Here is a 144179-nt window from a genome sequence, read left to right on the forward strand (position 1 = left end):
AACTTGGAAGTAATTATTTTCAACAATATCGGTGTATCCGCTTCCGTTGTCTCCTTAATTGCGATTTCACAAATATTTATAAGTTCGGCTACGTCCTTTTTGCCCGTGCAAATAGGTATCATAGCAATTGCTTTATCTAAATCCATTTTACTCATTTTTTTCTTAACCACTGACTCTAACTGCACGTGAATTACGCTTGAGTCTGACCTAGTACCTAAACGACCTACGGTTTGTTTTCGTGGCGTGGTACCTATCTGTTCTGTTAAACTATGTGTTCTTACTAACTTTTTCTTAACAGTTTTTTCAGTTTTAACTATGTGTTTCCTAGTTTGTTCTAAAAATTCTTTCTTTACAGCGTCTTTTAAAATTGCCTCTTTTAATTCTTTCCTAGATTTATAATTTTCAACTTTTATTGAACTGTCCGCAGAACTAGTGTCAATATCTGAACTATCGGATTCTGACATATATTTATCTAAACATTACATATATATAATTTTTAATAAATTATATCTACTAAATTTATTAATATCCTATCCGCGTGAGTAATTACCAACAGTATTTACTCTACATGTACCTATATACTATTATTGATTTATAAGCTAATAATACGTAACTACCGTCACCAAAATTAATAATACGTAAAAATTATTACTTATAAAATAACTATCATGCACAAATAATAAAAAGAAATTACGTAAACGCGCGACGTACGTTGGATATGGATGAGTACCTATCTAATAACACGTAAAACGTTCGACCGCCTATGTTACGCGTGTTAAATTTCGATACGGTATCCCCTCACCCGTTTCCCTCGCCCTGTTCCGCGATGTTTTTTATGCGTACGCGCTCGTACTACGCTCGAATATTATAACAAAAAAAATCCCCGGTTAATTACTCCGTAAATCCCTCCAATAATATTCGACTTCCTATCCCTTATTTTTCTTATAACTAATTTTTTTTCCTAAATGATTTAATTTCCTAATTTACGCGCTTTACCATTTAATCTTCTAACACTAACAATTTATTTTTTTTTTTTTTTTAATTATTATTCTATCAACTTGTTCTTAGTAACGTTATACTATTTCTTATCCTAGGGCCCCTATAATTAATTCCTTTTTTTTTCAAAACTTCAAAATTTGACGTCAATTACTTTAACAAGGTCATCTACTGCCTTTTAATTCAAAATCTATTTTCTTCAATATATATCAATTAACTTCTTTCAACAATTATATTCTATATTTCATTTCAAAATTCAATATTTCACTTTAATCAATTATTCCCATATATAATTCAAAAATGCTACGCGCGTGCATCAATTTCCTACATCAGCCTATCGCCGTCTACTTTAATTTATTAGATCAGTCCCCGCTGTCTATCACAAAATACCATAAAATACTTAGGTCAGTCCCTGCTGCCTATCACAAAAAATTCTTAGATCGGTCCTTGCCGTCTATTTACCATAAAAATCCTAGATCAGTCTACAGCTGTCTATCATAAAATACGTATATAGTTCTTACCAAGCTTGTTTCCTATTTTTTTTTCTTTATTTATTTTTACTCGAATATTTTTCTCTAATATTTTACACCACCACCAAGTATAAAATAAACGCTGACATATATGTATCAACGTGAGACGTGCACTTCAAGCTATACAATTTTAATGTAATTATCTATCTTCACTTAATTAATATACTCACAACAACGCTGTTGCCACTGCTGTGTTCATTTTCCTTGATTGTCTGCTGGCCCGTCTTGAATTGTTCGTTGATTCCGGAGTCGCCTTGATTGATCAGACCTCTGTTACCTCCGTGGAGCTGCTGACGTGGTGTAGCCGCTGCGTCGGTACTGGATCTCCGAAGTTGAATGTAGCCGCCTTGACTGCTGGACTCGCCTTTGGAAATTTAAATCCGCCGCTTCGACTGCTCGCCTCGTCTTTAACTCCTTGAACCTCCTTTGTTCGACTGCGCCAGTTTAATATGCTTGGTGCTTGGTACCTACTATCGTAGTACTAATAGTAGATAAGTGGCTGCCAAGATATTATAGATGCAGGTCGCAGACACTTTATTTGATGTTGAAGTCGTGGTTGATGAATAAATAAAAGACAGATGTTGTTTTATAGTGAATTTTATTATATTGTTCGATAATTTTCTAAGTCCAAAATAATGTTGTACACAGTGGCGTGAAGGTGCTTGCACTAATGGGTGGTAGTACACGTCTGAAAACAGGCCGATTCGGGCTCCCTTTTATATGAAGTTCCCCGTACCCCTTTGCCTATAGATACTGCATCTCGGCTCACGGATGTGATTTGTGTGACCATCGTTCCAGCCCACGCATTTTATGATTCAATTGAAATATAATAATAATAATAATAATAATAATATATAATAATCATTCTACTATTTTATATTTTTATATTTGAACATTGTCGTATACAGGGCTTCCCGAGTAATTATATTATTCAGTGAGTTTCTAATATCCGTTTCCAATATCCGATTTATATACATTATATTAAACAATAATAATGTAATATTATTTATTAAACAGTAGGAACACCTATTTCCGTTTCTAATATCCGAATTACAGTATAGCTAAATTATAGTATAGTATAATTATGTACCTGTGGAATCTGTTTTATTGTTAAGTAGTAACTTGCTTACTACAAATTGAACAAGGAAATGTCTACCATAGAGTTCTAAGTATTCAGGTGCAAGCTATTAGTATTTCGATTCAAATATAAAATGGCTATTAAGAGTCTGCGACATCCTGGCGACTCGAGCGACTAAGTATGTAAAGAACGAATATTATTTCTTTATTGTAGGCATCCGACAGAAAGTACTAATATCGGTAATTAATGTGTTAGACATTTTAAATCGAAATTGCTTAGATTTCATCATAATGGGTTAACCTCGACCATATGCTATTGATATACTTGATATATTTTACATTAAACATATATATATATAAAATAGCTTGTCATTAGTTTAGTCACTAAAAATGTATAGACTTAAAACTATATTAATATTTATAAATATATATATATATGTTGGTCTCATGACTGTTGTACGCACGCGCTGATGAAATATATATATGATAACAATGTAGACTTAAAACTATATTAATATTTATCGTGTACACTTTAACGGGTGTAATATATTAGGTTTGGAATCGACTAAGTACGGAAATATGATAACTGATAACAGTGATAACTGATAATGTATGATAACTGATTAAATGTATGTTGCACACGTGCGTGATCGGGCGGCCGTTGGTAAGGTCGGGCGGGTAAATATATATATGATAACAAATGATAACTGATTACAATAATATATGATTAGAATAACGTGTGGGGCGAACCGCCGCCACATAACTACCTCCCAGCGTCGATCATCATGTAAACGTTTGGTCACAATGATTCCCGGCAGACGGCGATTACCGTGACTCGGCGGCCGCCTGTCTCGGCCTCTTCGACCAGTTCAGTTTTCGTCCTTACGTAACACATCACCCTACGCTCTCGCTCTCCGCCGCCGACTCTCACCTTTCTCGTAATATACTCCGTAACAAGTTCATCGTGACCGACCGCCACTTTTCTTGTCGCACTCGACTCAACGTCGCGACTTACTGTTAATCTCGACCGACCTCTCATCAAAATAAAAAGTATTTTATTTCAAATCAAACGTTTGTCGTTTTTTCTTAGAGTTAAGTTCGTCGTGGTTACGCAAGTAGCGACGACAATGGAGGTTCTCTACTGATAATACAAGAACTTCCACATTGGTGACCTCGCAAGTCGTAACACGCGCTAATAGCCACCCGTCTTAGCCGTTCCGAACGCGCACCAAGTACAATCGGACTCGCGTGGCCGTATCGCCGTGACCGCGGACACTAGTCCTGATCCTCCGCCGTGCGTATCACCTTGGATCGCTCGCCATGGCCAACGAGCAGCAACAATCGGACGAAAACTTGCAAATTGCCAACCCGTCCGTCAGTAACACGACCGCTTCACCCGCGATTGACGCGGTCGCCAATTTTCGACTCCCGACATTTTGGAACCAGTCGCCCACGTTCTGGTTCAATCATGTTGAAGCTATGTTCACGGCACAACGCATTACATCTAACGCGTCGAAAGTGCATTATGTCGTTGAGCACTAGATCAGGCGACAATTCGAACCGTCGGCGACCTGCTCGGAATTTCGGCGTCGTATGAGGCAATATGCACGCGCCTCACCGAAGCATTCGCAACGTCAAACGCTGCCAAGTACCGGGAACTGGTCCGACCGGGAGGTTTAGGCGACCGACGACCGTCACAACTGCTCCGCGACATGCGCGGCAACCTGCCACCTGGCATAGGCGAAGAGGCGCTGAAGGAATTCTGGATGCAGAGACTGCCGTAAAGTGTCAGAGTCGTCCTCATCAGTCTCGACGCCTCGCTTGACTCAATAGCCGCGCGTGCGGATCTCATCATGGACGCGTCCAACCCTTTAGACGTCGACGCGGTCAGCAGAGAGGCCGACACGGATCTCACCGGAACTGTTGCGGCACTGGCGAAGCAGGTGCAGGCGTTGACACAGCTGATCAGCTCGCCTGCAGGGCCGCAGCAACGACACTCATCACCGACTGACGTAGGACAACTACCGCCGTCCCAAAGGTGCTTCTATCATGAAACGTACGGCACCAAGGCTCGCAAGTGCCGTCCGCCGTGCAATTTCCGTCCGCGGGACAACAGCGACTCTGCTCCGGCGGAAAACTAAACGGCGCGCACAGGTCACCGGACCTGTACGTCGTAAATAACTCAACGCGGGTACACGTCAACGACCTCCGCTCTGACAAGCTGTTCCTTATCGACACCGGAGCCGAAATTTCGGTGATTCCGCCGTGTTTCGGTTTTCACCAACCATCGGACGTACACCTCACAGCTGCCAACGGAACACGTATTAAAACCTTCAGCCCGAAGACGCTCAACCTCTACCTCGGGCTCTCGCGCACGTTTCCGTGGACCTTTGAGATGGCCGACGTCTCGCGGTCCATCATCGGAGTCGACTTTCTCTGTTATTTCAGCCTCCTCGTCGACGTTCGACGCCAATGCCTCGTGGATCCTACCAACAAGCGAACAATCACCTGTGCAGTGACTACGTCGGCCCCACCGAGCTCTCCGCTTTTCACCGTCGTACGTTCCCGTGACTGGGATATTCTGCTGCAGGAATTTCCAAGCGTGACCCGTGAGTCACCCGTGCCACAGACCTTTCGTCACGGAGTCGAGCACGTGCTCGATACGACGGGCCCACCCCTTTTCGCCCGCCCGCGGTGACTGCCGCCCAACCGACTCAACATCGCGCGCCACGAGTTCGACCTTATGCAGAAGCAGGGGATCTGTCGACCGTCATCCAGTGCTTGGGCGAGTCCCTTGCTCTTAGTGCCCAAGAAGATGACCTAACCTACGTACGTAGCGATTCGGGCGGCGGGTTGAGGTTGCGGGTTCAGAACCACTGTTTTTATACTACTATAATAATCACTGGAGACCCAGGACAAGTCAGTCCGCCAACTTGTAAACTACCGTCCAGTACGTAATCAGTCTTAGACTGTTGTATACGTATATTTTAAAAAATATTATTAATATAATTTTAATTAATATTATTTAAAAAATGTTTAAATGCGAGCAGTGTCTGACGGTGTTCGCGCGTAAAGGTAATTTAATTGCTCACCAAAAAAATCACGATGGTGTTCATTTTCCGTGTACTGTCTGCCCATCGATATTCACGTACAAATCCAATCTCAATAGACATTTGAAAAATGTGCATGGTATGTTTATTTTTATTTTATCTATTGTGACAGAATTAGGTTAAGTTTATTTTTATTTTTAATATTTAATTCAATATTTATTTTATAAGCTGTTGCACGCGCTCGACCACACAACGAGGTGAAATTGAGATTATTGTAGTGTCAGATCTACCAGCAGGTCAATCAAATCAGACTCAAAATGTAAATGATATGGATGATTTCAACGACAGAAACGATGAAATGTACGTGGAAATGCTTGACAATGCCGGATCATTCGATGCGTCAGGTAAGATTTTTTTTTTCTTTTGGTGCTAGATTTATTTTTTTTTTTTTTAGTAGATTCTTATATGACTATTGTAAGGAATAAGCGCGTTCATGTAAAAAATACAACAAACCGTATTAAATCGAAAAAGGCTCGTATGGATGAGGCTAGTGCATCTGGGTTCGTGGTGGTTAAATCCGCACATAGTCGAAAAAGCGTATGGTATTATGATAAAAATCTAGACAATTTCGAAAATTATATTTCATTCCATGCTAATGTAAAGCCTGAACTCGTTGAATTATTGAGAAGAATTGTTAGTGTTAATCCGATAAAATATAACTTAAAACTTGAAACCACATATAACCAACCACATGTAGATAACTCATCGAAAAATAGGTCATTTAAGACGGCAGCCCGAGAAATTTTTATCGATTCCGATATAGATTTATTAATAGAGCAGGCGTTCGCCACATTATTACACGAGGAGGAAATTTATGTAGCAAAGGGTAGTGGGTATGTACTAGAATCTATCGATGGGCTTTTATTAACAGTATACAAGTATACCCCCATGGGTAAAACCCCAAACATTGGACTACCTGTTATTAATTTTGATAATGAAAGAGATGACGCAAATAACGATCCAAGTTCTAATACTACTTTAAACATGCAAAATAATGACCAGCAAAATGAATTGAATCAATATGAAAATCGTTCAGATATTTTTAACAGTGTAGCCGGTTCGTCGTATATTCAGCTTCGTACTTCTATTACAAAAAGGGGGGGGGGGGCAACGATCAATCCGCAGTACACTGATCAACATTGTTTTAAATGAGCCATTCTGGCTAAGCACATGACAGAGCCAAATAAACATCGAGTAGGAGATAATTATTACCGACATGAGAATAAATATAATTTCACAGGCTTATCATTCCCAACACCGTGGAGCGAAGTTAAAATATTCGAAAAAAATAATCCGACAGTCTCTATAAATATTTACGGAAACAAAAAAATATCTCATCCGTCTTCAAAATATCCGAGTCATCGCATTTTTCCATTAAAAGTGGTAGAAAATGAAAAAGCCGATCATTTCGATTTAATTTTATACACCGAAGGTGAAAAAAGCCACTATGTATATATATCAAATTTTTCACGATTAATTCGTTCGCAAATAACTAAACACGGGCATTCAAAATATTTTTGTAAACGATGCTTCACGATCAAACGTTAAAATATAAACTAAGCGGGCGGCCAGCACTTGAGCAGAATAAATTAATTTGTGGAGCACATAGCCGATTCTACCCAGAATGCCTGATGTTGGCGCAACACTTGAATTTGAAAACTGGCAACATGCTCAACGACATCCGTTCACTATTTACGCCGATTTTGAAGCACTGCTAGTGAAGACTAATGAGAAAAGGGGTAAACATACGACTGTAATACATAACCAAAAACCTATGAGTTATGGGTTCTTAGTCAAGGCGTCCGAAGAGCTCATTGAGCGATTTAATATACCAACAGCACAGATAATTTATCACGGAAGAAATAGCAAGAGGATGTTGCCAGACATTTTCTTGAAAATATCGTTGACGTGGGTCATAAAATCGAGGAATTGTTAAAGACAAATACCCCTATAGTTATGAGTGACGAAGATACACAAAAACATAATTCTCATAAACATTATAATTTATGTAAACGTAGTTTTGACACAATTGAGAAAGTTCACGATCATTGTCACCTGACTGGAAGATTTAGGCAATCTTTATGATCACAATGTAATTTAAAATTAAAACAGCCTAAATTTATCCCATGTTTTTTCCATAACCTAACTAATTATGACGCTCATTTTATTGTAACTGAGTTAGGATATGACGCGAATAGTATCAAGGTTATAGCAAATAGCGAAGAGAAATTAATATCATTTTCGAAATATATAAGTAGGTCGTTTACCATACGGTTCGTAGACACGTGTAGGTTTATGCCGTCGAAGTTGAGTAGTCTCGCTAAAAACCTTTTAACTCAAGATTTTTCCGAAATTCCGCGAGACTGCGAAATATTTTGATGATGGTTATATGCCTCTTGTCACCCACAAGGGTGTATATCAATACGAGTATAGGGATGGCTGGGATAAGTTGGACGAGCCTAGTCTACCACCGAAAGAAGATTTTTATAGCACGCTTAAGGAGAAGGGAGTTAAGGATACGCATTGTCAAACGCTTATTGATTATTCTGATCTGTACTTGAAAGTGGATGTGCTGTTGCTCGCGGACGTTTTCGAAAATTTCCGCGATCTATGCATGAAAACGTACAATTTAGACCCAGCTTTTTATTATACAGCCCCTGGTTTCAGCTTCGATTCCATGTTGAAATATACAAAGATAAAATTACGACTTCTAACCGATTATGACATGCTACTATAATACTATATATAGAAAAAGGTTTGTAAATTACGAAAATTAGTTTTTAAATATTATAAAAATAATTATATTATAGGTATACGCGGTGGATTGGTACAGGCTAGCATGCGGTATGCTAAGGCCAATAACCCCAAGGTACCTGATTATGACGAGACGAAGGAGAAATCATGGCTTATATATCAAGATTGTAAGTATAGTTTAATTATAACCGACATGAGAATAAATCGGTGTATGGTGTTCAAAATTAATCTTAACTTTTCCGTTGCCCAGAATAAAAATTCTAATTCGCAGCAATATATTATCAGGTAGGCAATCTACCTGCGGTGGATTGCGGACACCATACTGTTGAACGTAAGTGTATAATTTAACTCTAAAGTATAACAGTTATACCAAGTTTGACATATTCTACCTATGGTTGAATAATATAATCAATTAATACAAGCTCCTAACCTAACCATACTAAAATCAGATTAATAAAAAAAACAAATTTATCCATTTTTAAATCTTCTTCCCAGAGATCTAATCTACACACAAACATTCAATTATAAATATATATAATGACAAAAAATAATAATACAGATCAACAAACATGCTCAATTAACCAATAGAAACCAATATAATATAATACTCTATTATCATTTTAATCTGCAACAGTAAACTACATTTTTTATTTTTTGATAAAAACATAAAATTTGACCAAATTTCCTACTTTTCTGGTGGATTTTCCTAAAATTTTCTATCATAGAAACCTTCTCCGTGATATAATCTTTCGTTAAAAAAAAAATCACGAAGATCTGATAAGTAGTTCCAGAGTTACCCTGTACAAAGATTTTCATTTCACATTTATATTGTTAGAGTTAGAAGATATAATAGCAAGCAATATACAATACACTATTATTATTTTATTCTGCAACTAAATTTTGTATTATTTAGTTTATTTTTTCTGGACAGATGGCACCACTGTTGTTGTTTTTTTTGTAACGAGCTGTGACTACGTATATAATAATAATAATGATATATTCAATAATAGACATAAATGCTGCAGGGAGCACGTAACCCCGAGCGGCATACATCGATAAAACTAATAGTAGTAATATCAGTAATCCCGGAAAGCCTACATCGATAGGAGTACAGGACTAATAGTAATAACATCAACGGTACCGCGCAACACGTGATAAGTATATTCACGCATTATCCATATTCTAGGAAAAACGAATAATATAATAAGCGTAAAAGATCAAGACTTTGTACAAAATATATACTCCTAAAATAACATAATTATACGAATGACGTCTAAAGGTGACCTCAGGAGTACGCAGAGATATACCGTTTTTATACTAAAATGCCATAGGAGGGAGCTATAAGGAATACCCGACGAGGTACGTCGATGGACAAGTGTCCATCAGACGAGCACCAGTAGAGAAACCACCAAGTCAATTATTAAGTCATATCTCATTTACCAAAGTTATTAGTTAATTATTTTGGACTTAGAATATTTACGTTAAATTACAAATAAATATACCTAACTCATACATTCAACTTGTTATTTATTTCAAAATACTTCCATTATTGAGCTGAAGTAGTTGGTTCGTTACATTTTCATCCATATTTTCTACTTTTCCGGGTAAGTTTTCTAAAATGTTATTAGATAAGAACCTTCTCCTGACAATTACAAAAACAACAAAAAAAGAATTAGCAAAATCGGTACAGCTGTTCACGCGTGATGCGATGATCAAGGAATAGACGTTGTTGTTGTTTTTGGCCATGTCGCCAGGTGTGCACTAAGAGGCCATAACTCCGGAACCACTTATCTCACAGCGTACAAACTTCACAGAAACTATCTACATATCAATCTTAATAATAACAGTATGACGCATATATTTATTTTAGTATGTTGTAAATTTATTCAAATAGCCGAAAATCACGAAATAAACGCTTATTGTTAAGTATCAAAAATATATACTAATATAAATATATACATTTGGAGTACGGTGTAGGTTTTTTTGAAAACGTTCAAATATTCGTATATATATCCATTGAATAGATGGCTATTATCCCTATGTTATCGATACGACCTTGTCCTACACCAGGTGCAGCTGCCGTTGTCAACGGCGTTCAGTGTGTCACAGTTACTTGTACACGTGCTATGCGTTTGCTCCCTTCGTGATTTTTTCAGCATTTATTATTTGCTTGACATTATTTAAAATATAATCAATTATTATTACTATCACTCTGTGTTTTAATTTTTAAACATTTTTTTTTCTCTCTCGTAATTACCTACCAATATGTTTAAATGCGTGCAGTGTCCGTCGGTTTTTGGACGAAAAGACAGTTTGGTAAGACATGAAATAACTCATACCAGTATACGTTTTCCGTGTACCGTATGTACATCGACATTCAACTATAAATTGCATGTCAATAGACATCTGAAAAATATTCATGGTATGTTATAATTTTTTTTTATTCAATATTAATTTATTGTTATTATTTTTCCCAAGGCATTGTCAACATTCGAAGCCATTTGAGACCAATGCCCGCTGCACCAATCATAGATCAGCCAACACGAGCGCCTCGTGCCACTACTCAAGGTGATGTTATACAGATCGCGCCTCAAATATTTGTTCCCCATGTCCCGGCCGGTGGATCGAATGCGATATCCGACGACGATCTATTGTGTATGAAAGCAATGGACGAATTTGAGGATAGAGGTTAGTTTTATTTAATTTATTAGAATCAATTCGATTTTTAAAAGACCCACTGATTTTATTTTATCCACCGTGGATTATTTTTTTAAATACGTTAAGTTAAATTAGATTTATTAATCGAATACAAGTTAAACAGATTTTTAAAATACATATCGTTAGATTTTATTTTTTATTCACGGGTTGATTAGATTTTTAATAGATTCGACATTAAATTAATTTCATTAGATATTAATATTAGTTTTTTTTTTAAAAAAGATTCATACACCGTTGCCGTTAACGGGAAACGTGTTTCGGCCGCCAATACCATCTCAGCTGCTAACGCTAAAAAAATTAGATTGAATCTCGTCAAGTCACCCGGTTAGGTTGAGATTTTGTCGTCCGCAAACCGTAAAATAGCTTAGTATTATGGTAAAACTATTACTAATACGATGATTTATTCTGACTTTCTCCGCCCGCTTATGCCTAAGCTAGTCAATGTATTGAAAACCCACGTGAAAAAACATGCGATTAAAGTCAATTTGAAACTCGAGGCAACATACAACCGGCCCAACGTACCAAACTCGTCGGAGAACCGGGCATTCAAGACTTCGACGGTAGAACTTTATGAAAATAGTGACATTAGAACGATTGTAGAGAGGGCGTATATAAAGTTGATGAAGAAGAAAGATGACTACAGGTGGAGGGGGAGTGGGTTTTCCCTAGAGTCAATAGACGACTTGTTGTTGGCGATATATAAATATACACCGGTGGCTCGTCGTATATCGAGTTACCAACGTATATCGACAGGAAACGGGGTACAAAAAATCCACAAAACATAGACCAGGAATGTTTTAAGTGGGCAATTTTGGCGAGACATGCGGAAAATAATGTATCCGATAAATATAAATATTGTGTAGGAGAAAATTATAGAAAGCACGCTGATAAATATAATTTTAATGGACTCACCTCCCCCACACCACTATCCGATATTAATAAATTCGAAAAAAATAACAACAATGTCTCCATTAACGTATACGGACTAGAAAAAAAGTTACAAATACCGAAATTGTCCAGGTATGAAGTGTACCCACTGCGAGTAGTCGATGAGGAGAAACCAAACCACTTTGACTTGTTGTTGGTGACGGACGACGAAAACTCACACTATGTGTATATTTCAAATTTTTCCCGGCTCGTTAGACGACAAAAAAACAAAACATGAAGGGAGAGTAGTGTTTTGCAAGAGGTGTTTCACATCATTCGATGACAGGCGGCATAAATACAAGTTGAGCGGACAGGAAGCGCCGAATCAACACAAGCTGATTTGCGGAGAACACACACCCCAATTTTACCAGATATGCCAAAAGAGGGTGGAAGAAGACTCAGAGACACCCCATAGTAATTTATGCAGATTTTGAGATGATATTGACGAAGACTGATGAGGGCAAAGGAGACAAAACGAGGATATTACATAGAGATGAAGCGATGAGCTATGGACTCTTTGTGAAAGCGAGCGATAACGTACCGCAGGAATTATTGGAGGAACATGACATACCAACAGAGTCAATATTATACCGAGGAAACAAGAATAAGACAGACGTGGCGAGGCATTTAGTTGAAACCGTTACTGAGATGGCGCTAAAAATTGAAAAATTATTGAAGACCAATAAACCTATAGTTTTCACGCATGAACAACGGCAGTCGCATGATGCATGCAATTTATGTAATTTATGTAAGACTAACTTTACATACGACAACCATAAGGTTGCGGATCACTGTCATCTCTCTGGAAAATACCGGCAAGCTATATGTAACGCGTGCAATCTCAAACTTCAAACACCAAACTTTATACCTATATTTTTTCATAACCTGTCCAACTATGACACGCATCTAATAGTTACAGAACTTGGCCATGACACCCAAGCTATTAAAGTAATACCTAACAGCGAGGAGAAATTTATATCATTTACGAAATACGTCACAAACACCTTTTCAATGCGATTTATAGACACATTCAGGTTTATGGCATCAGGACTGTCAACTTTAGCTAAAAATCTTGTGACACCAGGGCTTGAAAATTTCCGAGAAACCACGAAACATTTTGTCGCCGGAGATATGCCGTTAGTGACTCAGAAGGGGGTGTACCCATACGAGTACACAGATAGCTGGGAGCGATTGGATGAAGAACGATTACCGAGTAAGAGGAGTTTTTATAGTACGTTGAAGGAGACCAGGATAAAGGAGGAAGACTTTGAGCACGCGAAGTTGGTTTGGGACCACTTTGGCTGTACGACGTTGGGCGAGTATTCAGACTTATATTTGAAAATCGATGTATTGCTGTTGGCTGATGTGATCGAGAACTTCCGCGACGTATGTATGAGGGCATACAACTTGGACGCAGCCCACTATTTCACCACCCCAGGCTTAAGTTTCGATGCGATGCTGAAGTTTACGGGGCAGAAACTTTCACTTTTGACAAATTATGACATGCTATTGATGTTTGAGTATGGTCAGTAAATCATTTTTTAAATGTGTATATATAATATTAATCTTATTTGTTTTTATAGGTATACATGGTGGATTGGACTGGTTCAAGCGAGCAAACGATATGCGAAGGTGAATAATGCAAAGACCCCGGACTACGATGAGACGAAAGAGAAATCGTGGATAGTATATCAGGACTGTAAGTATATTTTTTCAAAACTTAATGATATTTTCATACTTATTAAGTTTTTTTTTTTTTAAAATTTTATAGGTAACAACTTGTATGGATGGGCAATGTCGCAGTACATGCCGTACGGTGGGTTCAACTGGGTCGAACCTACATTAAACGGACTTGATGATTTGAACGACACATCACCCATAGGGCGAGTAAAAAATGAGGTGGATGTAACATAATCACAAAAATTACTTGATAAGCACAACGATCTACCATTCTTGCCGAACAGCGATATACCACGCGGGTCGAAGGGGAGGAAGTTGATGGCAACTTTTGAGATGAAGAAGAACTGTTATACATTATAGAAATCTGCAGCAGGCAATTAAGAATGGGTTGACAGTGGAAAAGGTAAATATTTGTATTTTAAACAGATTTTTATAATTTTTTTCTTATTTTTTATAGGTACATAGGGTTATTCAGTTTAACCGGTCTGACTGGTTAGCCAAATATATAGAGTTAAACACAGAGTTGAGGAAAAAGGCGAAGAATGATTTTGAGAAAGACTTTTTTAAACTTATGAATAACGCTGTATTTGTTATGCAACTTTATTTATTATATATAAACATTTTTATTGATATTTTGTGTTTGATTTTCTAGGGAAGACTATGCAATCGAAGAGGAAGGAAATGAAGATGGAGTTGGTGACATGTGAGAGGAGGTTGCAAAAATTAATAAACAAATGTACATTTAAACACTGCACAAATTACAACAAAGCCTTAACGCTGTATCGCTTGAGAATAAATTAATCAATTTCGATAGACTTATATATATTGGCAAATATACTTTTTTTAATTTATATAATACACACTTATAATTACATTTATTAATATATATATATATGTATTATTTACAGAATTTGCTGTATTAGATATTAGCAAAACGTGAATGTATGATTATCATTACAATGTCATGCAGAAACATTATGGAGATAGAATTGAGCTCATGGTGAAGACCTCCGGGCTTACCGAAATTTCGTCGTCCGCGAGCCGTAAAATTGTGTGGTATTACGCTAGGAATATCAACAATATTCAAAATTATTCAGACTTTCTCCGCTCGCTCAAGCCTGAGCTATTAAATTTAATAAAATCCCATGTACAACACCGTGCGATTAAATTAAATTTAAAACTCGAGGCGACTTACAACCGGCCCAACGTTGTAAACTCGTCTGAAAATAGGGCGTTTAAGACATCGGGGGTTGAAATTTTTCCAGAAAGTGATATTGGAGTGGTTATAGGGCGTACGTTAAGTTGTTGAAGGAAAAAGACGACTACAGCGGTAGGGGTAGCGGATTTACTTTAGATACAATAGACGGGTCATTGTTGGCGGTGTATAAATATATGCCGATGGGTGGATCGTCATACGTAAAATTACCGGAATTTATTGATAGGAAACGTGGTACAATAAATCCTCAGAACACGAATCAAGAGTGTTTCAAGTGGGCGATTCTAACAAAGCATGTGACAGATAATTTATCCGATAAAAATAAATATTTTGTCGGAGAAAATTATAAAAAGCATGTGGAAATTTATAATTTCAGCGGTATCACGTTTCCAACACCATTATCCGACGTTGAAAAATTTGAAAATAATAATCCCAACGTCTCCGTGAATGTCTACGGGTTAGAGAGAAAAATCCAGCCGCCGAAAATCCCGAAATACGAGGTGTATCCGTTACGAGTCGTCGACGAAGATAAAGCCGATCATTTTGACTTGCTGCTGGTGATGGACGGAGAAAACTCGCTCTACGTGTACATATCCAATTTTTCCCGGTTGATACGCGCACAGAAAACCAGACATAATGGGAGTGCCGTGTTCTGTAAGAGGTGTTTCACCTCGTTCGACAACAGAGCTCATAAATTCAAGTTGAGTGGGCAGGAGGCTTAAGAACAGCACAAATTGATTTGCAGGGCACACAAACCTATTTTACCGGGGATGCCGAAGGAGGGTGATTGTGTTGAGTTCAGGGCGTGAAAAAAGACAGTGCGGCATCCTTTCGTGATATACGCAGATTTCGAGTCATTGCTGGTGAAGACGGAGGAGAAGAGAGGCGAGAGTACCACAATTATACAAAAGCACGAAGCGCTGAGTTACGGGTTTTTGGTGAAGGCGAGCGACAACGTACCGACAGAGTTATTGATAGAGCACGAGATACCGGCGGGGCCGGTAATCTACAGAGGCAGCGAAGACAGGACAGACGTAGCGAGACATTTTGTAGAGTCGATAGTTGATGTGGCCCGGAAAATTGAAGGTCTGATGAAGACGAATATTCCTTTAATCATGACCGAGGGTGAAGAAAAAACACATCAAGAGTGTAGTACGTGTAATTTATGCAGATGCATATTAGCCGGGGGCGATAAGGTTAGGGATCACGATCATTTGACGGGCAAATTTAGGCAGACCTTGTGCTCTAGGTGTAACTTAGAGTTGCAACAGCCTAAATTTGTCCCCGTCTTTTTCCATAATCTTACAAACTATGACGCGCATCTTATAGTTACGGAACTTGGGTATGACACCCAAGCTATCAACGTTATACCGAACAGTGAAGAGAAATATATATCTTTCTCGAAATATATAAGTAGTACCTTCACTGTTCGGTTTATCGACACGTTCCGATTTATGGCGTCGAGTTTATCGTCCCTGGCCGAAAATTTAGTTACACCCGAATATGAGAATTTCCGTGAGACAGCCAAACATTTTGTCACCGGAGATATGCCGCTCGTGACTCGTAAGGGGGTGTACCCGTACGAGTACACGGATAGCTGGGAGCGGCTGGAGGAGACGAGGTTACCGAGGAAGAGAGAATTTTATAGTACGTTGACAGAGACCGGGATTAAGGAGAAGGAGTTTGAACACGCGAAGGAGGTCTGGGACCACTTCGGCTGTACGACGTTGGGTGAGTACAGTGACTTGTATTTGAAGATCGATGTGCTGTTGTTGGTGGACGTCTTTGAAAACTTCCGCGACGTATGCATGAGGGCGTATAACCTGGACGCCGCTCATTATTTCACCGCCCCAGGCTTGAGTTTTGATGCGATGCTTAAGTTTACCGGTCAAAAACTCCAGTTATTACATGATTATGACATGCTATTAATGTTCGAAAATGGTCAGTATATTATTTTTTTTTTTTTAATGTGCTTATAATAATCTTATATATATTTTTTATAGGTATACGTGGAGGATTGGTGCAGGCGAGTAAGAGGTATGCGAAGGCGAACAATATAAAGACCCCGGGCTACGATGCGGGTAAACCTAACTCATGGATAATTTATCAAGACTGTAAGTATATTATTTTCAAATCTGATTATTATATTTCATACTTATTAATATTTTTATAGGTAACAACTTGTACGGGTGGGCAATGTCCCAGTACATGCCGTACGGTGGGTTCAACTGGGTTGAACCTACATTAAACGGATTGGATGATTTGGATGCCACCTCCCCCATAGGACGAGTGTATGAGGTGGACGTGATGTACCCACGACACCTACACAACGAACATAACGACCTGCCTTTCTTGCCACAAAACAGCGTGCCACGAGGTTCAAAGGTGCGAAAATTGATGGCGACATTTGAAAAGAAGACAAATTATATAATTCACTACAGAAATCTGCAACAGGCGATTAAGAATGGTCTTATAGTTGAAAAAGTAAATATTTGTATTTTATATGATTTTAAACAGATTTTTAACATTTTTTCTTATTTTTACAGGTACACAGAGTTATACAATTTAACCAGTCGGACTGGTTAGCAAAATTTATAGATTTAAATACAGAGATGAGGAAGAAGGCGAAGAACGATTTCGAGAAAGATTTTTTTAAACTTATGAACAACGCTGTATTTGGTAAGTTACTTTATACTATTTATTATACTATTTACCAACATTTTTAATTTTCTAGGGAAGACTATGCAATCGAAGAGGAAGGAGATGAAGATGGAGTTGGTGTCATGCGAAAGGAGGTTACAGAAGTTGATAAATAAGAGCACATTTAAACACTGTACTAATTATAACGAAAATCTGAACGCTGTCGCACTGGAGAACAAAATTATAAAATTCAATAAACCTATATATATTGGTAAATATACTTTTAAATTGCACTTTTATCATTTATTAATACATTTATTATTTACAGGATTTGCTGTACTAGACATTAGCATAACTAAAATGTACGATTATCATTATAATATCATGCATAAACATTATGGAGACAAAATTAAATTAATGTACACTGACACAGGTAAATATAATTAAAATAATTTCATGTATATAATATATTAATTTAACATTATTTTCTAGATTCGTTGGTATACCATATATATACTGAGGACTTCTATGTAGACTTGGCTGCTAATTCTAATCTACTGGACCGGATGGACACTGCTAACCTACCCAGTGACCATCCGTGTTATGTGGCAACCAGAAATAAGGAGCCAGGACTCTTTTCCGATGAGGTGGATGCTAATATTATTACAGAGTTTGTTGCGTTGAGGGCCAAGTCATACGCGTTTAATGTATATGCTGGTCCAGAGGATGAGGTGGTAAATGACAGAGTAGGAGAAGAAAAGATCAAGGCGAAGGGTATCAGGTCTCATGTGGTTAAAAACCACATGACATTGGAAGATCATAGGAAGTGTTTGTTTGGGGAAGAAGGAGTAGAGTTATACAGAGATAATGTTTCAATACGGTCATTCAATCACCAACTTGTAACGCTAAAAACAAAAAAGTTAACATACAACAGCTACGATGATAAGAGGGTGGTGTTAGAGGACAAAATACACACACTGGCCTATGGACATTATAGTATAAAGTTATTACAAACATATATATATTTAAATTATTTTTCTAACATTTTCTCTTAATTTTATAGAGAAGATGACATATGGCCAGAACTTGAGGAAGATGGAGGGGACTGGAACGAGGAAGAGAAAGAACTAATGAGAGAGCTACTATATTGTATAACCTGATTTTATATATTTTCTGTTAATTAGTCTTATTATATATTATATCGTTTGTTATATATTGTAAATAATATGCACGTTTTAATAGTTTTAAGTTAGATTAGTATATTTCTTGTAAATTGTCATGCCATTGTATGTATTTTTGTAATTGCAATACATAAACTTGAAATTATTGTAAATAATATGCATGTTTTAATAGTTTTAAGTTAGATTAGGGTATAAACTTATAGTTTTTTTCATATTTATAATGTATAATTGTTAGATATTTAAGTTTTTTCATGTTTATAATGTATAATTGTAAGATGTTTATAATCATGTTTTTCTGTTTCAGGTAGATGGAAGCCAATATATTTCATTAAAAACCTTGTAAATGCTAACATTAATATACGGATTTCTGGTAAAGGCTAGTGAGGACGTACCGGTGGAGTTATTAACACAACATGAGATACCGACGGCGCCGGTAATCTATAGAGGTAGCAAAAACAAGACGGACGTGGCGAGGCATTTTGTAGAATCAGTAATTGATGTGGCCCGGAAAATTGAAAGTCTGATGAAAATTAATATCCCTATAATCATGACTGAGGACGAAGAAAAAACACATCAAGAGTGTAGTGTGTGTAATTTATGCAAATGCAATTTAGCCGGGGTCGTAAAGGTTAGGGATCATGATCATTTGACCGGCAAATTTAGGGGGGCCTTGTGCTCGGGATGTAACCTGAAGTTGCAACAGCCTAAATTTGTCCCTGTTTTTTTTCATAATCTCTCAAACTACGACTCACATTTCATAATCACTGAACCTACCGAACAGTGAAGAGAAATTTATATCTTTCTCGAAATATATAAGTAATACCTTCACTGTTCGGTTTATCGACACGTTCAGGTTTATGGCTTCGAGTTTATCGTCCCTTGCTGAAAATTTAGTTACACCCGAACATGAAAACTTCCGTGAGACAGCCAAACATTTTATCACCGGAGATATGCCGCTCGTAACTCGGAAGGTGGTATACCCTTACGAGTACACGGATTGTTGGGAGCGGCTGGATGATATAATATTACCGAGGAAGCGAGATTTCTACAGCACGTTAACGGAGACCGGGATTAAGGAGAGTGAATATGACCATGCTAAGGAGGTATGTATACGCTGCACACGTATTTAGATATATATTTGAAATGTAAATAATGTAAATAATGTTGTGTGTTACAGGTATGGAGTCATTTTAACTGCAGGACGCTCGTTGATTATTCTGACCTGTACCTCAAAATCGACGTGTTGCTGCTGGCTGATGTGTTCGAGAATTTCCGCGACGTTTGTATGAGGACGTATAACTTGGACGCTGCCCATTATTTTACCGCCCCCGGCTTAAGTTTTGACACGATGCTGAAGTTCACGGGGCAAAAACTACAGTTGTTGGACGATTATGACATGCTTCTGATGTTTGAGAACGGTCAGTATATTAGTAACACAGAGATGAGGAAAAGGGCAAGGAACGCGCTTGAGAAAGATTTTTTCAAACTTATGAATAATGCTGTATTTGGTATGTTACTTTATACTATTTACTAACATTTTATTTTTACAGGTAAAACAATGCAGTCAAAACGGAAAGAAATGAAGATGGAGTTGGTGTCATGTGAGAGGAGGTTGCAAAAATTAATAAACAAATGTACATTTAAACACTGTACAAACTATAATGAGAATTTAAATGCAGTCGCTTTAGAAAATAAAATTATTAAATTCGATAAACCTATATATATTGGTAAATATACTTTTTAAATTATATAATACACTTTTATCATACATTTTATTTTCTATAGGATTTGCAGTACTGGATATCAGTAAGACGTTGATGTACGACTATCACTACAATGTTATGCATAGGCACTATAGGGATAACATTAAGCTTATGTACACTGATACAGGTAAATATATTAAAACTTATCTAATTTTCATATATTATGTTAATTATTATTGTTATTTTCAGATTCGTTGATATATCATATTAAAACTACTGATTTTTATGAAGACTTGGCAGCTAATCACAGCTTGTTGGACCGAATGGACACTGCAAATCTGCCTCTTAACCATCCATGTTATGTTGCAGTTAGAAAGAAGGAACCTGGGAACTTCTCGGACATGCTAATATAATCACCGAATTTTGTGCATTGAGGGCGAAATCGTATGCTTTCCACGTATACTCTGGGGATGACGACAGAGTAGGAGTTGTAAAAATCAAAGCAAAAGGAATAAGGCAGCATGTGGTTAAGAACCACATGACATTGGAAGACCACAGGAGGTGTTTGTTTGGAGAAGCTGGCGTTGATGTGTATAAGGAAAATGTATCAATTAGGTCATTCAAACATCAACTCGTGACGATTAAGACGAAAAAATTAACATATAACAGCTATGATGACATGAAGGTAGTGCTAGAGGATAAAATAAATACACTGGCCCATGGACATTATAGTATAGAGTAAGTTTTTAAATTATTTTATATTTTTTAAAAATTATTTTGCTAACATTTTATCTTAATCTTATAGGGAAGATGAACCAGAGGATGATTGGTCGGAATTAGATTGTATGGAAGATGAAGAAGGACAGATCTGAAACGAGGAAGAGAAAGGATTAATGAGAGGCCTTCTACAATGCCTAACCTAATTTTATATACTGCACATTTTTTTTTTAAATAGTTTTATTGTAAATATTATACGTTAATATCAACTAGTCGCTGGGACATTTTCAAAAAATTTTGTAGTATTTTGTAATTAACGAATCGTGTTGTTTACACCATAAGAATTTAAATCATACACAGTGTACATATAACTGAGTTTTCAAATTGTTGAAATGGTTTAATAAAAATACGTGAAATAATATGCTATATAATATATAATATTTCTGAAATAAATGTATATTATATTATATAATCGTGTACTGTGTTTTATTACACAAATATGTGTGTGTATTTATGTATATAATTGACATCTGGGTTCTACGTTCACACGGTCTCACGGCCGACTCCGCATTCCTTAACAATTCTTTTAAAAATAATTTGTAGAATAATATAATATAATTTCTGTATACACGATATTATTATATTTCACCATTAAATTTATATTATGGGTACGAATATCGAGATTTTACAACACAAATAAGCCACATCTGGGCGGACATAGACGGGGTATGAAGTACCCCGCCAGCCTGCGTCGGCGTCCCGGTGGACGCACATGACGTGGTCAAGACGACACATTCCGGGGTATACGACGCACAGGATCCGCTTGAGGATCGACCCTTTTTTACTGTAATTTACACATGTGTGTATATCAATCGGTGTACTAGCTCAAAATTGCGCACGCCGAACGGTGTAGGTGGGGTTCGCCGTCGATGATGATATAATTTTGGACACTTTTCCGCTGTCCACTCAATATTAAATCAGTCTTATTTTCTCTGCAGTACATAACAGACCTCTCCAGATATTATCAGTCGCCAGCTCAATTCATTAATATTACAACACCTCCGTACGAATAAAGTGAGTTTTATTTAATAATTATTATATGCTGTCGTATTACAATAGTATAATGCCTATAATTTTTAAAATATCATTAATTTATATTATATTATACGAAATTAACAGGAGTTATATTTTTCAGTTCTGAATTCATTCCCTATCTACATTCAACTACGTCAAGCCGTCCACAACTACACGATCTACTAAAAATAAAAGTGAGTTAATTTAATTAATTAATTAAACAATTATATATATATATATATATACAATTGTATCAAACATAATTGTAAAATTGTAAAACTGTGTGGTATTACGCTAGAAATATCAACAATATTCAAAATTATTCAGACTTTCTCCGACCCCTCATGCCTGAACTAGTCATTTTATTTAAGACCTCCGTACAAAAACATTCTATTAAATTCAACCTGAAGCTCGAAGCTACGTACAACCGGCCCAACGTCCCCAATTCGTCGGAGAACCGGGCATTTAAGACAGTGGCGACAGAAATTTACCCTGACAGCGATATAAGAACTATTGTAGAGAGAGCGTACATGAAGTTGGTTCAGGAGAAAGATGACTACATCGGGAGGGGTAGTGGATTTACACTGGAGACGATCGATGGGCTGTTGTTGACCGTGTATAAATATACACCGATGGGCGGCTCGTCGTATATTCAACTACCTGAATATATAGATAGAAAACGGGGGACCATCAACCCACAAAACACGGATCAGGAGTGCTTCAAGTGGGCGATTTTGGCGAGGCTTGTAGCCGAAAATTTATCTGATAGATATAAATATTGTGTCGGAGAAAATTATAAAAAGCATGAGAAAAATTGTAATTTTAACGGTATATCGTTCCCGACACCAATATCAGACATCACCAAATTTGAAAAAAATAATAATAACGTCTCTATAAATGTATACGGCCTCGACAAAAAATTCCAGGCACCCCGTAAGTACCCAACGTACGAAGTGTATCCGTTACGAGTCGTCGACGAAGAAAAAAAGGATCGTTTTGACTTGCTGCTGGTGATGGACGGAGAAAACTCGCACTACGTGTACATATCCAATTTTTCCCGGTTGATACGCGCACAGAAAACCAGACATAATGGGAGTGCCGTGTTCTGTAAGAGGTGTTTCACCTCGTTCGACAACAGAGCTCATAAATTCAAGTTGAGTGGGCAGGAGGCTTAAGAACAGCACACATTGATTTGCAGGGCACACAAACCTATTTTACCGGGGATGCCGAAGGAGGGTGATTGTGTTGAGTTCAGGGCGTGGAAAAAGACAGTGCGGCATCCTTTCGTGATATACGCAGATTTCGAGTCATTGCTGGTGAAGACGGAGGAGAAGAGAGGCGAGAGTACCACAATTATACAAAAGCACGAAGCGCTGAGTTACGGGTTTTTGGTGAAGGCGAGCGACCAGAACTGTTGATCATGACGTGGAGGATTTCAGTGTGAACGACTACCTCACAGCTTCAATGGATGTAGGCACCTATATTATTATAAAGGGTAACGATGTACTGAAGTAGTATAAAAAGGACAGTTCGTGCACATCGTCCTCGTCCTCGTCCTCGTCCTCGTCTTCCCCTCGCCTTACTCGTCATCCACTCGTCTTGCCGCCGCCGCCTGATCGGTCACGTGACGGACGTAATGTATTATATTCGCGCATGCGTACAACACAGAGTTATCAGTCATATGATACCATATTATTGTACATATACCATATTATTGTACATACACCATATTATTGTACATATACCATATTATTGTACATATACCATATTATTGTACATATACCATATTATTGTACATATACCATATTATTGTACATATACCATATTATTGTACATATTATTGTAATATTTTTTCTATCAATAAATATTGAAAAAAGGCTTTGGAGAGATTCGAACTCTCGATCTCCGTCTTACATTCTGGCGCTTTAACCCACTCAGCCACAAAGCCGTAATACCAATAGAATGATTCTTAACGTATATAGCTACGAATATTATTGTACACATCTCTATGTAATAACTGGTTGATACATTTATGTATCAAGGACTTATGTTACATTTAAAAATAATATACTTGTACAATTTTATAAAAATAATATTATTATCATCATATAATAACATATTTATAAAAATGTAACATAAAATTCAGGGTAAGTCGACATCTCTTTTAAGGTTTCATCGAGCGTTTTGTATTCATGAATCATCTTAGAAACCCAGATGTTAGACTAGTCGTGTTTTTAACGTTGATCCGTACATTTATGTAATTTTGTCCTTTTATTAGTTTTGTTTATATTTTTATATTTTATAAAATAATTATGTGTCGTGTAATTCTCGAAGTCGACATCACACCTAACAGACGAATTTTACAAAATGCGTAAGTGTTAGTAATTTTTAATTATTTAGCTATATATTTATATATATATTTTTTTTATTCAGTGAGATAATTGACTCGCCAGTCGTTCGGGTAGCCAACCCTGACACTATTATTTATTTAAGACGGTTGCACCAAGAATACTCACTAATAAATAATTCAGGCGAGAGGAGGAGGATATGGTCAGCACATGCGAGATCGGTTTCTTTACGGTGTAATGTAGAATTGAGAGTTGTGTGTATGTTAATGCGTGATAGTCACTATGATCGATCGATTCCTGAAGATGAGATTATAGTAAGTTTAAAAATACGAATATTCAAATATTGTAGATAATATGATTAGATTTACTAATATCAGTTAATTTATTATAGATTCAATTATCGTTTCGTGTTTTGATACAGTCATCTAGATCGATCCGTAGGCATACACAATATTATATTATAATGCAGTTAGTTTACGGGTTCCGAAGAATAGCGATGTTTGATTCGGAACGTATTAGGGATCAAATAGAAACAGAATGGACGATGAATGTTTTAACCATTCTGACATATCTACATTTTGATCTATACACTTCTCGTTTTATTCTTCAAAGAATAAGAAATCTAAACTAACTTATTTACTAAAATTAATGAACTAATAAATAATATTTTCCTTATTACCATACATCAGTTTATATTATTTCAGAAAAACTATATGCTCACTACCTTTACTAGCATAATATCTATTTTTACCTAGCATAATGTTTCTCGAAATATTCAAAAATATTTCAAAAAACCATAATTCTATCAAAGTAAATGTTTAAATAAAATGTTTCTCCCCCTTCTTCACTATAAAAATGTTTGAAATCGACGGACGGTCGGTACCTTACCCCGTGTGGGTATGACCGGTCAGTGTGTATCCAGTCTTCAGTCCGGTGTACACACATTTCGCGATAGTTTTTTACATCAGATTTCTTCAGATACGAAATTATCTACTTATACGAGATTTTTATTTACCATAGTAGGTATTAATTATTATTATTATTTTTTTTTTTTTTATATTTCGTTTGTCATTACCGGAAAAAATGTGAGTATTTTGTTTTATATTATTCATAAGATATTTAAGAATTACATATAATTTATTCGACTTTTAGATGTCTAACAATTCTTCACCGAGTACTCCGGTGTATGAAGGAGATGAGTTTAATAGACGTCTGGCGGGGATACCTATGGAGGGTAGCCAAAACACGGATCACCAGTCTCCAGTTGTCATTGAAGGCAACTTTTTCATGTATGGTGAGATGGTAAGTTAATTATTTTTCTAAAATAAAATTTAAAATAAATTGTTTATTATTATTATTTAGACTCAATCCGGAGATAGTGGTTACTCCACTAACCCGAGCACGCAGGTTGAAAATCGTGACTGGCATAGAGCTTATTCTCCTTTTAGTCCCTCTGCAAGTCCACCTCAACTATCACAGATGGAGAATCGGGTACGATCTTTGTCTCCGGATCAACCTGTTTTTATGGAGGAAGTTTCGCCCGATATGTTCCCGCCGACAACACCGAGGGCATACGCACTGAGGGTGAGAAACGATCTCTTCCCGGAGGTAGTTTCTCAGCCCATGGTACCCCCCGAATTCAACTTGTTAATTGTCGGGGAAATTATGAACACGTCGCGGCATTCTGGAGGGCAATCACCAGAAATGGATTGGAGTGATGACGGAAATGATGAGGAGTTTATCCGTCATATGGAGGCATATGAAGAAGATGAAGAGCTGAACCGGTATATGGATTTGTATGAAGGGGGGAAGTAATGACTGAATTATTTATTATTTTCAAAATATATGTATATATTTTTATTTTAAAACCACGCATTCTATAATTCATATTTCCAAACTATATTAATATTTATAAATATTTTGTTAGCTATGTTAGTAGTAATTTTGAAGTAGCAGATGCTTGCTTTTCTTTGTATGTTAGTAACTAATTTTATATGGCTTCTTCGAGTAACCGACGGAGAAATATCTAGAGAGTCGATGGGAAGAAAATCTATTGTAAGCATGTCGATTCGTATCGTAAGATAGAGTTATTGTTATAGCAGGGTAGAAAATAAACCACTATTGTTGGAGAACACACACGTAGTTAGCTTTAGTAACATAACAACTATTTTTTCTAAAGAAAATGTCGACCAAAATAATTGAGCACATTACTCGAATCACGGATTTATCATAGCCAATGTCTAAATAATATTTTAGTAATACATGGCTTAACATTTTACCACCTCCAAAAATTCTAGACATCAACGGCCACTCGGTACCTTGGTCCGTCAAGCGCTGATGATCGGTCAGTGTGTAACCAGTCTTTTACCCGGTGAAGACATATTTCGTGATTACTACCTTAAGATTTTTATTTTACCAAGTATATTCTTGTTATATTTTTCTCACTTTTTTTTCTTTTAACGAATATAATATTATGTTTAACTGTGGTAAGTGTCCTGCTGTATTCAGGCTAAAGTATAATTTGGCTAGACACGAAAAATCACATAATGCAGTCCGCCTCTCTTGTCCGTCATGCATTGTAACATTTTCCGACAAATCTAACTTGGCGCGCCATATGAAAAACAAACATGGTATGTACAGAACATTTGATATACCTATTATAATTTTTTTTTTTACGAAGTTAATTTATTTAGTTTCTTTATTATTTTTTTTTTTTTATTCTTTAGGTATTGCTCGTGTACCTACAGTACAACATAATGAGGTAGTTGAGCCTCCACACGCCAGTGTATCCGTCATTCAACCAGAACCACCGGCCCTCAGTCGAACAAATCCAGACGGATACATAGAGCTTGCACCGGAAATACTTGTACCAGACACTCCAGCTGGACCATCTAACAGAAGTCAAGTCATGCGGGAATCAGCTATTCTCCCAGTACACGAAAATGAGCAATGGCTTGATGAAGAAGCGAGCGACGAAATATGTGTGGAAACGATGAAACATGTTGAGGAAGTGGGACTATGCGATGAGACAGGTAAGATTTTTTTTTTTTTTTAATATTATGGAAGGGATGTATTAGGTTTTTTTTTCTGATTTTTAAAAATTATTTTAGATTATTATACTACTACAAAAAGGGGAAAGCGTATACACGTAGAAAATACGAAAACTGCTAAAAATTCAAAAAAAATACGAATGCAGGTAGTTCAGGAGGCAGGGTTCGTTGAAATAAGTTCATCGCATAATAGGATCGTAGTAAATTATTTCGCGAAAAATATATTAAATATTCGAGATTATATTACTTTTTTATCATCAATTAAATTAGATTTGAAAACATTATTAAAATCATTCGTTCAAAAAAGTCCTATTAAATTTAATTTGAAACTGGAGGCTACATATCACCGAATCAACATCGAAAACTCGTCCGAGAATAGATCGTTCAAGACATCGGCTAGGGCGATTTTCTTAGATTCAGATTTAGGGGAAATAATTGATCAGGCGTACGGTAAACTATTAGAGGAGGAAGAAACATACGTTTCACGTGGAAGTGGGTTTACATTACAAAACATAGATGGTATCATATTAACAGTTTATAAGTATACACCTATGCTTGGTGCAGGTTATTCTAATCTCCCTGGTCGTATACAAAACAACGATAATGAAAATAACGGTAGTGGTGAAGGTGTCGAAAATAATAGTAGAGGGGGAGGTGACGTGAATAATGGTAGAGGTGACGTAAATAATGGTAGAGGAGAAGGTGACGAGAATAATGGTAGAGGAGAAGGTGACGAGAATAATGATAGTGAAGGGGGTGACGAAAATATTGAAAGCGAAGAGGGGGAGAGAGATCAGGTTATGGAGAGAAATGGAGTGACTTATATTTCTTTACCAAGTGAAATTCAAAGAAAACAGGGGACGATAAATCCACAAAATAACGATCAGCACTGTTTCAAATGGAGTGTTCTGGCAAAACATGTCACCGGTAGAAACAGGAGTCGTATCGGAAATAATTACAACCAACATTCTGAAAAATATGACTTCACAGGTTTGTCGTTCCCAACACCGTTGAGTGAAGTTAAAATTTTTGAACGGAAAAATCCTACTGTTAGTATTAATGTTTATGGACTGGAGAAAAAATTAAACCCCCTATTAAAAACTAAGTCGTATATTGTTTTTCCGCTGAAAGTCATCGACAAGGAGAAAGAAGAACATATTGATTTACTATATATTACGAAGGATGAAAAAATGCATTATATTTATATAAGCAATTTTTCTAGGCTTATTCGTTCTCAATCAACGGGGCATATAGCGAGTCGCGTGTTTTGTAAGCGATGTTTTACTTCTTTTGACAATAGAGCGCGTAAACATAGAAAAAGTGGTCAAGCGGGGCTTGACGAGCATATGATAATTTGTGGGTCGCATAATGCAATTTTACCTGTAATGCCTAAACCCGAAGATGTACTCAAATTTAAATCGTGGGAAAATACGGTTCGACATCCCTTCGTAATATACGCGGACTTCGAAGCGCTGTTAGTGAAGAGCGATGAGAGTAGGGGGGATAATACAACAGTCATACATAAACATAAAGCGATGAGCTACGGATTCGTGGTTAAGGCGGCAGATAACGTACCAAAAGAGCTTCTAGAACAATATATGATTCCGGAATCTGTGAATGGTGACCGAGGTAATGTAGACCGTGAGGATGTAGCCCAAAATTTCGTAGACGCGATCGTAGATGTGGGTAGGCGGATAGAAAAGTTACTGAAAACGAATATACCATTAATTATGAGTGACAATGAAGAAAAAACACACCAAGAGTGTAAAATATGCAATTTATGTAATCGTACAGTATTCAAATGTGATAAAGTTAGAGACCACGACCATTTAACTGGTAAATTTAGACAGACGCTTTGTTCTAAATGCAATCTTAAATTACAACAGCCTAAATTTGTTCCATGTTACTTACACAATTTAAGTAACTACGACTCTAATTTTATCATTACTGAACTAGCTTACGATTCCAAGTCTATTAATGTTATCCCGAATAGTGAAGAGAAATTTATTTCTTTTTCTAAATATTTAAGTAGTACTTTCACTATTAGGTTTATTGATACGATGAGGTTTATGCCATCGAGCTTGGAAAGTCTTGCCGAGAATCTTGTTACCCCAGGCCTTGAAAAATTCCGTGAGGCAGCTAAACATTTTGCCGCTGGAGATATGTCACTCGTTACTCGTAAGGGGGTATATCCTTACGAGTATACGGATAGTTGGGAGAAATTAGATGAGGACAGTTTACCGGGGAAAGACGAATTTTATAGTACTCTTCATGAGAAAGCGATTGAGGACGATGAGTATGATCACGCTTTGGTGGTTTGGCAGCACTTCGCGTGTAAAACACTAGGAGAATATTCCGATTTATACTTAAAAATTGATGTGCTTTTGCTTGCTGACATTTTTGAAAACTTTCGAGATGTGTGCATGAAAGCTTATGCTATCGACCCCGCATTTTATTATACAGCTCCAGGAATGTCTTTTCATTGTATGTTGAAGAAGACTCAGATTAGATTACAGCTTTTATCAGATTACGAGATGCTGTTAATGTTCGAAAAAGGTAAGGAAAAAAAAAGTTTAAAAGTTTAAAAGATTTATTATTATTATTTTTGATTTTATAGGTATTCGTGGAGGTCTTGTGCAGGCGAGCAAGCGGTATGCGACGGCAAACCATGAGAAAGTTCCCGATTATGATGCTGAGAAAGAAAAATCGTGGCTGGTGTATCAGGATTGTAAGAAAAAATATATTTTTTTTAAAAAATATTTTCATACCTTATTTATATAAAATATTCTTAGGTAATAATCTCTATGGTTACGCGATGAGTCAATACATGCCAACTGGCGGTTTTAAATGGGTGAAACCTACGCTTGCAGGATTGAATGATTTGGATGATACTTCACCTATAGGGCGTATTTATGAGGTTGATATATCATATCCAAAAGAACTCCACGATCGGCATAACGACTTTCCGTTTCTTCCTCAAAACGCTACACCCGTAGGCTCAAAGGTTCCAAAACTGATGGCGACCCTAGAGACAAAAAAAAACTATATTGTTCATTACAGAAACCTTCAGCAGGCCATTAAAAACGGATTAATAGTTGAAAAAGTAAAACGATATTTTTTATTATTTTTTTTTTTATATAATATTATAATATTCAAGTATTTCATATTATTATTATTATTATAGGTGCATAGAGTTATTCAATTCAATCAGTCAGGGTGGTTAGCTGAGTATATTTTATTGAATACAATTTTGAGGAAGAACTCAAAAAATGATTTTGAGAGTCTATTTTTTAAGCTTATGATTAACGCTGTATTTGGTAAGTTACTTTTAACTTTTAATCTTTTGTTTTGAACTTTTAAAAACTTAATTTATTATTTTACAGGGAAAACCCTTGAATCGATGAGGCACAGATTGAAAATGGAAATAGTAGTGAGTGATAGACGATTACAAAAACTCATAAATAAATCGACATTTAAGCATTGTACTTCGTACAGAGAAAATATTTCTGCTGTAACGTTGGAAAATAAAATCATTGATTTCTGTAAACCGATATATATAGGTAAATATTTTTATATTGAATTTGACCATGACAGATATAATAATTTTTATAAAATTAAGGTTTTGCGGTCCTTGATATTTCGAAAAGTTTAATGTACGACTATCACTACGAGGTAATGCAGAAACATTACGGAGAGAAAATCAAACTCATGTATACTGACACTGGTAAAAATATATATATATTTATTTGTAACTATGTATATTATAAAACTACATTCATACTTATTATTTTTATTTTAGATTCACTGGTGTACCATATATTCACCGATGATTTTTACGAGGACCTATTAAACTACCCAATCTTACTTAACCGGTTGGATACTGCAAACCTTCCACAGGATCATCCCTGTTATATCGCCGAACGTCGTAAGGTCCCAGGGTATTTCTCCGACGAAACTGATGGATTGATTATGACAGCTTTTTGTGCTCTCCGTGCTAAATCATATGCTTATAAAATCGAGGGGAGAGGGGCCATTCAACCAAAAGAGGAGATTAGGGCAAAGGGTATAAGACGTCATGTAGTTGATAACCACATGACGTTCGAGGACCATCGGATGTGTCTGTTTAGTGAACCCGGATTAGTAGTTTATAAACAGAATATTTCAATTAGGTCATTCAACCACCAGCTAATGACACTCAATACAAACAAATTGTCTTACAATAATCATGACGACAAGAGATTCATTCTAGATGACAAAATACATACCTTAGCTTATGGACATTATCGTATAGAGTATGAAAAATGAATAAAAGTATATTTTATTTTATTTTACTTACATTATTTTTGAATTTTATAGAGAGGCTAAAGAACTCGAGAGGGAACTTGAGAGGGTGGAAGCAGAGATGGTAGCAATGATGGAGGGTGTAGGATATTAAGTTTTATGAAGATAGTTTAATATATTATAAGTACCATGTATATAGTATAATATTATATAATTTTTAAGTCTGTAAATATCATGTAAATATCATGTAAATATCATGTAAAAATCATGTAACATTTTCTGTAAATATTATGTTTATGTATATTATTGTTTTTATATTTTAGTTATTATTTTTGTATGTATATTTATTAAATTATTATATAACTAAATGACATGTAAATAACCTGAAAATAATTTATTTCTGTAAATACTTTGTAAATATCATGTAACATTAATACTTTATATCTGTAAATACTTAGAAAATATCATGTAAAAATCTTGTATTATTTTCTGTAAAATTATATTCATTTTTTATTTTTTTTTTATTTCATGATTAGTCTTAATAATATATTTAATCATTTTTTTCTGTTTCAGATCAAAGGAAAACAATATTAGTATATATTTTTAATTAAAAACCTTGTAAATGTTATCATATATAAATGTATATGTATATATGTTAACATATTATATTAAAAACCTTGTGAATGTTAACATATATATAAATGTATGTATATATGTTAACATATAAATAAAAAAAAATCAATGTTAAAATATAATATTATTATGTTTATTAAATAAAATGTATACATTCACAATTTTTAAGAATTATTTACAAACCATTTTCTAATAGCAAATACTTTATAAAATGTACATTGTTTTGGATTAAAATCCATATGAAAAATACAGCAGGGGTGAGTTTCTCCATCACATATTTCGTCCAAACGTGGACATCCAAGGTCTTCGATGTTGATTAGTGCGACTTGAGGTATAAATTCTGTAAGCAGCTGTTTTTTCTGTTCACCTTTGACGTAAATGCAGGAGAACTTTAAAGAATTCAATATTCTACTTAGTTCTTCATACTCAATATCACCATATTCTATAGATAGTTTATGATAGTTAAGTTCTAGCCACTTATTAGTTTTACGAGATTTATTGTCCTGCTGAGATTTTGAATTTTTAAAAATCCAGTGTTGGCTCGCAAATGATTCTATATCAACAATAGATAATTCTTTAATAAAATATTTATTGTTTGCTCCAAGTACGCATTGCATGTCTGCGATAGCCGACGACATAATTTCAGGTTTATTAAATGTATATAAAAATTACTAGTAATGTAAATTATACAATATTTTATAAGACAGAAATACTTTTAACACTAGCACAGGACTACCAAACACGATGATGTATACAGCTCGACTGAAATTATTTTTCAATATCGCATACCAAATTATGAAATTAAGTTTTCTTAATATTTTTGCCTTCCATGATCAGCAAACGTGAATTTAAATCTGAAATATATGTTCCATGATTCGGTAATGAATTTTCATAAAATATTCCGGTTATACGATTTATTTCAGCTTTTAATTGGGCAACGTCGAGTCCCTGGATACCGATTGCTGTACTAGTTTCAGCACAGTCATTAAATAGCTGCGACATACGATTTTCACAATTTAATACAGACTTATTACTTGATTGTATATTATTTTCAAGCAATAGTATCTTATCACTTAGATTAACAATATTATTTTTCAAAGTTTCAATTTCTTTCTGTTTGAGTTTCACATCATTTAGAATTGTTTTGTTACTTGACTGAATATCTGATATAATTCTTTTAGTATCACTAGCCTGAGAACTACCGAACACGTTCATAGTTATAAAACGACTGACGCTATTTTTTTACATCACATGTATTTATCCAACTATTATGCGTATTATCAAATCCTAACCACTTGACGTACATTTGATTCTGTTTTTTACGTATAATTTTTTCAATTAAATCTTCGTTTGGGAAATTAGTTTTGTTTATTTCTTCAGAGTAAAAACAACCAGCTATAGGTTTGCCCATATAATCTTGTAGTTGATAAGTAACGGGTAATGTTTTATTTATTTTGATAATCTCGAATATTTCTGTAGACCAGTTTGGTAGATAACCTTTTGTGAACACACCCTTTTGTGTACTGATACGAACATTATCACCAACTTTGAACTTAATTTTTACAGTATTAATTTCACGTTGTTTTATTACCACCGAAGCGGGGTTGGAATCTGCTTGTATCGGTGTCATTCCTATAGTCCTATGGTATGAATTATTGTATTCGTCAAGTAACTTTGGTAAAATTGAAACCCATTCGTGTGACCCACGTGCAGTGAACTCTTTATACATTCTCCCTTTCAATGTACGATTCATCCTTTCCGCTATACTCGCTTTTAGAATACTGAAAGTTGAATATTTGTGTATGCCATACTTGGTCATCAAAGCGTCGAAAGTGGTGTTGTAAAATTCTTTTCCGTTATCGAGTTGTAAAAGTTTTGGTGAACGATCGAGTAATATTTTTGACATCGCGCTAGTGACTTCTTTACCCGATTTAGACTTTAATGGTAATGCCCAAGAAAATTTTGTAAAACAGTCAATTACAACCAGGATGTATTTGTAACCGCCATTTATCTTTGAATATGGTATCATTTCAACCAAGTCAGCTTGCCATAAATCATTTTTTCCATAGACGTTAACTCGACGCCTAGTGAAATTTTTCCTTGCTGGTTTGTGAAGTTCGTTAGCGATTTCCCGTTTAGACATCTGGAATTCGCTTTATTAGTCCGGCCTCGTGTAATTCGTCGAAAATCGATATTATTTCGTTTGAAACGCTTGTATTGCCGGCTGCTTTTGACGCGAGAAGCAGACGTAATCGGTCGACCAACTCGTTTGGATTATCCCAATACACTAAGTTATTTTTCTGTAATTTCATAGACAGTTCGCCACCCGAGGGGAATAATTTACTGATAATTGTTGAATATTTAGTACCACCCTTTTTTATTTTATTTCCAACTGTAGATAAATGTACCGATGTTTGAGTTAATATAGATTTATACTCATCTAAATCGTTTTCGGTATAAACGAGTGGATTTTTCAAAAATATTAACTGTATAAGACCCGAGGTTAAGGTATAAACATTACTGTCGATAATTAAAGTGTTTTCTAAGAATTTTACTTCTTCTTTGCCCAAGATAATATGTCCGTTTGGAAGTTTTTTCGGACCATAGATTTTATCCAAGTCTGTAGACTGAAACCAATTTTCAATTTCTTGTTGATAGTAGTCCAAAATCGAGTTTTTTGATTTATTGTTAGTATTTTCCTTGTTCAATCGTGGTTTATTTGATATTTTAGTTAACGGATCGATAATTGGTTTTAATGTCTGTGTCATTAATTGTTGAACATTATCCGAACCTGTTTTTAATGCGATATATTTACGTTTAATACTTTCCTTAGCTTTAACTAGCTCATCTAACACAGTAGTTGCTTCCGTCATGACTACGTTTTAAATGATAATATTTATTAGTTGTTTCATCTTATATAACTACAAAAGTATCAAACCCAAAACGATAACGTCCGTTATCACGCTCACTATCTTTACAAATAACAACAAATGTAAACCTCTCACGGTTCCAACATGTTACACAGAAATGTTTAAATTGTGTATATGACATGTCCCCAGAACAGTGCTCGTTGTATACATGTTTTAAATTTGTTTCGTCCTGTTTAAATAATACTATTAAATTTGCGTTGTCACGTATCAGCTGTTTTGGTACTTTTGAATAACTCTGGGCCAGATAGAATATATCTATTTTATTGTGGCGACCTCGAGAAAAATAATCTCTTATAACGTTTTGGTGTTCACCAATAACATCGTCCAAGATAAAAATTGAATTTGGTAAAACTTTCTCGGGTGGAATTACTTTATCATTCTCGAAAAAGGTAAAAATGTTCATGTCATCTATTCCATCAATAATACGTTTTAATAATTTATATTTAGGTTGTTCCAGCGTCTTGGAGTATATGTAAACGTTTTCAAATCGTAACCCGTTTTCATCGACTAGTAGAAAATATATCAGATTGGTCTTACCACACCCCGAGCTGCCGAGTACCAACGACCTTATCGTATTTGGGAAAAGCTCTCCATGTCTCTGTTGAATTGTCTCGGGAGAATCAATATTATAAATTCGGAGTTTTTTCTCTTGTTCGATAAAGCGCATTTTTTTTTTTTAATTTTTCACTATAAATATAGGTGCTATGTTAGCGATAGCGTCACACGATGTCTCTCGTTCGTAAGCGAAACAACAATAAAGGCTCCGGTCTTATTAACTCTGTTATAAATCATTTACCCGTGGAATTACATTTACCTGGTTATAGGTAAGTCGCTACAATATATTATGACTAATAAATCCGTTTTTAAATTTTGTGATTAATTGTTTTTAGATTTGCCGGTCCCGGAACCAAATTGAAACAAAGATTAGCACGAGGAGAACGTGGTATAAACAGACTTGACGAGTTGGCCAGAGCGCACGATATCGCATACGAGGAAAGTAATTTGCTAACTGATCGACATAGAGCAGACGAAGTATTAGAAAATCAGGCTTGGGAAGTGTTTAAATCTAAAAACACAGGTATCAAAGAAAAAGCGGCGTCTTGGCTAGTCACTACAGCCATGAAAGTCAAACGTAAGCTTGGAGCTGGTTGCGGATTTAAACAAATGGTTTTGGCTGCTAAAAATTCCATCAAAAATAAAATGAACGAAAATAATATAACAAAATTAGTAAGAACATGTCTGTCAGCTGCGAAAAAAATTAAAAAGAATAAAAAGAATAAAACTAAAACACCGAGAATTATACCGATACCGAAAAAAGGTGGTGTTCTACCTTTAATTCCTATTTTTGCTGGTTTATCAGCATTAGGCGCGCTTACCGGTGGAGTAGGTAATATAGTAAAAGTCGTGAAAGAGTTAAATTCTGGAAAAAGCACACCTATTCATTTAGGCAAAGGATTATATCTTACTCCTCACAAGGGTAGTTCTTATAAAATCGTAAAAGGTAAAGGTTTATACCTAGCACCACACAAGGGCGGGTCGGTTAAAAAATCAAGGTCAAAAAACTAATTTCTACGTTACCCGATAGAGCGTTGTACGATTATGAGATTATAAAATACGCTGACATGTTGAAAATTCCTCATTTCATCGGTGTATTTGCTAGAGACAAGTTACCTCGACGAGCAAAACATCAAGAGTCAGCTGTAGTTAATTTAGACATCGAAAACGGTACAGGTACTCATTGGGTAGCGTATAAGAAAATCGGAAAAAAAGTTAAATATTATGATAGTTATGGAAATTTAACGCCGCCGCTAGAATTACAGAAATATTTCAACGGTTGCAATATCGAATATAACTACGAGAGACATCAGAAATATAACACAACAAACTGTGGTCACCTGTGCTTAAAATTTTTATCATGTACACTATAACGTTAACCGGTAACTCTAGCGAATTGTCGTGTGACTTTTTTCCACCGATAGAAGTCAGTAAAAATGCAAAAATCTGTCTGTTAGGTTTTCAAACGAATAATTCTATTCCTAACGTAAACGAAAAGTGTAATAAAATATGCTTCACATACAGTAATGATAACAATATGAATAGCGACAGCTATGTGATACCTACCGGCTCTTATGAGTTGAATGAAATTGAAGCAGCTATAAAACGTGTATTGCATAATACAGATACTTTATTCGAGTTGAGAGCAGATAATAATACACTAAAATGTACAATGTTTTGTAGTGAAACTGTAGATTTTCGTATGACTGATAGTATAGGACAGTTGTTGGGGTTCAAAAATCGTAAATATGCTGCTAATGTCAAACACGAATCAGATACGTTGGTCAATATTACCAAAACAAACTGTATATATATCGATTCAAATCTAGTTATGGGTTCATTCGTCAACGGTAAGCAGTGCCATACAATCCACGAGTTCTATCCGAATGTTCCTCCAGGCTATAAAATAATAGAGGTACCAACACATTTGGTTTTTTACACCATTAATTCTACATCTATAACACACGCAAGTATAATTTTAAAAAATCAGGACGACGAGTTGATCGATCTACGGGGCGAACCGCTATCAATACGATTATTAATTCAAGACTCGTGATGGGGCTTCAATTTTACAATATAAATAGGGCTGTATATGAAAAACCCGTTAGTCGTGTTAAAAACACTAACAAGGTAACAACTCCGAAGAAGAAAAAATATTCGAGACGAAAACAGACTAAACATAGTCTAACACCTGATAATTTGGCTTTTCTACGCTCGATTAACGTCATTTAATATGGACGACACATATTTAGACGTGACGGCTGGTTACATCGACGATTGTAAAATAACACAAATTGATTATCATTCTTTTTTACCGTATTCAACATCGGCTCTTTCTAATAATGATGAGGTGCGTATTGCTTTACATAACACAGAGTCTTATACTTTACCATGCGAGAGTTATATTTACATCGAGGGGACAATAACCAAACCTGCAGAAATAACTGACGAGATTAGATTTATAAACAACGGACTGGCATTTCTTTTCTCCGAAATGAAATATGAAATAAACGGAAATCAAATTCAGAAACTCGTCAATCCGGGTATATCGACCACATTAAAAGGATATTGTTCGTACAATAAAACAAATATTTCCTCACACCAAAACGCTGCCTGGGATAGTGATTTTAAAAATGTTAATAAAGATTTTATTGATAGTGGTAATTTTAACGGATGTATTAATCTTAAACATTTGTTTGGTTTTTGTGAAGATTATAAACGTATTTTAATCAACTGTAACCAGCAACTCATATTAAATAGATCATCCATCGATTTAAATGCTATTAAGCAATATAAAAATAACGAGTTAGTGGACGGTGCTAAACTAAAAGACGCTAAAATAAACATAACAAAAATATTGTGGCGGATGCCTATAGTGAGAGTTAGCGATAGAGAAAAAATTCGACTGTTGAAAGTAGTCAACAGTCAAAAACCCCTGACATGTACGTTCAGATCGTGGGAACTATGTGAATACCCATTTTTACCTCAAAACACTTCACATTCGTGGAAAGTAAAGACATCCAACAAGTTGGAAAAACCTAGATATGTTATAATCGGATTTCAAACTGATAGGAAAAATAGCACAAGTAAAGCAATGTCATACTTCGATCATTGTAAAATTAAAAACTTGAAAGTCTATTTAAACTCCGAAGTATTTCCATATGAAGATTTTCAAAGTGACTTTAACAAGAATAAGATGGCGACATTATACCGCGCGTATGCAGAGTTCCAAAAATCTTACTACGGTCACGACGATGTAACACCTCTATTGAACCGATCAGAATTCAAAAATCACTCTCCAATCATAGTTGTTGACATGAGCCGACAGAACGACAACGTGAAAATGTCAACTGTTGACCTCAGAATTGAACTAGAAGCTGATGAGGCGTTTCCAGCTTCCACTTCCGCATATTGTTTAATATTACATGACCAAATTATTACTTATAATCCATTTAACGGAGAAGTAAGAACCTTGTAAATATTTAGTGTAAATACTTTTTTGTAAACCTTAATATTTTATTGTAAACCTTAATATTTATTGTAAACCTTAATATTATTAAATAAAAAAACTTTTTTCTTATATATCACGTCTTTTTTTTTATTTTACATAAATTATTTATTTTACATAAATTATTAGAAAAGTCTACGTTTTACTTTACGCAACGGTGTTTGGGGTTCAGCACTAGTTGATCGAGATGTCCGTGGTGTCTTGAATTGAGACGATGCATGGTTTAGATTGAAAAAATCAGGCCCATCATTTTCGTCGAACGACAGTTGTTGGCTACAGCTATCATCGGGTGACGTTGGACCATCAAAATGATCTATCGGCTGGAAAAATAAATATAAAATCAATAAATTGTTTTTACTAAAAATTATTTAATAAATTACCTTAGATAAATCATAATCCTCATCCGTCAGATTAAATCCATTACTTCTAATGGGGTCTTCGTACGATTTGTAGTTACCAGCGTTGACAGGTGAATAGCTTGGTATCATTAATGACGGGCTTCTAAAATTCATGTCATATGGCTAAAATAATATAAAAAGTATTAAATATTTTATATAATATGTGATAATAAATTTCTGAATTACCTCTGGGGTGTTTGGTGTCACCAGACGATTCATACAAAGTTCGGTTAATTGTATAGGTGCAAACATTCTGATTTGGTTGAGGAATTGGTTTTCACTGGTTTGCTTAACTTCTTGGTTGTTAATGAAAATTTGCATTTCTCGTACATTATTAGGCGGTGAATCCACTTGAAGAATTTTCCCGATCAAATTCTCGGAATATTCGTTCATTTGTTTTATAATTTTGGGTTTGATGAAAATATCTTTTTCCCGTATACTCGCAGCAATACTCCATTCCAAGTTCTGAAGCTGAATTAGATCTGAACGATTCAAAAGAACTCTACACCCGTCCTCAGTTTTAGATTCTATTACTAAAACATTTACTCCTACATACACCATACTCGATAATTTGAAAAAATCTGTCTCGAGAAATGTATTTCGTTTATATGATGTAGGTATTTCTAGTATAAATGATAGCACGTTACCCATAAGCGAGAATATTCGTCTTAGAAAATCTGTTGACAACTTTACGTAACGTGAAGAAGTCAATATATGGATGACTGTTTGGAAATCATCAGTCGGATCGATTCCAACAAGTAAAAATTTTCGAGAGGTAAAGTCCAATGTGTAGGATGTAGAATCTATTAGGGTAGCCGGAGTTGACGGTGGAACGTACGCAAACGGCTTCTTTTTGTAGATTGCAGCATTGTCAGCGATCGAACCGGCCATGTTATTAGTGATTTTAAAAACTTATAAAAACTTGAAATTTATTAAGACTTGAAAAAACACTAACAAGAAATAAAAATGTACGTGTAGTATAGTATAAGACTCTGAACACACTGAATAAATGGCCGCTCTTGCAGGGTCAAGCGTCTGTCGATTTGAGTCATTATTCGGTGGGGGTAGCATTATTAGGTGGGAGTAAATCACAACAGATGAGAAATTGAATAACAACACCTGCCGTAAAAGGTGTAAGTGGACAAGGCTTAAAATATACAAAGGGTATACATTTATAACCTTGTTGTTGAATGTTAACAAAAGATAGGGTATGTCGGGACACACATGTCGTTGCCTGTACACAAAGGGGTATAGTCACAACCCTTGTCGAAGAATGTTAACAATAGATATAGGGTATGTCCAACACATGTCTCGCCATAGAACGTTATGGCGACAGAAATTTAAGGTTAAAAATATACAAAGGGGTGAACATGTGTAGTGTTGTTGAATAATGTTAACAATAGATAGGGTATGTCGGGACACACACGTCGTTGCCTGTATACAAAGGGTATAGTCACAACCCTTGTTGAAGAATGTTACCAATAGTTAGGGTATGTAGGCACACACACGACGTTTCATTCCTGTATACAAAGGGCCTAACATGTGTAGTCTCAACCCTTGTTGAAGAATGTTATTGTTAACAATTAGTTAGGGTCTATCGGGTCACACAAGACGATTCATTCCTGTAGAATGTAATTGTACAAGAATATTATTCTTAAATGTAACATAAGTCCTTGATACATAAATGTATCAACCAGTTATTACATAGAGATGAGTACAATAATATTCGTAGCTATATACGTTAAGAATCATTTTATTGGTATTACGGCTTTGTGGCTGAGTGGGTTAAAGCGTCTGTGCTATAGCTCGGGGGTCGTGGGTTCGAATCTCACCGCACTTTTTTCATTATTTATTTAATGAAAAAAAAAAAAGTTTTCAATAATATACACACAATAATATGGTGTGTGTACAATAATATGGTATATGTACAATAATATGGTATATGTACAATAATATGGTGTATGTACAATAATATGGTATATGTACAATAATATGGTATCATATGACTGATAACTCTGTGTTGTACGCATGCGCGAATATAATACATTACGTCCGTCACGTGACCGATCAGGCGGCGGCGGCAAGACGAGTGGATGACGAGTAAGGCGAGGGGAAGACGAGGACGAGGACGAGGACGAGGACGATGTGCACGAACTGTCCTTTTTATACTACTTACTGACCCAACTTGATGAAAACGACGAAGAGTGCGAAGAACTCACCGAACAATTTAATGTTAAGCCTCAAGTAAAGGATACAGTATTTAATCCAAATTCTAAAATTGAGAAATTGGTATTAAATAAAAAAAAGAAATTAGATAATAAGTATGGTAATAATACTGATAATAATAATGATAATGTTAGTGATGGTGTCAATGGTAATGATAATGTTGGTGATAATGTCAATGATAATGGTAATGCTAGTAGTAATGTCAATGATAACGGTAATGCTTGTAATTATGTCAATGATAATGGTAATGCTAGTAATAATGTCAATGATGACTATGAAAATAGTGATATTGTTTCTGATAGTGGTTCTGATTCAGATCCAGATATTGTCAACTTTATATGGAATTATGAAAACAATCTAAGAACCGTCCCAAAGTCGGATAGATTAACAAAATCCAAATCGAAAAATGTGACTAATTTTAAAAGTTTAACCAGCAATTCTGTTGTAGAAAATTTACAATATCATGGTGCTGACATTTACAAAAATTACATGTATTATGTTGATAATGATAGTGATTATATGGATGATAAAATTACCAAACTTTACAAAAATAAGTTAAATGAAAAATATTTTGCGGCATTACGAAAAAAATTTGATAAGATAACTATTTTAAATATAAAAGATAAAAAATTTCAAGTTAAATGTATCCAAAAATTTAATCACATAAAATACACATTAGCAGAGTACGAAGACCACGCAAATAAATTTAAATGCCCAAATAGTTTTAGTAAGATTACATATTATGTACTTCACAAAATTCAAAAAATAAACAATTTTAATATTTCAATACAGCCATCTCAACTTGGGGAGACATTAAAAATATATACTATTAATAAACTTAACTTACCGGTTATTGAAAACTCGTCATCCAATAGTAAACACGATATTATGGTATATGATTTGACGTACGGATATATCCCAACAGTTTATTTACTGGAATTGGAAATTTTGGTAAGCAAACTGTTGAGATCAAGAGCATCTGAATCATATGACATAATTGAAGGTGAGATTGAAATGTTGTTTTTGGGGTACTGGAAATTGGAAACTCAGGACTTAAAAAATTATAACGAGGGTATTAATCGAGAGGACAAGAAAAATATTCTATCACACATTTTATACAGAATAAATAAAAAAATAATCGACATGCCAACAGACCCTTCTCAAAATATAAAAAAACTGTTAACTAAAGCTATTCAATTAGTAATTTGTTTTGGTAGATTTCACGAAACACGATGTATAACGGCTCTATCGTTGTTGTATCTCAAAAGCCATATAATAAAAATGTTAACAACATTTGATTTTACAAGTGATGTGTTCGAAGGAGTGGCTGTGTTATTTTCAGAATTAAATATACACAATTTATATTTCCCACACACCTACAATATTTTAATTAGAAATAGGGAAACTATTTGCGAATGGCTGTTTTCTATGACAAATATTCATAATTTAAATGATATAAATGAATCGAAAAAACAAAGTGTATTTTACAACACAATAGCTAAAAATAATGACAATAAAAAAAACCACCATGCGGTATTTAGTAAAATAGATATATTCGCGTTATTGGGACGGTTTTTTAAAAATGAATCGCAAATTCCAATTGATTTATGTATTTCCTGTGACAACCTATTTATGATTCTGATTTACTGGGTATCGGACTACGTCATAGATACGGGCATATTAAAAATAAACTTAACATCAGAAACGTCGGTTTCATTTTTCAATAACCATAACAACCACTTTATTCCATGGTATTTTACAACAATTATCCCTTTTAGTTATTCACAAGCATTTGCAAATAAATTTAAAGAAGCCATCATCACCACGATATATACTAAATCTAAGGTTATTAAATCAACGTTTGACATAGAAACTAAAGTTGTTATACAGTTAGTAAAGTTATGTCATGCGTACTTGTCGTACGCATTGGGGCCGGCCATGATGCGTCGGGGTAAACCTTTAACGTCGGCTGAATGGTCGAAGCTTTTTATACGTGCGATACATACATTTGAAAAGGAAATGGTAACATTGAATGACAAGATATTTGTTTCGAAAAAAAAATCATTACCATGGTAGATGAAGTTGGTTCAGGAGAAAGATGACTACATCGGGAGGGGTAGTGGATTTACACTGGAGACGATCGATGGGCTGTTGTTGACCGTGTATAAATATACACCGATGGGCGGCTCGTCGTATATTCAACTACCTGAATATATAGATAGAAAACGGGGGACCATCAACCCACAAAACACGGATCAGGAGTGCTTCAAGTGGGCGATTTTGGCGAGGCTTGTAGCCGAAAATTTATCTGATAGATATAAATATTGTGTCGGAGAAAATTATAAAAAGCATGAGAAAAATTATAATTTTAACGGTATATCGTTCCCGACACCAATATCAGACATCACCAAATTTGAAAAAAATAATAATAACGTCTCTATAAATGTATACGGCCTCGACAAAAAATTCCAGGCACCCCGTAAGTACCCAACGTACGAAGTGTATCCGTTACGAGTCGTCGACGAAGAAAAAAAGGATCGTTTTGACTTGCTGCTGGTGATGGACGGAGAAAACTCGCACTACGTGTACATATCCAATTTTTCCCGGTTGATACGCGCACAGAAAACCAGACATAATGGGAGTGCCGTGTTCTGTAAGAGGTGTTTCACCTCGTTCGACAACAGAGCTCATAAATTCAAGTTGAGTGGGCAGGAGGCTTAAGAACAGCACAAATTGATTTGCAGGGCACACAAACCTATTTTACCGGGGATGCCGAAGGAGGGTGATTGTGTTGAGTTCAGGGCGTGGAAAAAGACAGTGCGGCATCCTTTCGTGATATACGCAGATTTCGAGTCATTGCTGGTGAAGACGGAGGAGAAGAGAGGCGAGAGTACCACAATTATACAAAAGCACGAAGCGCTGAGTTACGGGTTTTTGGTGAAGGCGAGCGACCAGAACTGTTGATCATGACGTGGAGGATTTCAGTGTGAACGACTACCTCACAGCTTCAATGGATGTAGGCACCTATATTATTATAAAGGGTAACGATGTACTGACCCAACTTGATGAAAGCGACGAAGAGTGCGAAGAACTCACCGAACAATTTAATGTTAAACCTCAAGTAAAGGATACAGTATTTAATCCAAATTCTAAAATTGAGAAATTGGTATTAAATAAAAAAAAGAAATTAGATAATAAGTATGGTAATAATACTGATAATAATAATGATAATGTTAGTAATGGTGTCAATGGTAATGATAATGTTGGTGATAATGTCAATGATAATGGTAATGCTAGTAGTAATGTCAATGATAACGGTAATGCTTGTAATTATGTCAATGATAATGGTAATGCTAGTAATAATGTCAATGATGACTATGAAAATAGTGATATTGTTTCTGATAGTGGTTCTGATTCAGATCCAGATATTGTCAACTTTATATGGAATTATGAAAACAATCTAAGAACCGTCCCAAAGTCGGATAGATTAACAAAATCCAAATCGAAAAATGTGACTAATTTTAAAAGTTTAACCAGCAATTCTGTTGTAGAAAATTTACAATATCATGGTGCTGACATTTACAAAAATTACATGTATTATGTTGATAATGATAGTGATTATATGGATGATAAAATTACCAAACTTTACAAAAATAAGTTAAATGAAAAATATTTTGCGGCATTACGAAAAAAATTTGATAAGATAACTATTTTAAATATAAAAGATAAAAAATTTCAAGTTAAATGTATCCAAAAATTTAATCACATAAAATACACATTAGCAGAGTACGAAGACCACGCAAATAAATTTAAATGCCCAAATAGTTTTAGTAAGATTACATATTATGTACTTCACAAAATTCAAAAAATAAACAATTTTAATATTTCAATACAGCCATCTCAACTTGGGGAGACATTAAAAATATATACTATTAATAAACTTAACTTACCGGTTATTGAAAACTCGTCATCCAATAGTAAACACGATATTATGGTATATGATTTGACGTACGGATATATCCCAACAGTTTATTTACTGGAATTGGAAATTTTGGTAAGCAAACTGTTGAGATCAAGAGCATCTGAATCATATGACATAATTGAAGGTGAGATTGAAATGTTGTTTTTGGGGTACTGGAAATTGGAAACTCAGGACTTAAAAAATTATAACGAGGGTATTAATCGAGAGGACAAGAAAAATATTCTATCACACATTTTATACAGAATAAATAAAAAAATAATCGACATGCCAACAGACCCTTCTCAAAATATAAAAAAACTGTTAACTAAAGCTATTCAATTAGTAATTTGTTTTGGTAGATTTCACGAAACACGATGTATAACGGCTCTATCGTTGTTGTATCTCAAAAGCCATATAATAAAAATGTTAACAACATTTGATTTTACAAGTGATGTGTTCGAAGGAGTGGCTGTGTTATTTTCAGAATTAAATATACACAATTTATATTTCCCACACACCTACAATATTTTAATTAGAAATAGGGAAACTATTTGCGAATGGCTGTTTTCTATGACAAATATTCATAATTTAAATGATATAAATGAATCGAAAAAACAAAGTGTATTTTACAACACAATAGCTAAAAATAATGACAATAAAAAAAACCACCATGCGGTATTTAGTAAAATAGATATATTCGCGTTATTGGGACGGTTTTTTAAAAATGAATCGCAAATTCCAATTGATTTATGTATTTCCTGTGACAACCTATTTATGATTCTGATTTACTGGGTATCGGACTACGTCATAGATACGGGCATATTAAAAATAAACTTAACATCAGAAACGTCGGTTTCATTTTTCAATAACCATAACAACCACTTTATTCCATGGTATTTTACAACAATTATCCCTTTTAGTTATTCACAAGCATTTGCAAATAAATTTAAAGAAGCCATCATCACCACGATATATACTAAATCTAAGGTTATTAAATCAACGTTTGACATAGAAACTAAAGTTGTTATACAGTTAGTAAAGTTATGTCATGCGTACTTGTCGTACGCATTGGGGCCGGCCATGATGCGTCGGGGTAAACCTTTAACGTCGGCTGAATGGTCGAAGCTTTTTATACGTGCGATACATACATTTGAAAAGGAAATGGTAACATTGAATGACAAGATATTTGTTTCGAAAAAAAAATCATTACCATGGTAGATGAAGTTGGTTCAGGAGAAAGATGACTACATCGGGAGGGGTAGTGGATTTACACTGGAGACGATCGATGGGCTGTTGTTGACCGTGTATAAATATACACCGATGGGCGGCTCGTCGTATATTCAACTACCTGAATATATAGATAGAAAACGGGGGACCATCAACCCACAAAACACGGATCAGGAGTGCTTCAAGTGGGCGATTTTGGCGAGGCTTGTAGCCGAAAATTTATCTGATAGATATAAATATTGTGTCGGAGAAAATTATAAAAAGCATGAGAAAAATTATAATTTTAACGGTATATCGTTCCCGACACCAATATCAGACATCACCAAATTTGAAAAAAATAATAATAACGTCTCTATAAATGTATACGGCCTCGACAAAAAATTCCAGGCACCCCGTAAGTACCCAACGTACGAAGTGTATCCGTTACGAGTCGTCGACGAAGAAAAAAAGGATCGTTTTGACTTGCTGCTGGTGATGGACGGAGAAAACTCGCACTACGTGTACATATCCAATTTTTCCCGGTTGATACGCGCACAGAAAACCAGACATAATGGGAGTGCCGTGTTCTGTAAGAGGTGTTTCACCTCGTTCGACAACAGAGCTCATAAATTCAAGTTGAGTGGGCAGGAGGCTTAAGAACAGCACAAATTGATTTGCAGGGCACACAAACCTATTTTACCGGGGATGCCGAAGGAGGGTGATTGTGTTGAGTTCAGGGCGTGGAAAAAGACAGTGCGGCATCCTTTCGTGATATACGCAGATTTCGAGTCATTGCTGGTGAAGACGGAGGAGAAGAGAGGCGAGAGTACCACAATTATACAAAAGCACGAAGCGCTGAGTTACGGGTTTTTGGTGAAGGCGAGCGACAACGTACCGACAGAGTTATTGATAGAGCACGAGATACCGGCGGGGCCGGTAATCTACAGAGGCAGCGAAGACAGGACAGACGTAGCGAGACATTTTGTAGAGTCGATAGTTGATGTGGCCCGGAAAATTGAAGGTCTGATGAAGACGAATATTCCTTTAATCATGACCGAGGGTGAAGAAAAAACACATCAAGAGTGTAGTACGTGTAATTTATGCAGATGCATATTAGCCGGGGGCGATAAGGTTAGGGATCACGATCATTTGACGGGCAAATTTAGGCAGACCTTGTGCTCTAGGTGTAACTTAGAGTTGCAACAGCCTAAATTTGTCCCCGTCTTTTTCCATAATCTTACAAACTATGACGCGCATCTTATAGTTACGGAACTTGGGTATGACACCCAAGCTATCAACGTTATACCGAACAGTGAAGAGAAATATATATCTTTCTCGAAATATATAAGTAGTACCTTCACTGTTCGGTTTATCGACACGTTCCGATTTATGGCGTCGAGTTTATCGTCCCTGGCCGAAAATTTAGTTACACCCGAATATGAGAATTTCCGTGAGACAGCCAAACATTTTGTCACCGGAGATATGCCGCTCGTGACTCGTAAGGGGGTGTACCCGTACGAGTACACGGATAGCTGGGAGCGGCTGGAGGAGACGAGGTTACCGAGGAAGAGAGAATTTTATAGTACGTTGACAGAGACCGGGATTAAGGAGAAGGAGTTTGAACACGCGAAGGAGGTCTGGGACCACTTCGGCTGTACGACGTTGGGTGAGTACAGTGACTTGTATTTGAAGATCGATGTGCTGTTGTTGGTGGACGTCTTTGAAAACTTCCGCGACGTATGCATGAGGGCGTATAACCTGGACGCCGCTCATTATTTCACCGCCCCAGGCTTGAGTTTTGATGCGATGCTTAAGTTTACCGGTCAAAAACTCCAGTTATTACATGATTATGACATGCTATTAATGTTCGAAAATGGTCAGTATATTATTTTTTTTTTTTTAATGTGCTTATAATAATCTTATATATATTTTTTATAGGTATACGTGGAGGATTGGTGCAGGCGAGTAAGAGGTATGCGAAGGCGAACAATATAAAGACCCCGGGCTACGATGCGGGTAAACCTAACTCATGGATAATTTATCAAGACTGTAAGTATATTATTTTCAAATCTGATTATTATATTTCATACTTATTAATATTTTTATAGGTAACAACTTGTACGGGTGGGCAATGTCCCAGTACATGCCGTACGGTGGGTTCAACTGGGTTGAACCTACATTAAACGGATTGGATGATTTGGATGCCACCTCCCCCATAGGACGAGTGTATGAGGTGGACGTGATGTACCCACGACACCTACACAACGAACATAACGACCTGCCTTTCTTGCCACAAAACAGCGTGCCACGAGGTTCAAAGGTGCGAAAATTGATGGCGACATTTGAAAAGAAGACAAATTATATAATTCACTACAGAAATCTGCAACAGGCGATTAAGAATGGTCTTATAGTTGAAAAAGTAAATATTTGTATTTTATATGATTTTAAACAGATTTTTAACATTTTTTCTTATTTTTACAGGTACACAGAGTTATACAATTTAACCAGTCGGACTGGTTAGCAAAATTTATAGATTTAAATACAGAGATGAGGAAGAAGGCGAAGAACGATTTCGAGAAAGATTTTTTTAAACTTATGAACAACGCTGTATTTGGTAAGTTACTTTATACTATTTATTATACTATTTACCAACATTTTTAATTTTCTAGGGAAGACTATGCAATCGAAGAGGAAGGAGATGAAGATGGAGTTGGTGTCATGCGAAAGGAGGTTACAGAAGTTGATAAATAAGAGCACATTTAAACACTGTACTAATTATAACGAAAATCTGAACGCTGTCGCACTGGAGAACAAAATTATAAAATTCAATAAACCTATATATATTGGTAAATATACTTTTAAATTGCACTTTTATCATTTATTAATACATTTATTATTTACAGGATTTGCTGTACTAGACATTAGCATAACTAAAATGTACGATTATCATTATAATATCATGCATAAACATTATGGAGACAAAATTAAATTAATGTACACTGACACAGGTAAATATAATTAAAATAATTTCATGTATATAATATATTAATTTAACATTATTTTCTAGATTCGTTGGTATACCATATATATACTGAGGACTTCTATGTAGACTTGGCTGCTAATTCTAATCTACTGGACCGGATGGACACTGCTAACCTACCCAGTGACCATCCGTGTTATGTGGCAACCAGAAATAAGGAGCCAGGACTCTTTTCCGATGAGGTGGATGCTAATATTATTACAGAGTTTGTTGCGTTGAGGGCCAAGTCATACGCGTTTAATGTATATGCTGGTCCAGAGGATGAGGTGGTAAATGACAGAGTAGGAGAAGAAAAGATCAAGGCGAAGGGTATCAGGTCTCATGTGGTTAAAAACCACATGACATTGGAAGATCATAGGAAGTGTTTGTTTGGGGAAGAAGGAGTAGAGTTATACAGAGATAATGTTTCAATACGGTCATTCAATCACCAACTTGTAACGCTAAAAACAAAAAAGTTAACATACAACAGCTACGATGATAAGAGGGTGGTGTTAGAGGACAAAATACACACACTGGCCTATGGACATTATAGTATAAAGTTATTACAAACATATATATATTTAAATTATTTTTCTAACATTTTCTCTTAATTTTATAGAGAAGATGACATATGGCCAGAACTTGAGGAAGATGGAGGGGACTGGAACGAGGAAGAGAAAGAACTAATGAGAGAGCTACTATATTGTATAACCTGATTTTATATATTTTCTGTTAATTAGTCTTATTATATATTATATCGTTTGTTATATATTGTAAATAATATGCACGTTTTAATAGTTTTAAGTTAGATTAGTATATTTCTTGTAAATTGTCATGCCATTGTATGTATTTTTGTAATTGCAATACATAAACTTGAAATTATTGTAAATAATATGCATGTTTTAATAGTTTTAAGTTAGATTAGGGTATAAACTTATAGTTTTTTTCATATTTATAATGTATAATTGTTAGATATTTAAGTTTTTTCATGTTTATAATGTATAATTGTAAGATGTTTATAATCATGTTTTTCTGTTTCAGGTAGATGGAAGCCAATATATTTCATTAAAAACCTTGTAAATGCTAACATTAATATACGGATTTCTGGTAAAGGCTAGTGAGGACGTACCGGTGGAGTTATTAACACAACATGAGATACCGACGGCGCCGGTAATCTATAGAGGTAGCAAAAACAAGACGGACGTGGCGAGGCATTTTGTAGAATCAGTAATTGATGTGGCCCGGAAAATTGAAAGTCTGATGAAAATTAATATCCCTATAATCATGACTGAGGACGAAGAAAAAACACATCAAGAGTGTAGTGTGTGTAATTTATGCAAATGCAATTTAGCCGGGGTCGTAAAGGTTAGGGATCATGATCATTTGACCGGCAAATTTAGGGGGGCCTTGTGCTCGGGATGTAACCTGAAGTTGCAACAGCCTAAATTTGTCCCTGTTTTTTTTCATAATCTCTCAAACTACGACTCACATTTCATAATCACTGAACCTACCGAACAGTGAAGAGAAATTTATATCTTTCTCGAAATATATAAGTAATACCTTCACTGTTCGGTTTATCGACACGTTCAGGTTTATGGCTTCGAGTTTATCGTCCCTTGCTGAAAATTTAGTTACACCCGAACATGAAAACTTCCGTGAGACAGCCAAACATTTTATCACCGGAGATATGCCGCTCGTAACTCGGAAGGTGGTATACCCTTACGAGTACACGGATTGTTGGGAGCGGCTGGATGATATAATATTACCGAGGAAGCGAGATTTCTACAGCACGTTAACGGAGACCGGGATTAAGGAGAGTGAATATGACCATGCTAAGGAGGTATGTATACGCTGCACACGTATTTAGATATATATTTGAAATGTAAATAATGTAAATAATGTTGTGTGTTACAGGTATGGAGTCATTTTAACTGCAGGACGCTCGTTGATTATTCTGACCTGTACCTCAAAATCGACGTGTTGCTGCTGGCTGATGTGTTCGAGAATTTCCGCGACGTTTGTATGAGGACGTATAACTTGGACGCTGCCCATTATTTTACCGCCCCCGGCTTAAGTTTTGACACGATGCTGAAGTTCACGGGGCAAAAACTACAGTTGTTGGACGATTATGACATGCTTCTGATGTTTGAGAACGGTCAGTATATTAGTAACACAGAGATGAGGAAAAGGGCAAGGAACGCGCTTGAGAAAGATTTTTTCAAACTTATGAATAATGCTGTATTTGGTATGTTACTTTATACTATTTACTAACATTTTATTTTTACAGGTAAAACAATGCAGTCAAAACGGAAAGAAATGAAGATGGAGTTGGTGTCATGTGAGAGGAGGTTGCAAAAATTAATAAACAAATGTACATTTAAACACTGTACAAACTATAATGAGAATTTAAATGCAGTCGCTTTAGAAAATAAAATTATTAAATTCGATAAACCTATATATATTGGTAAATATACTTTTTAAATTATATAATACACTTTTATCATACATTTTATTTTCTATAGGATTTGCAGTACTGGATATCAGTAAGACGTTGATGTACGACTATCACTACAATGTTATGCATAGGCACTATAGGGATAACATTAAGCTTATGTACACTGATACAGGTAAATATATTAAAACTTATCTAATTTTCATATATTATGTTAATTATTATTGTTATTTTCAGATTCGTTGATATATCATATTAAAACTACTGATTTTTATGAAGACTTGGCAGCTAATCACAGCTTGTTGGACCGAATGGACACTGCAAATCTGCCTCTTAACCATCCATGTTATGTTGCAGTTAGAAAGAAGGAACCTGGGAACTTCTCGGACATGCTAATATAATCACCGAATTTTGTGCATTGAGGGCGAAATCGTATGCTTTCCACGTATACTCTGGGGATGACGACAGAGTAGGAGTTGTAAAAATCAAAGCAAAAGGAATAAGGCAGCATGTGGTTAAGAACCACATGACATTGGAAGACCACAGGAGGTGTTTGTTTGGAGAAGCTGGCGTTGATGTGTATAAGGAAAATGTATCAATTAGGTCATTCAAACATCAACTCGTGACGATTAAGACGAAAAAATTAACATATAACAGCTATGATGACATGAAGGTAGTGCTAGAGGATAAAATAAATACACTGGCCCATGGACATTATAGTATAGAGTAAGTTTTTAAATTATTTTATATTTTTTAAAAATTATTTTGCTAACATTTTATCTTAATCTTATAGGGAAGATGAACCAGAGGATGATTGGTCGGAATTAGATTGTATGGAAGATGAAGAAGGACAGATCTGAAACGAGGAAGAGAAAGGATTAATGAGAGGCCTTCTACAATGCCTAACCTAATTTTATATACTGCACATTTTTTTTTTAAATAGTTTTATTGTAAATATTATACGTTAATATCAACTAGTCGCTGGGACATTTTCAAAAAATTTTGTAGTATTTTGTAATTAACGAATCGTGTTGTTTACACCATAAGAATTTAAATCATACACAGTGTACATATAACTGAGTTTTCAAATTGTTGAAATGGTTTAATAAAAATACGTGAAATAATATGCTATATAATATATAATATTTCTGAAATAAATGTATATTATATTATATAATCGTGTACTGTGTTTTATTACACAAATATGTGTGTGTATTTATGTATATAATTGACATCTGGGTTCTACGTTCACACGGTCTCACGGCCGACTCCGCATTCCTTAACAATTCTTTTAAAAATAATTTGTAGAATAATATAATATAATTTCTGTATACACGATATTATTATATTTCACCATTAAATTTATATTATGGGTACGAATATCGAGATTTTACAACACAAATAAGCCACATCTGGGCGGACATAGACGGGGTATGAAGTACCCCGCCAGCCTGCGTCGGCGTCCCGGTGGACGCACATGACGTGGTCAAGACGACACATTCCGGGGTATACGACGCACAGGATCCGCTTGAGGATCGACCCTTTTTTACTGTAATTTACACATGTGTGTATATCAATCGGTGTACTAGCTCAAAATTGCGCACGCCGAACGGTGTAGGTGGGGTTCGCCGTCGATGATGATATAATTTTGGACACTTTTCCGCTGTCCACTCAATATTAAATCAGTCTTATTTTCTCTGCAGTACATAACAGACCTCTCCAGATATTATCAGTCGCCAGCTCAATTCATTAATATTACAACACCTCCGTACGAATAAAGTGAGTTTTATTTAATAATTATTATATGCTGTCGTATTACAATAGTATAATGCCTATAATTTTTAAAATATCATTAATTTATATTATATTATACGAAATTAACAGGAGTTATATTTTTCAGTTCTGAATTCATTCCCTATCTACATTCAACTACGTCAAGCCGTCCACAACTACACGATCTACTAAAAATAAAAGTGAGTTAATTTAATTAATTAATTAAACAATTATATATATATATATATATATATACAATTGTATCAAACATAATTGTAAAATTGTAAAACTGTGTGGTATTACGCTAGAAATATCAACAATATTCAAAATTATTCAGACTTTCTCCGACCCCTCATGCCTGAACTAGTCATTTTATTTAAGACCTCCGTACAAAAACATTCTATTAAATTCAACCTGAAGCTCGAAGCTACGTACAACCGGCCCAACGTCCCCAATTCGTCGGAGAACCGGGCATTTAAGACAGTGGCGACAGAAATTTACCCTGACAGCGATATAAGAACTATTGTAGAGAGAGCGTACATGAAGTTGGTTCAGGAGAAAGATGACTACATCGGGAGGGGTAGTGGATTTACACTGGAGACGATCGATGGGCTGTTGTTGACCGTGTATAAATATACACCGATGGGCGGCTCGTCGTATATTCAACTACCTGAATATATAGATAGAAAACGGGGGACCATCAACCCACAAAACACGGATCAGGAGTGCTTCAAGTGGGCGATTTTGGCGAGGCTTGTAGCCGAAAATTTATCTGATAGATATAAATATTGTGTCGGAGAAAATTATAAAAAGCATGAGAAAAATTGTAATTTTAACGGTATATCGTTCCCGACACCAATATCAGACATCACCAAATTTGAAAAAAATAATAATAACGTCTCTATAAATGTATACGGCCTCGACAAAAAATTCCAGGCACCCCGTAAGTACCCAACGTACGAAGTGTATCCGTTACGAGTCGTCGACGAAGAAAAAAAGGATCGTTTTGACTTGCTGCTGGTGATGGACGGAGAAAACTCGCACTACGTGTACATATCCAATTTTTCCCGGTTGATACGCGCACAGAAAACCAGACATAATGGGAGTGCCGTGTTCTGTAAGAGGTGTTTCACCTCGTTCGACAACAGAGCTCATAAATTCAAGTTGAGTGGGCAGGAGGCTTAAGAACAGCACAAATTGATTTGCAGGGCACACAAACCTATTTTACCGGGGATGCCGAAGGAGGGTGATTGTGTTGAGTTCAGGGCGTGGAAAAAGACAGTGCGGCATCCTTTCGTGATATACGCAGATTTCGAGTCATTGCTGGTGAAGACGGAGGAGAAGAGAGGCGAGAGTACCACAATTATACAAAAGCACGAAGCGCTGAGTTACGGGTTTTAGGTGAAGGCGAGCGACCAGAACTGTTGATCATGACGTGGAGGATTTCAGTGTGAACGACTACCTCACAGCTTCAATGGATGTAGGCACCTATATTATTATAAAGGGTAACGATGTACTGACCCAACTTGATGAAAGCGACGAAGAGTGCGAAGAACTCACCGAACAATTTAATGTTAAACCTCAAGTAAAGGATACAGTATTTAATCCAAATTCTAAAATTGAGAAATTGGTATTAAATAAAAAAAAGAAATTAGATAATAAGTATGGTAATAATACTGATAATAATAATGATAATGTTAGTAATGGTGTCAATGGTAATGATAATGTTGGTGATAATGTCAATGATAATGGTAATGCTAGTAGTAATGTCAATGATAACGGTAATGCTTGTAATTATGTCAATGATAATGGTAATGCTAGTAATAATGTCAATGATGACTATGAAAATAGTGATATTGTTTCTGATAGTGGTTCTGATTCAGATCCAGATATTGTCAACTTTATATGGAATTATTAAAACAATCTAAGAACCGTCCCAAAGTCGGATAGATTAACAAAATCCAAATCGAAAAATGTGACTAATTTTAAAAGTTTAACCAGCAATTCTGTTGTAGAAAATTTACAATATCATGGTGCTGACATTTACAAAAATTACATGTATTATGTTGATAATGATAGTGATTATATGGATGATAAAATTACCAAACTTTACAAAAATAAGTTAAATGAAAAATATTTTGCGGCATTACGAAAAAAATTTGATAAGATAACTATTTTAAATATAAAAGATAAAAAATTTCAAGTTAAATGTATCCAAAAATTTAATCACATAAAATACACATTAGCAGAGTACGAAGACCACGCAAATAAATTTAAATGCCCAAATAGTTTTAGTAAGATTACATATTATGTACTTCACAAAATTCAAAAAATAAACAATTTTAATATTTCAATACAGCCATCTCAACTTGGGGAGACATTAAAAATATATACTATTAATAAACTTAACTTACCGGTTATTGAAAACTCGTCATCCAATAGTAAACACGATATTATGGTATATGATTTGACGTACGGATATATCCCAACAGTTTATTTACTGGAATTGGAAATTTTGGTAAGCAAACTGTTGAGATCAAGAGCATCTGAATCATATGACATAATTGAAGGTGAGATTGAAATGTTGTTTTTGGGGTACTGGAAATTGGAAACTCAGGACTTAAAAAATTATAACGAGGGTATTAATCGAGAGGACAAGAAAAATATTCTATCACACATTTTATACAGAATAAATAAAAAAATAATCGACATGCCAACAGACCCTTCTCAAAATATAAAAAAACTGTTAACTAAAGCTATTCAATTAGTAATTTGTTTTGGTAGATTTCACGAAACACGATGTATAACGGCTCTATCGTTGTTGTATCTCAAAAGCCATATAATAAAAATGTTAACAACATTTGATTTTACAAGTGATGTGTTCGAAGGAGTGGCTGTGTTATTTTCAGAATTAAATATACACAATTTATATTTCCCACACACCTACAATATTTTAATTAGAAATAGGGAAACTATTTGCGAATGGCTGTTTTCTATGACAAATATTCATAATTTAAATGATATAAATGAATCGAAAAAACAAAGTGTATTTTACAACACAATAGCTAAAAATAATGACAATAAAAAAAACCACCATGCGGTATTTAGTAAAATAGATATATTCGCGTTATTGGGACGGTTTTTTAAAAATGAATCGCAAATTCCAATTGATTTATGTATTTCCTGTGACAACCTATTTATGATTCTGATTTACTGGGTATCGGACTACGTCATAGATACGGGCATATTAAAAATAAACTTAACATCAGAAACGTCGGTTTCATTTTTCAATAACCATAACAACCACTTTATTCCATGGTATTTTACAACAATTATCCCTTTTAGTTATTCACAAGCATTTGCAAATAAATTTAAAGAAGCCATCATCACCACGATATATACTAAATCTAAGGTTATTAAATCAACGTTTGACATAGAAACTAAAGTTGTTATACAGTTAGTAAAGTTATGTCATGCGTACTTGTCGTACGCATTGGGGCCGGCCATGATGCGTCGGGGTAAACCTTTAACGTCGGCTGAATGGTCGAAGCTTTTTATACGTGCGATACATACATTTGAAAAGGAAATGGTAACATTGAATGACAAGATATTTGTTTCGAAAAAAAAATCATTACCATGGTAGATGAAGTTGGTTCAGGAGAAAGATGACTACATCGGGAGGGGTAGTGGATTTACACTGGAGACGATCGATGGGCTGTTGTTGACCGTGTATAAATATACACCGATGGGCGGCTCGTCGTATATTCAACTACCTGAATATATAGATAGAAAACGGGGGACCATCAACCCACAAAACACGGATCAGGAGTGCTTCAAGTGGGCGATTTTGGCGAGGCTTGTAGCCGAAAATTTATCTGATAGATATAAATATTGTGTCGGAGAAAATTATAAAAAGCATGAGAAAAATTATAATTTTAACGGTATATCGTTCCCGACACCAATATCAGACATCACCAAATTTGAAAAAAATAATAATAACGTCTCTATAAATGTATACGGCCTCGACAAAAAATTCCAGGCACCCCGTAAGTACCCAACGTACGAAGTGTATCCGTTACGAGTCGTCGACGAAGAAAAAAAGGATCGTTTTGACTTGCTGCTGGTGATGGACGGAGAAAACTCGCACTACGTGTACATATCCAATTTTTCCCGGTTGATACGCGCACAGAAAACCAGACATAATGGGAGTGCCGTGTTCTGTAAGAGGTGTTTCACCTCGTTCGACAACAGAGCTCATAAATTCAAGTTGAGTGGGCAGGAGGCTTAAGAACAGCACAAATTGATTTGCAGGGCACACAAACCTATTTTACCGGGGATGCCGAAGGAGGGTGATTGTGTTGAGTTCAGGGCGTGGAAAAAGACAGTGCGGCATCCTTTCGTGATATACGCAGATTTCGAGTCATTGCTGGTGAAGACGGAGGAGAAGAGAGGCGAGAGTACCACAATTATACAAAAGCACGAAGCGCTGAGTTACGGGTTTTTGGTGAAGGCGAGCGACCAGAACTGTTGATCATGACGTGGAGGATTTCAGTGTGAACGACTACCTCACAGCTTCAATGGATGTAGGCACCTATATTATTATAAAGGGTAACGATGTACTGACCCAACTTGATGAAAACGACGAAGAGTGCGAAGAACTCACCGAACAATTTAATGTTAAGCCTCAAGTAAAGGATACAGTATTTAATCCAAATTCTAAAATTGAGAAATTGGTATTAAATAAAAAAAAGAAATTAGATAATAAGTATGGTAATAATACTGATAATAATAATGATAATGTTAGTGATGGTGTCAATGGTAATGATAATGTTGGTGATAATGTCAATGATAATGGTAATGCTAGTAGTAATGTCAATGATAACGGTAATGCTTGTAATTATGTCAATGATAATGGTAATGCTAGTAATAATGTCAATGATGACTATGAAAATAGTGATATTGTTTCTGATAGTGGTTCTGATTCAGATCCAGATATTGTCAACTTTATATGGAATTATGAAAACAATCTAAGAACCGTCCCAAAGTCGGATAGATTAACAAAATCCAAATCGAAAAATGTGACTAATTTTAAAAGTTTAACCAGCAATTCTGTTGTAGAAAATTTACAATATCATGGTGCTGACATTTACAAAAATTACATGTATTATGTTGATAATGATAGTGATTATATGGATGATAAAATTACCAAACTTTACAAAAATAAGTTAAATGAAAAATATTTTGCGGCATTACGAAAAAAATTTGATAAGATAACTATTTTAAATATAAAAGATAAAAAATTTCAAGTTAAATGTATCCAAAAATTTAATCACATAAAATACACATTAGCAGAGTACGAAGACCACGCAAATAAATTTAAATGCCCAAATAGTTTTAGTAAGATTACATATTATGTACTTCACAAAATTCAAAAAATAAACAATTTTAATATTTCAATACAGCCATCTCAACTTGGGGAGACATTAAAAATATATACTATTAATAAACTTAACTTACCGGTTATTGAAAACTCGTCATCCAATAGTAAACACGATATTATGGTATATGATTTGACGTACGGATATATCCCAACAGTTTATTTACTGGAATTGGAAATTTTGGTAAGCAAACTGTTGAGATCAAGAGCATCTGAATCATATGACATAATTGAAGGTGAGATTGAAATGTTGTTTTTGGGGTACTGGAAATTGGAAACTCAGGACTTAAAAAATTATAACGAGGGTATTAATCGAGAGGACAAGAAAAATATTCTATCACACATTTTATACAGAATAAATAAAAAAATAATCAACATGCCAACAGACCCTTCTCAAAATATAAAAAAACTGTTAACTAAAGCTATTCAATTAGTAATTTGTTTTGGTAGATTTCACGAAACACGATGTATAACGGCTCTATCGTTGTTGTATCTCAAAAGCCATATAATAAAAATGTTAACAACATTTGATTTTACAAGTGATGTGTTCGAAGGAGTGGCTGTGTTATTTTCAGAATTAAATATACACAATTTATATTTCCCACACACCTACAATATTTTAATTAGAAATAGGGAAACTATTTGCGAATGGCTGTTTTCTATGACAAATATTCATAATTTAAATGATATAAATGAATCGAAAAAACAAAGTGTATTTTACAACACAATAGCTAAAAATAATGACAATAAAAAAAACCACCATGCGGTATTTAGTAAAATAGATATATTCGCGTTATTGGGACGGTTTTTTAAAAATGAATCGCAAATTCCAATTGATTTATGTATTTCCTGTGACAACCTATTTATGATTCTGATTTACTGGGTATCGGACTACGTCATAGATACGGGCATATTAAAAATAAACTTAACATCAGAAACGTCGGTTTCATTTTTCAATAACCATAACAACCACTTTATTCCATGGTATTTTACAACAATTATCCCTTTTAGTTATTCACAAGCATTTGCAAATAAATTTAAAGAAGCCATCATCACCACGATATATACTAAATCTAAGGTTATTAAATCAACGTTTGACATAGAAACTAAAGTTGTTATACAGTTAGTAAAGTTATGTCATGCGTACTTGTCGTACGCATTGGGGCCGGCCATGATGCGTCGGGGTAAACCTTTAACGTCGGCTGAATGGTCGAAGCTTTTTATACGTGCGATACATACATTTGAAAAGGAAATGGTAACATTGAATGACAAGATATTTGTTTCGAAAAAAAAATCATTACCATGGTAGATGAAGTTGGTTCAGGAGAAAGATGACTACATCGGGAGGGGTAGTGGATTTACACTGGAGACGATCGATGGGCTGTTGTTGACCGTGTATAAATATACACCGATGGGCGGCTCGTCGTATATTCAACTACCTGAATATATAGATAGAAAACGGGGGACCATCAACCCACAAAACACGGATCAGGAGTGCTTCAAGTGGGCGATTTTGGCGAGGCTTGTAGCCGAAAATTTATCTGATAGATATAAATATTGTGTCGGAGAAAATTATAAAAAGCATGAGAAAAATTATAATTTTAACGGTATATCGTTCCCGACACCAATATCAGACATCACCAAATTTGAAAAAAATAATAATAACGTCTCTATAAATGTATACGGCCTCGACAAAAAATTCCAGGCACCCCGTAAGTACCCAACGTACGAAGTGTATCCGTTACGAGTCGTCGACGAAGAAAAAAAGGATCGTTTTGACTTGCTGCTGGTGATGGACGGAGAAAACTCGCACTACGTGTACATATCCAATTTTTCCCGGTTGATACGCGCACAGAAAACCAGACATAATGGGAGTGCCGTGTTCTGTAAGAGGTGTTTCACCTCGTTCGACAACAGAGCTCATAAATTCAAGTTGAGTGGGCAGGAGGCTTAAGAACAGCACAAATTGATTTGCAGGGCACACAAACCTATTTTACCGGGGATGCCGAAGGAGGGTGATTGTGTTGAGTTCAGGGCGTGGAAAAAGACAGTGCGGCATCCTTTCGTGATATACGCAGATTTCGAGTCATTGCTGGTGAAGACGGAGGAGAAGAGAGGCGAGAGTACCACAATTATACAAAAGCACGAAGCGCTGAGTTACGGGTTTTTGGTGAAGGCGAGCGACCAGAACTGTTGATCATGACGTGGAGGATTTCAGTGTGAACGACTACCTCACAGCTTCAATGGATGTAGGCACCTATATTATTATAAAGGGTAACGATGTACTGACCCAACTTGATGAAAACGACGAAGAGTGCGAAGAACTCACCGAACAATTTAATGTTAAGCCTCAAGTAAAGGATACAGTATTTAATCCAAATTCTAAAATTGAGAAATTGGTATTAAATAAAAAAAAGAAATTAGATAATAAGTATGGTAATAATACTGATAATAATAATGATAATGTTAGTGATGGTGTCAATGGTAATGATAATGTTGGTGATAATGTCAATGATAATGGTAATGCTAGTAGTAATGTCAATGATAACGGTAATGCTTGTAATTATGTCAATGATAATGGTAATGCTAGTAATAATGTCAATGATGACTATGAAAATAGTGATATTGTTTCTGATAGTGGTTCTGATTCAGATCCAGATATTGTCAACTTTATATGGAATTATGAAAACAATCTAAGAACCGTCCCAAAGTCGGATAGATTAACAAAATCCAAATCGAAAAATGTGACTAATTTTAAAAGTTTAACCAGCAATTCTGTTGTAGAAAATTTACAATATCATGGTGCTGACATTTACAAAAATTACATGTATTATGTTGATAATGATAGTGATTATATGGATGATAAAATTACCAAACTTTACAAAAATAAGTTAAATGAAAAATATTTTGCGGCATTACGAAAAAAATTTGATAAGATAACTATTTTAAATATAAAAGATAAAAAATTTCAAGTTAAATGTATCCAAAAATTTAATCACATAAAATACACATTAGCAGAGTACGAAGACCACGCAAATAAATTTAAATGCCCAAATAGTTTTAGTAAGATTACATATTATGTACTTCACAAAATTCAAAAAATAAACAATTTTAATATTTCAATACAGCCATCTCAACTTGGGGAGACATTAAAAATATATACTATTAATAAACTTAACTTACCGGTTATTGAAAACTCGTCATCCAATAGTAAACACGATATTATGGTATATGATTTGACGTACGGATATATCCCAACAGTTTATTTACTGGAATTGGAAATTTTGGTAAGCAAACTGTTGAGATCAAGAGCATCTGAATCATATGACATAATTGAAGGTGAGATTGAAATGTTGTTTTTGGGGTACTGGAAATTGGAAACTCAGGACTTAAAAAATTATAACGAGGGTATTAATCGAGAGGACAAGAAAAATATTCTATCACACATTTTATACAGAATAAATAAAAAAATAATCAACATGCCAACAGACCCTTCTCAAAATATAAAAAAACTGTTAACTAAAGCTATTCAATTAGTAATTTGTTTTGGTAGATTTCACGAAACACGATGTATAACGGCTCTATCGTTGTTGTATCTCAAAAGCCATATAATAAAAATGTTAACAACATTTGATTTTACAAGTGATGTGTTCGAAGGAGTGGCTGTGTTATTTTCAGAATTAAATATACACAATTTATATTTCCCACACACCTACAATATTTTAATTAGAAATAGGGAAACTATTTGCGAATGGCTGTTTTCTATGACAAATATTCATAATTTAAATGATATAAATGAATCGAAAAAACAAAGTGTATTTTACAACACAATAGCTAAAAATAATGACAATAAAAAAAACCACCATGCGGTATTTAGTAAAATAGATATATTCGCGTTATTGGGACGGTTTTTTAAAAATGAATCGCAAATTCCAATTGATTTATGTATTTCCTGTGACAACCTATTTATGATTCTGATTTACTGGGTATCGGACTACGTCATAGATACGGGCATATTAAAAATAAACTTAACATCAGAAACGTCGGTTTCATTTTTCAATAACCATAACAACCACTTTATTCCATGGTATTTTACAACAATTATCCCTTTTAGTTATTCACAAGCATTTGCAAATAAATTTAAAGAAGCCATCATCACCACGATATATACTAAATCTAAGGTTATTAAATCAACGTTTGACATAGAAACTAAAGTTGTTATACAGTTAGTAAAGTTATGTCATGCGTACTTGTCGTACGCATTGGGGCCGGCCATGATGCGTCGGGGTAAACCTTTAACGTCGGCTGAATGGTCGAAGCTTTTTATACGTGCGATACATACATTTGAAAAGGAAATGGTAACATTGAATGACAAGATATTTGTTTCGAAAAAAAAATCATTACCATGGTTGGAAGATGCCATTGATGACGAGAATTACAAAAATGATAGTTTAAATGTATATGATTTTATTTTAAATACAGCTGATACTAATGATGAAGAACTATTCCCATCCCATTGGGATAAACAAGAAAAAATTAAAAGAAAAAAACTAATTAAAAAAAAAAAAATCAGAACATGTTCAGATAGTGAACAGAGCAGTGTTGAGGAGGACAATAGTGAAAAGAAAAATGAAAGTAAAAATAATGAAAATGAATGTAATGAAGGTAAAAAATGTTATGACATGAGCGAAGATAGTGATTGTGTGGAAGATGATTTCGAGACATTGACTAGGGAATGTGATATTTTGTGTAAAGATTTAGGCATACAATTATTCCCCGATAGCAAACAGGCACCAACTGCAATAGTGAAAAAAATAAACAAACGTAAACAAATCACAGATATTGCAAATCACAAAAAGAAAAGTAAATTAAATTTCCTAACCAATACAACCGACGTAGAAAATATAACTGAAAAACAAAATATTAATACAAACAACAATAGTAAAGACATTTCTAATCAATATAGTGAGTTATTTGGTGAATCTATATTTTCTATTGAACAAAAACTAAGAAGAGAATTAAATCTATTGGAAAATAAATTAAAATCAGATACTGACCTAACAACTATAACATCAGCTGTAACATTTCTAGACAAGCTTGATTGTGACTATTTTCCAGTATTTTCTTTATTTATTAAAATTCTTATCACTCTCCCAATATCTATTGCTACAGCAGAAAGAAGCTTTTCTTCTCTACGTTTACTAAAAACATGGCTAAGAACTAGAATGAGCGAAGAAAGGTTAACTGGTCTAGCTTTGTTATACATTCACAAAAATATTGATATTCATAATAATATTGAGAATATCATTAATAGATTTGCTAATGATAAAAATAGAAAATTGGACTTTATTTTGTAATTTTATTAACTGTACAATGATTATTTTATAATTAAGCACCTATATATGAAGTTATAATAACAGTAACAACTATTTTATTTTCTGTTTTGTTTTATTGATTATTTAATATAAAATAAAGTTTTATACCTACTTGAATTAAACTGTGATTAATTTTATTTGAACGTAAATTAGTTAAAAATGATAAATTGGTAATACATTTATATATAATAGTAAGTATGTAGTACCTATTTAAAGTATAGTAATACTTAAACTAATTATTGCTTAAGTAAAGTATTTATTTTATCATAAATAGTAATTATGATTCATTATTTTTATATATCTACTTCTTATCTATACCTATCTTTATTACATTTTTAGATATAAATAAAATCATAAACATATTTGGGAAAATACTTTTAATTTTACATAAATATAATTTTAACTTACATAGAAAGTTTGACGAAAAATCGGAAGACCAATGTAATTGGTATACATAAATTTCTAGAAAATGTGCGCCCCCCCACAGAAAATTCCTGGATCCGCCCCTGAGCCTCGCAAGAAATAAAAATAAAAAATAATACTTGTATAGATTTTGTACCTTCTAAAAAAATGATAGATTCTATGACAACAAGTAATCTTTATGACAACAATAGTAACGATGAGTTTTGTTTTGACGGATAGTTGTTTTGAGAGAGTGAATTAATATTAAACTTTTGTACTTAATAACTAAAAACATATTAACCAATTTACCTATATTATCTTTAATTAAATTAGTATGATTGTATATTTTTTTAACATTTGCTATTAAACAAATAAAAGGATCATTTATTGTGTTAATACTTTTATATTTGTTAATTGTTATTTATATTATCAGATTAAGTTAATTTTGTTTAAATGGTTATATATTTGTTATATTGTTTTAACATTTGCTATTAAACGAATCAAAGGATGATTTATTGTGTTAATACATTTATATTTGTTTATTGTTATTTATATTATCAGATCAAGTTAATTTTGTTTAAATGGTTATATATTTGTTTATTGTTATATTATTATAAACAATTAAAAATGTTGATGTAATTCAATAATAATGAGTATTTATTTCAATCCTACATTTTTCTAATTATTAGATTTATTTTTCATTTAAATTATGTTGATAAAAAAAGTATGGCACATAGTGTACCTACTTAAAAATCACAATTAAATAGAATAGTTGTTCAAAGTTATCAATTGTGACTTAGTTGTTACCTCGAGTTAAGAAAATGTAATATTACTTATTAAAAAAAAAATAATATAATATAGTATCAATATACTTATAGACTATAATAGTATTTGCGTTACCGAGCGAAGCGAGGGAAAATTTTTTAGGTACTTATCAACTTTTTTTACGATACGAACAAAACGAACAATTTACAATAATTGTCTGAACATTCGGCCTTTTTAACCTGGCAACACTGCTTGTCTGTTTCAGTGTTCCGTGTTTACTCATTTACTGTTGTAATATTTTTATATTATAATGCCGCGAAATAATAATTTGATCAGACATTATTATAATTAATATTATTCTTGTTAATATATCGGTTGATGTGTAAGTTGTATTAAATAAAAAACTTAAAACATGCCTAGTCAACGAAGTGGTAGCGAAAACAGAAAACGTAGAGCCTGTAAAGGAGTAGAACTATTAAAAATAAAAGTAAATGTTCAATAAAAAATTATTTTACATCAAGCTCCATCTCAATTTTCAAAGCTGTAAGTAATAAATTTCTTAGTAATTATTAATGTAAGAAATAAATTATTTATCAAAAGTCTAGATAGACTCGGGAAATTTAATTAATTTAATGAGTTATTTTAAATAATAAATATAATTAAAAATAATTTAAATTTATTTATGTTATTGATGTCTACAGCTTGTTCAGCAAACTCAACAAATTCCATATCTGACGGTTCAAAGAAAGGTGAAAATAAGGAACCATACAGTGATGATGGTATGTTATTTAATTAAAATAACAAACTTTTTTTTAATGGTTTTAATTTTCCTGTCAACAGCTAGTGCAGCTAACTCAACAAATTCTATATCTAACGGCACAACGAAAAGTGAAAATAAGGAACTAGATAGTGATGATGGTATGTATTTTTAGTAGCTTATTAATTATATTAGGTATATATTTATTAATTATAACTTTTTTTGTTTAAAGTTAATATGGTAAATGTATATGATCCGGTTAATCCATTTTCAAAGGATCGCTTAGAGTTCCAAAATCGAATTTTGAAAGGACGTTACAACCCTATATTAGATCTTTATCCACGGTCACTTCAAAACTCTAAAAAAAGTCATTTCAGAAAAACTGGTATGATATTTTCAATTGGTTGTAGTATAGTGATGCTTCTGGCACAGCATTTTGTTTCACTTGTTGCTGCTTTAAAGGTAATGGAATAAATAGCAGCTACAATGAATCAGCATTTAGTAGTAATGGTTTTAAAGCGTGGTATCGAGCTATTGATGGATTTAAAAAACATCAATCATCTAAATGTCACTTAAACAGTGCAAAAGCATTAACTGATTTTATTAATTTGAAGTCAATTGACTGTGTGCTCTCCGAGAAACAGTTCACTGACCTGACGGAAGCTGTTTCAGCACTTTCACAGCAAGTGCAAATGATCACTAAAATCGCCAATAAGCCTCCGTAGCAGCAGCTACAGATGTCGGCGCGTTGGGATTCACAGCGAGAACTTAGAATTGAGGGACGTTAGGCTAGGGGAGAATTATTGGCAACATTTGACATTTAATATTTTTCTTTCGCTATGAAAAATGTAGATATTAAGCATTTAGAATATTTAAACTTAGCTGTAAGCAATATTTGTTCAAAAAACCAAAAAATATATATTTTATGAGCTAGATATTGCAGTTGAAAATATATTAATTAAACACATGTTTAATTTCAGCTACGTCTATAATTCTTTGTGCTCTAACAAGGAGATGCGATAAATTATTTTATATTGTATTCTGTAAATATTTTATTCCATATGATAATATACTATCAAGATTTTTCAATAGTCCTGAATATGAAAGCTTGTATAAGACCTTTACCAGACAAATCACACTAAGGCAATCATTTTATAACAAATTGGAAAATCAAAAATTATGTATTTGACTTCAAAAATGAGTCGGAAGAATATTGTTATTTAGACATTGACATACTATGAAGAGGATATTTAGAACTTGGAAACCATTTTTTTACCCCTTTAAATACATAACAATTGCGAGTGTTTGTATGGCGATTTATCGCAGACCTACTTGTATAGTGGCACTACGGTAGTCGTTAAAAATGCCAAAAAAGAAAATTATTCCGATGAATCCATCAAGTGGTTGAAAAGGAAAATTTTTAATGAAAATAAAAACATAGCACGCTTTAATCGGCGAAGAAGTCATCATATGTGCTAGAGATGATGGTTACGATGAAACGGAAAAAAAAGTCAATCAGTATCACGGATATTTCTGGCACAGTTGTCCAGATTGCTTTAACCCTAATGATATAAACCCCGTTATTAATGGCAAGATGCAAAAATCATTTTTTCAAACACTGGGACAACTCATTGATCTATTGCATCAAATTATGATGCACCTTTTATTGTCACTCGTCTTCGCTATGATACAAACTCAACTTCGGTAATACCGAACAGTGAAGAAATGTTTAGGGAAGGTCAGTTAGTACGTTTCTCACTGTTGTATTATAACGTACGTTATTCGCGCCACGATTATTTAACGTATTAATTCACGACTTATTGATATTTAAACCATCAAAGTGTCTGTATCTAATATTTTTATTTCTGTGCCACTCTATTCAAATACTATGAACTCCAATTCGAGTAAATATATTTATTTTTTTAATATAAGTACGATTTTTTTTTTTTTACAATCATAGTAGTGCATAATTATTTTAACACTACGTTAGAAAATTTATTAACACCTACATACAGGGTTCATAATAATTTTAAGAACAAGTGTCAAACTTGCAGAGAGAAAATGGGTAATTTCTGTTATTTGTATCATAATTTGGTAAATAAAAGGTTATGGTATAACTTTATTGCTGAAAAGTTTAGATTTAATCTTGAATGGCTGATCCTGTTACTAGCTAAATATTCTAGTTACGACTTCAAATATTTTTTTCTATAAAATATTCGAATATACATATCAATTGAAATGCGATCGTGCTCATACTACCGGGAACTTACATTTGTCATGCAATAGTCTGGTTTGGGATTATATATCAGAACCGCCATATTGGGATAATTTAGCATTTAAAATGTACGTATATTAATATTATGATATCGAGAACTTAGAATTGAGGGACGTTAGGCTAGGGGAGAATTATTGGCAACATTTGACGTTTAATATTTTTCTTTCGCTATGAAAAATGTAGATATTAAACATTTAAAATATTTAGACTTAGCTGTAAGCAATATTTGTTCAAAAAACCAAAAAATATATATTTATGAGCTAGATATTGCAGTTGATAATATATTAATTAAACACACGTTTAATTTCGGCTACGTCTATAATCGTTTGTGCTATAACAAGGAGACGCAATAAATTCTTTTATGTTATATTCTGTAAATATTTTTTCCATATGATAATATACTATCAAGATTTTTCAATAGTCCTGAATATGAAAGCTTGTATAGGACCTTTACCAGACAGGCTATAATTATAGGATGACAAAACAGCGATCAACATAGCCTCTAACATATTCATTCCAAACATTGCCCCGACATCCAGCGACGCACATTCCGAAAATGTACGGGGTAATAGTGTTCATGAAAAGGAAATGTTGAATGCAATGGATATCATCAGTGACAAAGGTTGGATTTGTTTACATTAGCAAGTTATTTAGAAACACGCTTTTAGCTAAGGAATATATATAAATATATATATTTGTAGGTATTGATTCAAATTCCAAATTCATGTGGCCGGTTCCGGTCAGAACCTGGGAAGCTAGAATAGTAGCGGAGGTGGTAACACCACTGACGTCAACATTAATTTGACGAAAGGATTCTATGTAATAGGAGAACTAACAATATCACTACAATTTCAGGTATGTTTAATACATTTTAATAAATAATTTATTTAATCAACATAATTATTAACATAATTTGCATTGTATACAACCCACTATTCATTGTGTTCTGTCTAATGGATTGTGTTTTATACCTATGTAAATGGTTTTTACAATATATTTTATGCATGAGTAATATCTATAGAACATGTACATTGCATTCTTAAATATAAAAATGGAATTTTTTAACTTCATCAGTTGTATTATTAATACTTTTATTGTGTGCTCCCTAGCTGAAACTATACTATACCTATCCTAATCAAGTAGTTAGGTATTATATATTATAATATTATACTTACTATAAAATACAAGTAGTTGTAACTACAACATTTTAGTTTGATTTACTATTATATATATATATATTATTAATATTGTATGCTAGTTATTTCAATTGAAATTTTCGGTGAATTTTATTAACTTTTTAGTTACATATACTATAAATTTAGTTAAAGTATGTGGTTAGTTCAACTATACATTTTAGTTGACTATACATTTTAGTTAAATTGACCATAAACATTATAACTATAAACAAATAGAGCTAGCAACTAAAAAATTAGCTGTTCCATAAGAAACTATAATTTACGTCTGAATTAACTAAAATTACAGTAAGAGCAATTATTTCATTTTCCGTGTAGTTGATTCTCATACACAATGGCTCAAAGGAGGGCTGGGAGTGGGCACTTGAAAACAGATGTGATTGGGACGAGAATACATGTATAAAAGTACAAAATTGGCTGGAGACGGTCTAAAACATAGGCCAAATACGGCGATTAGGGATATATCAAACGTGATATCTAAGAAGAAAAAACATTTACTAGTTAAACGGTAAAATTATCAATCACTAATCTAAGGCAACGTTTTTAAAGTGAACTCATGTTTTAGGTCTAGCATTTCTTTGTATTTATTTATTAAGTAAAAAATTCACTCTGGTAAAATTAATTTATCAATTCTATTTGATACTTATCAATAAATTAATTAATCTTACAGTTTATTCACAAATTTATATTGATTATTACCAACTTTTTGAACTTGTTATTATTTTTTTTATATACAGTTATAAGTGATGATGCAATTTTAAGTTGTTTTGTTAAATACGGGCCACGGGATGTATAATAGTATACTAATGTAGATAATATAATTATGTAAAAATTACAATCATACCAAACTCATTGATATGAAAATTCCCTTATTTCCCCATCCATCCCCCACCAAAAAAATTAATTAATTTTTTATCCTTAAAAATTGTATAATTGTTTCTCATAATCTCATTATTCCCAATCATTCCTATCTCTTTATTATTTTATAATTATTAGGTACCTTAACTATAGTATTTTGTTTATATAAATTGTGTAAAGTATGACATTAATGGTTATGTTAGGTTTTATACGGTAGTCTAACATTAGAATCAAAAAATATTAAAAATTACAATAGTATTAAAATTATTAAATTTGGGTACTAGAGTAATATATAGTATATAATAATATATATTATTAATGGTTGAAATTGTCATGTAAGGATACATTTTTATATTATAAATCAATAAATTTAATACAAAAATTATCAAATTCAAAATTTGACGATAACATTCAATTTAACTATAATTGTATACTAATTATTTATAACACTCAAAACATATGTAATATATTAGATTGAAACAATTTGGAAGGTTGATGAAATTTCTAATGCTCAATAAGCAATTAGGTATATTTCTCCATTTCTTAATTGTATCTTTACAATCGTTGTTTTAAAGCTCAATTATGAGTTATAGAATAATTAACAGTGTGCCATATCACTTCAATTCTTTTTGGACATCCATCCAACTGGAGGAATAGTGCCACATGGCTTCCGTAGTGTCTACTCTGCCATACCATACAAAAATAACACATGATCTTTGAGTTATCATTTGTAACACCAGTATAATATATGACAATAAAAAATGTTTTGAACTTGCAGATCATCATGCCATGCCAGAGGTTCAAATTTATTTATTATGTCTTCACAATAATAATACATTCATCACAATGAATAAGTACATATTTATATTTCCAGTCTGTCTATAATCTATATGCATTACAATTAGTTGAGTGTTACAACAAATAATACACAACACACTTAAATTAGAATAAATTATGGTATTATTTTGAGAAATAATCAATTAATGGTTAATTTCTATAATTTTTACTGTAAATAAGTTGAAAATCGTAATTTAAAAATATTTTGATAAATTATTAGAATAATTGACTTCAAATCAACACGTCCATAGATGAAACTGATAACTAACCTAACGTAACCAATTTTGTATTAATAATTAATTCAAATACACTAGATGATAATATAGGTAGGTACCAACTAATTTAAAATATTTTTTTGTTCAAATTTGATGACTGAAAATTATAGGAAATTTACTTTGTATTAGATACTTAAATATATTTTTATTTATTCGTGAAAAAAAACTTGGTATTGTATATTATATAAGACCAAGATTTATGATTATGCGCTTGTTTCGGAGATAGTTATACAAATTTTAAATTATATATACATTTTTACATTTTAATGAGGATTACACTACATTTATACATTTATAATCAGATTTTTGTATTATTATAGAGAAAAGTAATTGACATATTATGATGTACATTATTGAATTAATATAAATAATAAATCAAGATTTGTTAAAGATGAATTGTTATTGATTGTACTATTTTTATTTATATTTTTACTGTATACTTTTATCTATAATTTTTTTTTAAATTTAATATTTCTATTTTAACTCTTGCACCACCACATTGGAGTTCAAAATTAATCAAAATGTAGTTTATTTACTTAACTGTATATTATTGTGAAGTAAATTTGATAAAATAATAATAACAAACAATTGTTTTTATAGATTTTTACCCAACAGTGCTTTTTACATCATAATTACATTATAAATGGTTTTAACATTGTAGGACCAATATTGTTGAATAAAGGAATGAATCATTAAGCAACTTATTTGATTACAAACATTAACATTAAATAGCCATTGAATATTACAAAATGTAAAATTTGTTGCATCCCCAATAATTATAACAATAAGAAGTTAAGTATTCTATTCTTAGTCACTTTTTACTAATTTTATGAGATTTGGTACAAATATAAATGTCAAAGATTCTATTCCTCTTTAGTTTTAATTTATTATTATTGAATAATGCATAAGGACATAATATCAATTAAAATGTTAGCCAGTAAAAATGGGCATACCATAAGTCGTTAAAGCAGCAAACAAATATTACCAATGTATCAATCTGCGAGCTGCAGACCGACAAACACTGTAGCATCGAGATGATGAAGGAGGTCAATATGAAACTCGGTTTGGACAATAAATGTTTTTCTTTCCCAAATCAGGAACAGAACCTCTTATGTAAAACAGAACATCTATGTAATAAGTATTTAGTAATTTTAAGTATAATCTGATAAATTGTAGTTTTTGTAGAATAAACACAACTTGTAACACTAATTGTAATTAACAAGATTTTCTTCATATTATTAATCTGCATAGTGAATACGTCCTTAATCTCCTAACAAAGGATATTGGTACATATAATTTGGTGGCAGCGGTAGTGTCGACAATTTTGTTTGTTGTAGAACCTACGAAGGTACCCACAAATCTACAAAGCGTCTTTCAATCAATACGATTGGTCATCTCATCAACAATTTATAGGGAAAACCTCAGAAATTTCCAAAAATATTTTACAAGTCATAAGAACTGTTGTATTCAAATTAATTCATTGTATGACATACAAAAGTGAATTGATAATTATTTAAATTCTTCTCAATCAAAGTCTTTCTCCAGTTACATCGCAGTGAGATATGCACGTTTTGTTTGGAAACACGATCGTCAATTAAACCTCGCGTATGATATTTTATGTGATACAATAAGAAATAACGATATCAGTGTAAACGACAGCTTTGAGATTTATACAACATTAGTAGAACTGGAAATGGAATTAAATCCCAAAGATCATGTATTAAATACAATTGATAATTTAATACTTCAGTGTCATTTATATAAAGAAAAACTTGTGTTTTCAAAAAAAAAAATAGAATACTATATAATTATAGTATAAGACATAAAGGTGGGTGATTTTCCTTAATTTCTACATTGCATTATTCGTTAACTGTCTTCTCTCTCTAAAACATTCACTTTTTAAATGTTTGTGTTCTATTTTTGCCAAACGCAATAATTCATAATCTTGAATATAATCTTCGGCGTATTAATGTATGTCATTGAAGTTTTGAAGTACATACATATATTGCAATATATTACATATTATGTATGATACACGTGTCACATAAAAATCCAAAACATCAACAGCACGATTAAAGTTACTTTGGTTGCCCAACGAGCTACAATAAGAAAAAATTGAAAGGGACTCATAATTTTTCTTATTCTCAACGATACTCTAGAACTCTTACTAGCACTCATAGGATATAAATTAAGTACAAGGCATCAGAATTCAAGATGGTTCTGTGATAATATCCACATTATTTTCCAGCAAAAATGCAAAAGTATTACATTACACGATTAAAAATACTATCTTTTCAATAATTTGTATAATTGTGATTATGTGCTACGTGATTATGAGTGTTACATTTTTAAGTTCCTATTCATTCAATATTATGGTGTATAAATTGTTTATTTTCTTAAAGTAAATTAAACTTATACAAAAAAAAAAACAGCTTGCGATTTATATACCCATAAAATTTATATACCCATAATCATTATCATCAAAATTAATTGCTGTCCCTAATTGTACTGCTGGAAAAGAAAAATCTACTTCTGGTATGCCAAAAAATGAAAATTTAAAGTAGCGACGGGAAAAAATTCTTGTTATTTTTCTAAAAAGCAATTTTCGAGTGTGTGCTGCACATTTTCACGAAAGTGATATAATTGAAACTTGGGTTTCAAAATATTCTGTAAGTATATTATATAAACATGTATACAAAGTTACTTAAATACCTAACATTGATTGCATATCGTAATACAATATTATATTGTAATAGAATGAAAGTTAGATACGTCTATGTCTCTTATTTCAAATCAGGCCTGTAATAATAAGTACTATTTTTGTAAATAACTATTAAACGTTTTTGTCAAACATTTGGTAAACTGACGACATTTTAATTTTATTTTAATTAGGCCACCGATTGGATACGTGTTATTAAGAGACCAAAATATATTTCCTTTGCCGTGAGTTAGTTGTTTAAGTTGGTTGAAGATTTGATCCTAACTTTTTTAAACTGTTGAAAAAATTTTTTTCAAAGAAGTCAAAAATACTTGATACTAAAGTTGGAATACTTTCTTTGGATGACATTTTTTTTAAGAGAAAGCACAAATGTTAATACCAGAACCTTAATATATTATACTGGATTGGAAGATTTCAGGAATGAAATAAATAATAAAACTACTAGTTCTGAAAAAGCAAACCATGGTTTAGTGCTGATGTGATAAGCATAGTTGACAACTTTAGTTAGCCTGTAGCAGTATTTGCTTCCAAAGGCTCCAGTGGCGCAAATAGGGGGGGGGGGGCTTAGCCCTCCAAAATCACTCAAAGCCCCCTCAAAAAATAATAATATAATATAATGTATGTTATTCTTAATAAGTTATTTTTACCGTTTTTTTTTTATTTTTTTACTTTGTTACTAAACATTTTTTCCAAACACTAATAAGAAAATTGCTTTTATAAAATAAAATAATATTACAATAAAAAATATTAATAATGGACAGTATTAATGTATTGTATAATAATGTCTAAATAATATTATATAGTTATTATTAAACAAAATATGAACGGTACAACTATAGTGACGGTGACGTCTGATAAGTCATGTAGACCAATCGCCAATGATTGGGAACACCAAAAACATTTTTAAATAGCTCCAAACGAATATTATAGTAGTTTGTTCGTGTATTATGTTCATACTGATTAGTGATTACCGGCACAATCGGCACACAGACACAGTTAAATTGTCCATTTCCCATTTCAATCTAACCATTTCACTATTCAGTATTTCACATAGGCACGTAACGTACCGTACCTCGTAATATTGTGTGATCTTTTATATAATTATATACCTAGTATATTACTTGTACTAGTTATACTAGTATGGTTATACATTTAATAATGTTTAGTATTTTTAATAAAAAAAAAAAACTCTGATGATCAAGTAAATGTGCCCGAACATACGCGTACGACTGCGAAATAAATACTGAAAGTATAATTTCAGATGAAAACTATGAAGAAAATGAGTTAAATGATGTGCCTATAGATGATAAATTTGATTTGGGTAATTTAAGTTCAGGACCGCGTCAGCCAATATTAAAGGTAAGTATATTTTTAATTACAACTTATATGTATATTAATATTATAAATAAGATTTTCAAAAATATTTAAAAAGGAGTATCCTAATACAAAATTTGGAAGTCAAAATTGAGGATTTACACCTTCTCACTTTAGTGATTGTAATTGGCTCGAATATAGTATTAAAAAAGATAGCGTGTTTTGTTTTCCATGCCGTATTTTTGGAACTGCTCGTCAAACGGAAGATACATTTACTGTAATAGGATTTAATAACTGGAAAAAAGTAAGTTGCATAACTATTCTTATTAAGATTCTAATTAGTCTGAAGTTGAAGTACCTATGTATTTCAAACATAAAAATAAAATGAAAACTAAATTATGTACCTACTTACTAGGTAAATTTATAGTCATAATTATAATAATTACAATATATTTTACACAACATTTTATCTAATCGTCTATACTCTATAGCTTTGTGGATCAAGAGATTCAAAGACCAAAAAATCAAAACTAAGTTTGCACGCTTCAACAATTAATCACATTAATTGTATGTCAAGATGGTTAGAATATAAAAATTCTTTATAACAAGGTAGTATCATCTCCAAATTATCAACAGCCAACAAGGAGCACATTGACAAAAATCGGCAGTATATTAAATGTTTATTTGACATTGTTATATTTCTTGGACGGCAGGGACTTCCATTTAGGGGTCATCGTGAAAATGATGATGCTTTAAATAAAGGTAAGGATAAACAAATAATATTCTTTGTGATTTTAATGATTTGTTTACCTTTAAAAATTAAGTATAATATTTTAATTTCTTATTTAAGGTAATTTTAAAGAGCTATGCATGTTGTTTTCAAAACATCATATTGAGTTTGAGAAAAAATATATTTTCAACTCAACTAACCATACTAGCTGGGCCATTCAAAATGATTTAATAAATATTTGTGCTTCATATGTGAGAGATAATATTGTTTCTGAAGTTAAAAAGTGTGGCATGTTTTCCATTTCATGTGATGAAGCCAGGTAAATAAAAATAAATATTTATAAAAATGATGCTTAGTTATTTTGTAACAGTTTAAAATAATAAATCAATGTGTTTGAATACAGATCTCATAAAGAAGAGCAAATGTCCATCTGTATCGGTTATACAAACAATTTAGAAGTGAAAGAACGTTTTTTAGGATTTGTTGATGTATCATATAGTCAAAATGCTGATGCATTATATTTATCTATTATCGACTTTTTACATTTTTGTAATCTATCTGATATTCCAATTGTTGGCCAATCTTTTGACGGAGCAAATGTAATGTCTGGTCAGAAAGGAGGAGTCCAAACTAAACTTAAGCAAATTTATCCATACGCTATATACATTCATTATATGGCACACAAATTAAATTTAGTGATTGTGGACACATGCAGATATTTGAAAGTAATCCTATTATTTATTATTTGTTTGAAAAATGTTATATTACTTAGTACCAATTAATAATTTATAATAATTAAAACCTTATTTTGTTTATTTAGGATCTTAGAAAATTATTTAATGGACTAGATGGCCATCTACGTACATTTCTCATATCCTTCAAAAAATAAAAAGTTCAATGACATTCAAAATCAACTTAGTTTGAAAAAAAAATCTTTAGTTCAGTTAAGTGAAACAAGATGGGCCTGTCGTTTTAAAAGTTGCAGCTCAGTCATACAAAATTATGGTGTATTAATTCAGTCTTTAAAAGAGGAAATTGATGCTCAAAAAAATAAAGATGTCGCTGAAGCAATTGGTATTGATTTATGTAGATTTATATAATTTAATGGCAATTTTATTTTATTTTATTATTCAGTGAAAAAAATATTGAAATTATATTTTTTGTTTTAGGTATTATTCTGAACAACATTATAATACACTTTGGAATGAAATGCTTGAATTTAGCACTAAACATGAAATTTATCTTGAAATTCCTTTGGAATGTAAGAAAAAATATAAAAATACTGAATTAATTTATACTTTATGATTATTTATTTATTTGGTTATAGCTGTATCAAAGAAAAGATTACGAAAAGAACCATCTCTACTTAAATATTTTGTTTGTTTGTCAACAACCAGTGCTAGTGATGATCATACTGCAGGTATTGTAGAAACGAAAAAAAAACTATTGGAAAAAGAAAGCCTATTATTGTATGTTAGATACAATGATAAATATTTAAAAAACAAGATTTTCTGAAGAATGCCTTCAAGTAGCCTCATCAGTAGATAATTTACTAAAATTGAATTTTGAAGGTTCTTCATTTTTAATTAATCATTACAAGGTACATGTAAAATACATTATTATTTTTCAAGCATTTAACTTATGTTTGATTTATTTTAGTTGTTTAGTTGCCAATCTTGGAAAATTAGTAACTACATCTTTATTATATTAGTGTTAGAGAATATTGGTGGTAAAGTTGTTGGTTTAACGAATGATGGAGCTACAACAAACCGTACTATGTGGAAGCTACTTGATACTACTAAGAACTATTTTGAAAATCCATTTGACAACTCGCAAAATATTTGTATTTAACGATCTGCCTGATTTAATGAAAACAATATATAATCAATTATTTGAGATAAAATCAATTGAGGGTATTTAAAATTAAAATACAAGATTCAAGTTACTATACTCCGTTCCATGAGAGAAGGTACACATTCCACTCATCCGAGTGACGCCAGATTTATAAATAACTCTAGTTTTAGAAAAATAATAAATAATAAGAGCACTCTCTTTATCAGAACAAACAAGTTTAATCTATTTGCTATTTCATACAAAACTAAGGATTGGGTAATTGTATGTATAGAGAAGTGTTCAGATATAGAACATAAAGCATGTTTAAAAATTAAATTGAAACCAGTGGTAGCTAAACTAGTCATAGAATGGGCGCCACACAATATGTCCCTTCTGACGGGTTATTAACTCCAATATTTGTTGTGCATTAATTAACTAAAATAAAAAGTTTCATCAGTACCTAATTGTTCTTATAATTTGAGCAGCCCCTATTAAAAGTTTAAACATTTTGAATCTGTGCCACCTTTATGTAGGTAGGTACATAGACAGCAGCAGCTGTATACCGACTAAAAATAATTAGATATGTAAGAAAGTATATCTTTATTCGTGGTAATAAGTAATAACATTATTGGCATCATGTTAGCATCAATCATACACATTGTAAATTAATTATAGAGCTATATAGGATTGAATACCGACCATTTTTAAGAAGTTCAATATAGGAAATTTTCTATGTGTATACATGCAGGTTGTGTAAATGTGTGCGTAGTAAGTTATCATTTGTGTAAGTTCCTGTGTATAAAATAAATAGCGGAGCGCTCCTGAAAATGCAAGTGCATGTCAACAACGCATTACATAAATATTAATTATTTTGTTTTCTAATGATAGCCACTCTTCATAAATAGATTATTCTAAAAAGAGTGTAATCGTCATAACCATTAAAATAATATATATTATAATATTGTATATACAGTCACACAGATGTTTGTATTACAATATATGTTCATACATTATTATTATACTCTTTTGTTAAATAAGCTGTTTCATCGGCTCAGACAATATCCATCGACCATCGTCCGATCCATACAACAGCACTCTCACTGCGTACGCACTTGGTGAAAGACATACGTGATGACTGATGAGATATTATATAATATATGTTTAGTATAATATGTTTGTGTTTTAAATAATAAATATATTCTTTCAAATACATATAATTTATCAATTGTGTTCTTGTTTAATATTAAATTATAGGTAGGTAAATCAATATTAAAGCTATTTCTTTTTCCTTCGTTCATCGAATACCTAGCAAATCTAATTTTAAAAAAGTGAAAAAGTAGTTTTCAAGTAAACTTCACGACAAATACAAATATATTTTCAAAAGTTATATACGATGACTAGAATAGTCGTTAAGGTTATTTTAATATAAATAAATTATAAAATATTACTAAAATAGTAAATTGGTATTTAAGTTTAAAATTCTAATGTGTGTAACTAGTTTTAAATACCTAAATAGATGCATTCAACAATCTATACAATAGATATAATAGTTATAAATAGTAATAAATGCTTACCTGTAAAGCAGAATCGTTCAGGCAGGATAAGCAGCACAGCGAGATAACCGGAATGGATGTCCATTAGAGCCATATTATGTTCAAGACTTCTATATAGCTCTAGATCCAAAACAGGGTGATTTTATCCATTTGAATCGAAAAAACTGATGACTGAAATCCTGATAAACAAAAATAAAAAACACAGTTAAACGCGGTACAATTGATGTGGAACCTTTACGCCGTGTCCTATATACACCAATCCGACGAAAATAAAACAGATTGTGTTTCGGGCGCATCGTACATCGTATTTGTTTATATAGTGCAACGGAACTACACGAGGAACTGCATGATTAAAATAAAAATCAGACATTAAAAGAAAAGAATATAGATGAAATAAAAAGAAAACGCCGGACTCGATGGATTTACGTGATTCAGACCTGTACGCGGAGAACAATAACTAAGCAATGAGTAAAATATTTACCATGATTGACGATAGTGAAAACTGCGATGCAACAAATTGTACCAGGTAACTAGTATAGTCAGCGATTATTATTATTTTAAACGTCATATATAATACCATAATTATTGTAAATACAATAAACACTAAAATTTAAAAACTGGTAAGAAAAAGAAAACACTGAACATTCAAGTGTCTTGAAAAAACACATGGCCCGAAAAAGAGTTCGGGCCGCAAGCAACAAGTAGCCCACACACACATGCCACAACACAATATAACAAATTAACAGAGCGACGTCTGCGACAGGGCGCACTCAGCGCAGGCAGGCGGCAGTTGTGGCAAGACGTGGAAATAATAATATGGTAAAATAATCCCCCCCCTCCTAAACATATCCCTGCAAAAGAGAGACAGGAATGTTACGGTTTGAACATCTACTGTCGAAGGTACAAGTGAGCAGGACATCACCGTCTGTAACTTGGGGGGTGAACACTGTTTCCGTTCACTTTTCGAATATAATACAATCGGAACGGCAGGACGACAGCTGCACTATGTATATAGTCTATGTTGCTGCACTATTAGCCGATCGTCGGGTATACACAACGGGTCGCGGGGGCCAGCGCTCGTTTTTCGTCACCGCCAACCTTATAATATATACAATAATAATGGTCACTTTGACCATACTGTAGTTATACTAACATAATAGTAATATAAGTATAATGTAGTTGCCGGCCTAAGACATCCGCCGACTGGAATGCGAGCGCTCTTGTCACAGGTCACACAACCCCCCTTCCAGTCTACCACTACCTACTACCCTAACCATACATTCAACAATTTGCAGCTGCCGGTGCACCCGCCGACCACCGTCCGCGCATCAAGTGATCCAACAATGCCGGCAATAATTTATTTTATTGAATGAGGGTAGTTTTTTTCCACGTATTTTTTCGTGCATTTACACCAATAAGCAGAAGAAAACATATTTGAATTCCTTGGTCATCTCTTTTCTATGTTATGTAGAAATGCATTTTCGATTTTTTTTTTTTACGAACAACCACAGCACGCCCAGAATTGTTTTGGAGGGAATTTTTAAACATACCTAGCTCAATACAAAAAATAACTCCCCAAAAACTCTTAATACAAATAACTCGCAATATATAATGTGAAAAGAAATTAACATGCATTTTATTTAGCTTATTTATTGGTTTTACTCCGTCAGTGAAGAAAATCAAGTAGTAGTAAAAAATAAATTAATAAAATATATTATTTTTAAAAAAATAATAATAATTAATAATCGTCCACATTAAAATATAATAGGGTAGTTAAGTAAATAATAAATTTGACAAAATTAAATGTTATTATAGCTATATGATTATGTATGGCATATATTTATATTTCTTACTTTTAAAAATGTGATATCTTTAATTAGTTTTATATGAATACAAATTTGATAAAAAAATTCTACTTTTAGATTCTGAGTGAAGCGATGAATGTATTGATTTTACAATGATGTGTGTTTTTTTTTTATTTTAGATTCTGAGCGAAGCGATGGGATGTATTGATTTTACAATGATGTGTGTTTCTTTTTAATTTTTTAATTTTTTTTTTATTTTTGTGTCTGTCATCACCTTTTAGGACAGTAAAAGTGCTTGGATTTTCTTCAATAGTAACTTTTCTGATAGGAAAGTGAATCTAGTTGGTACTTTGGGGGGTCAAAAGTAAAAATTTCCTAGTAGTTTTCGCAAGCGACGTGAAAAACAAAAGAAAAATTAAGGAAAAACGGGAATTTTTACGCAAAATCTGTTTTTGAGAAAATCTGTTTTCTTAAAATTAAAAATCCTTAGTCACAGTTTTTATTTATAAGCATTTAAAGTTCAAATTTTGACAAAATACGGAAAAATCACGAAAAATAACAAATTATTTTGAGTTGAGAATTCATAAAATTTTTCTTTTTAAATCTAAGATTTGAAAATATAATATAAGATTACTCATAAGTTTGTCTACCTTTATCAAAAAAAAAATGTCTAGAAGAAACTTAAATTAAATTTTTATGAGCGTCTGAAATTTATATATTTACAACATTTGATATTTACTCGATTTCTCATGTAACAATTTTCTTATTTTATTGTAATTAAAAAACGAATGACTGTAAAAACTTGAAAATTTCACTGAATGTTTATATTAGCATTTTCTATACACCATAAAATGTTGAAATATTTTGACTCTTTTTGAGCTGTTTACGGACATTGTCAGTTTTGCAATTTTTTTAGTTTTTTTTCTATAAATATCAATAAAATTTTATTTGTTGGGTAAAAAAGCGTGAAAAATTAATATAAGGCTCCTGATATATCGTTCTAATAGCAGTTGAAAAATACTAAAAATACATAGGCACAATTTTTTTTTATAATTATTTAAAGTTCAAATGTTGACAACATTTATGAAATTTATAATTTATTAATTATTTTCTAGTTAAAAATGTATAAAATGTTTAATTTTTATGGCTAAGGATTTAAAATTTAAAACAAGGCTCCGCGTAAATAGGTTATATATAAATTACTTTATTCACTATAATATCATCAAATATACTTGGTAATATCATAAGCTGACTGACCGTTTTCGCTCAGAATCGTTTTTCTTATGCAATGATATTATATCATTGAATTCAAATTTAACACCATCCATTACAGTGACCCAATTGTAACCTACTGTACAACAGAGCGACATCCACTCATCCAGGCACGTAGTCAGAAAATATTCAGTAGGTGGGCCAATGTTAGATGGGCCCCCTACCTAAATATATTACCTTGTACAGTTGTAGGGGTGTTCGACAGACGAGTTGACGACCATAATAATAATATAATTCTATATGAAATATGAATCAATATAATGACAATACCCTTACTCAAAAGTATTTTAAAAATAGACATAAAAGTATACAACAGTCACTGTCTAGATAAGATAAGAATAACATGACATGCTAGTATACTATAATAATATGGTACCAGTGTTGGGCTTTAAATAGCAATTATTTCCTAATCAATCGTTGACGATATTATGATTTATAAAAAATAAATTATCACCGATTCTTAGTAGGAACAGAATTTAAATGTAATACAATATACATATTTTATTCCAGAAATGGACATGGATTGAATTTAGTTACGTAACTTATTTTAGATTCTAATTAAAACCCGATATATTTGGTTTTATTTGTGTAATATTTAGACAATATTAAAAATTTGAAATTTCATTTAAATTAAAAGCCCCCGTATAATAATGGGCCCCTCTGAATACTTTGGGTGGGCCGGCCTACGGCCGGACACATAATAGGGTGGGCCTGGCACACCCTGGCCCCCCCTTAGCTACGTGCCTGCACTCATCCACCTTTTTTATATTTTACATTGAATGAAAACTTCCAATATATTTTATTTTTTTAACCTATTTTTAATCTTTTTACATCAATTATAAATACATATTTAATTTTTGTATATCTAAAAAATTAGTCTTAAGGACATTTTAACATTTTATATCATTAATGCTAAATTAACAACTTTAAATATGTCCATCAAAACCTTGTATGTCCACGGTAAAAATATAGTATAATTACCACTTATATAACAAGTCCTAATTTCTATTTAAAAGAAACATTAAAATAACGTTAAAAAAAATTTGTGCCTTTGTATTTTTAATATTTTTCAACTGCTATTGTAACAATTATATATCAGCTAGGAGCCTTGTATAAAAATTTTCACGCTTTTTTACCGATCAAATACAATTTTATTCATATTTATAGAAAAAAAAAACTAATAAAATTGAAATTTGAAATTGTCTGTAGAAAACTCAAAACGAGTCAAAATATTATCAAAATGTTTTGGCGGGCGTATATAGAAAATTAAAATATAAACATTCAGTGAAATTTTCATGTATCGACAGTTATTCGTTTTTGAATCATAACATAATAAGAAAATCGCTACATGAGAAATCCAGCGAATATCCAATGTTGTAAATATTTTAGAATTTTTATTCCAGGCAACAGAAAAGTTAAGATAAATTTTGAACACCGCATACACCGAATATTAAATAACGAATTGAACAAAGTTTGAGTCATATAGAGTTGGTACATTTAACGGGAAACGAAGTGCACGGGATCAGCTAGTACCTATATTTAATAATATAAAAATAATATTAATATCATAAAATAAATAACATAAAATTGAATTTAAAAAAAAAATCGTATTCGGCACTGCTATCTTCCGGCTAAAACAACAGATATTTGTGAACCGTTTTTCGAGCATACATGCAAAGTTTAAGAATCACGACGTTAGATAGCGCTGTCGTTATCATTTATTTTACGATTTAATCACTAATAATTATTATTAGGTACGGTATGATGGAGAAAAACTGCGTAAGCATGTAGGTATTTCCTAATTATAATTTCCCTCCCAGTCATTATTATTTGATAACATCGATAGAATAATAATATAAATTGTGGTTAGCAGTCAGCACGAACAATAATAATTAAATTAAAATGTATGCCAAGTTAAACGATCATTTGCCGTATATATATTATGCCATAAGAGCTGTATGTCCAATTTTTTTTCAAAATCGTTTTGTAATTCTATTGGGTTAATCTGGGTCGTCTTTTTGATTCGGTAAAACATTAAATGTCAAACATGTTTTATTTATACTTAAATTATTTGTGTTTTAGCGCTAAATAGGTTTTTTTAGTGCATACATATATAATAAGTCGTAAATTATTAATGAGACATACAATAAATATTTTAACATGATCAAAATATACTCACAACAAGTCCTGATTTATTACTTTTGTCAAAAACAATTCATTCAATTTTGAACTTTAATGTTTAAGATAATATTGAATTTGTTCTCTAAAAATAAATCTATCTATAAAAAATGAATATATTTACGTAGGTATAACGTATTTTTTTTTTAATAACTATTTTTAATCTATTCCGTTTTAATAACGGATATGTCGATACGTCATAATATTATCATTTATTTATTATTAATTATTATTATTTGTCTGACAATCTTGTCATGTTGTGCTGTAGTTGTGTCTACAGACTTTCTTATTTTATTTTATTTAGTTAATACTTTACAATTAGTAAACATTACAACATTGGTTTGATACCGTACAGTAATATTTTTTTATTTTTAAGAGAAAATATACTTTTCAATTAATTGAGGAGGTCAAAATCCCATATTCCCATTATTGTTCAAATGTGCCGAGAACAAAAAAAAAAAAAAAAATTAAGGAAACTAGGAATTTTTACGTTAAATCGGACAAAATTGATTTTGGTTTTTGATGTAACTCTAAAATAAATGACCATAGATACTCGAAATGGTCACTGGTTGTTTATATTTTCATTTTCAAAATATTTGGATTTGTTTTGAACTATTTACGAAAATTTTCAGTTTCCAATTTTTTAACTACAACAATACTTGAAAGTCAAATTCTTAAAATTAAAAACAAATAGTGTTCAAAAAATAAGGTAAAATATGCCAACGGCACGTAGTGTTCCCAAGCGGTCACCCATCCAAGTACTAACTACGCCCGACGTTGCTTAACTTCAGTGATCGGACGAGAACTGGTGTATTCAACGTGGTATGGTCGTTGGCGAAAACGATTCTGAAAATAATATTATTTAAATTAAATAATTATAATATGTTTTTATGCAGTACAGATTGTAGTATAGAAATGCTACTAAATAAATTATAATAATAATTATAACTAAATTTTCACCCATAAAAATCAAAGTGTACTGCATCGACGCAACTAAGGTTATAATTCTCGGGGAGGGGCCACAGCCTATCAAACAAAACTATTAATTAAATATAACTCATAGGTGGCTTATACCCCAATCAATTAGGGATATTTTTGGGGGAGCTAAATAGTAGTTAGGGGGGAGATTATCCCCTTCCCCCTCCCTAAGTTGTGGCACAGGTGTGCTGAACTGCTAGAACTGTCAACTTCTTATAGGACTGTGTAACCATGTAAATTGTTTAAACATTTTATTTTAATTGTATTAGATTCTGAGCGGAGCAATGAATGTACCTACTGATTATACAATAATGTTTTTTTTAATGACCCCATGTACACGATAATTAATCAAAATAACAAGACTGGGCATTAACGAGGTCAAAAGTTAAAGTTAAGTTAAGTTAAAAAGTTATTTTTATTTAATTAACTTTTAATTAACTTAACTTAATTTCTTTCCTAATTAATGTGAAATTAACGAGTTAATTTTTCATTTTAAGAAGTAAGTTAAGTTAATTTATTTAGACACCCACCTTTTTGATTTGTATTTGTTATTATTACACCTGTATTGAATAACTGATAAAATAAAATAATTTTATATTTAGCATTTGTCAATAAATATTATATTGAATACAAATTATAGCTATGATTATGTGTGGCATTTATTTATATTTCTTAATTTAAAAAATGTGATATCCTTGACCAGCATAAAATAACATTAAAGAACTGGTTTTATTTGACTAAAAATTTGATAATAAATGCTACTATGTTATATTTTACTTTGAATAAATGTATTTTTCAACTGCTGTTGTAACAATTATATATCAGGAGCCTTGTATAAAAATGTTCACGCTTTTTTATCTATCAAATACAATTTTATTGATATCTATAGAAAAAAAACTAACAAAATTAAAATTTGAAATTGTCTGTAGAAAACTCAAAACAAGTCAAAATATTTTCAAAATGTTATGGCGTATATAGAAAATGAAAATATAAACATTCAGTGAAATTTTCATGTATCTATCTGCAATCTACGGACTACAGCTATTTGTTTTTGAATTACAACAAAATAAGAAAATCGCTACATGATAAATCCAGCGAATATCCAATGTAGTAAATATTTGAACAATTGGTTCCCATTAGATGCCATTGGTTAATCAAGCATGCAAAAATATCATTTTTGCAAATTGCCTAGGTACTTGAAATTGCTGTCGCACATTGTCCGCGATCCGGCCAAACTAAGGAGGCTGAATTGCACCAGTGGCGTCATTTGGGGGGGGGGGGGGGTGGCAAGGTGGGCATTTGCCCCTGTCTGATTTTAAAAGCAGCCCTATAGGCCGGTGTCCAGTTGTTGCCGTTTTACCATTATTATATTTTATTAGCGTAAAAACGTGCCTATAATAATGTTATAATAATATTTTTAGTCAAACATTTGCTGTATGGGTATTTTATAATATTTTCAGAAAATATTATAGTATGTACTAAGAAATTATTGTCACAATGATACATTTTTACTAATTGATAGTTGGAATATATTTAGACGTATGCGGGGACGTACACATTGTATGTATGGGTATGTATTTATGTATGTTTGTTTGTGTGAGTGTGTTTTGTGAAGGAAAATGAACAATTAGTATCATAATCTCGTATAGTTTAATTTCTAAAATCTAAAATAATTACAAATTCTAAAAACAACAACCGATTGATGCTTTTATCATTGATCACGGACTTCATAACTTGCGACAGTCGTGTATGATTCAACTATTCTGCGTATTGTGTTAATTTAGTTGAGTACCTAAATTAAAATTAATTTTTTTCGTGACGCATGTTTACATTAATCTTTTAATTTGGGCAAAATATGATCTAAAAAAAATAGATGGGTGGTGTTAGGTGGTGCGACTAAAAATATAAAATTACCGCAAACTGCTCGAAAAGTATCGAAAATAATTTCTAACATGTTAATAAACAGACAAAACTTGAGCCGGTAATCAAGCAATAAAAAAAAAATATACTATAATTTAAGATAATATTAATTTGTAAATATATCATATACTTATATAAGATAATATATATATACTTATATACTTATAATGAATCAGGTAAAATTGATTTATAGATAATGCAGTTAATAGATTTTCAAAAATAAAAAAAAGAAGATATCTTAATAAACTACTAATATTTTTGCGGTTTTTTTACCCATTCGGGCCGGTCTAAACCTTTGCCCCCCTCTATTGAAAACTGAAATGACGCCACTGAATTGCACTCAAAAAAAGTTGAACAATCACAATTTGTTTCTGCAGGAACCACTCAAACACCCATAAAAAAAGGTCCAGCCGTTTAGAAATTCATAAAGGACACACGATCATTGTTATAATATAATAATATAAAGATAATAAGATCTATATAATTAATATGCCTAATTTTGGAAAAACAAAATTGAATTTAAAAAAATCGTATTAGACACTGCTATATTCGGGCTAAAACAACAAATAGGTAATAAATTGTGAGTTGTTATTCGAACATACATTTCAGGTTTAAGAATTACGACGTTAGATAGCGCTGTCGTTATCATTTATTTTCCGATTTAATCACTCACAGCGGCACAGTGGGACATAATATTATTATAAAATCGGCTAAGTCTAAACAGTCCGAGTGCGCTGAGTGGATAATAAAACGTAGACGTGAAAAACTCGTAGAATATAGATTGAAATACTACGAACCATTTCAGAAAGTATAATATTCGAAACACAAATATATTAAATTATTATGGTACGCTAAAAGTTGCGAGAGAAGCGCCGAAGACTCTTTTGTCGAACCGTCGAACCCTTATTAAACATGTCGACAATGGTAACGCGTAAAGATAAAAAAAACACTTGTGTGTGGTCGGTCAATATCATAATTAAAACGTGTTTTATTTTTATAATTTATTTTTTGTGTTTTTAGCGCAAGCCGCAAGATAGGTTTTTTTAGTGCACACATAATATTATAGGACATACCTTATAGTCCTAAATTAATGAGACATACAATAAATATTTTAACATGATGTAAATGTTAAGAGGAAAAATAAAACAAGTCCGGACTTGTTACTTTTGTCAAAAATAATTTATTCAATTTTCTCAGTAAAATACTGAATGTTTATATTTTCATTTTCTATACATCATACAATTTTGAAAATATTTTAACTCTGAGATATTAAGAGAATGTCAGCGCACTATTTGTTTTCTCTCTCTGACCCACGCGCAACATAGACAAAACGCATTTTCGCAGAATAGTATTTTCTGTTTTTAAATAATTTTAGAGTGAAATCATCCATTACAAAAAAGGTAGAGAATAATATTTTAGAGGGAATGACATATCGGTTTTATATTTTATTGTTATTTGACTTTGTAATCGACTTTCAAAATAAACAAAAAAATGTTGTAAATTTAAATTATGTTTAAATCGTTTTGAAACAATATTTAAATAAATCGTCATTCCCTCAAAAATATTATTCTCCATATTTTTTGTAATGAGTGATTTTACTCTAACATTACTTAAAAACATAGAAAAAACGATTCTGTGCAAATGCATTTTGTCTATGTTGCGCGTGGGCTAGAGAGAGAAAACAAATAGTGCGCTGACATCCTCTTAATGGTAATTTCAATTTTCAATTTTTTTTTTGTTTTTTTTCTATAAATATCAATACAATTTTATTTGTTGGGCCAAAAAGCGTGAATATTTAATACAAGAATCCTGATATATTGTTACAATATATCAGTTGAAAATATTAAAAATACATAGGCACGATTTTTTTTATAAGATTTTAAAGTTCGAATTTTGACGTAATTTATCAAATTGAAAATCTATACAAATTATTCATTAGGTAGGTAGGTTGTTAAAAACTTATAAAACGTTTAGTAGCCAAGGATAGAAAATTTAAATCAATAGGTTCCACATAAATATCTCATAATATATTATAAATTACAAGGCTGGGCAAGTTAACGATATTTTTTAATTCGTTAAGTTAAGTTATTTTAAATTAATAAAGTTAAGTTAAAAGTTACTCGTATTTTTTTTCGTTAACTTAGTGTAAAGTTAAAATTTGCTAATTTGCAAAAATAAAAAATTCCAGACACATAATATGGTTTATTAGATAGTTTTTCTTTACGCTCAAGAAAATTACTGGGGAAATTCAAAATGATATATCAAAGCAAAAACCCATTCAAAAATGTGCATTATTATTCTTCGGACAAAAATTAACTTAATTTAGATACTTTTGAAATAAAATTAACTGAAGTTAACAATTTAATCTTGAAAAAAAGTAACTTATTAAGTTAAAAGTTAATTTTAAAAAAATAGTAACAAGTTAATTAGCTTGATTAAAATTAACTTAATTTTAATTTTTAACTCGTTAATGACCAGCCTTGCTATATTATAATATAATTATAATACCATAGACTGACTGACCATCTTCGCTCAGAATCGTTTTTCTTATACAATACGATAATGTGATAATATTATTATATAATATTAAAAACGTGTTGTGCATAAATATTATAATATTGTCATCCACGCCGCTACGAACACTCCACTATAATACCTCATTATTAAGCAAAATATGGGACAGAGACATACATATTTTGTCGTCACTCATTTGTAGCCTGTAAGTACACTATGCCCACACGCATTGCAATTAATTTTAATGTATTACGTAAATTTTCCGTCTGTGAGTTTCCAAGTCCAACATAACGTCGATATTCATTATTCCCACCGTTCGATCGTGCATGTGACTCTAATAGTCTAATGTAGTCCCTTTATAATTTAGGTATGCAATAAATAAATAACTAGGTACAGTAAATATTTGTTGATAGCGTCTATAATTGGCCAATAATACCTGTTATTTATTTGTGTGTATTTTTTAGCAATAGCTAAACTTTTGTCGAATAACAGCTCAAATACAGAATATTCCTACCCCTACGACTATAACAGTATATTGTTATATTATCAGACTCTAATAATTTACTGTCGAATGTTTGAAGGTGAACTTATTAATAGGTAACACGGCTATAGATAGTATGGTTGCCCATCGACCCATGATTCCCATACTTGAAAAGTGTCTACTGAAATGAATCTCTATAATCAGTATTAAAGTTAAATTAAACAGCTGGAGACTTAAGCACTAGCGCTTATATGTCATAGTGGCTATCACGGAACTACAATTTACATTTGAAAGATAATTGCATTTATAGTCACCAAGGTGCAATTCTTGTGAATTCTCATGACTGCAGTCAACTACATAATTATTAATTACAGAATGCCTCCAATACGTAGACGAACGTAGGCCTCAACATACCCAACACCCTAAATGCAGCACTCGGACCTGACGCGGACATCACCACACCAATTTTAAAGTTCTTAAACAAAACCAAATTGCGGTATAACCTAATATTAAACAGAAAAAAAAAAATTTCCAGGGTCATTAGCCTTTTGATAAAAGGACGCCTCACCCACATAATAATATGATGTCTTGGTCTTATACGAAAGTGCAACATACCAATATACCACGTTTTTTTCAATATTTTAATTTTAATTCGAAATATGTGTAATATTTAAAATTGTGATATTCATATATCTCACACAAGAACCAAAATACAGAAAAAAGCTAACCCAAAAAACATAAAATTTTCTTCCCTCATGGGGATTAAATATCGACCGTTTTTAAGGAGTTTTTTTAAGTTTTTAATACAGGCAATTTTTTATGGGCATGCAGGTCGTGTAAATGTGTGCATAGTAAGTAATCATTAGTGTGAGTGCCTACTACCTGTGTATAAAATAAATAGTTGAGCCCTCCCGAACGTGCAAGTACGCCAGCCAATACGTCATATCAAAAACGCTTAAAAAAAAAATTTAATATTTTTGTTTTTTAGGTAAAAAATATCAATATTTTGTCAATCATAATATAAACTAAACTATTAATCCGATAACATTTCTGAAAATATATTTGAATTTGTCATAAAATGAATTTTTCCACTTCAATATTATTAACGTTTTAAAACTCTTCATATTCAAAATTTAAAAATTTAATTTTAAAGCACTACGGAGTTCAATTTAAAAAAACTGAAAAAGTCGTTTTCAAGTAAACTTCACCACAAAAATATTTTATTCACTTCAAATATATTTTCATAAGTCATACATCCAATGACTAGAATAGTCAGTGGCGTATTTGAGGGGGGAAATGGGGGCGAATGTCCCCCCATGACTTGAAGAATAATTGGTTTTTATATAGTTCAACAGTTGTAATAAATACATACTATGATGTTAAGGCAAAACAATTTTTTTTTTATATTGTACATGTTTTCATACTAAATATGAAAAAATATTATGTTATAGCTGAATGGAGTTTCTAATAAATTTGTTTGTACGTCCAGGGGACGGGCGTTTACTTCGTATTAGTTAGAGCAGTGATATTATCACGTAAACAGTCGCATACTCGCATAACGATTTACATTATCACCAAGCCCGGATAAAAGGGGCAAGTGGACCACGTTCCCGGAGCCCACGTATGTAAACAGCCCATAGTCTTCGCGGCTTAGAATTACATAAGTAGTTATTTGTACTTTTTATAGTACCTACAAGAATATATTTTTTTCTTGTTTGAATTAACAGGCGTTGGGGCCCGTCACCCGCCTACTATGTCCACCACCTGCAAGGGCATGGTAAGTCGGGGCATATGGCCATTTTTTCATTGGTTGGGGCCAACAACCATGTATTGGCCCCTGGGCCTCTGAACATCTTAACTGTGCTTGAATTTATTACCGAATTAAAGAAATTATACATTATAAAGTATAAATATTATTTTAATTTATATTAGGTTGTCTAACTATAATTCTCCTTTAAAATTGAATATTTAGCATTAATTCTTCTAGAAAAGGGTCATTACTCATCAGATAGAAAGTGGTAAACTTCGTGGTAAATTCAATATAAGCTTGTGTATAATAATTAATAATTTAGTACCCCCCCCCCCCCCAAAAAAAAAAAAAACTAAATCAAATACGCCACTGAGAATAGTCGGTACCCACAGTTAGTATAAGATAATATATCTATTTTGGTAGAAAACCAGAATATCAGCTAGTTTTATAGTGAATTCACACTAATATTAATACTAACAAAACAAAATTGGGCAAGTGGGTGTCGCTCTGCTGTACAGTCGGTTACAAGTAGGTTACTGTAATGGATTCTATTAAATTTGAATTCAATGATATAATATTATATATATAGTTATAATTGAGCATAATACTAGCTAGCACGAGAACTATATAGGCTTGTGAAGATAGCGAGTGCAGTGTATAATATACAAATTAATATATTTTTATGAGTTAACAATTTTAATTATACATATTATTTTGTATTTTATGGTACCTATAAATTGCAGCACATATGATACGCGTGAAGCACTGAAGCGAGCATTACTTTTTCTAGGCTTATATTTTTATATTTATCTATATTATATTATATAGTAATTATAGTAAAATATAATAATGGGTATCCCTATATTATATATTATTCAGAGTGCAACATAAAAAGCTTACAGATTGAATTAACTATCTATGTCACAAATTGTGTTATTTATATAATTTTTTTTTTAAATATATAACTAACAATTATTATTATCTAGGCACCTATTATATATATATAGTAGTAGTATAGGTATTTATAGGCACAGAGCCATATAATTATATACCTATATATATAAAAGAATGTTTCTTTCTTTGTCCTCTATAGACTGAACAACTAGGTACGCTGGACCGTTTTCTTTAAAAGCTAAATCAATATATAGACTCCTTGAGACTCGGGGATGATTTGTAGTTTCATTTTTAAACCCATATAGGTCACTAAAGGGTGGCTCACAAACGATATTTTATAATAAAAAATAGTGCGTACCTGTATTATATTATAATTAATGTCTGTTGAGTAGGTATGGCTGATTGTTTTGTCACCAACTACAAAAAATACTACTGTTGACTTATGAATTTATTTGTTTTAAAGTTTTTCCTATGGTTAGTTGTAATATGAAATTATTTCAAAAACGTTTACAATATTTATTTTTAGTGTTAACAGTTGAAAAATATTAAAAATACATAGGCACATTTTTTTTATAAGCATTTAAAGTTCAAATTTTGACAACATTTATCAAATTTAAAATGTAATAATTATTTTGTAGTTAAAAATTTATAAAATGTTCAACTTTTATAGTTAAGGATTGAAAATTTAAAACAAGGTTCCACGTAAATAAGTTATATATAAATTACTTTATTCACAATAATATCATCAAATATACTTGCCACTTGGCACTTGGTAATAGGTATCATAGGCTGACTGACCGTTTTCACTCAGAATCGTTTTTCTCTTATAATGATATTATATCAATGAATTCAAATTTAACACCATCCATTACAATGACCCACTTGTAACCTACTGTATAGCACAGTGACATCCACTTACCTACCTTTTTTAAAACATATTTCAGTAGACATGTTTTTCTGCATGCTATATTTTTGTACACTAGCGGCTAGTTTAACTAGCCGCTATATTTACCTATATGTTGAAATAATCATACAATAAATTTAACTACCTACATAAAATGTCTCGTGAATTTAAAATGGTTCAGAATTACTGGTCTAAGAAACTACATACCTATGTTATGTTGTACGTAGTATGCCTTAATTAAAATTGTATAACTATATATGTAGCCTACATATGGTAGGTATGTCAAAGTTGTATACACTCATATAGACCAACAGCAATAAGAATGGAACGTCCCCCCTCCCGAAATTGAATGGCCATTTGATGAACTATCGAATTCATATTAACTTGTGAACTAATAATACAACAACCTACACTCATTATTTTCAACACAGACCATAGGTACATGATATTTATGCTGTTAATAAATGATGAATGTAATTTATAAAAGTGGTTTGCGTGTGGTAAAATTTTGCGTTTCTGAGTACTTCAATGCCATGTGTGTGTTCAATATAGTATACATTATACATAGGTACCTACGTACATGTATAGGTACATCATATTTATTCAATAACTGATATAATAAAGTTATTTTTTTTTTCAACTTTCATGCTTCATATTATACAGGTAGGTATGCCATCTGTATTCATTATACCGACTAAAACACTTTGTTTATGTTATTATTATTGAAATAATAAAATAATTTTTCTCTATTCGTTTTTGAATACAATTACAGGAAAAAACGCCCGCTTCGTTTCAGTGTTTGTATGTTGTATATTATTATACTAGGGATATTTTTTATGGGATTCACACCGGACGACTGAAATGGCACTGTCTGGGAATATTAATTTGTTATAGACCACTTGTTTTACACTTACATTGGAACAATGGGTTTTTGAATACGCCACCTAATTATTTACGTCTCGGGAAGTAAACGGAAAAGAAATATCATAATATATAATGTCCTAATAAAATGTGAACGAATCGGCTTGGTAAAACGACGACCGTTTAATGTATTATAAAATATAAATCTAATATTTTGCATTATTTAATATATATTATATATGTATCTATTTTAATATTATTGTGGTTCATACTCGGTTAAAACGTGAATTTACACTAAAAAATAGTCCATGTATGAATTATCGAGGATTTATTTGATCAAAATGTGTAGGCACTGTACAGGCGGTATTATATGGGAGTGAGAGGTGGTTGTGTAAGATTTATTTTCGTAGATAATTAATTGTACTACCTACTTATGTATGCATACGCCGTATTTCCCATTATTTTTTATCATCTGAAATGTTTGTTTAATTGTACCAGTTATATATAGTTGCGCATCAACATATTTTAGCCGTCCATTAAACTTTGACACCTTTCCAGGACAAAGGCTTGATAACAGAAGAACAGCATAGCCACATAGGTATAACCTATTGCTATACAGCACTTCAGACCCATTTACTGCTTAAACTGCAATCGTACTTCGTAAACATCAATACCTATTTACACAAAATAATTTAATTTTCTGCTATCTGTTATACCCAAAGAAATAATTTCGTGTTAACAAATTTTTAAATAATCGATAAATTTTTAAATAAATTTAATATTATACCTAGGTAGCATTAATATACATTATTTTCCAAGAGTGTTATATAAAATGTAAAAATAAATAGGTATTCAAAATAAATGAAATAACTGTTTGGCAGCATAAATTTTATATCATTTTGAAGTTACTTATATTGTAAAAAAAATTAGTGATTGCGATGGGAACAAGGGTGCACAATATACAGTGTTTAGGTACAGTATACAATATACAAATATGTATTGTATACCTAATACTTAATTTAAAAATGTCATATTTTGTGTTTTTTTGTAGTAACGACTTTTGACTATAGTCAGATAGACGTATATCAATGTAACAATGTTTAACAGTTCCCTTACATCGAACGATAATGGAACTCGAGCTTAATGGTTTAGTACGATGACTAACATAATAAAAAACGCATAATAATATTTACACAACTTTAGAAAATAAATATACTTTCTGTCAACATTTTGTTTATAACATTTCAAACGAGAATTTTCCATATGATTAAATAATTGTATTATTTTTCATAACACAAATTATATATTATACCAATATATGTATTCTGCAGTAACGACAGGTGAATAGAAACAAAATCAGGAAAGTTATTACTTATTTATTGATATCTGTTGACTCTTGACAGTGATTTTCAGTGTTATTCTTATTTCTTAAAGAGGTGACCAAAACTACTTTTTTAAGCTTAATATTTACTAAATATAATATTAAAGTTCATATAGTCTTTTTCATATCTTTTCAGTGTCATTCTTTAACTGTGATTTTTTCACATTCCGTTTATATTGGAGTCTTAAATATTCATAATTTATTTAAGTTTTTAATAACCATATATTTAGTTATACCTAATAATCAAATGTACTTTTCCCTGAAATTATTTTTCAGATTCTTGATGTAATGATGTACGACATGTGTGTCGGTAAATTGCACTTTCATTGCAGTAAAAAAAATGTTTATACAAATGCGCATTTTTCTCTGAGAACACTAATCTATAGTTGCCCATATTCTTACTTTGCCATACATTATTTTGTTGCTCAAAATGTTCTTTGCACCTTAACATTCTTTGTTTGCTAAAAATGATTTACACAGATTAATACGAAATAAAACAATATATTATTTTATGTAGAAACCATTGGTAATATTGGAGATTATTATATGATACTTAATAAATTATTTAATCTAAAAGTACATATTATTTAATCATTTTTAAAGTTTTATAAAAAAATAAGTTTACCAATACATTAATTAGGTAAAATATTTAGGTATTGCATTACTTTAAAATCAAGTACATAATTGACAATATTATAATGAGGTACCCTAAAGGTATATAGATGATTATTTTTGTCTTTATTTTCTTTGAAGGTTATTTCAGTGTTGCATACAAATTTCCAGTAATAATTGCAGTAGCTGGTAGGTACAAATGGTACAATAGTAAACCGGTAGTCACAATGGAAAATTATACAAAATAAACTATTGGGCTGAGATTATAGTTAGAATAGTAAGTTGACCAACAAAATGTATGAAATTATTTGTTTATGTATAGTAAAATACCTTAGAATATCAAACGTTACAATTTAAGTTAACGTACAAAATTATACGATTCTTTATACAGAAATATTGAGTGGTTACCGGTTTTACCATAGTTTTATATCACGTTCAATAATTTACCAACGCATTGAGATTAGTACCTATCGTGGTATTTACTATTTTATATGATTATCGTATTAAATAATCACAAATGGTGACGTCTCACCGGCCTACCCATTATAGTTTTAAAAATTAAAGACGAAAAAAAATTCATGCAAATGGCGTACAATGTACAAAGGAATGAAGGTAAGAAATTTAAAATTTAGTTTGGGGATTGTCAGACGATACGTCCACCGGGCCACCCTCTTTAGCTCATTTATATCTTCAGTATTATGACCATATAAACGTGGAAAATGTTCATGCAAATCCAAACAAATGGTGTACAAAAGGTAACAAGTTTGAAAGACTTTCAATATTCCATATGAGGTGCGGGCTGGTGAGACGTACCTACCTATGTCGGTAATAAAACATACTAAACGTTTTTATCGGCATTGATGGTTTGTTGTTGAATTTTCCATTTATCCTCCCCAGAAACGAATTTTTTTAGAGTCTTATTCAACTGCAATAGCTTAAACGTATCAATCAATAGTTCTCGTTTCACTATTTTGTCAATCGAAGTGTCCGTGTGAAAATCTGGTGAATGATTAACCTAAGCACAATATGCGTTCGGGTGTTAAAAAAATTACACATCAATTATGTAACAATATTATATATATCTGACTTCTAAAAGATACGGTTTGCAGTTTTCATCCAAAAGTATATCAAATCCAAGTATCTCGAAGCATGGCGGCGTGTATTTATGACCGGAGAAACACGTCTGATAGCTGCGATTGACAAACGGATAGGCCAGGATCATGGTTTTAATGATGACGTCATCAATTTCGTTCCATATTTTTTTCACGTCGTAGCCTTCTGAACGGAGCCAATCACCGAGTGCTGTAATTCGACTAAACCCAACGACACGTCATAGTTATTATTTTAAAATTAATAATGGATTCTAGCTTATTTTTATTATCTTACCGTTTACTTCCAAAAAGTTCGTTATCGATGTACATTTTATTGCATTTGTTTACCGAGTAATTGGTTAGGTGCATAAACCGATCGTTCACATTATTGTGCGTAGGCGTTGCATATGGTTCCGTTGCTAATCTGTGAAATTATCGTATACGGTAATGGTGAAAATTGAATTGCATTATTCATTGAACCATTATGGCATTATCGCATTGCAAACGAAATGTGAGGTAGGCCAAATAAATTATTTACCTACACAATACCTACTGTACCACGTATAATATAATAAATAAATGTTTAGCCATTTTATACGTTTATGGGCCACAAAAGAAAACTCAGAATGTATCAAATTATTTGAAACGAGGTTTCAAAATAACAGCTAGTTATGAAATTTGTAAAATAGGTATGTTAGATACCAAATTAATTTTAAATATTACAATAATTAATTGTGGAACAAATAAATCGCCTTGAATAAATATAGGATATGAGCATCAGTTTAACTAAACATTTCGAATCTTGAATTCAAACTCAACCTAAAATTGAATCAGGTCAAAATTGAATTTCAAAAGCGATGATTATTCGTGGATTTAAAATTTAAAATTTAAATTAAACAGCGCTGTCCATTGAGGCGAATGCAATACCTGTGACAGTATCTATAGACTTTTCGCTTATTTCACTATGTATATTTCTATAGCCTAACCGCCAGTGACCGTTATTCAGTAAATATTATTTTTTTGTTAAACTGTTGAATACTTGAACGTTATAATTTACCATACAACATTTAAGACGAAATAAATATTACGATATTATTTTTACCTGACAAGACCATCATTGTAAACGTATATCTTAAGTGGATCACATGATGCTATTAAAGTATACACACGCATGTCAAATTTATAGCCGTCTAACAACAATGGCTAGAACAATATTATTACATAATTTACGTTTTATGTTATAATATGTAATAATATACATTATTATTTGTAGTTTTTCAATAATTGGTTTTGTTTACTTTGGAAATATAAAGCTGACAAATCATGTGTTCATATTGATTAATTTTTTTCGGAGATTTCGTTATGTATATTCCGGTTCCTCGACTTCCTGTTGTTGGTTTTAAAATATATGCTGAACTTTTATGTTGATTCGTGTAAGTTTGAAATTTTATGTAACTAAAATTAATTAAATTCTATTTATTGCATGTCGATTACTTATCAGAAAATTCTTACTCTGATGGTAAATACCACGTCATAGGATAAAAGTTGTAATCGTCTCGAAAACTATTGGACATTGTGTTGAGGTTGCGAGCTAATGAATCTTTACGACAAATCTCTGACATACCCAGAAAATGATTCGTCTTCTGAAAATTATAAACTACATAATCGGTTCAATTTATTATTTACTATACATTTTAATATTTTATAGGATTCGATATTATGCTTATTACTCAGTACTCAGTGAGAAGAGATAAAGTTTAGAATTTCGTCATTTTAGTTATACCTTGTGTGACACACAGAAACGTATATTAGGATTTTTTATACTCTTGTCGCTTCCTCCTTATAAATTCAAATTTCGACAGTAAAAATAAACTGTATACATGGATTATTTTAAGTATACAAAAAAATTCTTTAAAAAATTAATATTATATATCAGAATTTAGAATTAAAATAATATTATAAACGCAATTAATATGTCCATATAAAAAAGTCTCCGCCTAAATTACGTTAATATCGGGTGACATGGTATTTGTATAGATTTCATCGCTAAATTATATTATATTATGCAAGAACCCACTCTACATAATGTTATTCCTTCTAACTAGCACCTATATGTTTTTAAATAGAATTTAAATAAAAACCAGACTGGTCTCAAGAAAATATATTTTCAATACCTATACATATATAGACATGGTGCTAGCTACTCGGTTAGCTTAACCCTCATTGGATTGGGAGATAGGTATACATTTTTAAGTAATAACACAACGCATTTAAAAACATATTATGGGCAGAAAACTGTCAAGAGCTAAAACCATAATTTCTAAGAGTTTTTCAATACTTTTTTTTTATCACGCTAGCACCGAAAGTTTAATTTACGATACTGGTTGAAGCGTTGGAAAATGACCCTTTTCCGTCTAATGGACAGTAAAGGCTTTTTTTACCGCCCACTACGTCAGAAAAGTTTCGGTATACATTAAATTTATTTGCATGAATGTATCGATACGTTTTGTCTATGATAATATTATATCAAATACTAGCTGGTATTTAGAATAGCTTACTTGATATTTTTTTAAAGTTTTGGCTTTTTTAAAGTCCATGGGTGTGGTACACCACCACAAATCCCAAGATTCTTCAGGCTTTACTATATGCATGCCCATTGTCATCGCTACTTCATGTACAATAGAATAAGTACAATTTTGCAAGCATATCGCACCCCTATATTATTACAACAAAATAACAAAATGTTTGCTATACAAATCTTCTTTCTTCAACATTTCACAATCGGTTATTGTATAAGATGAGGCCAGTAACTTTCGCGCAGGATTTTAGTTCGGTTACGGTCTTAATTAAGATCAATCACAGACCCGTTAGGGGGGGGGGGGGGGTTATATATTTCCCCATTTCAAATATTGTTGGCTAAACAGTATATAATATAAAACAAATTATAGAGTTTCTCAATAATTAGTCCACGTTTTGAGTATTTAACTTGGTTATCTATTGAGCTTCATCTTCAGGGCTTAATAAACGTGGTAATAATCGATGATACGATTATGGCAGACGTTAAGCAATGTTCTCAATCAGAAACAAAAAAAAACTATATCATTGATTCTCGATGTTATTGCCATTTTACAATTTATTTTATATCTATTAAAAATGCCTAACAATTATTTTTTTAGTCTGTGTAATTATTATGGTTGTAAAAAATAATTTTTTTGTAGAAGCAAAACATTTCAAGGGGGGGGGGGGGTTAGAACCCTAGAACCTTAATCCTGCGTACGCCATTGGATGGGACAGTGTTATCAAGCATCGTCTTCACCAGTTCAAAACTTAGATAACTATAACTATACATTTGAGTACTTGACAATTCATCAACAATAAAATATAACAACATTTTCTGTAAGATCCAAATTATATCAATATTTTGTGTGATCTTACAAAATTTGTAAGCATATGATGTTAATTAGGTATAATTATTCGTCGATATAATTTAGTCAATACTCAGAGAACTTTATACAGGAGGGTTTAGAAAAGACTGAGGTAAGCACTATTCTCTGTTGTAAGCTATTTTAACCTTACCAAAAAATATGTCAAGGTTTAGTATGCTAGTATTCTTATTTAGTATTTACTAAGCAGTTAACATAAAAATGGGTTAAGTTTAGCGTTCCATGAAATTCTCTAATAAATTAAGGAAAACATTACATTTTTATGCTAGGTATTTTTAGTAGGTGCATTATTTGTTCAAATTACTTTTTTTGTATTTCCTTCTCCTCAGTAAGCTGTTGAATAGAACATTTTTTCTCCATCGCAGAATCTAATGAGAAAATGCAAAAATAAAATAATATAATAATATATTTTAAACAAAATTTGTTTGAGGTTATTTTATTTGGTTGTCATGAGAACTGTTTCAATGTGTTCGCCGTTATATTTTCAAGGGTGCATATACATATTATGTTGTAGGTTAGATCAAAAACGAGTGATAATTAATGTATTTGACGTTTATGAGTATTGATCTATTTAAAACTTTACCATTTGTCTTGTATGTTTCACCACATCGATTGAATAAAATAATATGACGGTTAAAAAGCCGAAAATCGGGTTTTCTCAAAATCTTTTTATTCACCGAGTCTATTGGGTAAATATTATAGGGTCGGATGTCGGTTTCATCACATCATTCTGTTAAATATTAAAAGTCTAAATCAGTAAATCTACTAAGTTCTACTTTTTTTGTAATACAATTTTTGTCTATTCAATCAGACGGGGAAATACTTCAGGAAATACTATCTATTACTATAATGGGGGACTTCAATTTCATTTCACAAGAGATAAAAAGAAAACCTTGTTTCCGAAATATTGTGAACAAAAAGTTTATTTATATGTTCTGATATTGAATAAGGTCCAGATTTTATAAGCAAAAAATAAAATTATACAATACTAAAAGTCAACAAAAAAGTAATTCCTGGATCTAGTTCTGGTATAATAAACTCACAATCATGAATCTATGTGACATTACTACATTAGTGTACTATAAAAAGTAGTAATATACACAATAATTAAATAATGTATATTGTATATGTATCTCAATTTAATCATCATATGATTTATACCTAATTATGACATTTGAAAATTGCCTATGAATTTTTCCAACAAAAATTTAATTGTTGGAAAGATTCATAGGCAATATTTTTTAAGAATGTTTTGGTAGTTTACGTATTAAGTTGTATGCAGTACTACATTGTCGTATTTCAATATATTTTACACAAGTGTAGCTATAGCCTATAATACATCGTTTATTTTAAATTTGTGAATAGAACGCGTGTTCTCACATGTTAAAGTAAAACAGTGTATAGTTATAAGTTATAATATATTAATTTTGTCTTAGGCCAGCACAGGCCAATATAGAGCCAAAATATACGTATGTAACACTATACTAAATGGTTCGAAATTAATTTATGACATGAAAATTACGCGTACTACCGTAAAACTACAGTATTTAATATTAATACTATAATGTAATTAATTTTATTTTTCCAGTACTTATCTTAATAATAATTAATTACATATTTTTTTAGCCATTTTCAATAAAATTTCCCTACATACATTTCTATAAACTTCTAAATTAAATTACACGCAGCATCTAACAGTCATCAACACAACTAGGTAATAGGTACATACAGTAAATTAGTATATTGGCCACACATTTGATTCATGTGACAATGATTACCGACATTCTTTGGAAACACACAAGTCACATACTATAATAATTATGCAAATATGACAGTTCTATGATTCCGCTGTAGTATTATATTTTCATATATACATAGGTACAATATTTGTTAATGACGGGTTATAAAATCAGAAAAAAAATAAATATTTTAACCATATAATATTAATGTGATAATAATCCTTATTCCTTAGTCTCTAAAAATGGAACGGGATGAATAATAATATTAATTTTGAAGACTCGACAGCAGCAAGTACGTATTTAATATATGTAAATAATTTTTCTTCTAATATTAAATTATGTCAAAAACAAATTTTAGTCGCGATTTAGATTTCTCGAAGAAAACTAGTAAAAGGATGCATACATGGTTTAACGATGTTTTTATTCGTATGCTACAGTGTTATCACTTATCTGATAGGCGCTACAAAGAATGACTTTTTATATAATATTTTGCTTCCGTTTTGGAAATATTTTCTAGATCAAAAGTATCCGTTAACAGATTTCACGCTATATCATGGTTAAAATCATTTTATAGGTAAGTACTTTGATTTGTGTTCAAAACGGAATATTTCTATACGAGTACAGGAAAGTTGCATGCCCCCTTTTTTTACACTTTTGGTATGGAAAATGAAAACTCACTTATGAAATGTATACGTCTTGAATATTTTCGTAATCGAAAGAAAAATGCGAACGTACATCTAAGATAAATAAAATATGATATTCGATACCTAGTAAACTTCATGATGTATCTAAAGTATATTTTCTTTTAACTTATAACTCACAATTGTATCATGCATGTGCTACTTTTGAATACACTCCATCTATTTTCTTACTTATTCTTCTTACACAATTGTAGTTGTATACTCGAGTGAATACAAATTTGTTGAAACTTTTGAAAGTTTAGAATATGTTACCCATGTATTTTTCTCGATAGAATGGGTTTGTTTTAACATTTTTAAATATTATTCAAGTATTTTGAAATGTCTTGGAAAATAGAAAGAAATGAAATATAGTATATAAGTATCTTATTAAATTTCTTTACCATTTTCAATATTAAAAAAGATATCAAATTTAGTGATTAAATAAAAATTACTAATAAATTGTTGAAGTTTTTCCCTACAGCCAGCAATATAATTGTTTTAATGCCCTGCGCTCCTACATCTTGTTATCAATGACTAGGCATGTTAAATGTTTTGAAAAGGATCTTATACATTTTCTATGCATAAAGTCTTCGTTGGTGTAAGGATAATTGAATTTGGCGAATGGCCACTGATATAAGAAACAGCGAAAGCATCTCGATTGCAAAATCTCGAGAATAAACGTTGGAAATGTTTGATAAAACCCATTACATTGTTACATCGTTATGTTTTGATCTTTGGATACGTTTCTCTGTTTTAATTTTTAGGCTTTTTTTTGGCTGTGATTATTTCTTATAATTTAATGGGTTGTTCACCTTATTTCGTTGGCCCGGGTTATGGTCGCCGACCCTATTATAAACTTTGAACGACTATTGTTTGAGAATGGCCAAGCGGAAAAGGTTAACGAGCCCTTGAAAACTCTTGAAACTTTACCCCTTCTAAAAGATGCCAGTGTTATAACTAAGGGTCTCCAAATGCAAATTAAAAGCGAGGGACAAAAAAAATAAATATAATACAAACAAAATATAAAATAAAGTTACCGGGTCGAGTGACTTGGGCTCCTATTATTGTGACTTATTTAATTGATTTTCTTTGCGTCTCTGTTTTTTCCAATCGCGCTATTGATGTTTACTTTCTTTATATTAAAAATCTTATAACAAAAATGATTTCCGCCGTTAACTTACTGCGCACAGATATGGGTAGTGCGTTTTGGTACCTATTGTTTAATCGTTTGCAGGTTCCAAGTAAACATATATGGGTAGTAGGTACATAAACTTTTTTTTCATAGGCGTAAACTCAACTTAACTGGTATTCATTTAGAAAAGTAAATCTTTGGCGAGTTTATTTTTCATTTCCTTGCCAATGCACATCAGTTTATTAATACTATATATTGGTTAATGGGATAATAATAATATAAAATGCACGGCAAGGCGAGCTTAAAACTTTAGTAATGAAACCTAAGACAATATATTAAGTCCACATTGATTTGTTCAATAGGGAATTAAATTATATTTTTTCTGGAGGAAACCTCTTAAATAACTAATGTTTATGTTTCATATGGTCATAACTGCACTGTGAGGTATTTAAAAATATTTTTTCCAAACATCGATTGATAATATAAATTTATTGTTGTTTAACACTCATAGCTTTGGTATAATTTACAAACAAAAACAACTTTTCTCGACTACATTTTTTGTGTTTTTAGAATATCTGAACGTGAATGTTATATTTTAACATTCAGTAAGAATATTTGATTTAATTATAGGGGTGGAAACCATTATGCTTAATAATATAATGGACTGTAAAAGGGATAATAAAATAGTACCTAGGAGCTTCAGTAATTCATAAGTTTTTTGAATTTTGATTGTTTTCAATAAATTGCGAAAAAATACCATATAATTTACTTTTTGTTAATATATTTTTACGGATTGTATTAAAAACCGTATCAACTATCAATACGAATCAATTATCCAATTGATAGTACATTTTATATAAATTATGCTTGATGTTTTTGTTTTTAATAGGTAATGTAGTTAGCGTGCTCCCCGTTAGCCCGTTATAAACGTGAAATCATTTATTCATATCAGTTATTATATTATTTTTTTTTTGTCCAAAATAAAATATAGGTATTCGTTTTTGTTTCAGAAAGAAAAATATATCATTACACTTAACAAATCGTCAAAATAATAGCTTTGGAAGTAAATAACTGCTTGTAAAAGTTTCGGAAATATTTTCTTTGAAGTATTCGATAGTATAGGGCGAAAATATATATGCACCTACTATAACAAATAAGGAATTTTTTTTAACTATGTTGAATTTTTGATATTTTTTTTTGCTTTTTCGATTTACAAGACAGATATTAGCTTAGAGTTTTAGGCCCGTATGAATAGTCAATTTATGTTTCACATAAGACAATATGTTAAACTATGTATATGTGACACATAAATTGACTACGCATACGGACATTAGACTATTAAAGATAGAGAATGAAAACTCGCGTGTATCGCGTAATTGAATGCCCACAATAATATAGTTTTTCCATAAAATATTTTATCGGTATTATTCGACTCATTTTAAACAGCGTTCGTGTTCCCACGTCGCGCGTCGTAATCATTATCTATAAGTATGCTAGTATATACTCTTGATGTTTATGCACTTAAAACTACTGTAATATGCATGCATTTATACACTAAAAAATTACGAAATATGCAATCTAAATATGCGCTAAAAATTATAAAATATGCATTTTTAGCCAATAAAAATACCAAAATATGCACAAGAAAATTTATTATAATTCATAAAACAAAAATATTATACTTGTATTACCTAGTAAGTAGTTATTTTTATTTATTATTTTTTTTACTACAATTTAAAATACATTTTTAAATTTACATATCGTTTTATTTACTTTAATTTACATTATTATTTATTATTTATTAGTTATTACATTATTAGTGTTACATTGTGCTACTATGTTTTTTTTAATTTGATAAAATTTGTAACTGCGTCTGTTATCGGTAAGTAAATTTTTGTAGCGTGAAAAACTTCGTTCTACATCAACTGATGTTATTGGAGCATATTTGAAGAATACAAAATCCTCAACCTTCAAATCTTCTTCTATTCCTTCCATAGCATCAACTTCACCGGAATGTATTTTCAAAATTTGTACCAAAGTTTTAAATCCTTTATTTTTTTCAATTACGTTTTGAAATTTGTCGTAAATTTCTTTTCCTACTTTTCCATTTTGAGGGTTTCTTTTGTATTATTGACAACTTTAATTGATTTGAACAAAGTCAGTCCTGATGATTATAATTTAGTTATGTTGACTGGTAAACATATAAAATTTGACTGAATGTACGTTAAGTTTGGGCCTAAATTAGGGTTCAGCAATAATCCTAATACTTTTTTCGATTAAAACTGCGTCATCTGGATTCAATTTTGAAAATAAATTTTGTATACTTGTAAAATGATCAGAGTAGTAAAACGCCGCCTCTAATCACGTTCCCCAACGGGTTATTATAGGAACAGGAGGAAGATAAATACCTGAGGCTTTGTTTTAAAAATCTCTAAACGTGATGGGGCTTTCAAAAATACATTTTAACATTTGACACAAGTCCGTCTACATTATTGAATTTTCCACGAATTGTTTCCGCTATCTATGATGTGCATGTGCAAGACAGGTGACATGCACCATTTTCGAATAAAGAACTTTTAACAAATATTTATATTTTACGTCAATGCGTGGTTGATTGTACTTACCACCTATAAAAGTTATATTTAAAAATTGTGGAATGAATTGTGTAGTTCGTTAATTTAAATTATTTTTTAAAAAAATGTACTGAAATAAGCATTTTTATTTTTTAAATCTCAAAATATGCAATTAAAATACAAAACCATTAAATATGCAATAATATGCAAAGTAAAAATAGTATTATTCGATTCAGTAAAACATGAATTAAATTTGTATCCAGGTTAAATTTGACCAATTTTGTCCAATTGGACAGATAGAAAAAATATGCAATTTCATAAACATCCGAGCCCTAATGGATACGAATAATGTCAAGGTAGAAAAATACAGTTTTTGATATTAAAATCTCGCGATATGCGCATAACATATATTTATAGACTCTGTCAGTCATAATATATATATATACCTATTGTATATTATGCAATATTCATTCCTATGGAGTTCCTTGTCCAGTGGCGGTGGTGGACCCATCGGCAAACCTACAAAAAGATCACGAAATCAACAGGTTTTTCTTTTTTGTCAGTATAAGCATTAATTTGATTTGCCTAGAAAACAAAATAATTTTCGTTTATTTCCCGTGTATGGCTCTATAATAATATATAATTTAACACTGACCATGTATGAATGTAGAGTTTTAGATGTTGCATCAAATTAAAATAATCTAAAGTGTTTGATAGTGTATAATCAGACTTAGATATTATTATGATGTGTGTTGTCTGCAGTAGGTGGTCCGCGTCGGAAGTCTCTGGAAATGACTAGGTATACGGGAAACAATAAAAGTGCCCGAAAACGAGTTGGTGGTGGACTCATTTTTCATTTAGATATTATGCATTATTAATAAGTAATAATGAAATAAAGTGGTTTCAAGCTTGTATAATGTTATAATTTAATGCATATACTTTACGCATTAAATTATATTAAGCAAACGTTAAATTATTTTACTAAATATATATATGTACAGGTAATACGCATTAACGAAAAAAAAGGTAGAATGATGTCACAAATTATTCTTATATGTAGTTAGCTGCAATTTGTATTTGATGGTTTACCTTAAATATGCAATAGTATTGATTATAAAAAATAAAAAACTTATATTAAGTACATATAAAGAGTCAAATTATTATGTGTATGACCGCGCGCTAATGTTATATTATGTTGTGCTCGTACAATATCTTGTATTTATTATAACTTATAACACATAAATGATGACTACCTAAGTCCAAAAGGCATTCATGTGGTGACTGAAATTTTTTATATCCATTATTATCAATGAATATTTTGTAGTCTGTAGAGTAGGTATTGCAACGTACCTATACTACCTACTTATTATCATTATCTATTCGTTATTAATTTAGTTTACATTGGTGAACTTTCAGTAGTGATTTGTGGTAGGATAAAAATAATATGGGTACTAATTATAACAGAAGTAAATGCATTTTTTTATAAACAATCAACTAAAAACAATTATTAGTTATTAATATTTTTTAATATCACAATACAATTTTAATTATTAAATAAACCATGTCTGTTACTTATTTTATTTTTAGAAAACTGATTGGTTGATTGGTTGATTTTTAATGCTATTCTATTCAAAGCTTTATGCATCATATGACAATTAAGTGAGGTGAGATCAATTTTAATATTTAATATTTTATTAAATTTGAGATGAATATTTTTATACAACTTATCAAATAAAAAAACTCTAGAAAAAATCATTACAGACTTCAATATTAATTCAAAGTAATGAAATAGTTTTTATAAATGTTTAAATATAGTATGTCCAATGCAAATGTAATATCTACTGATGTGTACCTAATATTTTTTTTTTATAATTCTAAAAAAGTTGATAGTAGAGATGATAAACTAATGGTAGATGTTAAAAAAATATATATTAATAGCAAATATTCACATTCATATTTTTAATTGAAACTATTTATTGAAATAAATAACTAGGTAGTAGTGCATATTATGAGTTATCATACCGTATATGTACCTATATAATTTATTTGTTCAGTAATTGATCAACGAATACGATTTTTCATTCATTATTTTATAATCTTAACTAAAATATTCTTATTTACGGCTAGTGTTGTATGAACATTGAACGAGTAACATGCTGCATTTATAATATAATATCTTCCTTTGTTGAAAAATGTTCATAAGTTAGTAAAAATGTTTAACCATATGATCACCATAATATCTAGACTCTAGAATTCTATTCCTGTAGTTAATAAATAAAAATAATCATGTTACTATTTTTTTTTTACCAGAGAATATTTTTTTATAGAAAATAATGTCCAAAATATAAAACGTAATATTGCTGAACATAAATTGATTTCTAATATCCTTCTTCTCTAGTTATCTCTAATGCACAAAGAGATGTTAATATAATTTGAAAAGCTCAAACGTTCTTTTGATTCAGTTCATGGAAGTACAACATTATGTTACAAGATTCTATTGTAATAGCAGATGGGTATTTTATATACTTTTTAGATTAAATTTCCAATACCCACTTTACTCAATATAGTACGCAATGTTTACAGATAACAGCATAACACAAATCAACGGAAGACTAAAATACATAAAACTCGAAAATCGCACATATATAGTAAAAATGTTAAGCATTAAATCAATCAAAACTAAAATATTCATTTTGAGTAAATCAGACTAAAATTGACTGTTATAATCGGTTTCCTATTAAAAAAAAAAAAATGAAATAACCAAGTAATTTTCTCGTGGTTGAATTCCAGATAGTTATTTTTTTTTAATATGAATGGTGAGTAAAACTTTTTGATGTGGAATGATAATTTTACTCACATACTGTACAGTAAACTAAATAGATTATAATATCTCTAAAATGTTATATATTTGTTTGCCTAGCCTTAAGGCGTAGAGATCATCGACGTTTTTACATTCTAAATTGATTTTCATACCAACTATTACAGTACAAATTAAGTTAGTAAATAGTAGATATCTAATTTATAGATCCTGAGCAGTGATGGAGTCTTACATTTCATAATAATATACTTTTTAGGACTGAAAATAAAATAAAAATATTTCTTGCAGCATATAATTTAGTATTATATACAGATTTAAAATTGAATACAAATAGAAATATATTGATGATACATTTTTAGTTAATTGTAGTTATCTTGAACGTTATGGGCGTGTAGAAATAAAATGGTAAAAAAAAAGTAAAATCAAGCAACCGCTGTGTTTAGAACTTTTAGGTATTCCGGTATTCGCATTAGTTTAAAGTAATCGATATAATGTTCGTTAACTTTTTGTCATATTTCAATAAAATATCAGAGAACTTGTAAAATTGTATACAAAAATATTACATATTACTATAGATTGTTAATACAAATTTTCCTGGAATATAAAGTAATAAATAATAATAGTATTATACGAAAATACTTTCACCAAATCATGCAATCTTAAGAATTTAGGTACCTACTTACAGCAAATAAATAATATCTTAGACAGAAGACATAAATGATAAAATAATAAAATCTTAGATAACATAATCGTAGCATGTTCTTTAAAGCGTCTATAATAAGACGTGTATTATACCTATGAATACATTTATTATAGGGTTCTATATTGAATTACAAATTATTTATTATTTTATTGTGTCCATCACTCAGCAGTATATATTTCACTAGATAATATTTTTACTTTAAAATTTTATAATAGGTCAATTCATCCAATATTAATCATAGCTTAGTTAAATGGATTATTCAGAACGAGAACATACAATTTGCTATCTTACGCGCTTGTAAGACGGAGACAGAGCATGCGGGTGTAGCGGTCCTCTCAAGTCCTCACTTAAACAGTAAGACAATGTTTTTAAAATTATGTATTTAAATTTGCGTAAATATGGAACTTTAGGCTTAGAAAAACCATTTAGTGATTGAAAACTCAATCTATTGTGATAGATACAGCCTACAGACGTACAGTAATAATATTGTTAGTTACATCTATATATATAAAAACAAGTGTACATTTTGAATACATTTTATAACTCAAGATCCACCAAACCGATTTCGATAAAAATTTCAGGGCATATTAAAATTGACATGTAGATAGTTTTTGTGAAGTTTGTACGCTGTGTGATAAGTGGTTCCAGAGTTATGGTATCTTAAGTGCACACCTGGCGACATGGCCAAAAACAACAACAACGTCTATATAATAATAGTGTATATTGCTTGCTATTGGTTACGGGCATGTTTGTTGATTTGTATTATTATTTTTTTTCAATATATATATATAGGTATATCTTCTAACTATATAAATGTGAAATGAAAATCTTTGTATAGGGTAACTCTGGAACTACTTATCAGATCTTCATGAATCATGATCTTCATATTCGTTGATTTGTATTATTATTTTTTGTCAATATATATATATATATATATAATTGAATGTTTGTGTGTAGATTAGATCTCTGGGAAGAAGATAGGCTAATTTAAAAATGGTTAAATCTGGTTTTTTTTATTAATCTGATTTTAGTACGGTTAGGTTAGGATTTTGTATTAATTTATGATATTAATCCACCATAAGTAGAATATGACAAACTTGGTATAACTTTTATACTTTAGAGTTACATCATACTTACGTGCAAACATCATGGTGTCCGCGATCTACCACAGGTAGATTGCCTACCTGATAATATACTGCTGCGAATCAGATTTTTTTTTCTGGACAACGGAAAAGTTAAGATTAATTTTGAACACCATACACCGAATATTAAATAACGAATTGAACAAAGTTTGAGTCATATAGAGTCAGTACATTTAACGGGCAACGAAGTGCACGGGTTCAGCTAGTATTTATACAATTAACAATGTGAGTTTATAATTCTTTTCTGATATAAAATATTACATCTAATTTGTATAGTCAACTTTAAACTGTTATGTATGCAACATGTAGAACATATAATTAGTGTTTCGATTTGGTAAATATAAATTATTTATCTACCTATGTACAATAATATAAGTTTAAGTAAATTTATATAATATTGCAGTTGTATTATTCAGCGGCATAGTTATTTAAGATATTTGATTATGATCAAGATTAGAGTTTAGTCACTAGTCAGTATGCAAAAAGGTCTATTTTAGAATTATTATGTTGTCTTATATTATTGACTTTTTTATTATTATTATAAAATAAATTTTATTTTTAATCTGTATAATGTAATACAATAACCAAATTAGAAAAAAGAAAAAATAACAGTAACCAGTAGAAGAACAGGAGAGGGGAAGACGCTCATTGGCGGTATCCCGGTTATATTGTTATATTATTATTAACTTATAACTTAAAGTAGATATTTAAAAAAAAAATACATGTATTTGAATATTTTTAATTTAATTATAAGTTATTAAATGTATATAATATAATATTATTTTATACTACGAATTTGTATATTTTGTATTAACACCAGTTTTGGTGTGCATTTTTGATACCTTGAATTTATATATCTTTGTAAATAATTAAATTGGAAACCATATAACGCGCGTCTTCATATATATCCGAACGACAGCTATTTGAGTGGCGAGTATAATATTAATGGTCATAGCATACGGTCTATAGCCGCGTTAACTGCGGTGATGATGCAGTTCAGAAATATTTCACCGGCCCCTCTGTGTCAAATTGCGAATTCCGTTAAAAAAAAAAAAGGGTGTCCTATTAGGGTTCAGTATAGGTACCCAGCTGCAGGCGTATATAAACGCGTCTAATTAATAGCAGTAATGGCGGCCGTTCGACGAAATTGCCGGTATCCATTCGGAATTTTCGACATTTTTACTTATACGCCTCCGTCGTAATTTTTAAACTCATTATATATATATATTAGCTAGGTATATAACACATACCTAGCGTATATTTTGGGAGGCAGGAACACGCGGTCGGTTACGCTGTAAATTAATAGTTCGTTTTTGGTGGGTGCAATTGGAACGTGCTAAACACAATGCAGCCGTCGCCGCCCCACCGTCGGGGTGTACTGATGCTGGAATCATTTGGGCTTGGGTTTCGTAATTATCTTATTTTTAATCTAAAAATAAATTATAGCCCCCATGCGCGCATCAACAAGTAGGCAGGCAGACAGGTATATAAAGATATATAGTCTGATAGTGTTTGGTGGCTGTGTAGGTGAGGGGGGGGGGAGTGCCGAGGAAGAGACGAGAACACGACTGCAGGCTGCATATTACCTGGACTGTGCAATGTCTATGTATGGAAGAAGATGAAAAAAAACTGGAACTATTATATAGTATGGGTATATGTTTATTATGATATGTATATATTATTATATTATATATATATCATCATCTACCTACCAAACAAAAAAAATCCCCACGTTTTGTTTTTATGTAACAATTGTTATTATTATTTATTACACGGTATTGCAGTTGTTTTATGATACTTTTAATGGAGTTTCAGACCTATGTGATTTAACGAATTGACCAGTAAAATTATGATGTACACAATACACTAAGACTACCTAATGTATAATGAAAAAATGTCACAATTCAACAACAATTGTTTAAAAACTTGTACTTAAAAATTAAAAATATGTCATAAATTATAATATATCCAATGAACAAATAATGTAAACCCATTAATTTTATAAATCATAAAAAATAACGTTCTTTTAAGAACATAATAGAGTCCATTAAAATCTAACTCTATAAAAAGTTCATATAACTTGTATTATCTTAATTCTTAATCTAATGTAGTGTTATGAAAGCATAGGTAGATTATAACGTAGGTAATATAAGTGATTAAATCCGGAAATAATTTCTTATATTAAATGTTAACTTTTGTTTCTTATCGATTACGGTACATAATATACCATATTATAAATTAATAAGAGTTTTGTTGTTTGAATTTTGAATCAATATTAATATAGTAGAACAAATATAAAATAGCATTCATAGCATATCACAATTGTCATGATATTATACTATATCATGTCGGTAAAATCGGTTAATTTGTACCTATACATTTTTTTTGTATGATTTTATTATTGAAGTTTAATTTAATGGAATACACTTGTAGTACCCCGCTGAAACATAAATAGATAAGAAAAAAATAAAACAAAATCGAATAAATATGCAATATTTTTGTTCAACTGATTTGTATTTAAATTTATTTTTATAGTTGTGGGTTGAACCCAAGTTGTGACACAGAAACCATATCTTCTTTGTAGTTATCCATAACTTATACTAAGAACTATTTTACGACACGTATATTATACTTGGTGATATTTTTTTAATGAAAAAATAAACAATGAACCCACCATGATTGTGTTGTTTATCACGTTACCAAATGTTATATTCCAAAAGCTTAAAATTCACTTCAACTGTTCGAATATAAAACATATATTTAACATTTAACTTTTATGCAATTCTATACTTCATTTTATTTTCTCAGTAATTTATTATTAACATTATGTAGTATGTATGTAATAGTTGATTCGTAATGAACATTTTAACGTACAAAGTAGGCAGATAAACAAAAATGTACCTATTAAGTATTCAAAAAATATTTCTTCAAATTTACATTTTTTAATAACCAAAAAAATTAAATTACTATTTAACTTCAGTGGTCTGCAATTGTATTTGAATATCACTCCATCGTCCATTTACATGCATCTCTTATAGTTACCATCCGTGCAACTTTAAAAAGCATATTATACCTAATTAATAAAATAAAAATAAACACAGATATAACTTTATTATGAAAAATGCGTACACGGGACTTTCTAATAATCAAATTAAAAATCTTACGGTAGAACACCATGTGATTTTATTGTACTTAATCACAATTTTCATTAAACATTTAGAATGTATAACGATGTAAGGTTTAATGAAACCCAACTGTCGTACATCCCTTATTCTGTGTTATTCAGAATACCCTGCCCCAGTTGTCCCTGCGCCCAGTTACCCCTAAAGTATGTTTTGCACTCCTTAACGTAATATATTATCGTTTCGTTTCGTATCCAGTTGTTCGGGTATGCTGACACAGCGCGTACATTCTTTGCACACAATTAAACATGTTTATGAGTTGTAGATAGGTATTGGGTAGATTATTTCGAACGGTATCATATGTAATTTTTCAATTCAATAATGCATTCATTTTTAAAAATAAAACTTAATATTTACAACCGAAACATGTGGTTGGGATTTAATATTTGATACTTAGGTACATATTGTAAATTCCATTGACTATTGTATCTATGCTATATTTTGGCATGTTAATTCTACTAGGTGTATCCATAACGAAAAATAGGTACCTAACCTAACCTTACCTATGTTAACTCCATCGGTGAAACGACATTCCAAGCTGGTAGAATTTGAGCTGATGCGAAAAAGTTCTTTAATGGTTTTGAAATAGTAAATAATACTTATTTTCAAGTTCAACAAACATTAATTATAGGTAGGTACCTAATTTTTACAAAACTTGTTCGCACAATAAAGCTCTATTTTGTTTAGTTTTTATGACTTTAGTTTGTAACCAACGGGCAATATATAAAGCGCAATATTGAAATTTCAGTAATTATATTATTATAAATATAATATCTTAATAATATAGTAGGTAAATATTACTTGTGAACATGGTAGGTACTTTTTCCATTTTCAACAACTGACATATTACTGTTGTTCAATTCACCAAATTTTGGTAGGCATAATACAATATAATATACGAATATGTGCTACGGCTGGCATTAATTAAAAAAATGTTTCACTACATTTCTGGGTAAGTAGGTAGATGGAGAATAATTCAGTTTTAAGTTGTAAATAAAAATAATAATTATTAATTCATCGATCTCTATAAAATACTATGATTATAAATAAAACCGTACACATCATTCTACGTTAATGGATACCTAATTGAGGTTGCGACGTGCACCGGCGCCGGCTCAAAACCTCGGCCACGGGTGGCATTTTTCTTCGGGCAAGACCACCCTAAGTTGTCGCGGGTTAATTAATAATAATAATAATAAAAAAAATGTTTTAATAATTATCTGTTGCAGAATATGTTAAATTCATCCCTGCAAGATAGAACTGTACAGATAGCCATATAGGCGTTTAGAACTATACAACTGTAAAGTTAACATCCAAATTATTCAAATCTCACCGAGTTGCCACAAAATATCTTGTTCAATTCTTTTGCATCTAACGCGTTAGGTACTTACCAGCATTTTGTGAATACACACAACACAATACTATACCTACGTGTGAGTTGTGAACAACGCCTTAAGAATATTTTATTACTGTAACCTCCCTGAAATAGTAAAGTGGGTTATAAATGTGTAGTTTCTGGCCTTTGTCGTGGTATTTGCAGGCATTTTATGAATAACATAGGTAGGCACATAGAGAATGCACATTTGCAGCTGCTGTTTTACACAACGATTAGCATTTGATCACTGTCCGTATAATAAACGTTACGCCTATATTTAACAAGTACTGAGTTGTAGTTGATTATTTGAATATTGTATAATTCAATTTTATTATCAATAATATCCTCGGACGACTGACGATTCATTATTGTATATGGTTAACTAATTGTGGTTTATGATTATTGATTATAATATTATTATGTGTGTCAATCAATGCGTGATTTATAACAGTAAAATTAAGAGTTATCGCACTAAAATGTAAACACGGTATTTGTTCAAAGACAAAGGTATATATTATGTGCTCATTATCTAATTAGAAGGTAAATTGTAATAGTTAAAGTATTTCTCGAACTAATAAGTTAGATAACTTACAAGTGTATACTAACTTGACAAACATTACTAATAATATAAGCTCAGTTGTTCAATAACTGAAGCTAAACATGAATTAAGCAATTTATATTTATATTATTTATATTTAGATACCTATATATAATGAATGATAATACATAAATTATATACTATAGTGAATACTGAACATCAATTAGAATATCAGCCAAAATTATCGAATTAATTTTTTTAAAAAAATAGGACTACAATTTTTCCAACCCCACCCCACGGGGGATTATGATGTTCAATGCGTATGGAATATCGTATAATATCGCAATCTACAATATTTACATTTATTTTTTCATAAAATATTGATAAACCCAATAATTTATATTTTCAAAACACTTTTAATCACTTTCTTTTGTGTTTTTTCAAATATTATACGTTCTATTTATAATGTAACAAAATTGTATTTTATTTTATATCTCTAGTTTTGAAAGCGGTGGAAAAAAATAAAGTATTACGAAATTCTATAGAAATATGTTTTCGATTTATAGGTGAAATAATATTTGTAACGCTACTATAGTTTAATAGGTATATGATAAATAAGTGTTACTTTATTCACTCTCCAGAAATTAATACTATGCACAGAATGTCAGTAGGTAACGTTTTAAGTCAGTTATTCGTTGTGAACTGCGCAATACAATTATTATTTTAATCTCATTGACAGTGATTGTAGCCTTGTGTAAAACTTAATCATTATTATTTCTCCTCGACGATACGATTTAACATTTTGCTGGTTGATAGCCACATCGAAAAAGTAATTTGTCTTCATTGATAAAGCCATGAGAAAATATACGAGGAGAAAAGAGGAAAGCCGTTCAATAATAGGGCTTGATGGATAACAGTGAAAAGGAAAAAGTAATCCATTCTTTTGCGTGTCCGTGTTCGCGTATTTTTCGTATCCGTTTTTCGTATCTTTCACCGACCCCTACGTCTTCGTGGTCTTAAACAGTAGCTCCTATTTATTTATTGAAAATAGTAACAAGAGCAAATGAGCGTATATAATATTAAATAAATTATTATCTGCAAGACGTGCCTATTATATGTTTCATATTATAACAATTTAATATTATTGTAATATACGATTTAAAAACAACCAATACTGATTCAGAAACTTAACTTGAATAATATTCACTTAGGGGTGAATATACAATACCGCCATTTAATATTATTCCAGTGGGATATAATAATATATAATCTACTACAATGAAGTATGTACTGACTAATAATGTAATTCATATTAAAATTAATATCTGAATGTCTTCTAACATATGTAACAAATTACAGATGATACGATATAAGTGCGTATAAACAAAATTGTATTGCCGGCATACACATAATGTATATATATACATATATATATATAACTACGTATACTGTCTAATTGCTGTCCTAAATTTTCTTTACGTTTGTACCTATTTACAATTAATTAATTGTATACGAAATCTACCTACTTGGTTATTTATATTACATCTTATGCGGCAAAAAATATTCTATAGCTTTTAAATTACCTATATTATACTGTAGGGATATCGTTACTGTCAACAATATTATCATTAACTTAGCATGACCGCAAATAATTGTGATGCTAAACGGTATACGTAGATAAGTGAAAATTTTGTTACAAATTTAAAATTTACGGCAATTTAAATTTCAGTTTCACGCTAATCATTACTATTGTTGTCGAAATCGTATAATTATTATCATCGGCCAATCCGACGGAAGTGGATTTCAATGTTTGTACTCAGTTGCTGTTTTCGTTTCTATACGGATAAATGACTACTGAAAAATGCGTAGGGCGTATAGGGTATTATATTAGGTGGGTAGTGGTTACTATATACATTTTGAATAAACTGAATTACGCATTTTTCTGAATCAATTTAAACTCAACGCGCCTGTGGTGGCAATTACAATAATGGTCTGGGGCTTCAAAATCTATGGTTTTCAAATTTACGGGCGATATTTTTAATCTTCTCCCCCTGTTAGGAGATCACTGTAGGAGTCTTCCCCGGGGCGTCCCGAAAACAAAAACAACTCGGGCTACCGGTTACTGCGAGTACGATGCTTTTGTTTGTTATCGAGACTAGTCAAAGAGTAAAATTACAGCAATATACACTAACATGTAATATAATAATATTATATATTATATATAATATGCAGGCAAACAGGCATAATATATAAATAGGTACACAAACACACACACACACATATATATCTATGCTATATGGATGGGAAGACGAGTCCATATCAATATTCCATATTATTATGATTTAAAATTCACCGCATAATTCATTTGTGTGTATAAGATATTTGCCAAAGTTTTTAACATGATTGATATTAAAACACTGCAAATGCACCACTACATGAGATATATATTTATAAGAGTATAATATTATTTATCTTAAAATAGTCAATATTACATAATGATGTTATATAATAACAAATTAACTTTCCTTATTAGTGAAATATGTTTTTTTCATTATGTTGATAGGTATACCCATTATGCAATTAATTCAATAGATAATAACGTACCCTGCAGCTAGAGGTACATGGCACGCATAGTATGAATGATGAATCATAATTTATTTAGCTTTTGAGGATAGTTTTATTTTATTAATTGATTTGTCTTTTATTAGAATTATAGTCGTTAAATTATGTAAATAATTAATAGTTCTTCGTACAATTAAATGATTAAATTCATATTTTTTAACAAGTTTTTTGTAACCTATTTTTGAATTACTTAAATGGAAATAAATTAAAAAGTGTAATATATTATTTTTATCTATTTATATTTTATAGGCACTATTATTAATTAACTAATTATCATAAAACCAAATGTAACACTCATTAAATCCCAATGACGCCACTCACAATAATAAAAAATATATCCTAATATAATATATCTAACATAGAGAATTTAACTTTGGTATAACTGCGTAGTTAATATGAAATTGATTTCAATATAAATGAATCTCTTATTTAAGTTCACTTATTGGTTTTGTAAAATAAGTACTAAAATTACATAGTTATTTTATGTAAATTGTATTTATCGTACATAATATACCTTTTAGGTAGGTACACACTTATGTGATTATAGTTATCATTTATCTCTAGCTTTTACTATTATATCTAATGTGGGTACTTTTATTATCTTAAAATTAATTATTTATTTATAAACGGGTAGGTACCTGATACCTACCCTTTAGTAATAATAGCACAGTAAGTAGAATCTCAATTTAACAAATATAACAGTGAAATAAAATAATAATAATAAAATATGAATACAACAAAATAGTAATAATAATAAATTAGCAATGAATAATGATTAAATAATATACATAGTTCACAAATTGTATGTAATAAAAGTTGGTACAATTCAAATACCAACTAAGTTTAATGCTAAATACTAACTTCGATAGTAAAAAAAAACATGCATATTATATTATATTTAACATAGTTAATAGTATAAATATTATTTTATTATATTAAGCATGATACTACAGCAAGAATTTTAAGAATTTAATTTTTTTTGTTTTTATCTTTCGACTGATTATACTAAATGAGTTTAGAATACTAACCTAGTATAATAAATTGTATATTAAAAAGCAGATTATAAATTTATAACAAGAACGATGTGCTCTATGAACAAAATATTATAAACATAAAAAACTTATAAAATTAATTTAGATTATGTTTAAATTTTGCATTTGTGCTACTGAATATAATATTATGGATCATGTATGCCAGATTAGGAGTGCATAATCAAAGTATACATCATTATCAACATTATCAAGTACCTATATCCATATAATATATTTTTTTTATACAATATAGGTAGGTATATAATTTTTGTTCATTTAAGGATAGGCATATAAGCAAGGTTGGACATTAACGAGTTAAAAAGTTAATTTTATTTTAACTTTTTAACTTAACTAGTTACTTTTGGCTTTTCATTAACTTAACTGTTAACTTACTAAATGTCTTTCTTAATTAACATGAGATTAACGAGTTAATTTTTTCATTTTAAGAAGTAAGTTAAGTTAGTTTATTTTGTTTTTAATTTTATAATATTTCACTATTTCAGTCTATTTCGTTTTCATGTCAAAAATATGTATCGTAAATTGTTTAAAATTAAAAATTAATTATTACTTATAATATGGAAATACTGTATGAAGTATTAACACTATGTCCTATAATTTAGTTTTGGGTTGGAAAAAAATTAAGTACGCTAGCTTTGTATAGACAAATTAACTTTTTTTTAAGTTAAAAAAAAGTTAACAAAAAGTGTGTATTAACTTTTAACCTAACTGAGTTCACCTATAGTTAAATTAACTTTTAACTTTTAACTTTTTGTTATTGGTGCATATTAACTTAACTTAACTGAGTTAAAAAAAATCATTAACTTGCCCAGCCTTACATATAAGTCGTTATAGGGCTGTCTTGGCAATTTTAGTTCTAATTATTCTGAAGTTATAATATATTATATTGGTACACAGTATAAAAAAACTTAGAAAATAACCTTTTAAATTTTAATTTCATTCGCGTTTTAATTTTTTTATCGTGGCGAATGATGTAGATACTTTTTGAAATAAAAATATTTAGGATACTGAATCGATCGCAGTTTATAATCTTGATCAAAGCCAGCAAACAAAATAAAATCGGAAACCCCTTTAATACCCATAGTTGGCTGTATTATGGATGTGTGTAACAAGTGCCGAATCCAGATTTTACCTTCTGGCATTTTTGGATTTGAATATCACTTTGTCTTTGGAAATAATAATAATAACAAACGAGTACAAAGCCAAGTTTCTTTCGATAGTGAAACAGTAAAACCCTAAAATCTATTGATTCAACTACTTTAGTCAAAAGGAAAACGAGTTCTACTGAATACCCGACCTTCCTGCTTAAAACGTTATTGATTTCGTATGTATATTATCATGCTACTCGAAATATAGGTACACATAATAAAGTCTGTGCGTGATTTATGTTTAGTCAAAACGAATGAAATCGAGGTACATTCCCTGTTATGTAGAAAACTCGAATATTAAGCTAACGTGACTTTTGATATTTGACTTTGGTGTTTCGTCCAAAAATAAATAAATAATGACGAATTCGCTGAATCGAAAAAAAGAGGGTGATGTTTTTCACAAATTCTCATTTGCCCCAGGCGAAAAAACATCGTCTTTCTCAAATTAAATATCCAGCTAGATGGTTTCTTTTGCGGTTTACCCCTTGTGTTTATGGAATTGAATCTGGTAGCTAAGACTCCTATATATATATTATCATTTTGTCATCTCAAAAAATTTGCGAACCGTGAACAGCAGCCGGCGTGATATTTTTTCTTTTTGCAAACCGACGAAAAAAAAAAAATTGGAAAGGGTACAAAAACGTTGGAAAATTACTACTTTTCATAAATACCGTGTCAGACAGAAATTATTTAAATTTGTGTTTTAACATATTTCTACATAAGAACGTAATATAATATTATACTATCATATATTTGACAAGACCTCTGGAGAGATCTGATGTTTAGATTTTCAAAAAATACAGTTTCTTAATAATTAAGTATTTGAATCATGACAGTTTAATGATGTGCAAATGTCAAACCAACGACATTTTGGAGAAAAACTCAATTACATTCTAAAATATATTTTTTTTACTCAAAAGTAATTTAGACTTAATCAGTAATCTACTGAAGAAATAAATCTAGTAATTATCACAATATTATTTGATTTTTGATTGTTTGATAACTATCAATTTGTTTCATCTTTATTTTATTTGTATTTATCATACATTAATATACTATATTATTTTATTTATTATTGATGTATAACAAGTATAATAATATGTTATGATACATAAATATATGGCTTATAATCCTCAATGCACATAGTAAAATTCTATAAATTTCAAGTATGTTCATAAACACGCAATTTATTAATTTATCAGGTCTTATTATGAAGCCATTACACACTCCAATAGTGGGATATAATTGATTTGAAGTAATTCATTTTTGCTTATGGAAGTTACCTTATTAATTCTCAAAACGTGTGTGCTACCTATTAAATTAAATGTTATCGTGTATTTAGTGTATATTTACTTTGATATTTGTTGTTCATTTTATTTAAATTTTTTTCGTAATTAAAAAAAAAACAAACACGCCGTTCGTGTCAACGCATTTTAGTTTTGACAGTTAGCACGCAAACAACGTTTTATTTTTTTCACCTACAATTTCACTCGGTACCTACAATGAAGTTTATTATATACCTAGGTATAAGCTGATAGTGTACACGCACATGTACCACACAAATAAATAAATATATGTTTTTTTTTCTGTATGAGTTTTCTTTGGGTTGTCGAACACGTTGATCAGTATATAGAAAGTTTTAAATGGAGTTCCAAACGGAGACGGCGTGTGTTTCGTGTGATATTTCCGAGAATGTAAAGCAAAAGAATCATTATAACATTTTTTATACCGAACGTCGACAGTGGTTGTGGTACCTATAGTTACTGCAGGTACCTAACGTGTATCCCCTCGAATAACTCACCTAAACACACGTGGGGCAATCACTGCGTCGGAGTTCATTACAATTTACATTAAATTCCAACAACAGTCTATTATAGGCCTTGTTCGGTGAATCTTCACGCATGTTTTATCATTATACTACCGGGTCCGTATACCGTATAATTATACTCGGCCAACGTTATTATTATTACTTTTTTTTTTTAATGAGTTTCGAACAACTAATGTAGTAACGCCCAAATCGGACGGTAGCATCGGACAACAATATAACGAAACACATCGAATAACATTAACTTTTAACGACGTCTCGCGTGCATTATATATATAATATATTAACTATATTATATCCATTATCCTGCAATATATAAGAAATAAGTTAAATAACGTAAAAGAAACCCTCCGCCGTCCTGTTTTGTAATAAAATTAAAATAAATGATTAATATTCATTTAAAATGTATATTGTACCTATACCTATACACTGCACAGTAAACATGCCTAAAATGATTATCCTATATGTATGCACACGAAACGGTCAATATAATAAAATAGGGTAAGTTAATTATTATTGTTCATTTCGATTTTTATATCACGTGTTAAGCGTGAGTTTTAAAAATATAATATTCATTACAGTGATTAGATTTTAAAAAAAACCCCCTAATGTGAGATTGTATTTTATTTTTTATTTGATACAACAAATTTTAATTAAATATACGTAAGTTGAGAAGTCGATGTATAAATGCCTGTTGATTTTCACCATACCTACCTACTTGTATATTCAAGATTTCTATGAAGTAACCCAATATATTTAGTTCCACGTGGTATTTTTTGATGAATCATAATATTAAATGGTTATTACTTGTTTGTACATTAAACATAATAAACATTTTAAAAAGTACCTACGCCATAAGTATAAAAAAAGACGATACTTTGAATATTAAGTCATCAATTGGGACGTATAATATAGTGAAAGATGCGATCAAAACTGTCACCTGTCATGAGTATTTCAATTTCTTGCTGTTATATAGAACTGACAAGTGAACTTACTATTTCTTATAGCTCTTTAAATTTTTTTTTTTGATTTTATTGTATTGTTATTTGTTGTACACCAGAAGATTTTTATCTGTGTGCAGTTGCCTTTGATTACTTTTTCACGATCTTATATAGTCGATGTGCGATTGCGTGATTGTGTATATGGTCATTTCAAAAGTAAGACAAAACTTATTTTAAATGGATCATTACAGATCAAAATAATAAGTCATAGGTGTTTAATATCATACCAAATGTTGTGCATAGGTGTATTGTAGTTTTACAATAAATTCTTTAACATTTTCCAGAGGCCCACAGAGATAAAAAAAAATCGTATTAAAAAATGTATTTTTTACCATAGATAATCGTCGACCTACTGAATGTTAATACGATTTACGATATTAAGATCTTTTGGTGCTATTTGTTTTAAGATAAATTTATTTGAAGTACCTATATATTATTATTTATTCATGTTGTTCAAGTTAAGTGCGTCACTTTGACAGCCAATAGAATACAAGTACTGGAGCACTATGGAAAGGTAGGTAATACAAAAATAAAAAATTTCGCAAATTATTTAAAACCTAAACATCTATTTTAGACATTAATCACAGTCATATTTTCGCAAAATCTCGTTGAGTAAAGTTGTATTATTATTATATTATCGCACAGTATAAATTATTTCTCGACATATTTTTTTTTCATTTCCAGATTTACATTTGATTAGATATTATAATAATGCCTATAGTTTACGAGATGCCTTCTAAAATATTATTAACATTCACTATGATTACTATTAATACTATTGTTGTTCATATTCCAGTCATTTATGGATAATCTTTGTGAACTTGATAGTATTATAATGCTTTTCGCATAGAAGACAAACATGATTCAGTGTAACTTCCACTTGATGGATAATTTGATAACAATTTGATGCGTGTCCATTTTGTATTGCATTTATGATTTACTTACTGTACAATATAATTTATCATTATTAACTCTGGATTACAGAAAACGTTGAATTTATTCAAATAATATACTATTACTTAAAGTTCAAACGATTATTGAAGATATGAATAGGTACCTATATATTATATTATATAAATATTTATTTTGAACAAAATAATACGTGTTACACATTAAAACTGTAACCATTCTTAATACAAACAAAGTTTCATTGTAGCTGTAGGTACCTACACTATACGTATGTATCCAATATCCATACAGTCAATAACTCTGAAGTTGACGGAGAAAATCCTTCCATTACCATTTTCCAATGTTAAAATAAATATGAACCCCCCCAGACGATACAGAACGTGGATATAATATGTGTGTACAGAGAGGGTTTCCATGATAAACTCACGACTCACCCACCTCGTCTCAATGTAACGTCCCCAGGGCAATAAAAGGTTGACGATGTTTTTATTGCCATCGGAACTCAAAAGTCTTGTGGTTGTATTGGGAAAGTACTTAAAAAAAGATGATATATAAAGTAGGTGGGATCTCTCGTCGTTCAAATATATGGACTTTTTATAACGTTTGAAAAAACGCCATATTTCATTTTGCAGCGACAAGGGTGACTCAGCCACAATTAACTTGGACTGCTGCTGCTGTGGCCTCCCCTGCTTGGCTCCCTATAGACATACATATACATAATATTATATATATATATATATTACATACCCTACGACAACCGGTCATAAATAAACAAAGGATTTATTTGAAGGGAAAACGTTGTAAAATCATCTAATCCCTACACTGCAGTGGTGCAGGACGAAGATCCCTCGGAAGCATGTTGTGGGCGGACGACGACGTGCCGACAGATATGAAAAAAATACTGTTCAACGCTTTGGGGTGCCGATTTTCCAAAAGGCTTAACCGATTTCATTTTCATTTTTTTACCCTATTTATAGCACATAGGCCGCAATAACATGGATCTTAAAGAAAATAATATAGGTATACAATATATGGAATCTAGATTCGTCTGAAAATCTGTAACTGTTATCTATAATTTATATTGAATAAAATTTGTTTGTATTTCTATTAACTATTCTAGCTGTAATGGCAGTCATGACCATTGGTCCTGTTCGAACTTTGAATGTTTATATTATTGTAATTTGTAAGTAAAAACGAATTTATTCATTTTATAGACAAATTATTTCAAATTCACAATGTATGAGTGTGAGTGTGTGAGGTTTTTAAAAATATTTTCTATAATAATTAATCTGATGCGGTAACCTAAGTACCTAAACAAGGTACCTTAGTAAGCGTGAATCGTTAAGCATTGTATTTACTTCGTCAGTCACTCAAGGAAATTTGAAGTCCTTAAAGTACCTATGTAGTATAAAATGTGACTTTGGTACCTATAATACTACTGACTACTGAGAAATAACTGAGAAAAAGTGCCTCCTATATAGTGAGTTTTTGAATCAAACTCGCATTATAAGAGCAGCTGCCCACCATTATAGCCGCAGTCTCGAGCCCTCAGCGGGCCACTGCCGCACTTACGGAATTTCAATAATCGATTTCTGTTTTATACGTTTTTTATACTGCGATATCGCGAATAATTTGAACATTAACGATTTGTGCTCGCGTATATTATATGTATAGGTACATAAAGTCGCCGCGAGTAGGTTTTCCGTCGTTTCCATTCGTTTGTAGGCGTATGCACGGCGCTCACCGCACATTTGGTATATTAGGTATATAGATAGGTAGTTGGTACCTATATGTGCCTAAGTTTACATAAATCGCCGGTTTAACGAGCAATGTATGCAGTTCTTTGCCCATAGCCACTCGCCCGAGCACGCGCGCGCACACTAACAGCACACACGACGTACATAGATCAATAGCCGGGAAAACAATATACGCATTGTCTGGAGTGGAGTATTTTAATTTGGAAACCACAAGGGGGTTTCGCATACTGAATTCCATGTACCTACGTACGTATAATAATATAAGTAATATGTGTGGGTTTATTGTACGAGTACACTATATTATACAGTGCGTGTATATAATAATATAAGCAGACACACTTTTGTGCGGCGGTGGTGTACCTATACAACACGTATATAGCAAAGTAATGTCGAACCGGAAACGATTTAGCTGCTACCTATTTACACGTGCCACGATCTCAGTCACGATGGTTTATCGAGATTTTATGCCGAGACGTTCCGGAAAACGACGTTATAATCATAATAATATATACTCGACGTACGTATAGGTATGATAATACACCGCATAGGTATAGGTACTTCTGTCTTTGATTTGTTGCACCGTCGAGTATATATAGATACACAGTACTTACATAAAATAATACACGTATATTATTATTATAGCGGCACAATGAATACATTATAATCGCTATAATATAGTAGTTGATCGTTTTTGTTGTCGTTATGCACCGCAGCTGTTTTTTTGTTACCATTCGTCCGAGTACATGAAATACGCGCCGCAAACTTTTTCGGTCACCAATGATTAAACGATCGTCGTGGAAATGAAACAATCTACAAACGCGTTTCCGCACGCCACGGCTGTGATAATTAATTTTTTGTTGTAAAAGTAATATTTTTTACGTTCGCTGCGCCTTATTTTTTTCCCCGGTAAGAATGTTTACGGGGAACAAAATATAATACTAATAAGTTATATACCTAGAACCCGTGCGGTTATGTTTTTTTGCTATTGATATATTATTATTATGATGAGGTGTCACAAAGGCTGCGTTGGAATTAATACTGAATAAATATTACTATTTAAAAAAAATAGTGCTACTAGTGCTATAGTATCGAGGACATTTTCATTTTCAAGTTTTATACTGTGACACATCAAAAGGAATATTTATTTTTTTTTTTTAAGTTACATTTTCATGACAATTAAAATTGTAAAATATTTTTATATTTATGATAAATTATTATGCGGTTATGATTAATTATTAAACTGCGTACGTTATTACTGTCCAGTGTCAGTTAATTTTGTATTCACTATTATATTTCACTATTTTATTTCTTGTTCTATGCGATGACTGCTTATAATAATATTAATCGCGCCGTATATAAGACATCATAAGCTTTTAATACCCATTACTTATTGTTGGTCGTTGGTTCAAATTAAAAAAAATAATATAGCATCAAAGACTTTGACTTTTATCGGCGAGATATCCTTTTTTAATATTCTCAGAATAAATATAATTTCTTGGAATTAAACAAACCTTTTTTAATGCACAATAGAATTTATTGTTTTTTATTTATCTTGAACATTAATAACTTATGACTTTAGTTTTTCTACTATGTACCTACTTTCAAGCTTGAAAAAATATGGATGATGTAAAAATATGTTTGTCTTTAGTTATTTTTATTAAATTTGTGTTTTAATTTGTATGTGTACCTATACCTACTTAACAAATGAAAAAGAAAATGTAATTTTGTTCACGAGTGCAAAGGTATAATCTTTAAATATCGATAATAGGTACAGTCAACGATGTCAGGAAAAATATTATAATTAGTAGCACGTTTATTATTATAAACTACATATTTAGTTAATAATCACACAATACTGTTTTTTAAGTACCCATCTATATAAGTATTATAGGTATTAACAGTATATTATAAATTATAATACAAATTTAATGTTTACCTTTATATTTCAGATACATCATCGCAAAAGTTGGATAAGGTACACAACTAGGATGTAGGGCACTCGTGTCGCTTTGATCTCGATCCAAGAGAGAGATATTCTGTGGTTTTAAATTTGAAAGCTATAGTTAATAATTGTACATGAAAATATATTCTGAGCAGAGATCAGTTAAAACTTAAAACCGACCTAATTGATACTTTTCGACAGTGAAGTTGTCAGTATTTGTTAATAAAATAATAAATATATATATACTAACCAATCTAATTATGTATACCTAATACAAAAATACTTATTTGTGGAATATTATATTATGATTAATAATAATCATTGATTATGTTGATTTTGTCAATTGATAATTGATATTACGTAGATATAATATAATATTTGTATATTATAATTATTGAATATATATATTTTAGATTCTGAGTGAAACGATGAATGTATTGATTTTACAATGATGTGTGTTTTTTTTTTTTATTTTTTTTTTTATTTTTTTTTTTATTTTTGTGTCTGTGTACACGATAAGTAGTCGAAATAATGCTTCGATTTTCGACTTCAGTATCTTGTTCGATGGGAAAGTGAATATCGTTGGTGCATTGGGGAGGTCAAAATTTTAATTTCCCAGTAGTTTTCAAAAGCGATGTGAAAAACAAAAGAAAAATTAAGGAAAAACGGGAATTTTTACGCAAAATCGATTTTTAACAAAATCGATTTTGGTTATTGGTGTAACTCTAAAACAAATGACCGTAGATGCATGAAATTTTCACTGGTTGTTTATATTTGCATTTTCTATACACAATACAATTTTGAAAATAATTTGACTTTTTTTGAACTGTTTACGGACATTGTCAGTTTTCAGTTTTTTTAAATTTTTTTTCTATAAATATCAATAAAATTTTATTTCTTGGGTAAAAAAGCTTGAAAATTTAATAGAAGGCTCCTAGGTTATTGTTTCAAAGACAGATGAAAAAAATTAAAAATCCTTAGTCACAGTTTTTTTTTATACACGTTTAAAGTTCAAATCTTGAAAAAATACGGAAAAATCACGAAAATTTGCAAATTATTTTGAGTTAGAAATTCATAAAAAATTTTCTTTTTAAATCTAAGATTTTAAAATCTAATACAAGATTCCTCATAAGTTTGTCTAACTTTATCAAAAAAAAAATTTCTACAAGAAAGTCAAATTAAATTTTTATGAGCGTTTTAAATTCATATTTTTACAACATTAGATATTCACTCGATTTCTCATGTACCGATTTCCTTATTTTCTTGTAATTCAAAAACGAATAACTGTAGATACATGAAAATTTCACTGAATGTTTATATTAGCATTTCCTATACACCATACAATTTTGAAAATATTTTGACACTTTTTGAGCTGTTTACGGGCATTTTCAGTTTTCAATTTTTTTAGTTTTTTTTTTCTATAAATATCAATAAAGTTTTATCTGTTGGGCCAAAAAGTGTAAAAATTTAATACAAGACTCCTGATATATTTTTACAATAGCAGTTGAAAAATATTGAAAATACATAGGCACAGTTTTTTTTTATAAGCATTTAAAGATCAAATTTGGACAGAATTTATCAAAATCTCGAAAATTATCAACCATTGTAATTAATAAATTATAAAATGTTCAGTTTTTATAGCTAAGGATTGAAAATTTAAAACAAGATTCCATGTAAATAGATAATTCGGTTACCAAAAAATCTAAAAAATACACAAGCACAGTTTATTTGTATAGTCATTTTAAGTTCAAATTTGGACGAAATTACATAAAAACCTAGAATAACTATTTTAGTTATTTTGTTGTGATTGTATAATATTATTCGTGGGCACTTGAAACTTCTAATTTGTAATATTTTCATCGATATATTATGATGATAGTATCACGGTTTGTTGTTGATGTATAACGCGTTATATGTACCTAATGGATATTGTGATATGATTAATTTGGAATTTATTATAGGTCAATTTTTTTTTTAATACCATAGATAAGTGTATAATATGTCTTATACCTAGACTGACATATCGTCTCCACTCAGAATCGTTTTTCTTATACAATGATATATCATTGAATTCAAATTTAATACCATCCATTATACAGTGACCCACTTGTAACCTACAGTACAGCAGAGCGACATCCACTTGCCCAACTTTTTTTGATTTGTATTTGTATTTGACTTCCAAACTAAACCAAATATATTAATTATATAAATAATAAAGCTGTAACAAGTACCTACCTAGTGTCATAATTCAAATTATAATTGATGCAAAACAAGTATAGGTTATTTTTGTATTTATTTAAATCTTAAGGACTAGGTATATGATTAAATAAAAACGATATAATATGCTTATTAAATCAGTTTTGTATTGTTTTGCCAAAATCAATTTCATAGGTGCGTTATCTATAGAAAATCGGGTTAATATGACAAATAAACACATTGTCCTCAATCGCATTGAGTAAATTTTAATAATTTAGGAGACTTAAGACAGAACAATAATTACTGACCTACCAGCTAACTAAAAAAATATATCCGTATAATATTATTTTCAAAGGCTCGCAGTTGTAATACGTACGAGCAGTATGTTGTATCGAATAACTTCATGGTGTTTTTGTTCAGCTTATTAAAATGTTTTGTGACGTATGTGTGTGGATGCGAAATTATTTCCGTCGATGTATTGCCCTAAAATAAATAATATATTATATACTAGGGCGTCTATTAAAACTCCCCGGCTATTATTATACTACACTATATACTGTCGGTGGTAAAATGCGATATTCTAGCCGGAAGGGGACGGGGGAAGAAAAAAAGCGCAATAATCGAACGTGGCTTAATTTGCAGTCTTCTCTCTCTCCCCACAAATCGTCGTTATTCGGACCGACGACTGTGCGACGCGTCATGTAGCAGTTATTGCACTCTATACCCTTACACCCTCACCCCTGACCACCGACGGCCGACAGCAGTTGGATATTATTATACATAAATATATATATATATATGCGCTGTAGTGCATGACAATGGCTTTGCACCCTTCTCCGAGAGCCCGGCCGGAGATGAACGTAGTTTTATGTATTTTTATGATGGATCAATTTCGACGTCCATATGAAATATATATAATATACTTTAGTGCCGGAGCACCGTCGTGCGGTGGTTGTGTGTGTGTATAAAGGTCCACATGGGGTTCGGCAGCCTGGGCTCGGGAAACGCGAATGTTTTGGAAATATATCTTCGAATTAGTGCCCGAGCCCGAATGTCATTTGCCGTTTCTAAAAAACATTTAACCGATGCCGATAAACCGTCCGGTTTTTATGGACGTCAGTCGTGTCTGGAATTCCAAGTGATCCTAAAGGGTTTACGGACTTCAGTAAAAACGCACACGTACGATTATTGGAAATGAAAAAATAAAATAAAACAATATAATAATATGGTTTTTTACGTACCTATATATAATATATATAAATATATATATTTTTTTTTTTTATAAAGCGTTTCATCGATTTATTGACCTGAGGTAGTAAACTGACCAAACATTTACAATGTCAATCAACGAAAGCTTCTTACCAAAAAAAAAGAATCTAAGATTTTTTCATAATTCAATTTAAAAAACATGTTTTGTACACTAATTTTGATTGGACTTTTGGCTACTACTACGGTAACATTTTAACATTTAAGTTACCATTTTAATAAGAGTTCAAACTTCAAAGTATTGCATATAAAATTATTTTTTTACATATATTATATATTTATATGTTGGTCAAATGCTAATAAGTAATAATTATTATTCAATGTGGTAAAATAAGATTGAAGAAGAACCTAATAAAAATTCAAACTAAAAATAGGTACCTATTATGATATTCTGTAATATATCGTTATTTGATTAAGATTAAGATAAAGATTTATAAAAACACATTAATTATGACTAGTAATAAGTATTATTTGTATGCTAATATAATATGGTCATTATTATAATTTATAACTCAGAATTTAGTTTTCCATGTCCATAAAATTGGTTTCCATTGTCACCGTGTTTATTTATTTACTTTTTATAAACATTTTATATTATGTTTTAACAGTATTGATTTATTATATTATTATTTATTACTTATTAGGTATTGTAATAGTATTAGTCTGTATTACTAATTATTAAAATAATATAGGTAATTACTAATTAGGTAAACAGTATGGAAACCTAGTTTAACACACGTTCCGAGAGCGTTTAAACACTTTGAACACATCATTTAAAAAAACAGATTTGATAAGTAGTGTTTTCTTATCTGCAGGGCTTGCAAACGTTATAATAACGTTATGATTATAACGTTATATTTGATAAAAAACGATTGAAATTTGTAAACGTAATTATAACGAAAAACGATAAACATAAATAAATAAATAACACAAAACAAAACGTAACGTTTAACAAAATATATGATATATCATTAAACAAAACATAACGCAAAACGGTATATATTGTATTCCATTAAACAAAATAATTAATCTCCAATTATTTAATAATACTTAGTATTATTCAATTATTTATTCGATCCAAGAATTAATTTTATCCCGTATCCGGCCTATCCGAGAGATCCCGTATTAGATTTATTTTAAAATTTAATAAGAAGGTATTAATAGAATAATTTAATTACCAATAGCTAATAATAGTGATACTCTGATAATATTGTACTGTACTATCTGTACTACGGTCGGAATTTATACCATTCAAGTTATTCAACTATTGTGTTCGGTGATCAGTTTGCTCAGATTTGTTCAGTCGTCAGTGTTTGTGTAATTGTATATTTTATATTTATTATTTTATAATAAAGTCCTTAGAGCCTAGGCAATTTATTAAATTCAATAATACATTATCACTTATAACTTAAGATTAATTATCATCATACTGTTTTATCATTTATTTTGTTTCCATTTCTTTACGAACTATGTATATTGTAATTTAATCTGTATCACTGTACTCTATATTTTGTAAATAATATGTAATTGGGTTATCTAACCCATTTAATTAAATAAATAAAATTACACAATACCTACTTAAAACTCAGAATAGGGAAATTATGTCCCCAAAAAAGGTCATAGTCATATACTTTTTAATTGCGGCCTGTGTACTTTTAAAACGGGTATCTAAATGCTTTTAAATATTAAATAACGATAAACGCAAAAATTGTATAACGTTTTAATTATGAATAACGTTAAACGCAAAAATTGTATAACGTTTTAATTCTGAATAACGATAAACACAAAAGTTGAATAACGTTTAAATTTTGAATAACGATAAACTCAAAATTTGTATAACGTTTTAATTGTAAATAACGTAAAACAATATTTTTTTTTTCAAATGCAAGCCCTGCTTATCTGATAATTTAATTATATACGTATACTAAATAGACTATTTTTAATAAGTTGTAACTAACTTACTAAAATATTGGACGAAATCTAATATTAACCGCATCTAAATATTTGTATATTTTTTAAACTGGAAACAGAAAAGCTAATGTTATTTTAAATATTAGCAGTGTTGATAGGTAAGGTGAGTTTGCACGTGCTGAATAATTATAGCTGGAATACGGTTTAAATAGGTTAGTAATACCTTATTTGTAATTTGGTTAGTAAAGGTATTTTTTATTCTTGATAGATTTAAATACAAGTTTACCAAAACTTTAAGATTTCATTCACATATCAGCGTAAAAAAAAAATTACTAGGAAACTTCTCAACATATCGATACGTTTTTAAGTAAATTTATTTCATTTATTTCGGTGTAATCTATAGTGATTTCAATACTAAACACTACTATTAATAAATATTTTAACAATTTATTGAGAAACATCAATAGTAATGTAGTTTAATAATTATTTTTGAACTCTAATAGGTTGTACGTTTCTATACTAAGCATGGGCCTTTTACTCATAGATCAGCTCTGACTATTTTTCTAACGGATACGAGTTGAACTAACAGGATTGGTCTATAAATAAAAGTTCTACGATACTAAGTCAACGTGCCTGTCCTTTATTCATTGTTTCCCTGGAAATCACATACCACGGTATTAACATTTTAAGGTTAAAAGTTATACTCATTTTTGTATTCAATATGAATTCGTTACTATGCTTTTTAATATATAACATAATATTATTTTAATAATAAAAATAATATTCGATCATATTATATAGTTGGATAGATACATTTATTGTATATTATTAAATAATATTAATAATGACGCCCGAAGACAGATATTTTCCTGACTATTGTTTTGTTTTCGAAACGTTATAAATTTATAATCCTAGATATTTTCACGTTTCTGTTCCACCATAAAGCAATATAATGTTTTTGGAACGTTGCGTTCAGTAAAAGACGGAAATTAGGTGCATATACCTACCCACCAGTGCAGTATAATAGTGAAACACTTCCGGTAGCCCCGGAGGTAGTATTATTTTTAATATCGCTGACTAAAATTTGGCCCGTTTTCCATGCACACATCCTTCTCTGGTACCATTTACGCAGTGTCGCATAGATATATATTATTATTATTCACCCCGAAAACAGCATCGTGTCTTGGCGACAGCAGAGATTTGTGCTCGCGTTGCGGTCGCCACCGGGGAGCGCGAATATTTTTCGGACGTGTCGGATCCCCCCGGACATCCGGTCCGACCGGGCTTGCTCGCCGCCGTCAAAAAAAAAAAAAAGAAAAAAGAAAAATAGAAGAAACTATCGTTTCAGCTCCGTTTGTACGAACGAAGGGCGACCCAAGGATATTAATCGTTGTCCATTATCTGGCGTTTCCGGTGTTCGTGTACGCGCATACAACGTCTTGCGTGCGGTGTATATATACACACACACACACACACACATATTTATTTTTACGTAGGTATATATATATATATTATGTGTACGCTACACATCTGCGGCGGATTTTCATTTTCGGGGGAAAAAGTTGTGCAAAGTGAAGTGTGCGCGTCGTATATAACATATATATATTTTTCCGCGTGCTCTATATTATAGTGCGAGTTTCGGATAACCCCGTGCCTTAGCAAAGTCCCCACGACGGCGTTTCTGCATTGTTGCCGCGGGGCCGGTTACGCTTTTGCTGGGGTGGAAAAAACACACACACTCACACACACACACACACATACACGTGTATAATAATACCTCGTATATTACATGTTTGTCTGTACGTATTAATGCATCGCCGTCGACGCACGGTAATGGGTCCGCACGCCGGCTGCTGATGTCGTTGCGGGAGAAAAACAATAAAACTTTGGTCGATTTGTCATGGCTTGGTTCCCACAACTACGGGCGACGAGACCCGAGGAGTAGGTATAAGTATACATACGACGAGAGTTATAATACTATTGTGGTGATAGTGCGTATACTACGCTGTATTATTGTTCAATGTATACACACCTAACCGGAAGACGTCTCAACTTCTACGCCGCCGTTTCGACGGTTACCGATGGCGTGGAGATGGCTTAATAATATGAACGTACGGAATATGATCCCAGTATCCGATACGTTCAGGCGCGTATACAAGTGGGCAAGGGGTTTGGGGGTTCAACCCTCCCCCCACTCCGATTTTTTTTTGTGTATGTCCATGGATACGTTGGAAAACAGGCACGGAAAATGGCGTTCGAGGTGATTATCGAATGTCATAATAATATTATCATTGATTAAAAATACTAGTATTTATAATCAATGATCATATTATATGTTTTAATACACGGACAATAGTGTAGCGAAGGGGTCTTTGACGTTTGGCAATACATTGTATTTTCTCAAATTATAGTCATAAAGGTAACAAGCAGGCACAGTCGTTGAAGAAAAGTCAAGACTCTATAACGTCTCAACAGGAACCTATAATAATGTCAGTAATTCAGTAGTTATACAATATACATGTATACTATTGTATACCTACTTGTATCATTTAAACATTAAAATATTTAAAAATGTTGAATACCATTTTAAATGTATATATTATACATATGGTTAGGTATGCATTTATGAAGGTGATTTATGACAATTATATGTAAATATAAAACTTATTTAAAAATAAAATAAAATGTATTAAAATACTGAAATATTTCACACATTTTAAATATTAAATTTTCAAACATTATACTATATATATTATATACAGTTGTTATATAAGTTAATATATCTATAATATATAATATATAGGCTCTCTAGGTGTGATTACGCGTTGTTGTTTTATTCATCGGCTACATAGTCACAAGGAAGTACAGAAGATAACGAAATGATAGACGTATGAATATAGGTATATTGACTGCAGTGTAGTTATAATAGTAATTTATCTATCTGCGCACAGGTTAGGTACGAATCTCGTCTGCCCAAGTTGAAAATAATATAATAAGGTAATTCACGAAGATGATTTCGTCGCGAGTCACGCGAAAAGGGACCACTGGCCAAAGTCCTAATGTATATGTAGGTACCTTGGCACACGTCCGCTAGCCGTCTCGGCGCCTATATACTGCACCCGCTCCGTCCGCCTACACGTGGCTATGATATACCTACCCTACACGTGTTAGACGTCGTAATAAAGACGCAAAATACCTCTGAGAAACCACGTCGCGAGTGTACGTCGTCACCGCGTGTTTAAGCCGCTTTTAATGGACCCGGCGGCGCGATACATACTTTAAATATACATGACGGTGCCGTGTATTGATCTCGGATACGCACTCGTGGGTACCTACCTGTATATAATGTCTATATTATGCGCACACGTGCAATTGATCATTTACACGGCGCGGTTATGATATTATTAACATGCCGAGCATCGACTGTGCACGCGACTTTTACAAACCGTTTAATTATTTCTATTGGTCAGTCAACGCACACCGTACACAAATCCAGACGGAGAGCAAATAGTTTATACGGTATAGGCAGCCAGCTACCTGAGAGTTAAGATACGAAAAGCGTTTGTTCGTATTATATCGATTATTGGTTTTGTTCAGTTGGGCGACTAAACCGTAGACATTTATATTATCTAGAATTGAACTCTATATGGATTTTGACATTAAACGTATAGGTATACCTATAGTCTATACTACATATCATAATGGGTATTCAATTCAAATGCTTTATACTAATTTATGTGGTGTTTTAGGATATTGAAGAATAACTCACTATCAATATTAATGAGATTACTATTTTACCAACTAAAATATTACCACATATTTTAAGATCAATGTAGGTATTACATGATCAATAATATTGTAATTGTATTTTCAATATCGAATTTTGATCAATATAATAATTTACATTAATTTATCATTTAATTATTATAATTATTTATCATTTATACATTTATTTATTTACATTATTTTATATTAATTATTGATCTCAAATTTACCTGATATTTATATCGTAATTGAAAGTATGTAATTTTAAATTTAAATGTATTAATATTTTATAGCGTACATGACGATATGTCTCTGTGGACTTATGGTTGATCTGTTTACAATAATAATAACGTACCTATATACCATTATATCATTTAAATTATTCAGTTGTTTTGAAAATGTGTATTTTATAGTTTGCATACTCGATAACTTAGAATTTGTACGTCAAATGAATTATAAAACTTATAGTTTTATGCTTGTATATTTTACATTAATACATTACTATAAATATTAAATATTTATGGTCATTGGTCACATTATACAACTGTAAAATATTTATGTTAACACTTAACATTATAAATTATATGCACTATATGCAGTAGTATTTTTCACTCGTCAATTTTACATTGAAATAATATCTGTACAGTTATCAGCAGTACAATAACATTTAATGGAAATGGAAAGCTGGTATATTACAATAAATTAATGTTAGTTTATATTATTATTTAATTCATAACTAATTCGAGGTAATTATAGAAATATTTAAGTAATTTATGTACTTATATAAGTTTAATTGTTAGAAGAAATTAACGAAGTTCGACGATAAATTATTATTTTTTAAATAATATATAATATTATGTTGAAAGTACGTGTATGCATTTTTCGCAAGGTGTACAAAGTAGAATCGTAAGCCGGGAAACTGACTTCCAGGCTAGCTGAAGAATCAATTTTTAATTTAATTTTTATTTAGTGAATTACGATTCTACTAGTTCATAATCTCATTAGATGTCGAGTAGGTTTAATATTACGGTGCACCTGATTATATACTCTATACACACATCTATGTTTACGTGAGCCTAATAATTATAACTTACGAAATATAGAAAACTGTTAAGTACTTACCTAAGTATGATATTAATATAATAGTAAATTAATAAATATGATTAATAAATATGGTACAGCTAGGGAACTGTGAAAGCGTGGTTAAAATAAGTAAAGATATATTTAGCTTACATAATATGTATATTGGATAAAGATGAAAACAGAAATAAAAGGGACGTAATTCATTTTAGCGAATAACCCAAAATTTAACTGAGTTAAGCATCCATCACTTGGTCGAGAAATTAACCGATCATTTAGGTGAATTTATAAATATGATGATTTCAGCACACTATTTGTATTCTCTCTCTGACACACGTGGAAGGTGCAACATTGCAAATTTTGGTTTAACAGAACTAATTTTTTTCTTTTAGTTTTAATACTGTAGTGAGTCATTGACCAATAAATTATCGAACTTAAAGTTAAGACAATTATTATTACGTTATGATTGGACTGTTTACGATACAATATACATAGAATAATTAATGACACATTATATCAACACTAGTCACTATACTATTTGAGTAATGTCCAAGAAACATTTTTAACCCTACCAGTTAGAATTAACTATGAAACGTAAACCTATACAATTGGGAAATGTACTAGACATTTTAGGACGTTATTTATATGGACGATGTGTTGTTTAGGTGTCCATATAAATTTCAGCCAAATTATATTATATAAATTCGCCTAAACGATAAGTGATCTTAAGAATTTCACTCAAATGAAAACCACCTAATAAAAGCACGTTCAAGGCGACGAGGGATAAAAAAAATACAGATTAATTGTAAGAAAATAATGTAAATTTTTAGCAATGTTTTGGAAATAAGCACTACATCTTAAATTTTAAATTTTAAATGATGATTTTTTTTTTTATGAACATATAATTTTACCCACTTGTTTATAAACTTGTATGTTTAAAAATGTTACTTTTTTATAATATTATAAATTTTTATGAAAAATAAAATTTTTAAATTGTAGTTTTTCCAAAGAATTTCCTGTTTTACTAATGTATAAAGTTTAGATAAATTGGAAAATATTTCAAAACCCATAGATTTATTCGTTAATATTGTAGTATATAAGACACTACCTATAAGTCTATAATAGCTACAGACTACAGACGCTGTAAAATTGTTACGTTCTGGACTTGACTTATATGCTTGAGTATATAAAAATGTATACATTACTATAATTATAATTAAACGTGGCTGAGTAAAAGTCATATTGACAAAAGGACTCGGGAGTGTGGTTGTGGTATATGGCAAGGGGTAACGGTACAATAGAAGAATAAATACAAAAGAATATGGAGCTTTGAAGTAGGCTTATCAGGTACACTTAAATATATTTTCCCTATACAAGATGTTTCTTGTCCTTTTGTACTGGAGTGAAATTCTGTGACGTAAAAACACTCTGAGCGCTGGTTGAAAACAATGTGATTATGTATCCAAGGTTAGCATATTATATGTCGTTACAAAAATACAAAAAAAAAGAGAATTTTTCATTATTTAAGCAATGCAACGTTTTGGATGGAATTAGCATGAACTATTATAATTGGTACTCTAACACTGAGACAATATTATACAGTTGTAAGTAATAAGTTATAACTAATAATTTACCACGAAAAACATATTATAATGTTAACATAATATTAATAGTTTATATATATGATATTTATGCATATTTTGTACCCATTTACTGGTTAACTAATAAAGGACATTGCAATTGTACAATATTATTTAATATTGCATCTCGTTAAATGCAATAAATAATTTGACATAATTATCATATATTATATTAGCATTTCAAAGTTTTTCTCATAAATTAACATAGTTTCAGCAGCAAAATACAATATTACATAGATGGGTATACATATTATAGTATTATCTCTGTGATAAATTTGATATATAATTATTTATTATTTTATGGTAGTAGGTATAATATTATATTAATACTTAACACCATCATATTCTGTAATACCAGTTTTGCAGGCAGGTACTTAAGCTTATAATTGATAAAAATAATTTTGGCTTTAAGATTGGTTAAGTTATGTCTAAAATATATATTTAGGTTTATGTTTAAAGTATACTTTGACTTTACTAATCAGCTATAGTGACCTATTATACCAATAGGTACTAATATATATATATTATTTTTTAATGACATGTATAAGTATTATGTTTCTAATTTTGGAAATGAAAACAGATATAATGAAATATGTATATTCTGAAATATTCGTATTAAATACCATAAATACTGATAGTTATTTTAACACAAACATCTGAATACAAGGCATACAGGCATACAGCATATATTTATATATTATACAAAAACACATTCAACAGGTACAATTTTTAATTTAATTTTATATTTAATAAAATTATTAGTTTTTTTAAAATATTATTTACAGTTGAGTCACGATAAATTGAATTCCAATGGAGATAAAAATCAATTTAAAATTATGTATTTTTCAAGTTATAAAATACATTTAGAACATTAAGGACAAGAAAAATAATTTTAGTTGTCGAGGTTTGCAAGTTATCGAGGTGATATTTGGTTGATTTTGTGTTTTAGTTAAAATTTTATAATAATTATTATTATAGTGTTAAAGTGTATTTTACCTTAACGTATTTTTTGATCTCGATCACATAATATCATATAATATGATTTAACGTTACCAAATAAATACAGTGTACTAATAATGAGCGGTGAATGAAATTCATATGACAAAACTAATAAAT

At 31.4% G+C, this 144179-nt stretch overlaps 16 protein-coding genes, 1 long non-coding RNA gene, 1 other non-coding gene and 3 pseudogenes across 20 annotated transcripts; 17 read left to right on the forward strand and 4 right to left on the reverse strand.

Annotated features, from left to right (window-relative positions):
• Positions 1-10732: 10732 nt before the first annotated feature.
• LOC132943487 (uncharacterized) lies at positions 10733-12124 on the forward strand (annotated as a pseudogene).
• Positions 12125-17747: 5623 nt separating this feature from the next.
• LOC132943485 (uncharacterized) lies at positions 17748-19012 on the forward strand. Of its 2 annotated transcripts, XM_061012502.1 has the most exons (4): positions 17748-17919; positions 17977-18081; positions 18141-18651; positions 18712-19012. In XM_061012502.1, exons 1-4 carry the CDS (start codon positions 17751-17753, stop codon positions 18806-18808), a joined length of 882 nt encoding a protein of 293 aa, XP_060868485.1. In that variant the 5' UTR covers positions 17748-17750; the 3' UTR covers positions 18809-19012. The 2 variants fall into 2 exon arrangements, with proteins under 2 accessions (XP_060868485.1, XP_060868484.1); XM_061012501.1 differs by having other exon boundaries at positions 17748-18081.
• Positions 19013-19166: 154 nt separating this feature from the next.
• LOC132943567 (uncharacterized) lies at positions 19167-20173 on the forward strand. Its single transcript, XM_061012602.1, has 3 exons — positions 19167-19932; positions 20007-20108; positions 20168-20173. The coding sequence occupies exons 1-3, from the start codon at positions 19687-19689 to the stop codon at positions 20171-20173; spliced, it is 354 nt and encodes a 117-aa protein (XP_060868585.1). The 5' UTR covers positions 19167-19686.
• Positions 20152-22266, forward strand: LOC132943486 (uncharacterized; annotated as a pseudogene).
• Positions 22267-24534: 2268 nt separating this feature from the next.
• Positions 24535-26488, forward strand: LOC132943385 (uncharacterized). The gene is made up of 2 exons (XM_061012359.1): positions 24535-25973; positions 26034-26488. Exons 1-2 carry the CDS (start codon positions 25824-25826, stop codon positions 26484-26486), a joined length of 603 nt encoding a protein of 200 aa, XP_060868342.1. The 5' UTR covers positions 24535-25823; the 3' UTR covers positions 26487-26488.
• On the forward strand, positions 24636-25302 carry LOC132943386 (uncharacterized). Its single transcript, XM_061012360.1, has 3 exons — positions 24636-24694; positions 24757-24985; positions 25063-25302. Exons 1-3 carry the CDS (start codon positions 24636-24638, stop codon positions 25300-25302), a joined length of 528 nt encoding a protein of 175 aa, XP_060868343.1.
• A 4884-nt stretch (positions 26489-31372) lies between the features above and the next one.
• Positions 31373-32683, forward strand: LOC132943384 (uncharacterized). Its single transcript, XM_061012358.1, has 2 exons — positions 31373-32013; positions 32078-32683. The coding sequence occupies exons 1-2, from the start codon at positions 31373-31375 to the stop codon at positions 32154-32156; spliced, it is 720 nt and encodes a 239-aa protein (XP_060868341.1). The 3' UTR covers positions 32157-32683.
• A 5670-nt stretch (positions 32684-38353) lies between these two features.
• Positions 38354-39539, forward strand: LOC132943568 (uncharacterized). Its single transcript, XM_061012603.1, has 2 exons — positions 38354-39457; positions 39516-39539. The coding sequence occupies exons 1-2, from the start codon at positions 38354-38356 to the stop codon at positions 39537-39539; spliced, it is 1128 nt and encodes a 375-aa protein (XP_060868586.1).
• Positions 39540-39662: 123 nt separating this feature from the next.
• LOC132943967 (uncharacterized) lies at positions 39663-42186 on the reverse strand. The gene is made up of 3 exons (XM_061013154.1): positions 40213-42186; positions 40009-40149; positions 39663-39948 (listed from the first exon to the last, which is right to left on the reverse strand). Exons 1-3 carry the CDS (start codon positions 40915-40917, stop codon positions 39754-39756), a joined length of 1041 nt encoding a protein of 346 aa, XP_060869137.1. The 5' UTR covers positions 40918-42186; the 3' UTR covers positions 39663-39753.
• A 3076-nt stretch (positions 42187-45262) lies between these two features.
• Positions 45263-48076, forward strand: LOC132943569 (probable serine/threonine-protein kinase clkA). The gene is made up of 3 exons (XM_061012604.1): positions 45263-45909; positions 47134-47377; positions 47828-48076. The coding sequence occupies exons 1-3, from the start codon at positions 45263-45265 to the stop codon at positions 48074-48076; spliced, it is 1140 nt and encodes a 379-aa protein (XP_060868587.1).
• Positions 48077-48124: 48 nt separating this feature from the next.
• Positions 48125-49923, forward strand: LOC132943570 (uncharacterized). Its single transcript, XM_061012605.1, has 4 exons — positions 48125-49295; positions 49358-49468; positions 49528-49848; positions 49901-49923. The coding sequence occupies exons 1-4, from the start codon at positions 48125-48127 to the stop codon at positions 49921-49923; spliced, it is 1626 nt and encodes a 541-aa protein (XP_060868588.1).
• Positions 49924-50093: 170 nt separating this feature from the next.
• LOC132943968 (uncharacterized) lies at positions 50094-51358 on the forward strand. Of its 2 annotated transcripts, XM_061013156.1 has the most exons (4): positions 50094-50265; positions 50323-50427; positions 50487-50997; positions 51058-51358. In XM_061013156.1, the coding sequence occupies exons 1-4, from the start codon at positions 50097-50099 to the stop codon at positions 51152-51154; spliced, it is 882 nt and encodes a 293-aa protein (XP_060869139.1). In that variant the 5' UTR covers positions 50094-50096; the 3' UTR covers positions 51155-51358. The 2 variants fall into 2 exon arrangements, with proteins under 2 accessions (XP_060869139.1, XP_060869138.1); XM_061013155.1 differs by having other exon boundaries at positions 50094-50427.
• Positions 51359-51512: 154 nt separating this feature from the next.
• Positions 51513-52519, forward strand: LOC132943571 (uncharacterized). The gene is made up of 3 exons (XM_061012606.1): positions 51513-52278; positions 52353-52454; positions 52514-52519. Exons 1-3 carry the CDS (start codon positions 52033-52035, stop codon positions 52517-52519), a joined length of 354 nt encoding a protein of 117 aa, XP_060868589.1. The 5' UTR covers positions 51513-52032.
• Positions 52498-54612, forward strand: LOC132943969 (uncharacterized; annotated as a pseudogene).
• A 1525-nt stretch (positions 54613-56137) lies between these two features.
• LOC132943572 (putative uncharacterized protein DDB_G0283431) lies at positions 56138-56581 on the forward strand. Its single transcript, XM_061012607.1, has one exon. It carries the CDS (start codon positions 56138-56140, stop codon positions 56579-56581), a length of 444 nt encoding a protein of 147 aa, XP_060868590.1.
• Positions 56582-62343: 5762 nt separating this feature from the next.
• Positions 62344-65933, forward strand: LOC132943574 (putative uncharacterized protein DDB_G0287457). Its single transcript, XM_061012608.1, has 4 exons — positions 62344-62947; positions 63362-63508; positions 64685-65339; positions 65888-65933. Exons 1-4 carry the CDS (start codon positions 62344-62346, stop codon positions 65931-65933), a joined length of 1452 nt encoding a protein of 483 aa, XP_060868591.1.
• A 1029-nt stretch (positions 65934-66962) lies between these two features.
• On the forward strand, positions 66963-70869 carry LOC132943970 (uncharacterized). The gene is made up of 5 exons (XM_061013157.1): positions 66963-67185; positions 67344-67421; positions 67483-67560; positions 67632-67784; positions 70149-70869. Exons 1-5 carry the CDS (start codon positions 67134-67136, stop codon positions 70151-70153), a joined length of 366 nt encoding a protein of 121 aa, XP_060869140.1. The 5' UTR covers positions 66963-67133; the 3' UTR covers positions 70154-70869.
• A 5880-nt stretch (positions 70870-76749) lies between these two features.
• LOC132943575 (zinc finger MYM-type protein 1-like) lies at positions 76750-79379 on the forward strand. The gene is made up of 6 exons (XM_061012609.1): positions 76750-76757; positions 77048-77174; positions 77362-77437; positions 77480-77632; positions 77721-77919; positions 78004-79379. Exons 1-6 carry the CDS (start codon positions 76750-76752, stop codon positions 78380-78382), a joined length of 942 nt encoding a protein of 313 aa, XP_060868592.1. The 3' UTR covers positions 78383-79379.
• A 773-nt stretch (positions 79380-80152) lies between these two features.
• LOC132943971 (uncharacterized) lies at positions 80153-81699 on the reverse strand. The gene is made up of 2 exons (XR_009664399.1): positions 81468-81699; positions 80153-81165 (listed from the first exon to the last, which is right to left on the reverse strand). It is a non-coding gene; the product is annotated as an uncharacterized LOC132943971 (long non-coding RNA).
• Positions 81700-86958: 5259 nt separating this feature from the next.
• On the reverse strand, positions 86959-87077 carry LOC132944031 (5S ribosomal RNA). The gene has a single exon (XR_009664411.1). It is a non-coding gene; the product is annotated as a 5S ribosomal RNA (ribosomal RNA).
• A 12531-nt stretch (positions 87078-99608) lies between these two features.
• Positions 99609-102209, reverse strand: LOC132942563 (tubulin polyglutamylase TTLL13-like). Its single transcript, XM_061011104.1, has 6 exons — positions 102186-102209; positions 101140-101270; positions 100926-101082; positions 100730-100830; positions 99923-100051; positions 99609-99849 (listed from the first exon to the last, which is right to left on the reverse strand). Exons 2-6 carry the CDS (start codon positions 101247-101249, stop codon positions 99609-99611), a joined length of 738 nt encoding a protein of 245 aa, XP_060867087.1. The 5' UTR covers positions 101250-101270; positions 102186-102209.
• Between the last annotated feature and the right edge of the window lie 41970 nt (positions 102210-144179).

Source organism: Metopolophium dirhodum, chromosome 4, assembly GCF_019925205.1.
Source record: "Metopolophium dirhodum isolate CAU chromosome 4, ASM1992520v1, whole genome shotgun sequence".
Lineage (NCBI taxonomy): Eukaryota > Metazoa > Arthropoda > Insecta > Hemiptera > Aphididae > Metopolophium > Metopolophium dirhodum.

Bases quoted from the DNA above. Each gene is read 5' to 3' on its own strand.
- LOC132943485 (XM_061012501.1), top strand. From the start codon at position 17,751: ATGCAATCGAAGAGGAAGGAGATGAAGATGGAGTTGGTGTCATGCGAA. The intron at 18,082-18,140 runs GTAAATATAATT...ATTATTTTCTAG, and splicing joins ATTAATGTACACTGACACAG to ATTCGTTGGTATACCATATA. The intron at 18,652-18,711 runs GTTATTACAAAC...TTAATTTTATAG, and splicing joins TATGGACATTATAGTATAAA to AGAAGATGACATATGGCCAG.
- LOC132943567 (XM_061012602.1), top strand. From the start codon at position 19,687: ATGGCTTCGAGTTTATCGTCCCTTGCTGAAAATTTAGTTACACCCGAA. The intron at 19,933-20,006 runs GTATGTATACGC...TGTGTGTTACAG, and splicing joins AATATGACCATGCTAAGGAG to GTATGGAGTCATTTTAACTG.
- LOC132943386 (XM_061012360.1), top strand. From the start codon at position 24,636: ATGTGTCGTGTAATTCTCGAAGTCGACATCACACCTAACAGACGAATT. The intron at 24,695-24,756 runs GTAAGTGTTAGT...TTTTTTATTCAG, and splicing joins AGACGAATTTTACAAAATGC to TGAGATAATTGACTCGCCAG. The intron at 24,986-25,062 runs GTAAGTTTAAAA...AATTTATTATAG, and splicing joins TTCCTGAAGATGAGATTATA to ATTCAATTATCGTTTCGTGT.
- LOC132943385 (XM_061012359.1), top strand. From the start codon at position 25,824: ATGTCTAACAATTCTTCACCGAGTACTCCGGTGTATGAAGGAGATGAG. The intron at 25,974-26,033 runs GTAAGTTAATTA...ATTATTATTTAG, and splicing joins TTTTCATGTATGGTGAGATG to ACTCAATCCGGAGATAGTGG.
- LOC132943384 (XM_061012358.1), top strand. From the start codon at position 31,373: ATGTACGACTATCACTACGAGGTAATGCAGAAACATTACGGAGAGAAA. The intron at 32,014-32,077 runs GTATGAAAAATG...TGAATTTTATAG, and splicing joins TATGGACATTATCGTATAGA to AGAGGCTAAAGAACTCGAGA.
- LOC132943568 (XM_061012603.1), top strand. From the start codon at position 38,354: ATGGACGACACATATTTAGACGTGACGGCTGGTTACATCGACGATTGT. The intron at 39,458-39,515 runs GTGAAAATGTCA...AGGCGTTTCCAG, and splicing joins TGAGCCGACAGAACGACAAC to CTTCCACTTCCGCATATTGT.
- LOC132943967 (XM_061013154.1), bottom strand. From the start codon at position 40,917: ATGGCCGGTTCGATCGCTGACAATGCTGCAATCTACAAAAAGAAGCCG. The intron at 40,150-40,212 runs GTAATTCAGAAA...ATATTATTTTAG, and splicing joins TGACACCAAACACCCCAGAG to CCATATGACATGAATTTTAG. The intron at 39,949-40,008 runs GTAATTTATTAA...TTATTTTTCCAG, and splicing joins AGGATTATGATTTATCTAAG to CCGATAGATCATTTTGATGG.
- LOC132943569 (XM_061012604.1), top strand. From the start codon at position 45,263: ATGGATGTAGGCACCTATATTATTATAAAGGGTAACGATGTACTGACC. The intron at 45,910-47,133 runs GTTAAATGAAAA...TATCCCTTTTAG, and splicing joins ACCAAACTTTACAAAAATAA to TTATTCACAAGCATTTGCAA. The intron at 47,378-47,827 runs GTAACATTGAAT...AAAAAATTCCAG, and splicing joins ATACATTTGAAAAGGAAATG to GCACCCCGTAAGTACCCAAC.
- LOC132943570 (XM_061012605.1), top strand. From the start codon at position 48,125: ATGCCGAAGGAGGGTGATTGTGTTGAGTTCAGGGCGTGGAAAAAGACA. The intron at 49,469-49,527 runs GTAAGTATATTA...ATATTTTTATAG, and splicing joins ATGGATAATTTATCAAGACT to GTAACAACTTGTACGGGTGG. The intron at 49,849-49,900 runs GTATTTTATATG...TTATTTTTACAG, and splicing joins AGTTGAAAAAGTAAATATTT to GTACACAGAGTTATACAATT.
- LOC132943968 (XM_061013155.1), top strand. From the start codon at position 50,097: ATGCAATCGAAGAGGAAGGAGATGAAGATGGAGTTGGTGTCATGCGAA. The intron at 50,428-50,486 runs GTAAATATAATT...ATTATTTTCTAG, and splicing joins ATTAATGTACACTGACACAG to ATTCGTTGGTATACCATATA. The intron at 50,998-51,057 runs GTTATTACAAAC...TTAATTTTATAG, and splicing joins TATGGACATTATAGTATAAA to AGAAGATGACATATGGCCAG.
- LOC132943571 (XM_061012606.1), top strand. From the start codon at position 52,033: ATGGCTTCGAGTTTATCGTCCCTTGCTGAAAATTTAGTTACACCCGAA. The intron at 52,279-52,352 runs GTATGTATACGC...TGTGTGTTACAG, and splicing joins AATATGACCATGCTAAGGAG to GTATGGAGTCATTTTAACTG.
- LOC132943572 (XM_061012607.1), top strand. From the start codon at position 56,138: ATGGATGTAGGCACCTATATTATTATAAAGGGTAACGATGTACTGACC.
- LOC132943574 (XM_061012608.1), top strand. From the start codon at position 62,344: ATGGATGTAGGCACCTATATTATTATAAAGGGTAACGATGTACTGACC. The intron at 62,948-63,361 runs GTGATTATATGG...ATATCCCAACAG, and splicing joins GTATTATGTTGATAATGATA to TTTATTTACTGGAATTGGAA. The intron at 65,340-65,887 runs GTTAACTGGTCT...TAACTTACATAG, and splicing joins ACTAGAATGAGCGAAGAAAG to AAAGTTTGACGAAAAATCGG.
- LOC132943970 (XM_061013157.1), top strand. From the start codon at position 67,134: ATGTTCAATAAAAAATTATTTTACATCAAGCTCCATCTCAATTTTCAA. The intron at 67,422-67,482 runs GTATGTTATTTA...TCCTGTCAACAG, and splicing joins GGAACCATACAGTGATGATG to CTAGTGCAGCTAACTCAACA. The intron at 67,561-67,631 runs GTATGTATTTTT...TTTTGTTTAAAG, and splicing joins GGAACTAGATAGTGATGATG to TTAATATGGTAAATGTATAT.
- LOC132943575 (XM_061012609.1), top strand. The intron at 77,633-77,720 runs GTAAGGATAAAC...TTCTTATTTAAG, and splicing joins TGATGATGCTTTAAATAAAG to GTAATTTTAAAGAGCTATGC. The intron at 77,920-78,003 runs GTAAATAAAAAT...GTTTGAATACAG, and splicing joins ATTTCATGTGATGAAGCCAG to ATCTCATAAAGAAGAGCAAA.
- LOC132942563 (XM_061011104.1), bottom strand. From the start codon at position 101,249: ATGTCAGAGATTTGTCGTAAAGATTCATTAGCTCGCAACCTCAACACA. The intron at 100,052-100,729 runs GTAAAAATAATA...ATAATTTCACAG, and splicing joins TACAATGATGGTCTTGTCAG to ATTAGCAACGGAACCATATG. The intron at 99,850-99,922 runs GTAAGATAATAA...CGTTGGGTTTAG, and splicing joins GAACTTTTTGGAAGTAAACG to TCGAATTACAGCACTCGGTG.